General features: G+C 44.8%; 1 protein-coding gene and 1 long non-coding RNA gene across 2 annotated transcripts; one reads left to right on the top strand and one right to left on the bottom strand.

The window, feature by feature from the left end:
* Nucleotides 1–2815: 2815 nt before the first annotated feature.
* Nucleotides 2816–21090, top strand: LOC119393629 (uncharacterized). Its single transcript, XM_037660737.2, has 5 exons — nucleotides 2816–3183; nucleotides 7102–7270; nucleotides 8810–10048; nucleotides 11389–11721; nucleotides 20948–21090. The coding sequence occupies exons 1-5, from the start codon at nucleotides 2843–2845 to the stop codon at nucleotides 21080–21082; spliced, it is 2217 nt and encodes a 738-aa protein (XP_037516665.1). The 5' UTR covers nucleotides 2816–2842; the 3' UTR covers nucleotides 21083–21090.
* Nucleotides 21091–50215: 29125 nt separating this feature from the next.
* LOC119393631 (uncharacterized) lies at nucleotides 50216–125445 on the bottom strand. The gene is made up of 3 exons (XR_005183947.2): nucleotides 125371–125445; nucleotides 50555–50616; nucleotides 50216–50284 (listed from the first exon to the last, which is right to left on the bottom strand). It is a non-coding gene; the product is annotated as an uncharacterized LOC119393631 (long non-coding RNA).
* Nucleotides 125446–144179: the final 18734 nt, after the last annotated feature.

Below are 144179 nucleotides of genomic sequence, written 5' to 3'. Positions count from 1 at the left end.
GTATCCGCTTCTGTATTGGTGCGTGGAACTCCCGACATGGACAGAGAGGAAAAAATTATCTACTCGTAGATTAATGCCGACAAGAGGAAGCACGTCATTATTTTCCTGTTTTTTTCTTTCTTTCCTTCCATTTGTCAATTTGAGTTCTAATTGTTTGTCTCTTTCTTATTCTTGTCACTCCGTAAGGTTTTTTCCGTATGCGATGTAGATAACGCTATCATCCTACGTCACTAAGCGATAGCTTCGGTGAAGCATATAGCTGCGAAGCATCCCCTACATAAGGCCTGTCATCGTCTCACTGAGAAATGCGATTTCCTACATTTTTTTAGGGCTCATTACTGACACTATGGACCATCTTAAACGAAAGCGGCGATATATATGTGTTTTCAAATAATACATGAGCAGAGAGATGACGGATACGTGATAAAATAGTCAATGATCCAGCCTCCGATACAGGATGCTTGAGAGGAGGAAAAATGTCATCCAACCTCTTGGAACACGAACTACAAAAGGGTACATTTTATGACGAAGCTGCAAAAGAAATCCAAATAGGTTTCTCAGACAGCAAGTTTCCCGACTGAAGAACAATTCGTCCCGGTCCGCGACTCAAACCCTGGAACAACGCGGTTCCGAGGAGATCGCTGTACCACTAAAACTGGGAAGATTTCTTTCTGATGAATCCGGGCGCATTTCGCGGAATCTTGGTGAATACCGTGTGCCGCTAGTTTTATTTTCTTGGTTGGTAATTAACATGATGCGCCTTTACAACATACCCGTAAGAATAAGTGCCGCGTATTGATTCAGCTGTGTTCTAACGTAGCAAGAACAGGAAAGTAACTGCCCTCAGTTCATCTCATCTCCATTACTCGTTAGGAAATGTTGGTTAAGTGGTTATAGCGCACAGGAAATACGCGGTCGCTGTTAAAAATGGGCTTCTCTTATTGAAAATTAAAAGAAAAAACGAACCAAAGACTCTCGTTATATGGTCCTCAAAATTGCCGGAAGGCGATACGGTCATGGCCGGATGGCCGCACGTTTCGCAGGCCCACCGCGACTGAATGGGCTCCCGAGGGAGTCCCTCATTACGTGCAATGAATAGCCTGTCCTGTGGAAGTGCGTAACGAACTCTTCGATGGAGTGTTTTGCAACGAGCCAGAGAAGCCACGCTTTATGCATTTCTCATTTGCGAAACTCGATCGACTACTTCAGAAGACAAGCAAGCTATCATTTCATCAGAAAAAAAAAAGTTCGACCTTCCATGCTAGTCGTGAGCGACAAGTGAACCGGGCTCGTCCATACCTGCGAAGCAAATCCACTTCACTTCAGAAGAGCGATGTTGATGGTTACGGACAAAAATGAGGAAAGAAACACCTCGTCGTTATTTGGGCGCTGGGAAATTGGATGCGGCGCCACTCGAGACAGCGAGCGCTTCGGTGATGTTGAGTACGGCCTCTTCTTTTCGCAAATGATCGTCAATGTGGCTACCTCGTGATATAAAGTGCTTCAGCGTTTGGGTACATATCACGTAGAAACGCATCCACGCCGACAAACGCATGTAGAGTTCAGCTTGTTTGCAGCCTTCAACGATCAATGGTTGCGTTAAAACGAACCGGACAGATGAACAATCTAAAGCTAGTCGAAAGATTTTGCGTTGATTTGAAATTTCCCCTCAACTTCACTTAGCAAATGATGTATTAATAGAATTAATTTTAGGACGGTATTGCTTACGCATAAGAGCCTATGATAAGAATAAGGCATGCGATACATAACTGCGGAGTTTTTTTTTGTTTACATGGCATGCATGCTGTCGCGTGATGACCTGGCACTGAGATTATGGACTGCGCAATTGCTACATAAGCATACTGTGGTTCGTACAGAGTACATAATAAATTGGAACATTTGTCTAATTATGATCAAGTGTGTGATTATATACGCTGATGTATGTGAATATGACTTAGTCTTCACCTTACTAATCACCTTGGTCACTATATAACCAAAGGTGGTGAAAAGATGGATTCAGTAGTAATATTCAACTCGCCAGGGCAAAATCGGGTTAGGAGAAACGTCATAGTCGAGGGTTATAGAAAGGAACCATGACCTGCTGTGCACAAAGAACATCTCAATGCTAACACACGGATTCCTTTTGCGTTACGTCCATATCTAAAAGTTGTCTTCAAGGCAAAGTATCGAACCCTCGACTTCGTGTCACGCCGTAGAAATTCATATAGTCATTCAAATGTCGTTGTTTTGACTGGTTGCTTCCGCCAGTTGTGCTATACAGAAAGCCAAACAAATGTACAGAGTGATAAAAAAAAACAGAGACTACTGTTATAACAGCTTTAGCCAAGAGTTAGTTATTACGAGTTATTACGAGTCGTCATTCAACCAGTACTATAAACAGTACTGACAGTATTTGACTATATACGGTAGGTAACCAAGAAATGCTTCTACGAAAGGCGAGTTAAATTTGGTCAGACATTCCCGCCATCACCGTACCCCGTCACAAAAAGGGATGATAAATCAAGTGGGCCAGTAGCACATTGCCTTAAATTATTTTATTTTGAAATGCTCGATTGTTGTCCACTTTCAAAGAGTTCGTGCGGGACAACAGATCTTAAGGATTTACATCTACACAAAATTGTCTAGCGCTCGTCTGTCGTCTCTTTCTGTCCGTGCTGCGTAATTCGTCACGACGGTAAGTGAGCCCCTGTAGAGGGTTAGGAGTTCAAGCGAACAATGCCCGTACTTGAGCACAAGGCAGCACGCGCAGAAGAAGAAAAGAGCAAGCAGTAGGCTGCAGGACGAACGTCGCTCAGAGCTTCGCAATTAGCACTGAACCGTCATGAGTACGGAGACCTCTACCGGCGCCTCGAGACTGAAGAGGAGACGAACCAGTTTCGATGACCTGCCAATGAGGCCTGTGGTACGAGAAGGCCGTCGACGACGGTTAGTTGACGAGCAGCGGCAGGAGCTGCTTGTCTTCGACAAATCGCAAGCCGTTGATTCCCTGCGCTACGCGTCGTTCCTGGTAGGCTTAGGCGTGACCATGTCGGCGGCGCTTTTCACCCCTCCTGTCCTGTTGATGGCTCGCTTCAGGGCCTGCGAAAGCGGCTGCCAGTCCATCGCCCAGGAGCTGAGTCGGTCGGTCAGCCACAAAGTCCACCCGTGCGATGACTTTTACCAGTGAGCAGTGTGTTTTTCTCCTTCGAGCATGTATTTGAGGCTTAGCGACTGAGACCTTAGTCATAGCTGGGTGATTCCACGTAAGATCGAACACACGATGGCTGGTCGACCTCTCAAATTTATTTCAAAATTTTATATATTATTGCCTGATGAGTGGAAAGAAGAGATCCGCAATTTGTTTTGCCGCCAAAAATTTTTCCGAACCACAGGAAATCAATAATGACGAAGAGGTGGAGTGGAGCGCTCATCCGCTCTGCTGTTTTGGCCAACTTTCATTATGAATTGCACAAAATATATTAAAGTTAGGTTACTGAAATTTATTTACCTAAATATATGGATGTTTTTGCTTCTGCTCAGGTATTTGTAATTTTTATGTGTAGTGTAGATGCTTTTATAAAAAACCTCAAAAATGGCCCAATCGGCAAAATTTTCTTTACTTTGAAGGTCTTTATCTCAAAAAAGCCTTGTAGCAGAGGTACAAAAATTCCGCATTACGTTGTTTGCATGCGTATCTACCAAACTGCCAAATCTTGTATTTATATAATTTTTGAGCCGTCTCTGCGCCGTCTCTTACAACGAGCATCTCGGGTGCGCGCGCGCCTACTCGGTAGCTCCGCGCTCGTGGCCGCTGCAGTGACCAAATAATTTCAAAATTAACGTCTTCAGTGGCGGCGACACCTTTTTAGGTACCTGTTGACCTTTTAATAAAAAGAAATTCAATCCTGCCTGCATTTTATACACTTGCTGGGCAAGAAGTCAGAATTGCCCATCCTTGCCTAAGGGTCTCATTGGAGGGGCCGTAACTATTAGTGCAACTACATTATGCAACATGTTTTTAATGATTGTGAAAGCTGATGTGAAGGAGAATAAGTGGACAAAGTTTAAGAAATTTAAAAAATGGGGTTTTTTTTTAATTGTCGTCAGAAGTTTTCATTGTTCGGTGTTTTCTTAAACTTAGCCCGATCATATCTCTTTACTGAAAAGCTATATAAATACAAGATTTGGCAGTTTGGTAGATACGCATGCGAAGAACGTAATGCGGAATTTTTGTACCTCTGCTACAAGGCTTTATTGAGATAAAGACCTTCAAAGTAACGAAAATTTTGCCGATTGGGCCATTTTTGAGGTTTTTTTATAAAAACATCTGCACTACACATAAAAACTAAGAATACCTGAGCAGAACCAAAAACATGCATATATTTAGGTAAATAAATTTCAGCTACCTAACTTTAATATATTTTGTGCAATTCATAACGAAAGTTGGCCAAAACAGCAGAGCGGATGAGCGCTCCACTCCACCTCTTCGTCATTATTGATTTCCTGTGGTTCGAAAAAATTTTTTCCGGCAAAACAAATTGCGGATCTCTTCTTTCCACTCATCAGGCAATAATATATAAAATTTTGAAATAAATTTGAGAGGTCGACCAGCCATCGTTTGTTCGATCTTACGTGGAATCACCCAGCTGCGTACTGAAGGAACTTCAGAATCGCTGAGCAATACTCAGCGATGCTGAGTGTTTGCTAACATCGCTAAGAGATACTCAAAGAAAATCCAGTTTTGACTGGTCGACGCATTGGGAAATTAAACGCTTGTGAATTACATGAATGAATGCAAATTACTGAACAAAGAATATTGTTACTTGACCACTGTTGAATACAAGGAGACTTGCCTTGACCAGGGTCAACATTTGACCTGTTTCAATACGGTGGCTAGGCGGGATTGTTGGTACGTACACATAGTTATTCCAAAACAGCTCACAAACTGCACATAAATGATACCACACTACACAGGCGCTGTTTGACCTGTTTGTTCTTGTTTGCCCGAGTTAATGTTAGCTGTCAAATCATGGGCACAGTTCTCGTGGTCGGAGCACGGCATGTATTTTCCTCAATAACCATGACTGAACGGAAAATGATGAACTAGCCTACGCGACTCTGTGTGCTGTCTCCGTTATGAGATATGTGAGAAAATGCGATTCCAACTTTTGGTGACTCACTTGAAACGCTCTGGAAGACTCTGACTGGACTAAACGATGACATTCGGTTAGCAGGAGATATGTCTGTCGACAGAAAGCAGTGTGAACAAATGCATTGTGTCGAGAAATAATGACGTAGGCGTTGGAGGCGTTGAGTTAGAAGAAAGGAAATCAAAAGCACTTCACGCGGATTCACAATGTATTGATATCCGCTGTCGCTAGAGCGATGGTACGTTTGCTGACGCATTCATTCACTTTTGTCTCGCACACAATCAGCAAACTCGGAGGACAGCTGAAGATTGAGCTGTAGCTGTGTGCGCCTTCTGAACCCTCCTCTAATTGTACTATACACACTTCAGTTTTCCACGAATGTACAATGAAAATATCATCGGAACGAAAAGATACAACTTGTGCCTGGAAAGTTTTGGTTAAATTATACCAGCCACTGGTAAAGTTAGAACGGACGTATGTGCCAGCACTCATAGTAGAGACCTAATATAAAGCGAAGGAAAACTCCACATGAAGGATTTCAGATACTATTACATTCTTATAAGCAGGCAATAGGCATACTACTTATACCGGCAAAACGCATCTGGAAATCAATGTTAACTGTTACTGATTTATTAAGAAGTCTTATTGCTAGTAATTGGAAAATATTAATATGAAAGATCATTCTACAAAGACAAATTAGATATCTCTGCAAAGTATGCGATATTGCAAACTAGAAACTCGAGGACACCACAGCAACCTTTCTGTTGTCTATTTTATGGTCGAGAGGCACCGCAAACTCTAGGATTTGGTTACCGTCTACTTTTCCTCTCCAGAACTACATGGAACAACAGGCTTCTGTTTTTTTTTTCATTTTCTTAAACGCGTGCGGGCGCTGTCAGAAACATTCGGCAGATCCCACGCCTTGCTGGAATCAGTTTCATGCGAAGCAGTCAGCAAGTACTTTTATGCTCTATTTTATGGCTTTGAGCCAAGCGTTACGAGGTGAATCGACGTGTTTTTTTAACTGTGGTAGTAGTTTCCACATCGTGGGCTTACCAGACACGTAGACAAAAATGGCGTTAAAAGAGTAATTCAAGCGCTGATGTGACGTCAGCGCTTACGATAGAGCACATAGACCAGTATTATCGACACGAACTATACTTTACGGTGAAATGATGTGAATATCCTACGTAACTTTCGTTTTTGCATTCCTCCGGGGTCGAGCAACGCTTCAATATAGCTTGCTGAATCACAGGAATATAAATGTAATGTTTATTAGACTGCTATAAAAGCGGAGCCAACACTGGAACCACAGATGTTAATTTGATATGACGCCGAGCACATATGTGTTTATCGTTTTCTTACAAAATTAGATAGCCAGCACCACAACCACAATTTACTTTGCACCGACATTGCGCCTGCATAGGCTGTTTTTCCAAAGCAGTTTCTAGACCTGGCAAGGCTCTGTGGTAGAATACTCGATTTCCACCCAGAATGCTTGGGTTCGATTCCTGCTGAGATCCTAAATTTTATTCTTAGCATTCGTCGGGTCAACGTTGCTGATGTCGGTTTTCCTTAACGGTCTCGCATTTAAATTGCCAATGTCTGTTCTCGCCGTTCCTGGGCAGATATAAACTGTCAATCACCTGTGGCGCATACCCGTACACCGCGGCCCGTGGTAAACCAGTATGTGCCATACGTGTATGGAGGAAAGGGTTTGACGACGTAGGCGTCATGATTTTGACGTTATTCATGTCATGACCCGACAGTTATATTTGTCAAATCCTCTTACCCTCCTATGCCAATTTTGGTCTACACCAAGTTAAGGAGGCGATCACGAGAGCACCCAGATGTAGCCGGCTAGATAGATTGATACGTAGATAGAAACGCTCGAAGTGCCTAAGGTTCGCTAAGAAATGCCACGCATTGAATAATTTTTTTCCTTTTGTAGGCACGTATGCACCGGCTGGGACAGCGCAAAAACGCATTCTCCCTTGGAGAACTACAAGACCGCCTTCAGCCGCAGGATCGTCAGGAACATGATGCTCAAGAAAATCCCTTCGCGTTCGACTACGGCCTGGGGAAAGGCTGCAGGATTCATTTACCGGTGCCTGATGCGGGTGAGCAAGTATACCTATGACCGGTGGCACGTACCGAGTGTGAGATACGATCCTGATTATACTATAAGCAAGTTGCTGAGATAAATTATCAGATAATTTTGTTGGCCCGAACTTTGTCATATCAGTAAAGGGAAGAAAAAATAACATTGACAAATGTCACCCACTGAACTCGTTGGATAAGGAGTGCGCAGGCATGACGACGGTCTTACAAGAGAGAGAGGAGAGTACTGAATCATTGGAGTGAGACTGAATCAAAGCCATGTTGCTCTTGTAAGAGCAGATGACCAATACTAGTCAATATTAGCCAGAAACTAGCCGGAATTCGTCATCATTGAGCCATTATTTAGCCGACATTGATCAAAATATCGAGCATTAGCCGACTTCTGCGCACGTTAGCCGAGAGAAACCAGTACTAGCAAGCCTGTAGCCATACGTCTCCACCAATTCGCCAGCAATAGTAATTATTTAGCTAACATTAGTCATCACTGGTCATCATTTAGTGAAAATAAAGCAAACTTAGCTATTGATAACCAGAACTGGTAGTGGGCGAGTAAATTAGGTAGTTGGATTCAAATAGATTACATCGTCGACATCATAGGCGTTGCAAAATGCAAGTGAAAGAAACTCGGAAAAGCACTATGTACAAGAAGGCAAACTCGATTGGTTAAACATGAACAACATTGCCACGCTGCCAGAAGTAGGCTGCCTGGTGGCAGTGGCTGCGTTGCAAAAAGCACTCGGCGCGTCGGTTGTCACTAACCTTGGACTCATGCAAGAAATATTAGAGCATGATAAACTCGCATTTTTTTTGCCATGATCTCAAACTCGCAGTCGTGAACGTACTGTAAGTTGTAGTTGGCAGTGCCGTGTTCGTGGCATTTAGCTACTGAAGGGTGTGCGAAGATTTCCGCGTAAAGGCGTCGTCAGCACACTTGTCACTGTATTTTCACTGGTGCGCAACGCAACGTGAGTCGTAGTCAATGATTACCGTTGCTTTTAGTGACGAGTGAATTGTTGCACGACTTTGTTCCTTCTTTGACCCGTCTTTTTCGAACGTAGGTAGGGGTTTTAAACAACTACAAGGGCCACTAACAGAAATAGACATTCGGTGGGATAACTATGTGTGGGATGACGTCCTCAATCATCCGTGTGAATTCTGACGACGCCAAACAGGGAGAATAGGGAAATATGTTTGTTGCAGACACAGGTAACTACGGCGCTATCTTGAAGGTTTTTACCCTAGTTGCTGCTTCAAGCTGTGTTTAAGAGCAAGAAAGATGTATTTTCTTGCAATATATCACCAATATAAAAAATCGCGCCAAGTCGCACATGATGCATTATCGATATGGTTTATATTTTTCATAAGATTAGTTTCCTTACTTTCTACTGCAGCTTTTTCAACTTTCAGCGACCGCACATTGCTTAGAATACGTCTCGAGCAATAGCAGGCGCAGGTATGACAACTCGCTGCACTGCATAGTAGTGACATGCTAGGCCTTCCGTACGTTCCAGAATTTAGCATAATCTCCGTAACTGCAGGTGGAAATGAACGACTTCTCGAGTGTCAACTCGTTCCTCCACGAACTGGGTCTTCCGTGGCCGGAGAAGTCTCCTACAAACCGGCAGCAGCTGCTCAACATTTTTGTGACGGCGTCATTGGAATTCGGTATGCCGATGTTCTTGGCCTTTTACGTGGGCCGGCATCCAACCCGGCCGGCCACGAACGCCATCTACATAACACTGGACGCACGCTTTAGCGACTGGATCGCCGACATGGAGGCGCTCAGGGAAAATGGCAACGAAGACGACTACCTGAGGCGTTGCGCGGAGAGTGTCGGCCGTGAGGGACAGTCCTACTCGAGCATGATCCGGCAAGTGCTGGAGACGCACTTTGACGTCATGAACCTCGTGCGACTATTCTGGGAGGACGCCGCCGTGCCACGGTTTTACAGCCTCACAGACCTCGATTTGCGGACGGCCATCAATGGACACCTGCCCGATGAGTCGCAGCTGTGGCCCGAAGACGAGGTTGTCCTACTTCAGCCCGAATTCTTTGTCAAGCTGGACGTGGATCACTTAAGTCACACTGGGTATCAGGAAAGTTTCAAACTGTTCCTAGGCGCTTACGTGGTCTGGGCTGTATCGCCGCTAGTGTCCAGGCGCTTGACACCCCGCATGCTTGTCGATGTGGGTGGCCGAACCAGCGAAGCTTACCACCGTTTGTCCATGTGCATGCAAGCTCTGGAGATATTGATGCCGCTCGTGAAGTGGCAGCTGCACCGAGACGCTCAGAAGGACCTCTGGCCCACCTGGACTGTCACGCGCTTGTCGGCGCGCTCAATGGTTTCGTTTTTAGCCGCGTACGGCGGCGTTACAAAAGCATTTGCTAGCCCAATATTGTCACGGCTTGGAGCAAACGCCTTCAACATGACGAACACGTGGGAAATGCTAGACTACGCGGTGGCCTACCTTCCGAACAACACCGACGCGCCGTTCTTCGACCTTTATAGAGCGGCTGCAAAGGCGACAGCAACGTTCTTCAAGCAGTCGCTGCGAAGGCCGCGGAACAATATCCACCACGTGCCAGGAATCGCCAGTGATGATGTGTACCGATTGTTGGTGACTCGGGAAGTGTCACTCTTCCACTACCTAACGTCGTCACCGGTATACGAACCTTGGCACCCAGCCGCCGTGATTGCAGCGCTAGCGGGAATCTATGTGTCTGCTCAAATGGCCACTCTGATTCGACTGGCAATATACTACGACAGCAATTTTCAAGTGAGTCATCTTTATCTCTTGAAAGTGCGAGGCAAGATTCACACTTCTTAACAGTCCCGTTACATATTGTGCCATGATATACACGGTGCTTCAGTACAACTGAGAAAGAGAATTTGTTTGACGGTTAATAAGTGAGCAGCCATTACGTAACAGAGAAAATAATAAATGTTCGCCCTTGCACTCAAATTCGCTTATAAAGACCTCAGTGAAAGCGACGAAATATCACTACTTCATCTTCACTCTGCGATTTGCTGGAATTAACGCTTAGCCTAAGTGGTGGAGTGACTCCCTCGGTGGGGCGTTGTTTTAGGTTCAGATCCCAGACTAAGACATACTTTCCTTCAGTTTCGTAGCGCTTGTTTTGAGAAAGCCTTATGGATTGCCTCCATAGCTTTGTCACACTCGGTTGAGCGACAATCCTTATTTCCCCCGATTTGCCCAATGTACTTATTGCACGAGCGCAGGTCGTAAAAAACTGATTTAGCTATTCCCTCCGGCTTGTTTCACAATCTAGGCGCATAGGGCTCTCACTCACTCACTCACTCACTCACTCACTCACTCACTCACTCACTCACTCACTCACTCACTCACTCACTCACTCACTCACTCACTCACTCACTCACTCACTCACTCACTCACTCACTCACTCACTCACTCACTCACTCACTCACTCACTCACTCACTCACTCACTCACTCACTCACTCACTCACTCACTCACTCACTCACTCACTCACTCACTCACTCACTCACTCACTCACTCACTCACTCACTCACTCACTCAATCAATCAATCAATCAATCAATCAATCAATCAATCAATCAATCAATCAATCAATCAATCAATCAATCAATCAATCAATCAATCTGTTACTTTTGGTTACACTTGAGTGAAGAGAGGAAGGAAGCCTGAAAGCAAGGTTTTTATTGATTACATATATAGTCGCATGGTCACATAGAAATGATGTGGTGTGATCGCAAACAAATAATAATAGTTGGAGTTTAACGTCCCAAAACCACGATATGATTATGAGGGATGCCGTAGTGGAAAATTCCAGAAATTTTGACCATCTGGGGTTCCTTAACGTGCATCTAAATCTAAGTTAAGTACACGGGCCTGAAGCATTTTCAAATGCGGCCGCTGCAGCTGGGGTTCGATATCACGACCTTCGGGTCAGCAGTCGAGCACCATAATCAGCGGACCACCATGGCGGGTGGTCACATAGAAATGATGTATTAAAAATACCACGCTGCTTTTATAATCACTTATAATATGTACTGCATCCCGCTATATATGCCCTTAAAGTTGATGAAAGTGTGTTCGTCTTGTGTCGCTTGTGCAGCGCATCCGGTTAAGCAACGGCACAACCGAAAAACTTCAGTTGGCCGCGGACGTGTACAAATTCAGACTTGTGCTCAAAGCCAGCGGTATCTTCCACGAAGAGAGCAAGCAAGAGTACAACGCCCTCTACACGGCAAGCATCGCTGCTCACGTGGCGAGCATAGTGCCGGATATGCCCGAGTGGCGTCGCTTTGCTGCGACCGGTGGACACGACCCTTCCTTAGACGATGGGGACGTGGCGAATCCGTTCCGCAGGTTCCGACCTGAGCAGCTCTTCTTCTACCTCGCTTGTTTCGCACACTGCGGGAAACCCGCCCATGAGCGCCAGAAAAGCGTAAGTCTCGCACGCGTACGTTTTGTAAGCATTGGGGTCATGGAGATGGGTATATACATATAGGAGTTGATTAGAAGTGTTGGTCAGTACAGCAGAACAACTAACAGAAATAAAACGGTTCAGAAATACACCGTCACTTTCAGGGGCGTAGCCAAGGTGGAGGCTTATGGGGCTTGACAACCCCATAATCTATCTATCTATCTATCTATCTATCTATCTATCTATCTATCTATCTATCTATCTATCTATCTATCTATCTATCTATCTATCTATCTATCTATCTATCTATCTATCTATCTATCTATCTATCTATCTATCTATCTATCTATCCATCTATCCATCTATCTATCTATCTATCTATCTATCTATCTATCTATCTATCTATCTATCTATCTATCTATCTATCTATCTATCTATCTATCTATCTATCTATCTATCTATCTATCTATCTATCTATCTATCTATCTATCTATCTATCTATCTATCTATCTATCTATGTACGTCTGGGTGCTCGTGTCGCCTCCTTAATTAACTGGGTGTAGTCCAAAATTGGCATGGGAGGGAAAGAGGGTTTGGCGAATACGACTGATCAAAGCATGAATAACGTGAAAATCCTGTCGCGTACGTCATCAAACCCTCTCCTCCAGACACGTATGGCACATACCCGTATACCACGGGCAGCGGTGTGCGGGTATGCGCCACAGATGATAGACCGTTTATATCTACCCATAAACGGCGAGAACGAACATTGGTACTTTAAATGCGAGAGCGTTAAGTATAACTGACATCGGCAACGTGGACTCGAAGAATGGAAATAATAAAAATTAGGATCCCAGCAGGAATCGAACCCAAGCTTTCTGCGTGGCAGTCAGGTATTCTATTACAGAACCCCACCAGGTCTATAAACTGCATTGGAAAACACCCTATGCAGGCGTAATGTCGATGCAGCGTCAACTGTGGTTGTGGTGCCCGCTATCTAATTTTATAACAAAGCAATAAACACTACACATGTATGTACTCCTGCGATACAGGCGTCATGTCAGGTTAACGTCTATGGTTTCAGTGCTGGCTTTGCTTTTATAGCAGTCTAATAAACAACACATGTGTATTCCTATGATTTAGCAAGCTATATTCAAGCGTTGCTCAACCCCGTAGGAATACCCTAACGAAAGTAGGTATGATATTCACATCATCGCACCATATAGTGCACTTCGTTTCGATAATACTGGCATATGTGCTCTAACGTGAGTGCTGACGTTAAGTCAGATCACACGTTACCCTTTAAACGACAGTGTTGTCGACGTCACTGGTAAGCCGACGATGTGCACACAACTACTAGACTTACAAAAACGCGTCGATCCACCTCGTAACGCTTAACTCAAAGGCAATCAGCATAGAACTACTCGCTGACTGCTTCGCATGAAATCGATTCCCACAAGGCATGGGCTGTGGCAAATTTTTTAACACGAAAGTGTTTCATGCCGGGGTCCACCAAGACTTTCATGACGTATTTCCGTCACGGAACTAAGTCAGCAAAATGAACGCCATCAGATGGCAAAAAAACTAAAAAGTTCCGTTGTCGGGAGTCGAACTCATGACCTCTCAGTACGCGATGATGGCTAGCGGGCGTTTAGCCCACTGAGCTACCGCCAAACGCATTACGGAGGCTACATGAATGCGCCCTTTATCTTTCACACTTTCCTCTCGCAGCGCTCTTCGATGGATGGATGCTATGAGCGTCGCCTTTATACCGGGGCGGTGACAGCTGTGCCACCAGGTTCGAAGAAACAAAAACACAACAAACGCGCCGTTGCTGCGACCGTCCCGTTCGGCGCGGTACCAACAGAAGTGCAATTTTTGTCAACTCTTTAACACACAGCGGCGCGGCGGCTTTAGCCAAAGCCTCGCTCATAGCATCCATCCATAAAAAAAAAAAAAAAAAAAAAAAAAAAAACATGGCTGATCCTTCCGTCATAGGAATCGGTATAACACGAAAGTGAAACGTGTCTTCACAGAAGTAGTGCTTATTCTGTAGTGATATATGAGAGCTTGTACAATGTCTATTGGTGTTTGGCAGCTATAGCACCGTTTGACGTGGATGCACCAATGTTGACAGCATGTCTCTATCGCGACGACTAACGCCCATGATCATGATTAAACCGTTGTGGTAGCTGACGGTGTGAACATACATTTGGAGACAGCGAGTCGTGAATCCCGCGTAAGGATGATATCAACAAGCTTATAATCAACACTGGTACCCGGTATACACTTCTTCAAAGTGTCGTCAATTAAGGAGAGAAACGGCACGGTGTGCGCTTTCTAGTAATGGGTAGCCGACGCCTGTGCTCATGCATACACTAACACACACTGCACTTCAGCAACACGGGAGGTAGAGGTTCGTAGCCTCAGCCGCAAACGCGTGCGTCCCGCTGGCCTCTGTCTCGCAGGCGCTGCTCTCGCTCCACCAAGGCACGACATTCGCCCGTCGAAATCGCGTCCTTTCTGCAACGCATATTGCGGCAGTTTTGTTAGTCGGTGCTCGCGTTATTAAAGCAGTCGGCGGCGGAGAAATCCCGTTGGTGCACGTGCAAGCTGCACTACTCCGATGATCCGACGCACGCTAACATGAAGCCAAAGGCAAAGAACGTAACTGCGTTAAGGGTGCCTCGGCGACGCCAGCGCGGCCAGTCTACCTCTCTGGTACCGAGACGCTTTAACCATGACCTCCGATATCGCGTGCAACCTCGAAGTAAGCGCTAGTAAATGTCGATCGTGAAGCATTACTTCTTTTCACATCTCACAGACGGCGGCACCGCCCCGCTCCGCCCGCCGCAAAAGAGAATGCGTGAAAGATATAAGGCGCGTTCGCGCCGTGTCTGGCTCTCCCGAGTTAGCTTAGACGGTAGGGCGTCGGGCGCTTGCCGTCGCGACCGCAACGTCGTGGGTTCGATTCCCAGCGGGGTATTTTTTTCTTGGTTTTTTTCTTTCTCACCCGTTGGCGTCCATTTTATCAACGTCATATCCGTGACGGATGTACTTGGTGGACCCCGGCATAAAACACTTTCGTGTTAAAACAGCTCTCCGACGCTCGCCTTGCTGTCGCACCGCGTTCCCCGCTCGCCCTGAGAGAATCCGCCTCTTTCATTTTCCTGTGCTGCCCTCTGCCGTTTTTGTAGGGCTTTAGTAAGGGCTGGGAGAATTGGTATTGCCAGAAGCAAAGCCTCCAAGATGAGGAGATGTTTCGTGACTTTTCCGCTAGGGGAGAGCGCATGCGCCGGGGCGTGGTGAAAAAGGCGGATTAACGGCCAGGCCAGGCTAGAGAGAACACACGACGCGCGTAGCGTTTCTCTTCGCGTTTCACGACGCTTTCAAGGAGTGCATATTGATTATCAGTGTTTATTATGTGCCTGTTGATGCCATCTTTGTGCGGGATTCACCATATGCGGTGTGCAGGTATATCTTGACAACTTAAGCTAGCGCAAGGGTTAAATCATGATCGTGGGCGTTAGTCGTCGGTACAGAGATGTGCCACTAGGCGTCAACGTAGGTGCGTCCACATCAAGCGTTGCTATATCTACCAAACAACAGCAGACATTGTACAAGCTCTCATATACCAATGCACCATAAACAATCAACCAGTTCTGTGACGACACGTTTCACTTTGTGCTGTACCGACTCCGATGACGGAGGGATCAGCCATCTTTTTCGTACTCTCATGTACCGCCGACCAAAACAGCCATACATGCGCCGCAAATAATCACGGATTTTTTCTAGAATTCCTTTTCACAGTCGAAAAGACACTTTAGTGCGGACATTGCTGACTCCTAGCAGACGTTTATCTGACTTTGCAGCGCGCTGCCGTCAGAAATTCCCTGTAAACACAGACGTTGTGCCACGCATTGCCTTTTTGCGAAGCAGCGACACACAGATTAACGGGCTCCGCTCTCCCAAGCTGAGCCCTGCTACCGCGAAGGAGTAAATGTTGTTGACTAACCGGACGCTCTGGATTAAGATGTGGAGCCGGTATTTGTGAATACACCATCGCGACGGGGACGTCTTGAACATCAAAGGATTATATCTTGCTAGCGAAGGGCCCAAAAATCGGATGGTGATCTCTGACAGCTGGCCAGAGACGTTCCGCTCTCTTGCCCTTCTACGAGCTCCAAGGAATCATTTTCAACATAGACGGCCGTCTTTTTGCCTAATACCCCTGACCATGGGGAAAAAGTACAGTACTTTGCAGTAAGCCCTGAAGAGTCTCTGAAGAATCCTTTTCTGGAGGAAGTTGCACCGATGACATACGTCACCGCACTAAGTTGTTAAGGTGGTTCGTGGTCTCCGCGATCAGCTCCGGTTTCTCAAATGAGTGCCGCAAAAATAAAGAATACAAAATAAAAATAAAATAGAATGATAGAAAAGAAAAAGAGGCGCTACTCGTTAAATCGGCAAAAGAGAAAACATTTGAAGACGAAAAAAATACACGCGTTAGACAATAATGCACCGCACTATTGATAAAGTAAAGGTCACTGCTTAAAGGTCAATTCAATATGGCGGTGCTAGCGACGTGATGCGGGCGTACAAAGGGTGACGTCACGGCCTCGTTAGTGCATTTTTGTGTGGTCACGCATATTTACAACAACACAGAGGTGATTAGGCGGCACCAACAGAGCCTTCGATGAAAGGCTGTATTGTTCAGTTATGCACGCTGTTAGCGAGATCCCAAGTAGATGCGGGATCTGCTTTCCCGAAAAGAAACATTGCCGGGAGAGAAATACTTTTTTGCTGTGTGGTCACTGCACATGGACGCCTTTCCGGAAGATGTCCCTCACGTAGGAGGCTTTTTTAGAGGGTCCGTGCGCCAGGGGTATAAAACGATGAAATGACCATGTGCCGCGTAGGCTGCACGGGACCGAACACATCACTCCGTTCACATGAGGAAATCGCAGGTGCAGGATGCAAACAACTATCTTAAGGTTTACTCCGACATAACAATTGTTTACAAAATGACATAGGCGTTTCGCCAGCAATGCACACCTCTGCACCGGGCATGACTTCGACCTAAGCACTCGACGACACTAGCTCGTGAACGAAGGTGGAAAAAAAGAATACTCCTGGAATCGTGGTTCATTCGGCGCGACGCATCGGCTAGTAACAACCGCGGCCCTCTACCAGACGTTTACAAGGACGTTTGTGACAAGTGGACTGAACGATCTTCGCAAATTTGTTGCCTCTGTTTACTGAGAATGCCACTCGCATAGGTGGCAAAACGTCTGTCATTCTGTTAAGTCGGAGTACCTTTACCAATCTCTTTAGACGCCAGTGACGTGATCAACTCAATCGTCACTCTCGCCTCTGCGTCACTCTCGCCTCTGGGCGCGGCAAATATAGTTTGGAAACTATGAAGTGCGCGTGATTGGACACATATCGAGGTCCCCCCTTCCCTCGTTGCGAACGTGGGGCGAAGAAAGGTCATTTAAGCGCAGGTGGGTTAGCGCCGCCCAGTATCACCTGGCCGCCTAACCTTATCTGAACGACTAGTTGTGAACTGCTCCGCAATCCCATCAGGCGCAAGAATTCTTGTCAGAACTTTGAGGGACTGCTCGGCTTTTTGGCTCTTGGGACATATCAGCGTTTCCCGGCCATTCGTATGCCAGCTTTTGTTTACTTTTGAACTTTTTGTTGTAGTTAGCCATTGTTAGGCGCATGCTTTCGAACTGTTATCGAATTGCGATGCGCGCTGTCCTAATTTTTGTATCCATTGTTAATATCTCGCTACTTGCATTGTGTCATAGCCCCTGACGGTTTCTAAATATATGTGTGCTAGTTGCTTTTTTTTTCGTCGTTCTTTATATTATTCTTTGTATCAATCCGCAGCATATAAACGTGTCGTTTTTTTCCCCGACTCCGACCGAATTAACTGTCTCCGTGCGTAGCGGGTGAATGAATTCTATGCAACTTTGGAAGGGCTCATTCGCCAAACTTCGCGTCGTCTAAGTAGCATCAGGTGCCATCCTATAGTCCAACGGAAATTTTACACTTCGCTCATTGTTCTAGTCACTGGCTTGCGGTCAAGATAACACATCATAATTTCCCTCGCCGGCAGGTCATTCTAACATTGTTACACGCACCACGCATTATTAGCTTCCGCAATCCGGGTACATGTTTACTTAGTTTTCTTGCACATATATCATATTTGTAGAGTTAAGAAAACTTAACAGTGTATATTAAGTGGAACGCCTGGTGGAAGGGTGGACAAAGCTACGTGGTGGGTAAGCAAAATTACGTGGTCATTCGCTGCAATGCGAACTAACAGAAGATAAACTTGATTACCTTGTCTATGTCACAGCTTATACATGTAAGTCTGCTGAACGTAGATCTACTCTTCTATAACTGTTTCTGCAATAGTAAGCGGGTAAATTTCACGGGTTCGGTTGTTCCAACAATGAGAAGTATAGCACGTAAGAAAAATGCACGCACGCGATGTATATTTTTTAGGGGCGAAGCTCCTTAAGGCGGCACCCGTTCGTCCCTCGTAGTCGTAGTCGTAGTCGTAGTAGTCGTAGTGCGTAACCAGTCTTACGCTTTGACCTCCAAGGTGGTGCCGGTGGGAGATTTTTCCTCTGCGTTGTTGAACAATAAAAAATTCGCAGCGTGCGCGTTAACTAAAAGCCGAATTCTTCTGTCTCTCATTCCCCATTAGCAGCCATTGGCATGTTCCAGTAGGAAACGTTAGTAGAAGTAGAAGTGTAAGTGTTAGCTAAAAGCCGACTTCTTCTGTCTCTCATTCCCATTAGCAGCCATTGTTTACCTCCAAGGTAGTGCCTGGTGAGATTTCTCCTGTGCGTGATTAAACAATAAAAATTTTGTTCAAAACGCCGTTGATTGATGAAATAAACCAACGAAAGACGCCAGATGTTTTGTAAAAGCAAAACGAAAGAACGCCAGATGTTTGTAAAGCAAAACGAAAAGACGCCAGCTGCTTAACGAAAGACGCCAGATGTTTTCTAAAGAAATAGTTTTCTAAACAATGAAAATTCACAGCGTACATGTAAAATTAAAGTGAGCTGCAAGTCGTCATAACTCATCGAACCTTTAGTATAAACGCGCCCGATCTCACGTCGGTGATGATGTACTGGGCAGAATTCACGGAAGATTCACGGTTTACCGATGAACCTCCGCAGCTTCGCCCACTCATCATCATTCACTCCGTGGATATGCTGTGATTTTTTTATGACCGTTTCCAACAGATTTTGACCAATGAGCGTGTCATGGGAATAAGAAAGCTATAACGCTTGGAGTGGATTCTACTCGACTGATTGTGTAAATGGAGCTTAAAATAATGTAGGAAAAGTAGGAACATACCCGTGCGCAGTAAAACCTAGCCAGGTTTAAATTTCCTGCATTAGTTTCTATATTTTGCATCTACAGTAATAAATTTGTTTTCTAAATGACTCCCTGACGTGACGGAACTGACATGATCAAGTGATGCTGGCGTAAATATACGAGTTTTCGGACATGGAGCTTTCGTACTTTAAAGTCGACGCAAGGATTATTTCCAGTAATTATATAAAACATGCATGACGATTGCGGCCGCGTAATAGATCCTGGTGAAACCAATGTCTGAAGCGCACTGCTGGCGAGGAAAATTGTTTACCGCGTGCTGACAGGAGGTTTTCATGGCTCTAGATTGGGAAGAGTTAGGGATACGTGTTAATGGAGAATACCTTAGCAACCTGCGATTCGCCGATGACAAGAGAGTCCATTTGCAGGTAGCTTGCTATCTAGCATCCATTCTGAGCGCACAAACTGGCGAAGAGATTACGGAAAGTGCATAAAACAAACGCTATCTTTCGTTCTTACTTCACTCGCTGGTCACAAAGACATTTTCGTTTTTCCAGCATTGCACTTTACCAAGCATCGCTTATTCTTTCGACAGCGTTAGTAAATGGAGGAACATGCGTTCCTAATAATCATATCGTGGTTTTGGGACGCAAAACCCCAACAATCAATAATGGAGAAACACGTCCGTATGAGACGAGTTGCGTGTCACGCTGACGTATGCGTGACAGCGTCGAGGCAGTTGGCAGCGTAGGCGACGCCTTCACTACCGTGGCATGAGAAGTGATTTCATTGTGCCACGATGTCAAGATGTCCAGTTCCACAACTACCTAAGCAAATCGCGAAAGCTCACTGGTTGAACTGCGGCTGCTCCCGAGGCGGCGCAACGTTACATAGCATCTCCCACATAAGAAAAACTTTCTTGCACACAAGGAAGTGGTAACGTCGTTATGCTGCCATGCCAAGTTCCGCCAGTGGCCTAGTGGGCAGAACAACCGGTGTTGTACTGAGAAACATATGCGTGCGCACGGGTGGGGGGCGAGGGGGGGGGGGGGGGGCGGGGCGCCGCCCCTTGGTCTCCTAAGAAGAGGGGGGCGCAAAATCTGCCCCATACATTGACTTAATAGGGAGGGGGGCGTTACGATGACCCTTCGACCCCCCCCCCCCTGAAGGGGAACCCTGCGCACGCCTATGCTGAGATATAGGTTCGAGCGTCATTATTGAACAGGCATGTGTTTAAGCGCCACACCATAATCTCACATGATTTTGCAGATTTATGAGGAGACATACAGGCTTTCATATCGGGACATGGATTGTGGATACAGGATATGGAGTAACAGTTGGAGTTGATTGGTTACATACGCATCAGTTACAAAATACTTGTATGCAGATAAGATTCCCAGAGTATAAATGCTGAAAACGAGACCCTTAGTTAGAAATTAATTCTAAATTTGTTAGAATACTAGCAGGTGGTTAGCAGGCAAAAACTGTTAAAAAAGGAAATGAAATAACAGGAATACAATAAAATACAGTGTAAAATGCGAAATGCAATATAGAAAGCAATACATCGCAAAATGAAATGCATTACAGCAAAAATCGTACGTTATAAAAATGAGAACAAAAACAGAGTAAGAAAAAGAATACAAACTAAAAGTTGTGTTTAAAATGTGTTTGCCACCTTGAGAAAGCTTGTTTCCCTCAGCGTCCAGACAATATGATACACCTCCTGCCAGCACGAATATGTGCGTGTTTAGTGCCAAACAATGCTTCGCAATAAGCTCACCATATTCGCGTATGTTAACGTGTAGCACTATACGGAGATTACGTGTCAGCAAAGTGACAGCTTTATAATAAAGTGACTGGAGGTTTCGTCTCATCTTTATTGCAGATCGCCATGTGTAACGTCGCCCTTCCTGCATCGCCACGTTTCCGAAGGGCATTCAGGTGTTTGCCCCAACACTCGCTCACCACGAACTTCACATGGCCCGACCCACCCGCAGCGTCTGTTACTAAGCCTTTTTAGGGAACGAAGAGCGGTCTTACGTGTTTTTTGTTTGTTGCAGTAATCTTTAAGCGTTGCTACCGCGTTGTTTTCGCTTATTTAAGAACGAAAAATAAACGGTTTAAGTGCCATCAAGCCGCCAAACACTTACGCATGGCCTCCTTTTGTGTCGTGTTATTCTGAACTAAGGAAATACGATTACTTTTAAGGGCTCGTTTCTTAGACACAATATTAATGAGAAGTAACAGACATAAATGCCAAAGAAAGTATAGATGTTATTTGTTGTAATGAGGATAAAGTGTGACAAAAGTAAAGTGGACGAAAAGATAACTTGCCGCCGGCAGGGGCCGAACCTGCGACCTTTGAATAACGCGTCTGATGCTCTACCACTGAGCTACGGCGGCGGTCATCCTCCCGTCCACCTTATGGGCTATATATGTGCATTTAAACCTAAGAGTGTTAGTCAGCGCCGATCGCAGCCATGGCGGCGAGTGTGGAACACTCTTTTTTCTGCCTATTGGCATCACGTAGCGCGTGATCTTTTTATGAACCGGCAGCTGACCAATAACCCCTCGCATACTACCTGAAGGCATCAAGTCTGCCAGAACGAGACCCTCGCTATGAATGAAGGAAATACGATTACTTTTAAGGGCTCGTTTCTTAGTTAGACACAATATTAATGAGAAGTAACAGATAACTAGTGATTTTGTGATCCTTTTCCCGCTGCATGCTTCGACGGAATGACTTCTGCTCATAGTTAGTAACAGTTGCATACAAGACGTCACCGATCACCTGTGGCGGGTGTTTTTGGCTGGGGGACGATAATTCTGAGGCATTGCAGGAGCGGGAATCTCATTCGCTGTAGCGTCGATAAATAGAACAATCTCCACACTGTACAAGCATGTGCGCAGTGACACATTGTGCAGGATATGCTGGATACGCAGTTGACTGAACGCGATTTCAACCAGCGGTTATTTTCTTTATTTTTAGTATGGAATGCGCGCCCCTCTGTTCTTTATTCGTGTGCGGCTTCCAAGCGCCATTCGCTTGAGAAGAGCAGTGGGCTGAGAAAGTCAACGTCCAATTAAAGCACGCCTCAAGTGTACATGGATGCAACTTTTCCCAAAATTTGCCATGTTTGGTTGGCGCTAGGAGTTAAGTAATTGGAGACTAACGCACGCAACAGACATGCACGAAGGTAATTACACGAGTAAAACTCCTCTAGCAAGCGCACAGACCCTCTGATATAAACACCACACACACCCATGATGAACCGCGAAACAACACGCAACGCGCAAGCTGTCCTAATTAGTGGCTGAGGATGCGTGCGGTGGTGCTGCATCAATTACGATCGTGCCTTTCTTGTCGGTCCCCAGTATGAGCTGGCCCTGCGTAATTAGGGAGCTCTTTGTATTAATTCAGGTTGGAGTGGCCGAGAAGAGCGTCTATGCCACGAAAAGCAGATAATCATTGGAACCTCGAGAGAAAAAGATAACTCTAGTTTCAACAATGATCAGCTCCGTGGGAATTAATTTGTAATCCCACGGTGAAGAAGCCATGGAAAGAATATCGGGGAAACAACCGAAATCGCATCTTTAAAACAGTTATTGTTTGTTACTGTCGCTGTATTTTGCATGGGCAAGAGCATTTCTTTGCCCACAGCCCTCAACAATTGCAATCGTTCTGTTTACGGCCGCCATGTGGAGCTAGTGGTCCATAGATGGAGTCGCAACACTGTTTTTGCACATATTGCATTTTGTACCCATAGGAGCGATGTCTCAGCTTGACGACGCTCCGTCAGGAGCTTGAAAATTGCACTGATAATTACACGATAGTTACATTGAGCTCAGAAATTGTAGTGATAATTACATGATAATTACAGTAGTTATGATAATGATGTTCATAGCCATGCGCTGACTGTGGTTTGTGATGACGGCGTTTTTTAACATCAACTTAGAGATACTCGCCGAGAGTAGTTTTTTAGTTTTTGAAATCCATGAAAAAGGCACTCTTAAGAAGTTTGGTTAGCTCCGGCTTAACCGCGCAATGGTCACTGTGATCTAGCGTGCACAGCTAATCGTCGCAACTGCAGTATTGACTCAAGGTGGAAAGTATGCGAAGATGCAGAAAATTATGTGAAACATACTTCAGGCGAGCTTTTTTTCTCGCGCTTTTACCGACGCGTAGAACACACGGTGCGCGAGGCGATGTTATCAGTTTGTACTTTTACGGAACGTGAAGACGACGGCAAAAACCCGAATAGATTTCCTTGTAATTGCTATCACAATAAAACTACGACAATGCGGTGTGCGCTGTAATATATGCGCAGCATTAGTTGATAACCTGTGAAAACGTTTAAAAACAAAAACAAAAAAAGAATGCTCACCTCCTTTCTGGAGTATTATTTGTGTTCACTACATGACACATCTTCGCTGCTCTTAGGACTTGAGTGGTATGATTCATGAGAGCCATTAGGCGCAGTTTTTCTTTCCAGCGAGGATTTTACTGTTGTAATAACGAGTTCCGTAAAACTAGGTTGACTCCCCAGGCAACAGTCACGAGCAAGAAACATTTCTTCATTTTCCTTAGTGTTCTACGAGTGCCATTTCTTTCTTTCATTTCGGCCGCTTCCTATTACCTTTCTTTCGCGCAAGGCGTTGCTGATGCCTAAAGAAGAAATTCGAGTAGTAAAAGAAGTTGTACTTTATATGGCTGTTGTTAGAGGTACTGCAAAACGAACTCATGGGCACGGCGCCGAAATTAAGAGTTATACAGTAAGTGCTATATGCAGCCTCCTGCTGCGCCACGCAAGATACGCAATAAATCATTATTCTTTTCGTCCTATATATACACTCTCGAAATCCGCAGTTGTGGACCCTCGTGCCTTTAACGAAAGAATCGCCCTGCCGGTGTATGCGTTTTCTCACTCGTACGCTTGTTTAACGAGCTGTGCTGCGTACGTAGAGATTTTGAAAACGCGTAGAACTGAGGCATTGAACTCTGGCTGAAACGATTGGGTCATGTTTCGGGTTCTTAACTAACGTAGCGAATTGCAGTTTTTTTTCTCTCTCGGCTCGGTAAGCCTAAACTGTGGGCTTTATGTCGAGCTTGCAGACTGAAATTCAGTTTCCCAATGCGCGAAGACGTCCCTGCTTCGCCCAATGGATGCCAGGTTTCTCAGACAACACCACGCTTATTTAAGAGCGACAATGACTCGAAACGTGACGCTGAGGAGGTAACACTCACAGGGAGAGTTAGTTAACGAGAGCTTTGAGTTGGTTTGATAGATCAAAAGTACGGCGTTGTCAATGATAGTCAGGTAATGTTAGCTGGTTCAGGGCTCGTTCACTACATCGTTCATTAACTCATTGCCCATTTTCCCCTCAGCCTAAAAAAATTACCACGGCAAACTGAGGAAACGAAAATTTATAAAAGCTGTTGGAGTATGAACAACATCAAATAACACAAACTTCAAAGAGCTGTATAAAAGGACATAATATAGTGGAGAATAAGCATGCGCAAGCTAGAAATGCTGAAAAACATGGGAGAAAGCTTTCCCGGGGCCCACCTATTGGCGTCACTTTCCTAAATATACGTGTGTGTTCTTACATACCTTCTAGCACACGCCATATATACCTAAGACAGGATGTAATAAGCTAACGAAGAGATGATGCAACAAGGCAATAACTCTAGTTACATTAAAATGACAACTAACACAACTATGCAATAGAGTGATTAGACAGATACAAGACAGCAGAGCAAGAGTACACGTTATAAAGCTAAGTAATGCGTACAGTCAGTAGGTGTAAGTACGGAATACCAGGTAATTAATTCATTAATCGACCATATAATTAAAATATTAATTTCCTGGATCCCCGACTGAGCCAGCATGTTCCAGTTTCGAGTGAGATAGCGTTTTGTACGTTAATAACATAATTGAGGTACTAGTGCGAAGTGCCGACGTAGATACCCCGATATTCTTTTAGCGTTGTTGAATATATACAAAATGTGATTTGCCCAAGAGGAATGTGCGTTTGGGAACTAATCAAGGTAACCAAGAGGGGGAAGGTCATTGCGGGGACTATTTCATAATTCAGCCGCCTACGGTCCCAGCTTTCTTTAATGAGAGCACGGCAAATTCTTGCATCCATGTGGAAAAAGCGAACCTTCCAAGCAGGAATGATCTTTGTTGACGCATTCACCACTGCCGTATCTTCTGGCGTTATTATTTACTATTAGGTCCAGTGCGTGGGCGTTCCCATTCATAGCAAGGACTTATTCGCGTCATTCGATGAGATTCATTTGTCTCACGTCGTGGGTGGGGGCCTCCCATAGAAACAAGTCCAAACGAGAACAAAACAGAAACAATGTAGAAGTAAAAAGGAAAGCCTGGCACGCATTGCCATCTCTCGCGGCCAGTCGTAAACATACTGTGCACGTGCTCGTACATTACGCCCAGGAGAAGTACTTACTCGGGCAGGATGTCATTAGCGCGCCGCGCGTGCTCTGAGAGCATACGCACGGCATGGTATGTGTCATGCAGTATTCCCGTAAGAAACAGAGCTCCTCTTTGTTAACCATCTCGGTATCGTCCCGTCCTGTTCTTCATTGTCAGCACAATGACGGAGAACCAGGTTAACACGCTTGATCAAACAGCACTGCCAGCATCGGCAGCCTATAATAGGAAACGGAACATTTGCGTTTAACCTTCCTGCCTTCCCTTACAAAAATAGATTTAGGCAGTCTATAGACTCTCCAAAAATTGATTTAGATAGGCCATAGACTGTCTAAATTCATTTTTGTAAGGGTTTCCTTCTTTACCATTTCTTCTTCTTGCGCAGTGTACGTTGTATGATGAACGCGCCAAGTCGTATTGGCGCGTTCACGACGGCGCCGTTGTCTCTTACTATTGAATGTGGCTTTTTGAGGCATAGCGGCAATACATGTTTCTAGTAGTCTAGTAGCGGGCGCTTCGCCAGTATGTTGTTAAAGATATTAAGACGTAAAAAATGTTCAAAACGTTACGACGGCGGGATTGGAACTTGGGCCCTCTAGCGCTTAAGCAAGATGCCCTAAATACATCTGAAGGATGCCCTAAATACATCAGAAGAATGCCGGTGTGCAAGAGAGCGCTTTCATGTTTCCACACGCTTAGCGCGTTTTCCAAAGCGATGACGGTTTTCTCAAAGATTTTCTTGGTGCAAACCGGTGCACTGACACGCTTGAAGCGTTTACACGACGTTATGGAGTGTCATCGAATCGGCGTTATGCTATCCGCATTGACAATGTTGACTGGTACCCGCCACTTCCTGACGTAAGCTTTTTTTTAAAAAAAAAAACTTTTTATCACACTATTAAACCGAATCATATAGCTTAATGAGCTATGTCAAAATAGTTGAAATTTAAAGACAATTGTGCAAGGGCAATGCAAAAGGCGTCATAAGCAATTTCACCGCTTGCAATCTCTTCGACTAAATGCAGTAGACTCGACCTTCTGTCTCGCTGGCGGTTGCAGCTGCGTCCTTGCAGTTCATGCCTTTACCTGTACTGAGACTGCTTTATTTTATTCTAAGTTCCCCACGAGGAGAAGAGTGCGGTAGGATAGTTCGACTACATCTCCTACATCAGTTCTAAATTACTTACTGCCACGATCTTTTTCTCTCCCTTAATTACTGGTGCCAAATTGCTCGTCTACACGGGCGGACAGGTGCTCATTATTCCCGTTTTAGAGTTAACCTCAAGGTCAAGTTCTGTCTTGCCCTTGAGGTACGGCTTCACATACCTGCTGGAAGCGAGGCCATTACCGAGAGTCTGTTAGATGTGGCGCAAAACGAGGGATTGAGGCGAGCGCCGCCGCCATCCCGTTTGCCACCCTCCGAATTTAGCGCTAATGAGAAAGTGATTGGATATCGTGTCGCGGCCACGGAGTACGGGTGCGTCAGTCGTTACTCGGTAAAAGGAAGGACATAGCGATCTTATGCAGCTGCCGAAATCGAAGCCCTATGAGTAGGGAATAGAAGGCGATTTATCTACCTTCTGTCGTTTTTAGACAAGTTGAGAAGCCAAGGGAGAGGGAAAGAAGGGGAGAGAAAGACAGCAATAATATCTGGGGTTTTACGTGCCAAAGCCTCGACATTATTCTAGGAACACCATAGTGGATGGCTCCGGAATATTCGACCACCTGAGGTTCTTTCACGTGCCCTTACATCTAAGTACAAAGGCCTCTAGCCTTTCGCCTCCATCGAAATGCGACCGTAGCGACCGACATCGCAACCGCGACTTTCTGATCAACAGCGAAGTACCATAACCACCGCACCACCACAGCAGCTAGAACGAAAGAGAGAGAGGGAGAGAGAGAGAGAGAGGAGGGAGGGACAGAAAAAGAAAGATAACCAGAGCCACATCCGGCTTGCTACCCTGCACTTGATGAAATGGAATGCTACGAAAGTATGTGGAAAATAGTGACTTAGTAAACAAGATGGACAAAAGTTTGACAAATGTGAAGACATCGTCAAGAAGAAAGCAGAGCTTGATGCATAGTTTGGAGCATACGAGACGAGAGTAGAAACAGGATAGGCGGAATGCAAAATGATATACGAGAGAGACAGGCATTGGAGAAGGAACCGAGGTGGTGGGAACGCATTTCAAACGAAGAAAGGATGGTTTGGTTTCGTTAGACATCCGATGGATTTCTGAAAAATGTTGTCGGTTTTGTTACTACATAGAATAGTTATCGAAACAAAACAGGAGTCTAGGGGAAGATGAAGCCTCGAAGCCTTGAAGTGTTATTTGTCCAACAAGGCACGTTGCTGGTGACATTTTTTTCGAGAAAAGGACTCGTTTTAGTTAAGCCCGCCCTGGCGAGAATAAGTCCACTGGTCGAAACTTCGGCTCCAGCGACATTCCTTGTTCTACGACTTCTCATCACTCCAATCACGATAACTATCCACAAGGACAGATGATCATTTTGATTCATCACGCAATAGACGCTCGAAGAAAGACCCTTTTGGTCACGTAAAAGCTTTTTCACGTCATAGATGATTGTCTAGCACGATTTAATGTCAATGGGCAAAGAACTTCTATATTGTTTTGCCTATAGCGTGATAGAGATCTTGCGTAAACAAAAGTGTAAGGCTTTGTTTGCTGCTTCAAGAAGACGAAAGAAAGAAGGGGAGCAGTATGTAACGGATGTATCTACGACTGTGTCCTAATCAATAGTTTGTTGGGCTCCAGACGGTATGCTCCCGAAGTACTTCACGGCGTTTGAAATCGCTGCAACATCTTACGCAAACTTCCACGAAAACAGTCTTCTCGGAGGTGAGACAGAGGTTAAGAAAGGGAGAGAGAGAGTGAATGAGAGAGGAGGGACGCTATCGCATTCCGTACGACGCAAATCGATGTTTACGGTTGCAGTTGGGAAACAGCTTGAACGATATAATTACTGTCGTCGCGAACGTCTAGCCTTCCCTACGTTTCACTATCTCTGACTTGGGTAATTTAAGGCTTTCGAAGTATTTCCAAATTCTTGAGAGATGTTCGCGTGCAACACGTTCGTAAGGCGCTCATTCGGGACGAGAGTTTCTTCAATTAAATAATGATCGCGCAGTTCAAGCCTGAATCCTGCACGACAGCCTGAAGACAGAGTTGTCTCGTGGAACGACTGAAAGTTTAGCCTGGAGTGGCAGTCGCTCTCTTTTCGCAATTAATCGATATTTCATTCTCGGATTTTTTATATTATTCTTTTTTGCGATACGTCATCAGCATTCCATCAAATTTTACTAGGATGAGACTGTTTTGTGTGGCAGACGATGAGGAAAGAATAGATTAAAGCGAAATGAATCGATAAATTAAATAAATCTTTATAAAAGACTTCTAGCCGTTCGTATAAGAATGGATGCCTATAAATCCTTCTTTCACATTGCATTACAATATATTATCATGCAATACGTTATGGCAGTCACTGCATCTGTTATACTCGGCGACAACTTTCCTTGACAGCACTGTGGAAGCTACAGAACCAAAGTGCATGCCTGCTACCGCACCAAGAAATAGTACTTACGTTTACTGATAATTTTCTCGTATTTCTTGCTGAAATAATTGTTGCTTTATTTATTATGAGACTGAAATAGTTGCGGGAAGTCATAGGTAAAATACAGTTATTGTTCACCTCGCAAGAATGCCTTCCTTTTCTTTCCATTTCTTAGACAGCACCACCTTTTCAGCATGCCCGTTTTCCAAAGTAAACATGGCGTCCGTGACGTAGTGGGTCAGTGTGCGGCCGCAAACGCACCGTTTAGTTCTCCAAGAAAAATGTACTCGTAATATGACACTAAAATGTACTCCGAACAATCGAAATGTCTCTCCCGTTCACATTCCCTTCACATTTTTCGTGAATATGTTTTCTAAACGCGTTAACGATGCGAGCGAGCAAAACCGAAATCAGCCGCAAGCTGCCGTACTACTTGCGGAGCAACACGAATGTGCGGAAGCCCCGCCTCCGTAGCCTTCGTCCAATGTCAAGATAAGTTGTCGTCGAGTATAGTCGTATTCATATGAATATGGTTGTGCAGTGTATTATGACATAGTGTGATGAAGAGTTATGCGAGAAATGCACTCGGCATATCCAAGAAATTGCTAAACAGAAGAGGGAAGTTGCTAACGGCTTGACAACTGCGACCTGAATAGAGATTAGTCAGGAGAAACCACGATGTTTCACGTGCGGCTTCAGTATACAGGAGAGGTATAAGATCCACTGCAACCATACGAACAGTATTACACTAGAATGTGCGCGGCCTAAAGAGGAACAGGAAATCTTCGTTGCCACGTGAGAACAATACAAAGTGATATGAAAAAAAAAAAACAGCCAAAAAACAGGAAAAGGGACGTAAAATAACAATAAAATGATGGAGGACGGACATTTGGGGCGAATAAGAAGCGTTGATTTATTGCTCTGCTTCTGATTTCGTAAGCAGCATATTAACACTTCAAGCACGTTGATCATTTTTTGTGCACTTCTTGCACTCTTGTTTCATTGTTCTTTACACTGCCCTGTTCCGCTCACGCTGCGCTGCGTAAAGGACCAGACTTTTTTTCTTCTGGCCAACATCCTTCGTTTGTTCATTCAATTTTTCTTGTTTTTCATCTGCTCTTGAGGAGCTACGAAGTACACTGTGGTCGTTCTGATTTCAGTGCGACGTCGATCGTCGCGTCGACGAGGTCAACGGTGATGCGTTCAAATGTCGACCGGAACAGACCTGATGGGACAGCTTTTTCTCTTCGTAATACTGACGGACGAAGGAGGTCGAATTAACGATTAACGAATTCGACGGATCGTAAGGACTGTCACTGGCTGGCAGCTAGTGTATTGTAATAATACTTTCAAGTAGATTTAAGAAACAGAAGGAGGAAGAGAGAGAGAGTTTTACAGCAGAGCTCTCATGGTCGAGGTATGCCGTGTGTTATCGTAGATAGAAAATTATCATCATCATGAACCGGCACGCACCCTCTTCATCCTCTTCTTCCTCTTCTTTTTCGCTTCCAGACCACATGCGCCGATTTGTCCGGCGTTGTTTGCAATAATTCTGATGGGCGTAAGAACGAGTACACATAGACAGAAAGACAGAGATAGAAAGAAAGTAAAAAAAAAAGAAATTCTTGGCGAAAAAATTTCTTGGTGAAGCGAGATTCGAACCCCACGTATCGACAATCCGAAGGCGAGCGTCGTAACCACTCGGCTATCCAGGCACGTTAGCATATAGCATAGCCTTCTATAGTATAGTATACCGAGGGGGTAGAAAAGGGAATTGAGGGAGAGGAGGAAAGACGTGAGCGTGAGGAGGAGGGAAAGGACGAGGGGAGAGAGTAAGGCGTAGCATAGAAAGAGAGAGAGAGAGAAATGGAGAGAAAGAAAGGGAAGAAAGACAGAAAGAGAACTAAAGAGAGAAAGGGAGGATCAAAGAAAGAGAGAGAAATAGAGAAAGAAGAAAATGTAAAGCAAGAAGAAGCGAGAAATAAAGAGAGAGAGAGAAAGAAAGGAAAGAAAGATAGAAAAGGCGATAAATAAATAGAGAGAGAAAGACACAAGTAGAAATAAACAGGCACAGAAAAGAAAAAGAGAGGAAGCATTCCCATGTACACTGTCGTATAGCAAGGCGTGGGAACGAGAGAAGTGAGGGGGTAAAAGCATAGCCAAGCCAGGACCAGCTAGGTGGCCACCAGCCCTGCTGCGGTTTCAGCGCAGGCCTGGCCTTTTCTTTTTTTTTTTAATGAGGGCCCTTTTCCATTGGCCATTACCCTCGAATAATGATATGTATGTCATGATTGGGCAACAATTTTCTCACGAGAAAGCCTAACGTGAAAACGTTTTGCGAAAACAGGCATTTATACATTCTGGCGAATGTAAATGACTCTCTGACTATTATTACATATTATCGAGCGAAAGAGCAGCAGCGTTTCTACGAGTCATTCGCACACGAAGACTACAAATGGATTCTGAAAAAAAAAAGGCAAACAAGAGAGTAATGGTTTCGTTCCCGACTCCGTAGTGTAAACTGCTTTCGCATTTTGAACCAGCCCGAAAAGAGCTCTACGCGTGCATTTAGCCCATATAGCGGGGTTGGGATGCGAACGGCAAGTCATTCGGGCGGCGGTCGCCAGGGGCGATCAGGGCTGCATTTGAGCTCCCCGTGCATCAGTAGTCGCATCAGCGGCCGGAACCGGGTCGCCCCGACGGTGACTGGGAAACGGGCTTTTGTTCCGGAATCTCCGTCCCCACGTTTCTACGATCTCACCCTGCAAAGGCACAGGCCTTTTGCACCCATTCCAAGTTTAGCCTCACTCGCTTCATTCTAAACCTTACTTGTGCTTTTGCTATTACCTTTTTGCATCCTCATTCTCAACCTTCTTGTGCCGACGCCAGCAGAGTTACAAAAATTACGCGGGTATTGATTTTGCAATCACGTCGCAATGCGCAAAGTATAGCGCGCGCGAACGTTCGCATATAACAAAGCCGATGGAAAGAAGCAGCACGGAGTGTAGGTGCCGTAAGCGCGAACGATTGGCTGTTCTGTGCTGCTTTTTAGCGAAAAGCAGTAGCTCCTCCTACACCACCCTTTTCCAGAAAAAGAAAGAAAAACAAGAGAAATTTTGTTCGTGCTAGCCCTAATCTTTGAGCCACATAATAAAGCAGAGCATATTCCGTCTCCTAACTGCTCTGATGTTGGCTGTTCGGCAATAAAATTCAGAATGGCGCTGGAAATACTTTCTATAGGCCGCCACGGTGGTCTAGTGTTTATGGTGCTCGACTGCTGACCCGAAGGTCGTGGTATGGAATCCCGGCCGCGGCGGCCGCATTTTCGATGGAGGCGAAAATACTTGACGCCCATGTACTCAGATTTCGCGCACGTTAAAGAACCACAGAGGGTCGAAATTTCCGGAGCCCTCCACTACGGCGTTCCTCATTAACATAACGTGGTTTCGGGACGTCAAACCCAAACATTTATTATAAGACACTTTCTGTAATAGCTTGCAGTTTGGTAGTCTCGTCTTTATCCGTGTTCGTAATTTCTTCAAAGTCTTTTGAAGTAGGTCCATATAAAGATGTCTACTTCTTTACCGAAAAAAACAAACACAATCTATCCACAAAATTTACGTGTATGTCTGAGAGCCAGTTGTAATGCAGACTACTTTCTCGTATGTCTGCTATACTATTAATACAATAAAGTTCTGCGAAACGGTTAGAAATATTTTAGAAAATTGTGTTACTTAGAGTAATTTTCGACGTTGGAAAATGCGAACAAGGTCGTATGAAAGCAGCAAGGCCACTGTGTCATCAGATGCTGCCAGCTCCTTCGGAGCTAACAATTCCGGGTGTATATACAATTCGTTTTTTTTTTATTTTAAGACAAATCTGGGGCAAATGAAGTGCAGTCGCCTATATTACCTGTAGGTAAGTGCGAGTTCTTCAATTCGAAGGGCGAGCTTTTACTGTGCTGTCTTTTTGTAATGGGACTTGCATGAATAATTCAGAGTATGTTTAATGTGCCGCAAGAGCGCGCACACAAAAACGACTTGGCACTTTTGGGGCTGCCTGGCCTTGCAGAGATTATGTTGATATCGAGGAGTTCTCTTTCACGATGCAGTTCTTAAGTTTATCTGTGAATGCGAAATATATAATTGCTTGTACCGGTGCTTCCGATGGCAGAGGTGGAAAAGCGTGACAGTGTTGAGAATATTTAAAAAAAAACCGCGGCAGCAGCGCAGTCACAGCGATGGTTGGGATTCACGAATTAAAATGTGCTTAGCTACGGGCTATTGAAAATATAAAAAAAATCATCATAATGTGACTAATACATTGATTTAAGCACTACTGTGACCAAGGTAGGCTCTTGAATGAAAAAAAAATCGAGATAACAGATAAAAACATGCATCCTCAATGGCCCACAGATCAAAATGTTTGCTATTTGCTATTGAAAGGTGGTAGTGTTCGACAAGAAATGTTGACGACACCTCGGTTTATTTTTACTTCAGCAAAAATGAAATATGCGTAACCAAGAAGATTGCCATTGCACACAAAACCGAGAAATTGGTACAATCTCGCCCTAAATTAGAGTGGGAGATGTTAAGCGGAAATGAGTAGATTGCTAGAAATTTCTTCCCGCAGAACAAGAACAAAATATACAAAAAGAAAGCAATACACATCGATGTACTTTTACACCGAGAAATATCATTCACTTGAGCTTTAGGAGAAGATCGTGGCACCAAGTAAATGACAACGTCGATAACATATTCACAGTAGATATTGTTTGTACATATCCCGAAGCACAGGAATACAATGTTGTAGATTGGGGGAACAGTGTACAAATAATACATCGATACGAGAAGCCAAACATGAGAGCCTGAAAATGTATTGTACATAAAGCATGTTTTGTGTAAGAAAGCATTTGTTTGACGGTAAAAGTGACTTTCTTTTATTTTCGAAAGTCTGCCCTTAGGCATAATAATTACCGATTCAAAAATACACATACAGATTTGCTTCTTGTATGAAGTCAAGTAATGAGCGGTGGTGAGGTCCACGAATCCAGCGGTCAAATTCGGGTGGTCGGCCACGCCTGAGGCCTGTTGCTTTTCCGCGAAGAGTAATCCAAGCGAATTCACTTTGACGAATATTCGAGTCGTGTATTTCCATACGTTACTGATCTAACTTTGAAAACTGAAATCACGACATACTGCGTGTATTGGCGTGACTGATTGCTTTAATTTTCATAAGGTAAAGCACGAAACATTACATATCTGCTTTATACTGTTCAGGACAGAACACGAGATGGGCTGTTGCGATTGTTAGGTACGTGTGAAATAAGTACAGAAAAATTCACATATGAGGATTTTCTGCGTTCTGTTAACATTCCGGGTTAACAAGAACTCTTGTTTTGTAGTCACGATTAAGAGGTTCATATCAGCAACCGCATCTCAGCGTCGTGTTCTCGGCAGTCAGGCTATTTGTAAAATTCGTGCCACTAAAATAAAAAAGAACATTCAAATGAGCTTTGCTTTGCGTGAATCTTCCGCCAGTTCAGAATCAAAATCAGAATCCACTTTATTTCCAAGACACTTGTTGGGGGTCCCCCAGGCAAAATCTGTGCGAAAACGATTGACGTAACCTGGGGACCTACAGAGGGCAGCACATGCAGTGGATTTCACACAGATGTACGCTTGTAAGCGAAAACAAACAGCATAATGCAAAGAAAATATAAAAATAACTATATATACAATGAACATCAGAACACTGTTTCTGTATTACGCACAGAACATGAAATATTATTTAGTTTTGAGCAAACAAGAGATATTTAAGGCTTCAGCAAATAATGACGCACATTTGATTTGAACACATGGAATGGGGCACTAAAATTAATATGGGTTTTTCATGAGTTGTTAAGTGCTGGTATGCAATATTCGATTCTCGCTCTACCGTCGTTTGTGCGAGTATGTGGTACTGATATTTGCCTGTTACATATGCTGTAGTCATGACGGGCGTGTTCTTCGTCTTTTGCAAGCTTGTTTTCATACATATAAAGAGAGAGCTAATAGTCGTGTAGCTTGGAAGCTTTTAGCATATTATGTTTAATGAATGAGGGAGCAGTGGGTAGTAGGCTTGGGTGTCCACTGAAATTTTCTAAGATTCTTAACACCTTCTTTTGCAACTGTTCTAGTTTATCATAGTAAGTAGTAGTAGTTGTACTCCAGACTAAAGTACAATATGAAAGACGTGAATAAAAATTTGCCTAATATATAGCACTCTTTAGACTTAGAGGAACTAATTCTCTAAGATTGTAGAGAGATCCAACTGCGTTGCCCAATTAGTCGTTAGCTTGTTGACATGCGTGCTCCAAGACGTTGTATCTTCGAACCAAACATCTAGAAACTTTTCTGATGAAACACGCTGAAGGACGGTTCCTTGAAAATTAACGGCGAGTTTAGAGTGACATTTTTTGTTGAGTGGTTTAAATATAGTATATTTTGTCTTCTTAACATTTAGACTTATTCTGTTACAGTCCAGCCATTGTTCAAGTTTAATTAAGTAGACTGAAGAAGACACGCAAGATGGGCGAGGTGGTGAGGTTCCATGGTAAAAATATAAACAACGCTTACTTAAACACAAGACGAAGGAAGAAGAGACACACACGGCGCTGAACTTGCAACTGAACTTGCATGACCAGTTGCAAGTTCAGCCCTGTATGTGTGTCTCTTCTTCCTTCGTGTTGTGTTTAAATAAGCGCTGTTTTATACGTTTAATTAAGTAATTGTTTATTGTAGTGCTTAAACTTGTTAAAGTTGGTGCGGAAAAAATATGTGTCGTCAGCGTACATGACCAGTCTCGGTGAATCGGGCACATCACATAAATCATTGATATGGAGCATAAACAACAAAGGCCCTAGAATTGACCCCTGAGGCACCCCACATTTTACAATAGTAGTTGGAGACGCCGAGCCACCGACTTTCGCGGTTAGTACCTACGAGATAAGGTACCTAGAATCACGCTTAAAATTTGTCCGCCCAACTACAACGAAGTAGCGTTACAAGGAAAGATAATCACTTATTCATTCCGACATTCTCACATTCTCCAGGCGAAAGGCGAAGGCTGTTAAAGCCAGAGGCAGAAAGCCACAATCTCTGCAAATACACGACGGTGTAGTGGGGTGTCGTGCCTCTACTCTAGTGCCCGTAAGGAGAAGCTCGTACGCGAGCTCCATGGGCTGGGATGAATTACAAGTGATAAGCGCATTCAGTTTCTCCAGCTGCCATGTCTTCTTCCAGCACAACTGCGTTTTTTCAGCCCCCTCGAAGTCGCACGCAGAGTCTAATCTAATCATCGTTTCGGTCGAATCACGCAATGCGCCGGGAACGTTGCAGCTCTCGTCTTAATGTTGATATTAAACTGGAGCACTTGTAAGATGTACGAGGGTGCGTATGTCTATTTGTGATTGTCTGGAAGGGTTTCCGCCTATACATAGGCACAGGTTCAGAGAACGGCGCTAAAGTAGTGAGTTGTTTTCTAGCATAAATTACCATTTTGTATTAACTGTAGCACTGAGCGAAACGTCGTGTTTGTTTCCTCGATTATTAAGATTGCCCACTCGCTGGTATGAGACAAGGAGCCGCTTTGTTTGCTCAGTATGAACGCAATGCATGACCGACGGCCGTCGTTGATTAGACAGACTAATTCCCAAGTAACTAACGGTGCCGTCACCTGAATGTTAACGAGAGAGAACATAAAAGATACCCTCAGTGGACAGCAAATATTAATGTACAAATTTTCAAAATGTGTGCGCAGGACTCGGTAGCAGGTTCTACTTAAGGCGAGCAATTAAGCTGACCCTGAAAAGTATTCATGGGATAGCTTTTCTTCACGCACGGACAAACGTGTTATGTGGCAGTTTCGTGAAAGTATCGATTGATATGGGCAATATTTGGAACGCCTGACGGCACTTACTTTGTTTTGTTTTAGGTCTTTGTCATTACGGTAGCTCTTCGGATTTTCCTTTACTCTGAAATTTTAGCAATTCACACATTTTTCTGTTTATTAACACTGCATATATTACTGTGTATCCCAATGCATGTAGATAAAAAACTCTTGTTTATGGTACCCGTATGTGCTATTTCTATTCGTTTTCCTGTTAAGTGGATGCCGAATACCGCAAGCATAGATTGCTCAGGAGTTAGTAGTCTCCTAAACGATTTCTAAGCTGTTCTTGCTAGGTAAAACTGTGAATTTTATCGAATATTTTCTGGACTGAGTCTAAGTATGCTATGAACTGCAAGATGATGTTGTAAGTCCTCGATGCTCATAATAATAGCCCCCAATACTTCTGTAGAATGCATCCAAGTTACTTACACATGTATACGATATGCAGGTATACTATGTTAGGAGCCACAGGCAAATGAAAACGGCATATGAAAAGATGCGGTGATGTTAACGCCGCAAAACAATACAAACGCTGATAGAGTGGGCACGGCAACTGTAGGAAAGAACCGGGCAGCAAACAAATACGTCCACAAGCCTGCTGCGAGTGGCGGACTTCCGGCAGAGAATGGAGGATAAATGGTCTGTGCTCGTGCGGCCCTCTTTAGACAAGGCCCCTTGAGGATCGATAGCACAGAAAGGCTTTTCTTGTCAGGTTCTGGTGTTCGGTCGCGCAGTGAGGCGTTAATATTAAGAGGTCTCGATAAACGACAACCTTGTGGAGTCGGGCTTCGAAAAGCTCGGTCGAAGGAAGTCAATAGCGCAGATGCGAACGACAGGACACTTGGCATGCAGCCGCCCTCTTAACTTGCTCGATTGTTATAGTGCCGCACGTTAACCTCGCTCTCCTTTTGAATGTGTCTGTGTCTTTGTGTGTCTGTGCATGCGTGCGTGGGCTTACGCTTGTAAGGCTTCACTTGTAACACTATGTTGCTTCAGCCGCGTAACTTGTCGCTTATTCCACCAATTCTTAAGGCAACAATACTTGGTCACGGTCGAAATTTCAAAAACCACCGAGCTATTACGAGTGGAGGATAGACAAAAGGAATTACAGAACAAAACGTATTACGGATTAAGACACTGTACGAGGGGAAAGTAATATACACCGTAATTGAGATGCTGCTGGACAACAACATCAACAACAACATCAACAACAACAACAACAACAACAACAACAACAACAACAACAACAACAACAACAACAACAACAACAACAACAACAACAACAACAACAACAACAACAACAGCGTTATTGTTCATTTCTGCAAGTGGACTCTTCTTTCCTTTGGTCGTTCTTAGTCCTTAGTCCCGACTGGGCTTTAGAGCACACTAAGTTACACGGTTCAGGTACAGCACCTGCTGTTTGTAGCTGACCGCCTAGAAGGACGCACGACAGCAACGAGAAGCAGCAATAGCAAACAGGAAAAAAACAACAACAACAACAAAGCATTGAAATTAGCGGCGGATATCGGAAGCGACTACAGAAATTACACTGCAGGGAGTGCAGATGGTACGCATGGGATCATCGTCTAGGATTAATTGATGCGCGTTTCCGGAACAACAAGCCTCTTTTTTTTGTTAGCTTCTAAGATGGATCCCTTCATCAGTGCCGATTGGAAGTATCTTCCTCACAGAGGAAATGAAGCTCGGGAGATTTCGGCGAGATCTCTCCTGAATCTCATGGCTACACCCTTTCAGACACACACAAAGAATGGAGCGATATACTATATGGTTGGGCGAGTCCATTAATCGGCCGTAATTATGAAGATCGCGTCCCGTCTAGTTGCTTCGAGGTTACTATGTGTTATTGCCGGCGGCTTTGATTCCGCTACAGAAATACACGGATTACCGGTGGCGGTGACGCGTGGAAAGCGACTTAGGGACGCTCACCGCATGCATGTGCTGTGGCTTCATCGTACACTTCTATTCCGACTTCTGCAGTATTTTTGCGTAGTCTTCTGCTATGACTGTGTCCTAAGGATCGCATGGGATTGTCCCACGCAATCTTTAGGACGTATCTGTGACCTCTAGTTGACCTCTCGTGCAAGAAAAAGATGTTAAGAGGACCCGCATTTCTGCTAGCTAACTGTGGTGTAGCAGTAAGGAGATAAACGTAGGAACGGTAGAATGAGTGGTACCAGATGTGCTCAGGAGTTGTGGTGCATATCTTCGCGAACAGCCAGAGAGGCCGGTATATTTCAGAATAAAGCACAAACTATGCCTACAAGAGAAAAGTCCAAGGGAAGATGGAGGCTTATACTGATGACGTCCTTTTTGCTCTATGACTCTATGAGTTCTACGACGTCCTTTTTGCCCTTGTTTATGGGTGATTTATTTTCTTTAACCATATCCCCTAGCTATGAACGTCATGCCATGCTATAAATATGTCTAATAAATATGGAAGACAAAGTAACCCGGCCAGAACGACGGAGTGTGCCTGCCCCGAGGCACGTGTGCTTCTTTTCGCAGACAATGGCAATACTTTTCATGGCCTGATAAAAGAACGCAGGAAAGGTTAGATGCTTCGCAGAACGTTTCATTTGGAATTGATGCACGTCGACTAAATACGATTTAGGACAGACAACTTAATGTTCGGCGGTATACAAACGTGGAGCTCTTCAATGTCGGATGCCGAGCTTTGTGCGGACCTAACCTTTCGTGACTGCGCGCATTAATGCAAAACAACCGCCTCAGAATGATATTAAAAGGACGACCACATTCGTATATTTCACCATGATAATGGTGGTTTGCCAAATGAAGCGTCTAACGACAACCGACGTCGAGCGAACCTAGCGCAGCCGCTGCAAAGATATGGAAGTCGTTTGTCATTAATCACTGGCCCTATTGCTAAGAATAACAGTATATGGGGGCTGCTAAATTTTAAAGGCAACGTTTTGCGCTGGACCTCCCATTACTATGGCAAGTGATCAAAGTAAGTGAGCAGCCAATACGCATCTTCTGAACTTTACGTGATGGTAACTTGGGCGAAAATGGCGGCGGCCATGCCGCGGCAGCGGCTTGGAGCTGCCGAGTTTTCTGGCAAGAGGTCAAATGTGGTGTTGAGGGCCCATATTACACCGCCCCCATATATATATATATATATATATATATATATATATATATATATATATATATATATATATATATATATATATATATATATATATATATATATATATATATATAAGTATAAAAGTATATGCGTTTCCACACAAATCACTCAACCGAGAAGACGCTGTTGCCTGGCGGCAGCTTCAGACTAATTCATTCCCCTGCCTTTACATCCTTCCTCTCTTCCGCCCCACACAATATCCCTCATACTGCCCCTATTGTGGAGCGAAGCCCACGGTGTATCACTGCGCCTGGGAATGTCCACAACCACCGGGCTGCCGCCCTATTCCTTCACCCTCACAATCCTCTTGGGAGACTGCGCTGACCAGCTCAGAGCCGCAGGAGCAGCGTCGGCTGATCCAGCGGGCACGTTGTGTGGCGCGAGCCAATGGGGCCCTGAACTAAGGGCTCCACTCAACGAGGATAATCCTTGAGGCCTTCACAAATAAAAGTTTTCTTACTTAAAATATCAGCGCACCAACAAAACGAGCACACTAAAGGGGAGGAAACGACGCACACAAAAGTTTTCTCTCTCTCTCTCACAAAACACCGAATGTTGATCCTGTCGACGTTTCGACGGGAGCCCCGTCTTCTTCAAGGCATAACATAACAATATTTACAGCGTGTGCGTGTCTTCTTGTACTATGTTAGGAGTGGAGGGGAAAGGACGGAAAGGAAGGGAGGCAGGAACGTAACAAAGGAGGGAAAAAAGAAAAATAGAAAAATGAGAAGAAAAAAAAGAAAAAAGAAAGAAAAAAGAGAAAAAGAAAGGAAAAATAAAAGAAGAAAAGGATGTCAGGAGGGTCAGTAGGAAAGGTTTTGCTTAACGTGAGCATTGTGTTCGTTTAGGAAGCCATGCATGCCATATTTTGACAACAATACAGTCTCCGTGCCCCCACCTTCCACTCAATGGACAATGTAATGACCCCCCACGTCTTGTATTGCACCTTCCGGTGTAAGGCCACGGGTGGGGTTTTCGACGTCCTTCTTCGCCGTTTACCGTGTTAAAGGAATTAGAGTGCTGAGGGCTTTCAGCGTATGATTTTACGTGTCGGCATGGGTATAAGGTCTGAAGTGGCCGGTAGTGTTGCCGCGTCGTCAATATTTATTCAGCGCATCGGCTCTTTTTGGGAGAGGAAAAGATGTAGAAAAAGGAAAGGGTTGTAAAGGGAAAAGACGGACTAAAAGCTTGTTAGTGTAATGACAGTTTAAGTACAGTCCTATACGACGTACACTACACCGTACGACGTCCGGGACCACTTATCTGTGCATGCCGGCTGTGACAGATAAATTCTGGTTAGTGAGAGGCATAAGCTGACAGCTGCACCAAGCAGCGGTATCATTGAAAACATCATTATGCTCGCAATGGGCCGCAAGGGGCCGGAGACTGATTTGAGAATGGCGTTTACGCATTTTAATGATCGTAATGCGGAGAGGGTGCACGGGTGTTCATTTACTCCGTTTTTTTATCGTGTTGAATTTAACAAGAAGGGAAATCTGGGCTAGTTGGTTATAGTTCATTTTCGATCACCTTACAGCGCAAAAACGACGAGGACAGAGACCAAGAATGCGATGACACGAGTGCTGACTCTCAACTAAGGTTTATTGGAAGGAAGGGCACGAATAAATACATACAGAGGTCAACCGGCTATCAACCGTGCACGTGTGCGTGTGCATCAGAGTCATCCCGGTGATAACCAAATTACTCAGGGCACGTGGAACCCCTACGTGCTTCAAAAAACATACATAAACAAGACGCACTTACAAACAAATGTGTGACGCCATCTAATCCGGCGCCAGTGAAGACAAATTTCGATTAAGAAACTGCACTTCCTTTTCGCTGAGGGCAACCGACGGATGACTTATGCACCTTTCACCTTCCCTGGCAATGAACAAGGCCTCCATAATCTCCCTCGTGTTCTGATTCTTTCGTCCCTGAAGACAGTTCGTCCCTGACTGTCTTTCGTAAGTTCGCGCTATTTAGATGTTCAAAAGAAGTACCAACTAGCCCAAACATGCACCTTGCCAAGCACTTATATTGCTGACTTTTTTTTCCTAGAAGGAACTTAAACACGTTTGCTACTGCTTTTTTTAATATACACTTATGACACCTTGAAAAGTAAGGCGTGACTTACCGATTACGAAGCTGTCGGTACTTTTGTTCGTACAAAAATTCGATGCATTCAAAACGTTCGGTTCTTTTTATTCGCATGTCAGTGCGAATAATTTGTAGATAAAGTATAAAGTTTATTTGTAGATAAAGTATGATTCACGTTGCTCCAGTTCTCTTGTTGTTCGAAAATTGTCTTCCAAGAGTGTAACCCAGATACCCTCAAAGCTGTGATCTTTCAATGCGACATGTTTAGAAAGCGGAAGGCCGGGCAGGGAACCTACATGTGACCGATGGTTGTTGAATCTAATTCTAAAAGGCGTGTCTGTCTGGCCTACGTATTGCATGTTACATATCCCACATTCCAAAAGGTATATGATGTTGCTTGAGTCGCAGTCGAGTGCACCACTTATCCTGTGCTTAAAATGTGAGTGTGTGCTTTCCGCCACGGTTGCTGTCTGCATGTGTTTGTATACTTTGCATCTTCCTTTTCCGCAAGGGCGACACCCGATTTGGGGCTTTGTACATATCTTTGAATTTATTAAATGATCTCTGATACTTCTTGGCCGCCTGTATACCACACCCGGAGGGGAAGTGAAAATTTTGGATAGTCGCTTGCTCTGTTCCAATATGGTAAAGTGTTTTTTTAAGATCTTATTAATGTTCGGTGGGTTGTTTGTGAAAGTTAATACAAGATTTTTCTTGCGCTGCTGATCGGTATCTTTTTGACGGTGTAGTAAAGTGTGGCGGTCCAGATTTGCCGCTTTTATTTTATTTGCAGCTTTCTCGAATTTTCCGTCACGGACAAGAGATGAGTTTTCGCTCACAACCAACGACACTGACACCGACACCGGGATTTCTGCAAAACGCGCTAACACTGTCGTGTTAAAATATTCTGTTGGAAATCTGAACGTGAAGCGGGAATACCAGTACTAATGTTAGATATTTATGAATGTTATCATTGCATTAATACAACAAGGAGCTCACTGGAGATATTGTGTAATATGTTGGTATTACTTTAATAATCCTGTTAGGATAAAGACGGGTTTGCATTTCTGCGAATATGAAATTGTTTTCCTTACAGTCACGCTTAACGTACCCTGTCTAATACTAGACAAAATATATATACAAATTTACAGCACTGGGTTAAATGAAACAGCTTTAGGAACAATATCAACCAGCTTTTAACAATTCTGCAAAAAAATATTTAGTAAGAACACATATTTTAGTCCTCTCATTTTCCAGTGCTTTTTTTATAGATAGGCAAAAATCCGTCCGTGAAGGTTCACAAAGCACACATAAGCAGAAGCCCAAGAAGCGTTTTGAATTCTTGGCACCACGAGCATTAAAGAGACGTCAGATTCATGGGGCGAATTTTGTTTTCTTCTCTTCCACTCTGAACCTATTGAACTATATTTCTTGACAAGCAAAACCAGATACCGTATTTCAACAGAGTTGAGTTACGCTGTAATGAAGAAGCGTCTAAGTCAACCATTGTTTAAAGAGTAAGCCTCATGGAGAGCCCCTTGCCAGAACTTGAAGGCGCGCAATCCCATCGTGTCCCTTCCTCCGACTTTATGAAAAAGCCATCTTCGCCTTGCGTTTGCGCATAACGAACGGTAAGTGAATCACACTGCAGTCAACGACGGGCAGAAACCAAGCAAGAAGCCCATGTCAAAGCTGAGACAAGCGAAAGCAAGTCGGAGTGGTGTTGCTCCAAAATTTATGCGTGATGCTCAAGGCGTCTTAGTCGGGTACTAGTCGGCACATACTGATCGTCGTAGCAGGGATTTTTCACATGGATCAGATTATGTAAATAGCCGTTTAAAGGAGTACTGCCGTCGATGCCGCCGGTAACGTGGGAGTAGCAGTGCAAGCCGTCTTAAGATTCTGAGCTACGCTGCATTACAGAAACAGAAAAGAGTGATATATTGGTGAGATGGTGTGCGGCACTCACAAAACCTTTCTTTCGAGATCACTTCATGTGCGTCAGGGCTCTAAGCGCCCGTTGCTTTGCGGCGTTGTCTCGGTAGCTTTCTTAATCATCCGCGTGTTAGAAATTGTCTTACAGTGGCTTCGGATTGCTAATGTTCTCTGAACTTTATTTCATCTCATCCTTCTTGCACTGACATGCGAATAAAAAGGATCGAACGTTTTGAATGCATCGAATGTTTGTACGAAAAAAAGTACCGACAAATTCGTAATCGGTAAGTCACGCCTTGCTTTTCAAGGCGTCATAAGTGTATATAAAAAAAAAAACAGTAGCAAACGCGCTTAAGTTCCTTCTAGGAAAAAAAAAAGTCAGCAGTATAAGTGCTTGGTTACAACGGCTTCTTGGTTGGCGTTAAACTTTCATAGCTACTTATTCTGAGCCCACCCAAGGAGGGGGCAAACGTTTTTCTTCGCACAGTACGAATCTTCACACTGCGTCTTCTATTTCTTGCAAAGTTTAAGCGACCAATTATAATAATGAAAATAGCAGAAACGTATGCGTTATGCTGGAACATTTATACCCTGACTGTGTTAAGCGCCTAATGTGCCCCCTCTTCCGCGATATCTCCCACCAAGACACTTCGAAATGGCAGATGTAGAGGCAAGGGGGGAGTACAATGTAGGGCGGACTAGCCCTTAACGAAATAGGGGCATCAATGAAGCCGCTGGGGATCAACGCCCTCCATTCTACGGCTCACCCCACTCTGGGTCAGGCATCAGAAGTAGATATAAAGCCTATCCGTGCTTACATTTACAACCGATGAGATCAAGGCGTTATAATTCTTTTGTCGTGTGCACCATGCGCATGTCTTTGTGAGCAAATCCTCGCCGCTTTCGCAAGAGCCCTTTACGCGGATTCTAAGAGCGTCGCTTTCGCGACTACAACTACGTCGGACTCGCAAGAAAGGCTTGTTTTCTTGCCCGATGGTCACCTCAATCAGTTTGTCGAAGCCATTAGGCTTGACACTGAAGCCAGGACACCGACATCTCAAGAACGTGCGTGGAGCTGGCAAGTTTCAGATTGTGAAATTCTGTACAGTGAGAGTTGCGAAAATCTTTTCTGGAGTACGCCTACATTGCTGGTAAAGAGCGGTGGAGAAGACGTTTTGGGAGGGAACATTAGAGATTCTCATAACGTGGAATAGCTGTTAGTTGACATAACCCGTAAAGCGATTGTACGAAGGTCGACGAACAAAGAGGAAGGAAGGAAACAGAAAAAGAAGGCAGGGAGGTTAACCAGAAACATTTCCGGTTGGCTACCCTACACTGGGGTATCGGGGAAGGGGAATAGAAAGACGAGAAATAGAGAGGAGGGAAGAGAAAAAAAAGAGAGAGAGAAGATATGCAGTGCAAAGAAGTCCCATATAAACGGTGCAGATGTTTGGTTTAGAAAATTCGTTAAAAGCCCCATGGACGAAATACAGAGAAAGCAATCTACTGCCTTTTTTTTTCTTATATTGTCTCTGAGAAGCCCATACTGACGTTACACGAAAACGCTTGAAAGCAAGCTTTGACTATAGGTCTCTGCTCGTATACTTGGTATAGGAAATTGCATGAAAGAGTTTGTGAAAGAAGTGACGCGCAGAAACGCTATGAACGTTTACCTACCAACTCGACAGCCGCATACTGCGCGCGTTCGAGAGAGAGGGGCGAGCTTTTATTGAGGACCTCCACTGGTAAAGCAGCTGGGAGCAGTGACACCACAGCTCGGCGAGACATCGCTCAAGAGAGGCCTAGCCTGTACCAGCGGTGGTTCGGTCCTGACGTTCATTAAGCTCAGTGGCCTCCACCGTTTATGCGCCACTGATTTCGGTGTGGTCAGCCGAGGATCGCACAGGGAAAGGTCGGCGAGTTCCTCGGATAAATCGCCGAGGGATCCGGACGCAGGCCCCTCCAACGCGGACCTTCTGAGGCAACGGCCTTCATGGCCCAAGGAAGCGCTGCTGAAGGGCAGGATTCTGTGGGAGGGGAGCGGTAAAAAAAAAGAATTGTTCTGCTATGAGGTTCTCGTGGCGCTGGCTCTCCCAGTTGCAGAGAGAGAACTTCCCCTTCATATCAGGCTCTTTTCTTTTCTCCCTTAGGCGGGTACGAGTGATTGTTTTGTCTTGAGGTTATCCTTTTTCAGTGGGCCTGTTGCTCAATGGGTAGCTGAAGTGAGCCATTCTTTCAAGTTTTCCTGTTATGCAACGGCACGGTCACATACTTGATGTAACATTGTGAATGGCAGAGACAAGTAGGACACTATTAACGAAAAGTAAAAGTAATGTGTACGCCGTGCAAGAAGAATAAAACACAAAGAGCAGAGAGAAATGTGACTAAACAAACATGATAAATAATTTAAAGACAAAACAAAGATGACAAATAACTTAAAGACAAACAACAAGGATTCAGGACATGTATTAACACTTTAAAATTAAACTACGAATTTTTACGAGCCAACACCACCATGAATTTATGACGCACGCCATAGTGGAGGAATGCGAATTTCAACCATGGTGGCCGACCAGCAAGCGCTGATCGACCAGGTTAAACGGACGGCCAGGGGCCCTACACTCCCAACAGAATGACATACATTTCTTTAAAGCTTTCCTGTTATGTTCTGCCTATTGGCAAACCTTACGCCATACACAGTGCACAATCAGGCGAATGTCCACATAGACTCTCCTATGGTCTAACTACTGAAAGACAGGCATTTGATCCCCATTCATCTTGTAATAATTTGACCAGAGTGCGAAATGACACAAACAAAAAAGGAACGCTCAGGGACGGCGCTGTAGGCTCAACTGAATGGTTATTGAGAAATGCGCAAACGTTAAAATGAGTGTGCGTGTCAACAAGAACATAAAAACAAAACAAAAAGAAAACTCAAGAGGCAAGAACCTTCGTGCGCGTTTCTGAGGAACTTCTTATGAGTCAGTCTTGAGGCACTGCCTTGAGATGATGACCAGAATGCTAGCTTTGGTTATTTTCAGAGCAGTGAGTAGAACCATGAAAGAAAAAAGAAGCCATCACTCGACAGCAATCAAACCCGTGGCTGAAAGAAGAGTAAAAAGAAAGAGAAGTAAAAAAAAAAAAACGCTTGCGTTGGCTCTAGCCAACGATGCCGTACCACAAAACAAGACAGAATAAAATATCATTGCTGTTCTTTTCAGTTCACGTCTGGCGCGGCGTCTCATTCCATCCACGGCGGCGTTGTCACTGATCCCCAGACAGAAATTAGCGCCTCAGCCGGAATGGGACAAACAAGCTAAACTACAGAGACACCCGAGGCATCCTCCCCCTTGCTTCAGTTACCCGGTGATTTCTTTCCTTCCAAACACGTCTTCAGCATTACTAAAGCTGAGGTTGAGTGCGTGCCTTTCGCACCACTTTTGTTTGTTTACTACGCGGCCCTTCGTCTGCACTGTCCTGCTGACTAAGGCACCACGTAAAGAAATCTTTACTTTCGTATACTTGTAGGTTGGTGCAGCTTTTTGTGATTTTTTACGCGTGCTTCCACATAGCCGATCTTCAAAACACTTGTTTTACCTCCGCTATGTACGTGCTGTAAAACAACAACAACACAAAAAAGGTCTCGTCGCAAGTTCACATTGAATATTTATATTCAAATGAGGTCTGTGAGAACCATCACATCAGTTATGGCTTGAACGCGTTGCACCGTTTCTACAGAAGATGAAAGAACGGCAGTATGGCTAGGTTTCTGCATTTGAAACGACTGCACGCCGTATTGGAAACGCTGTAGTGAAACTATGAACTAACTTTCACGACCTGTCGTTTCTTAACGTGCACCTAACGCTAACTACACAGGCATTTCTGAATATTGCCCCCTATCAAAACGCGGCCGCTATGGCCTGTAACCGAAAGCACCCGCCCTCGGTCTTAGCAGCCCCATGTCATATCCTATAAGAGGACACGGCCTCCTTCTAGGCTGAAACTACCTTGCGCATGGCAGGCTGGATCACTTCCTCTTAACCGAGGTCCAACGCAGTGTAATAGCAAAAAGAAATAATAGCAATAATAACATGCGCTGTCCTCATTCCAGATGCATGCAACGTGCATTGCTTATTCGAATGTAGAGCGAGAACTTTATTTAGAACATAACATCGGGTACGAAACTCGTCAGTCGGTGTACATTCCAAGATTAGGTTCGCTGCCGTCGAAACTGAAAGCATGGTAAACTGCCAACGCCAGCCCTGACACTACTGTAGATACTGCGGATCGCTTGCCACAGCCGCACAATTTATACTACGGGGCTGCTGTTATGGACTTTTGCAAACATAAATGATTGCTGGACTCATTATAATGTCAGCTTCGATTCATTATGAAGGCTGCTACGGACGCTTTGATGGTGCCTTCTGATGACGGGCAGCAAGCATTTCGTCCCCGGTGGCTTTAAGCGCTGGCTGACAAAAAGTGTTGATGTTCGGTCAAATTCAATAACGTGTTTTCGGTCTCAGTCTGTAATCTGCGCATTCATGCTTCTTGTATGCGTAGCTGCTGCGCACTACGCGCGAGAACACAGTCTGCGAAAGATCGTGGCGGCTTGGCCAGGGCTGCCAGTCATAATTCACTTATGCTTCTACGTACTTCCGATAGTAAATGAATCCAGTCTCCAAGCATGCAGTTTGTTCTACGTCCTACGCGAGCCACATTCGCAGTCAATGCAAGGTTTATTCGCTCCAGCTGCGAGTCCTTTTAAACGCGCGTCGCTTACTTTAGTTTGCGTGTTTCTCGTCGTGCTTACTCGCCTACCAGAACGTCCTCAGTGTTCCAAAGTAGAAATATGAGCCCCAAAGCTCGTCCAGTTTGTGCATGAATTCGTACGGAGCAAAAAAAAAAAAAAATGTTTCACGAGCCGTAAACGGACGGACCATGTAAGCGATTAGTGAACGCGCGCGAGGGAGTTTTTTGTCACTGTTCGTGTTGATATACTTGTTCACTGGACATCTTTAAAGGGTATTACAGAAATGACTGAGACCCGATATACTGCCAATGTTGAAGTTTCCGTAGCGTATATTTGATTAGCAGAAGTTGCCTCGCAAGGTGTGATACAACCAATTGCGATACGCGCCGCGACCAACCATACCCAAACTCCAGCTTTTATTAATATCTTGCAAGACATGAGAAGTTCAATTCTGCTATTTTTGTTTCGCCAGACAAGTTCAGGTAGACTTTTTTTGTGTCTTTGCTAAGCCCGATCGACTAAAGCATGAATGCGATAACGGGCACGGGACCGTCAGAGCAGCACGTAGAAGAGACGGCACTGAATTCAATGATCTGGCCCGCCGCAACAACTTTGTCACCGTTGACGATACACATGACAGTCCCCAACATCAGTCAGAATTGTTCTCAGAGGCCAGGGTACTGTGACGCGGAACTACAAATGTTAGCCTCACCACGCGTTTAAAAGCGACAAGCGATCTGGTGCGATCGCATCAAACAAGTGCTTTTCGCATTACTACTAAAAAAAGCTATTGCCTTTACCAACTTCCATTTCAAAAAGAGAAGAATGAGTTTACCCAACGTCGACCAAACTGTCCCCGTTACCTTGCATCGGAAATTATCGAACAACAAACACAACACACACTGTTTCTCAGGGGCGTAGCCAGAAATATTTTTCCGGGGGGGGGGGGGGGGTTCAACCATACTTTATGTATGTTCGTGCGTGCGTTTGTATGTGTGCGTGCCTATATACGCAAGCAAAACTGAAAAATTTCGGGGGGGGGGGGGGTTTGAACCCCCCCAACTCCCCCCCCCCTCCCCCCTTGGCTACGCCCCTGCTGTTTCTGCAACAGCGACGGGCCACCGGCATCCACACTTCGGGGCTTCGTCCATTCCCCGCTGGGTTCCGATTCTGCTCGATGTCGAGGCCAATAGCAGCTGTCTTTTGTCGCACCGAGTGCTTTCAGCGGGGGAACAGACTCTGTTTTTGATCTCTTACTTAGCTTTCAGAGAGATTGGCACCGAGAATGCGGTGTTAGAACGCTGATACCTGAATTGAACCGCAAGCCCGATAGTTTTTTTTCTTGCAGAGAATCAATTTGCTTCATTTTTTTAGTGGAACATATAATTTTCTCACTTGTCTCACTTTCTTTTTTGCTTAGTTTGTCACTATTTCTATACTTTTCAAGCTGCTTATGAATCGTAATGTTTGTTTCACTGTGTTTGCGGAAGGATTAAGTGCCTAGTCGGGAGACCTCGTCCATGCATTAGTTATAACGGGATAGAGAAGAGGGAAATGGTGTCACTCCTATTTACTCACCGAATGCGGAGTTCCCTTTCACTTTTCATGGTTCCACGCTCGAATGACTATCACTGAAACACCTGCGCAAACGCATTCGTGTTATGTAGCGGAAAGGAGTGTTCTGCATTGTGGGGTCCTGCACTAGTATTTTACGAAACATCTTTGGGATTCGGGACATTTAATGTGGGAAAAGACAAGGAAATGAGTACAATTACGTTTTGCTGCTAACTCAGTTGCTAGAAGTAAACTTAATGTTTAGATTAAACGCCTTCAAGACAATAGGTTGTTCTACCTCTGAAATTCGCCTTACTCCGGAGTAGCCAATGAACGATGGTCTATTTGTAAAATCCTTTCTTGTAGAAGGATGATCACTCCGATTTCGGTTAAGCGAAATTGTTCTTGGTCGCCTGTGTAGACAGAACAAGAGCTATTAGGGTGCCTTCGCTGGACATTAATAGTCTCTCCGCGGAAACCATTGAGTGTTCTCGTTCAAGGAAAGTCGACAGAAGAAAACGAAGACAGGTAATAACGCTCGAGGCGCCGATAATAAAACGCGGAGGTTCCTCCACGTGCGAAGAAGTGCTTCCATGGCGCGAAAACCAGAGCAGCTCCAAACTTGGGTGTCAATGCTGTCAGTCTCGCTAATGGCGCCACCACGATGCAGCTTCGGTGGCAAGCTTAAGCTGATTGTAAATCAAGGTCCTTTCGCATTGGCCGATGTTTCAGCGTGTAGGCGTTGGCTGTATAGAGACTGCGACTGTTCGCTCGTTTGTGAGAATCGCCGCTGCTTTCTTAGGTACGTTAACACATGAATCATGGAATGCAGCGAATCATAACTATCATGTGTTTTTATACTCCAAGTAGGAACAAAGCTGTAGCACGTGCCACAATGAGAGCCAACATGTTCTTGGATAATTAAATAACATTCAAAGGAGGGAGCTGGAAGAAACATATATGTAATATGTAGTGTGCTGTTGGACCTTCCACGAAATTAGCATAAAACATTTCGAAGTGGGCTGGTATGTGGACAGGCTAGAGTGTCAGGGACACGGCACCCATTAGGCTAATAAACGTCGTTTTCCTTGAACCTTGTGTTGCTGAAAGTCGGTGATAAAGACGAGATCGAAGTTGTAGGAATACAAGAACTAAGAAACACAGCGTTTAATATCCTAGTGGCAATGGGCGTCTCGCATTAGTAGTGCTCAGGACTGTCCGCATACCAGATGGTGTTCTTGTTCGCCTAAACACTGTGGCTCACACCCACTGTGGGAGATTGGATAAGGATTAAGTGGCTCTGCATATACTCGCTTTCGAGGTCTCTTGCAGTTGTCGGCGGCCTCACGGCGCAGCACCCATTACGTCTATATGCTTAATGCGGTGTGAATGCCTTTTGCGGAGAAGGCATGCACGAGAGCTTGAATTCACAGGCTGCAGTCCACAGCGCAAATAGGTAATGCGGTATCTCGAGGGAACTATGAGAGGAAGTAAATATATCTCAAGAAGCTCAATTTTATCTAGATATTGCTTAGCTGCAGCGTTACACCGACGTAACAAAAATGATGCACGGACAAATAATAAAATTCAATTTATCTGCTGCAGAAAAACTACGCAGGTCCCACGAACGATGCGAATGGGACCTATAACGAGAACGCGAATCTCAACTTCCACAAATTGCACAGAACGCACCGTGACCATAAAACTCGACACTCGCTGTTCTAGCGATTGATCTTGCGATGTACCGTTGCGAAATTCTAGCGCTCCGTAGACGTTTCAGTGTGCACGATATCGCGCAACGCAAAATAACAAGGTAAGTTATCTTCACTCCCACTACGTTAGCTTTGCTGTCTTATTTACCATATCTTCAAATTAACGTTTTAATTGGGCATACATAAATCATATTAAAGGGCGTCTTTGAAAGCCAGATTTCACTATAGAACAATACTCACAGCTCACCGTTTTCCTATGCAAGTTCAGTAAAATTAATCTAACAATGCCTAAATGAAAGGCTTCCAAGCTATATAAGCTGATAAACATGACCTAAATGCTCTGGTTGCAGTACGTTGCTACAGCTGAACACGCTGGTCTCTGTAAAAGTGTTGGTGATTAGTCAGCATATTTTTTTATTTGGTGAACGCTGGTGCCAGAAGATTATGCCCACAATATAATTTAAGCGGGTCGTAATCTCGCGCCAGCTGCTTTTGGTATTTTTTTCTATATGTGTTGCGATGAGCTCGGAGCGATCATTTTCTTTAAGCATTACGCTAGAAAAGACTGCTTCATAAAAAAATCTAATCAGCGTACTTGTAGCTGTAATTGGTATTTTCACACTTATTACATTCTGAACATCGAACACGAAAGACCAACATGCAGTGCCTGTGAAACCTTAATTTTAAAAGGTTGGCATGGGACCTAGGATGAGATAGGTCGACTGCGTTGTATATGCTTTCTTTTCAATATTGCAAGAGATCATTGCTCTCTTACTTAAGTTCCTGTATTCTCTTTGTTTCTTTAGATCACGAGATATTTAAAATAATAGAAAATGCCAGTAAATTTAGTTAATGCTTTTCTGTATGAAGGAAGTGCAGTACAAATTGCAGCTTGATAATTAGATTACAAACCAGAGCTAATATTTTTTTTTTCATTTTTGCCCCGGGGAACACTGTTGCCGCCAAGTTTCCACATTGTTTTTAGGACAGCCACAAATGACTGTTTCCACATAATGTTGATAGGCTTCTGTACAAGACGTGGCTGCTCTTTTCTGTCATGCTGGCCCCTTCCAGCTCTTCCGTCGCACTATATATGAACTGGCCAAACCTTAAATGTGTGCGTGATCTATAATAAAGAGCAGCCACTGATTGGCGCCGAATAACTCGTGTCATGCCGAAGATCGAAGCCAGTCGCGGCCGAATCACTGCGTGGGGCTGCACAGACACTACGGCCACCTTTATTGATTGTCGCTGAAGAAGAAATAGGTTCGACTGAGTTCCACCAAGAGTCGAAGGCGTCATTCTTAAAATAAATAAAAGAACAATGTGATGGTAAAGAAACAGAAAGGAAAGCTAGGACATGGAACGAAAGAAACAGCAAACGCCTTATTATGCGCCGAGAGAAAGACGCTGTCTTACAACACAGTGGCCGTCGTAGCCGGGCTCTTTACATAGATCGCATTATGCAAATACACGTTCCCGCACAGACCGTAGGGATGCTTTTTATCAAATGCTGAAAGGCGAACAACGCAGGACCACCACAGCCTGTCTCCGGGCTCTGCACTGTACAACCAGCGGAAGGACAGAAAAAAGTGGCGTCTTGGGGGCGTTTCCTTTGGAGGGTCTTGAGTAAGACAAGTGAAATATCTCCGATACCACAAGCACGAATAATCGTTAATCACCCGCACACTCCAGCACGAAATTTTGTAACACCCGACGTGTCATTAATTTTGATACTACCACTGCGCTTCGATGCATACAGACGTATCATTCAGTTTTTTTTTAAAAATCTGTTTTATAGCCATGCATACCCACTAAAATAATTTAATTCTGGAAAACAGAAAACAAGTTCGAACAAGGAGAGGCTTATCGTATTGTTACGGGGAGCCAACAGAAGAAGGCTGTATTTACAATACCGACACAATCACAGTGATCGGGCAAGATGGCGAAAACAGCAACGAACTCGTCCTCCTCTTCTTTGTCCTCTAGGTGAGCGGCACATAACATTACCCGCTGGCGGTGAAAGCACCGACTCGGTGCACCCGAGCAAAGACAGGCACCAGAATGGTCACTATACACACGCGTCGGTGGGTTCCGGTATGTGATAGGGCTTCAGACGGACAACGTGAACAATGTCGGTGCGGGGCTGAGTCGACGAGGACGAAGACAATGGCTCGATTTCATACGTCACGTCGGTCACTTGGCGGCATACACGGTATGGTCCGGTGTACGGGAAGAGGAGCTTTTCAGAAAGCCCAACACGGCGTGCTGGAGACCAAAGGAGGACAAGAGATCCAGGAAGAAAGTGGGCGTTTCTGTGACGGCGATCGTAGCGAGATTGTTGGCCCGCTTGCGATTCGGTTAACCAAACGCGCGCAACTTGACGTGCATGGTCGGCGCGGGCAACAGCTTCTTGAGCGTACTCAGCAGGTGCGTACATGGAAGGAGGCATCATCGTGTCCATAGGCAACGCTGGATTTCGGCCGAATAAGAGAAAGAAAGGCGAATAACCAGCCGTCTCGTGCCGGGGCGTGTTATATGTGAACGTGACAAAAGGCAATGTTGTATCCCAATCTTGGTGGTCGGCCGACACGTACATTGCTAGCATGTCGGTAATGGTCCGGTTCATCCGCTCCGTCCAGCCATTCGTCTGTGGATGGTAGGCCGTGGTTAGCTTATGTTTGGTCGAACAAGACGTCAGGATGTCATTGATGACCCTGGAAAGAAAATGTCTGCCAGGGTCGGTTAAGAGCTGGCGCGGTGCCCCGTGTTGAAGTATGACGTTATGAAGCAAGAAGTCTGCTACGTCGGTCGCGCAGCTGGTTGGGAGTGCGCGAGTAATTGCAAACCGTGTAGCATAGTCCGTGGCAACGGCGATCCATCGATTTCCCGAGACAGACGTAGGAAACGGACCAAGCAAGTCGAGGCCGACACGATGAAACGGCTCATATGGGATGTCGAGTGATTGAAGACGGCCAGCAGGCGGAAGTGTTGGCTTCTTCCGGCGCTGACAAAGGTCGCACGAGGTCACGTAGCGGCGTACCGAAATATACATTCCTGGCCAGTAGAAACGACGGCGCGCACGATCGTAGGTGCGGGATAATCCGAGGTGTCCCGCTGTCAAATCATGAAGTTGGGCCAGTACAGTCGAACGAAGGTGTGCCGGAATCACAAGCAAGAGGTCAGGACCGTCAGGTATAAAACTGCGACGAAGCAAGGTGCCATCGCGAAGCACGAAGAGACGAAGGGAGGAATCAGGAATCGGTGAATTGAGGCGGTCAATGATCTTGCGAAGAGTCGGGTAACGGCGTTGCTCAGCAGGGATGTTGAAGAGGTCAGTTATTGCGAGCACAGATGGAATGGCATCGTTCGCCGAAGGTTCTGGTGGGTCTACGGGATACCGGGACAGGCAGTCGGCGTCCTGATGCAAGCGGCCAGACTTGTACACGACAGTGTACGTGTACTCTTGAAGTCGTAATGCCCACCGACCAAGGCGACCAGTGGGATCCTTGAGAGAAGACAGCCAGCAGAGGGCGTGGTGATCACTGACAACGGCGAAGGGTCTGCCATACAGATATGGACGAAATTTGCCGACAGCCCAAACAAGAGCGAGGCACTCTCTTTCCGTTATTGAATAATTCCGTTCAGCTGCGGAAAGAAGGCGGCTGGCGTATGCAATAACGCAATCCTGACCACGTTTATTTTGTCCGAGAACAGCACCGATGCCATGACCACTCGCATCGGTACGTACTTCGGTGGATGCAGAGTCGTCGAAATGAGCCAACACAGGGGGCGATGTGAGTAGGTCGACGAGATGAGAAAAAGCCGACGCTTGGGCTGGACCCCAAGAGAAGAGGACGTCCTTTTTAAGAAGGCATGTGAGGGGCTGCGCAATCGCTGCAAAATCTTTAACAAAGCGGCGAAAACACGAGCATAGTCCAAAAAACGAGCGAGCGTCCTTGGAAGAACATGGAGTGGGGAAGCTCGTAACGGCGCGTACTTTAGCAGGGTCAGGCCGTATACCCGTAGCGTCAACAAGATGGCCAAGCACGGTGATCTCGCGGCGGCCGAAGCGGCATTGTGAAGAGTTGAGCTTAACACCTGCTGTACGAAAGGCTTGCAAAATAGCCGACAAGCGTTGTAAGTGGCTTGAGAACGTAGGTGAAAAAACGACGTCATCGTCGAGGTAACAGAGGCATGTGGACCATTTGAAACTCCGAAGTAGGGAGTCCATCATGCGCTCAAATGTTGCGGGCGCATTACACAACCCAAAGGGCATGACTTTAAACTGGCAGAGCCCATCCGGTGTAATAAAGGCCGTCTTCTCTTGATCATTTTCATCGAGTGCAATTTGCCAAAAGCCTGAGCGAAGGTCTATGGAAGAAAAGTACCATGCGCCATGAAGAGAATCAAGGGCGTCGTCTATTCGTGGCAAAGGGTAGACGCCTTTCTTGGTGATCTTGTTAAGGTGCCGATAGTCCACGCAGAACCAGCAGGTGTTCTCTTTCTTCTTTACAAGAACCACAGGGGACGCCCAAGGACTCGAAGATGGCTCGATGATGTCCTTAGCGAGCATCTTCTCGACTTCCTTTTGAATCACGGCGCGCTCGGCAGCAGAGACACGGTAAGGACGTCGATGAATGGGTCTTGCGTCCCCGGTATCAATACAGTGGGTGACCATAGATGTTTGGCCAAGCTGCGGCGAATCAAATTCGAAAACGTCGCGGTATGACACCAACAAAAGGCGTAGTTCCTTGCTTTGAAAAGGGGAAAGGTACGGGGCAATCATGTCGTCGAGCGGGTCATCAGGTGTTGCGCTAGCAGCCGGGCTTCCTGAAGTCGGTTGCGGAGTATCAATGGCCAGGGCCACAGGGTCGTGTGAGTCTAAAGGCGATATAGTACCCAGCGTGATACCTTCCCGAAGCAACTGTGCGCAACGTCCATAGTTGAGTACAGGTATGCATGCTCGGTTCGCAGAAACAGTCACAAGGGAGTGAAGCAGAGCTACACGGCGCGTCAGAAGAACGTCCAAGGAAGGGGTAATCAGGTAGTCGCCATCACGTACAGGAGGGTCTGGGGCAAATGAGACGTAAGTAGCTGTACCTGGGCGCAAGCGAACCAAGTGGACAGCACATAAACGGGGTGGCGACGCGATGTCGTGGTCAGGCACAACAGGAAGCTCTAACTGTAAAAGGCCAGAAGAACAGTCGATAAGGGCAGAATGCGTGCTCAGAAATTCGTGGCGGAGAATGAGGTCATGGGGGCACTCGTCCAGAACAGCGAAGAGAACTGAGGTCTGGTGGTCATCAAAGCTCACACGCGCAGTACACATTCCAAGAACACAAGGTGTACCGCCATCGGCTACACGAACAACAGGTGATGAAGCGGGCGTAAGGACCTTGCGGAGACGGCGAGAAAGGCTAGCGCTCATTGCTGATAATTGGGCGCCAGTGTCGATTAGCGCCGAAACAGGCACGCCATCTACTTCTACGTCCAAAAGGTTTTGTCGGGTAGCCAGGGTCAACAGAGGATTTCCGGGTCGGTAGGCCAATGCAGCATCACCTCCGGGTGATGCTGCATGACCGGAGCTACACGACCGGAGCTGCGCCGGTCAGTTTTCCGAGGAGGGTCGGTGAGGGTACGGCGAAGGTGAGCGACGGGGCAAAGGTGACCGAGAACGTCGCTGGTTCTGCGGGGACGGCGAGCGGTCGTAACGTGGGGCCGAGGTTTGGGCATTAAGGTTCGTAGGGTCTTCACGGGCGTAAAAAGGTGAGGATCGAGTGTCCTCTGCACGGTACGTTGCACGAGGAGACGATGGCCGACGATAGCGACAATGGCGAGAAATGTGGCCTACCCCATTGCAGTTGAAGCATATCGGCCTGTCATCTCGTGTGCGCCACTGGTTCGGATCCCGGAACCTGGAATAGGTCGGTTGTGGGCGGTAGGATGGAAGAGTGCTGACCGCGGGACGACTTAGGGCATATATGGGCTGGATGCCTGCGTTCGCCAGTTCTTCGCGCACGACGGCCTGGATTAACGACACTGTCGGGCGGGTCTCCGTAAAAACGGGCCTGCGGTGCGGATGGGGATGCTGCCTCGATCTCTCGCCGCACAAGGCGCAGGAAGTTTTCGGTACTGGGCGGTGGCTGGAGCTGGACGTCTTGGCACGACGACGTGGCGGCGGTGTTAGGGAGCCGAACAAATTGCTGCGTGACTCGACGACTCTTCGCTTCTTGAAAGCGTCGGCACTCCGTGATGATGTCGTCGATGGTGCAGCAGTCCTTGTAGACTAGCAAGTGAAATGCGTCGTCGGCGATGCCTTTTAGAATGTGGCTGACTTTGTCAGTTTCGGGAATTTGGTCGTCAACTTTCAGGCACAAGGCTAAGCCATCTTGGATGTACACCATGTACGGCTCCGTCGAGGTTTGTGCACGGCACGAAAGTTCTTTCTGGGCGGCGCGTTGTCGTGCAATAGGCTTTCCGAAAAGGTCTTTCATTTTTTTTTTTGCACACATCCCAACTGGTCAGCTCCTCCTCGTGCGTGTCGAACCACACACTGGCCGTTCCCCTGAGGTAATAACTGACGTTTGCCAGCATCAAAATGGGATCCCACCGGTTGGTCTTGCTGGCGCGCTCGTAGTCGGCCAGCCACTTTTCGACGTGCACGTTGTCAGTTCCGCAGAAGGTACTGGGGCCTCGGAGATGGGTCACAACGACGTGGCTGGGTTCAGTTGGCGTAGCGGAGGCTGGATCAACGGGCCTGCCTGTCGACATGATGGACTGCCCAAGGAGACGCCTGCTGCGAAGTTCCGTGGTGTACTTCGGATATACCCCGCAGCTCCACCAAAGATGTTACGGGGAGCCGACAGAAGAAGGCTGTATTTACAATACCGACACAATCACAGTGATCGGGCAACATGGCGAAAACAGCAACGAACTCGTCCTCCTCTTCTTCGTCCTCTAGATGAGCGGCACATAACAGTATAATGCCGCAAGACCTAAAAGTAAGAACGTAGGGGAATTGTTTGAGGGGCTAGTTTTCTGTAATATACGCAACTAATGAAAGCGACAGACAATTGAGTCAAGGAAAGCATAGGCGCAATTATTTGTGGTTCCTTAACTGTATTGTAATGATACTCACTTAAATTGAAAGAAATTAAAATGAACAAAAAATCACCCTTTCCGTCGGTGGGAAAGTGTGAAAAAGCTTGTGTTCTGATGCCACCGACCGAAAGAGTGATTTTTCGTCCACTTTAATTTCTTTCAATTTAAGTGAGTATCATTACAATACAGTTAAAGAACCACAAAGAATGCTGCCTATGTTTTCCTCGGCTTAATTGTCCATCGTTTTCATTAGTTGTTTATAGGACCTAAAAGCGCATGGTTAACAATTATGAAACTTCTGAAAGAAAAAGACAGTGGTTAAAACCTACGGTTTATTATCTATTTCGACGTCCGCCAAATTTCTTACACACTGTCCTAAAACATGAAATTTTTGTTGTAAGTCCCCTGAATTGGGTTTGTTGGCTTCGCACGATTTCTAGAGATTGAGCTTCCTAATTTACACAGTTCTCTTTTCATGCATTTAAAGCAGTCGTAACGCCGCCTCTTCAATTGAACAAGGCCATTTATATATAAAAATGGCTACAGAAATTGTGGAACATTGCGCGATAAAGCACTATGGCATGCGGCAACATTAACACACGTCGGCAAAACAATGATGAAAAAACAACGAATGAAGTGTTTCGACCTCGTCATAAAGGAAAATAGACAGAACGCCAGCAATTTCTCAAGCTTCTTTTCGTGTTCTTGGACAGAAAGAGGGCAAAGAAATTTCTCTTGTCATAGACATAGGCTAACTCAGACAGACCAAACGTAGACCGACTCAGACTGGTAAGAGCAAAGGCGGCACTCTTTCGTGAAACAGCAGCTTGTTTGATCTGTGTTTTGGGAGTGTTCAGTTTCAAGAAGCTTCTCACAGAAACCAAAACTGACCTAAGGAAAGCGAAAAAAAAAAGCTCTAGGTCGGCGTTACTTAAATCTCAGCTTTCATCTTCTTCTACGCGTTTGTCGCCATAGGAAACTCGATTCTTCATCTAAGATTAGTTTACCTCGGCGTTCCTATTATTCGGCTGCACATGGGGCTACCAACGCTGTAAGGTGGCTCACTACAGGCTTTCTTCTTCTTAAGGCAGTAAGTTGGTTGCGAGTGCCAGGTTTTCTGCTTTCGCTCCATTGCGATGTGGCTTGTGTACACCCAGCTGCGACACTTGCTGCAATCGCTCTCGTTATGAACCGTGACAGCGACGGCGCGACGGTTACAAAGAAGACATGCAGAAAGTATGAGAGTGCTTTCCGTGTTGTCCTCCATAAGGTTGTTTTCTGTTTGTTTCTGTTATACTCCGTAGAGTATAAATGCTACGATGTGCACTGTCACATGCACTCAGCGTCAGTGCTAAGAAAGCAGATTCTTAAGTGTTGATGAAACTGATGCACAGTTGCGAAGCTGTTTGAAAAGGAAATGCTGCATATACGTCGTACTACACTAAATGCGTGATTACATAACGAAGAAGTCCATTATAAAAAGTCAAGCAGCATGTGAATTTAAACATATATGAATGAATTTAGGCAAACGAAATCGGCTACGTTTTTTTATCTCCACGAAGCTGTAGAAATGGACTGTAGGATGTCCGCATCAGTGGAGGGGCTGTTGTGCGCATATGCTCGCGCTGTGTGATCAAGTTATCAGAATAAAATAAAATCTATGAGAATAAAAAATTTCGTTACACACGACAACATCAGGTAAATAGTTGTGCAGGTTCATGAGAGATCAGATCGACGATAACATGGAATTTTATATGGCATTTAATGAACGACTTTGTGTTGGCTATCAGCAAATTATTATCTCAAAATGTGGTCGTGTCCCTCCTTCGCAATTAGCTATTAGTTGCCTTGGCTTATTTCAATACCAATCGTGCGCATGCCAGATACAGGCAATCACCATGCAACGAACATGGCCTAGAAGCTTACGTGAGATTTTGTGTATCAGTGGAACACTGTGAGATCAGAGTGAAGGCTTTGTTATGAACTGACCCGACTTTACCTGCTTCACTCAAAAAATCCAAGAATTTGTTGTCTCAGATTACAAAAAACTGCTGCACCCGCATAGCCAGCTCCTACGAATTGACTTCAGCATGCTATCAGGAGAGAAAAAGAGCACATAAAGAAAGCTACCACGCGCCTCAGTCAGGCTTGTTTGTAAGCCGCACTCAATCTCGCGCGCCGTTGAAACGTTTGCGTCTCTTTTTGTAGTTTATTTTTGGCACTATTGACACCATGTTATCCAGTTCTCTATATCTCCTAGACGAAGATGGATAGGCCTGCTTATCACGCTGCACTTCCGGCATGAAGGCGAATGTAGACCGACTCAAGGAAGGAAACGAGAACCGTGTTTCCGTTGTTGCGAAACATCTCGAAGTGAGTGAAGTTATATCCCGTGAGTCAGGTTAGAATATTTTCAAGGCGATGTTATTTCATGCAGATTTCGCTTCAAAACAAAATGCGCCGACCTTATAGTTTGCTGTCAATAATGGTGGCTTATTAAACAACAGTAATTAACCTTATTACGACAACAATGGCTTTATTCACATACTCGCCTTCATTGCTCTGAGGTGCACCTGGCAAATGTTCATTACCTGTAAAACCGTGGAAAGTCATGGAGAGGGGAATTTCGGGAACATTGCTTTAAATTTCGCAGAAAGCAGCCGTGTGATCAAAATGAAGATCTTTTAGAAGTTATTGATTGAGGCGCGCGTCTCGATGTAACTGAAGGTATGAGTAATATACCATTGTTCTAGCATGTATGGGCGCCCAATACACTCTCACCACTTGATATAGCTTGAAGTGCACAGAAAGTGTGTTACCAGAGCCTTTTTGCGTTGTACTCTTATCAAAATGAGCGCACGGTGGTTTGAGGTAAAACGCACGCACTCATCCTCAGGTTATATGGGGTTGGTGAGGAGAGCACGAATTCCGTGGTAAGATATTGCCGGTTGCAAAGAAATACTTTCTGCGTAAGAGATGGCTCAGTCACAAATATCCGGATCCCACTGTATTGTCTGATAGCACGTCAGGCTTTTACATTGTTTACATGCACCGATTCTGCTTGTCAGGACAGCTGCCTGTCATACGAATGCAACAGGACTAGCAATTCTGCCTAATTTCGTAGGATAACCCCTGACGTTTTCTTAAGTAGGAGAGCCTGTGACGCTAGATACAGTTTATGCGAGATATGAAAATAGATTATGCATTTCAGTCTCAACTTTATCTTTTTTACTGCTGTATGCTTTCAGAAACAAAAGCATTTCCTCGAAAATGTGGGGCTCAGGGAGGATTATATTCCAACGCCTATATGCTTTACTTTTCAGGGCATTCAGTGAACCATCATTTCTTGCTTTGGAACAGCCTAAATGGCCATCAATGCGTCAATCTACGGTGGTCGCCTATATTCCACAGATGAATATATTTATTACCGTCGACCCCGGCTAATGTCCGAGGATTTTATAAAAAAAAAAAAGGAAGTCATCGCCCTAAGATAATCGTTGTTAATAAAACTCGAATGATTACGATGATCACACGGGCAAGGGGGAAATATTTTCAGTGGCACCGCTGCTTTCGCTCGCGAGACGATTATTTTCCGTCTCCTTGGAACAACACGTGTCCAGTCGTATTAAAGTACTTCACTGCTTTCCAGGCGGCGCAGATGGCGGCGTTGCGTGATGAGCCCATCTTGAGAAGAAATGAGTACATCGTCGTTACGGCTTCCTTTCAAGACTGTGTATATAAAGGACCGAGGCTTCGTAGAAGCCCTTCATGCGGCAGTGTACGCGGTTGTGAAATTGAGCAAGACAGGGTGATGGGCGCATGACGAGGTGGCCATAAAGGTGTGATCCCCGAGCGAAATGCGCTCTTTTCACTGGTGCGTACACCTTGGTCTGTCTTCGGCACGTGTCGGTGCACCTTGAGTAAGCGATCATGTATTGAGAAAAAATGATCGTAAAGAGGAAAAGGCGCTGCTCTCTGAAGTAAGTTAGAGAGCAGTGCTAAGCGTCTTGATGAAGAGAAGGGAGGAATGAGTGGTAATGTTGAGAGAGAGAGAAAACATTTTTTTGAAAAAAAGAAGTGGTTCATTGCGGGTGGGTTCATTACCGAAGCTACAACATTCATAAATAAATAAAGATAGATAGATAGATAGATAGATAGATAGATAGATAGATAGATAGATAGATAGATAGATAGATAGATAGATAGATAGATAGATAGATAGATAGATAGATAGATAGATAGATAGATTATTTTTATCAGCGTATCTCTTGTGTACCCTCCTCCATAGTCCTTGTTCTTCTCGCGCTGTCTTGCTTAAAATTTTTCAATTACTCAAACTGAGTAATTTAGAAAACAGACGAAATAACCTATAAACAAAAAAGCTCTTCCGCATATGACCAAGGGATGGCCTTCAATGAAGTACGCCATACCAGGTCCTCTGCGTTTTTCGATCTATTTCTCAATATCGAGGCGCCCCGAGCCAGTAACTTCGTTATGTTTCTAGAGCGTAGGTTGTCCTTTCGTTGCACGCAGTGCTTCATATGCCGCAGTTCGCAAAACTATTACACAATACGGAGCCAGAACAAGGGAAGCGCCCGACGGAATGAAGATGACGCTTTGCAAATGCTGACTGCGTAATTAAGATCCCCTTGGAACGCGGCGCTTTGTTCGAATGGAACAATTTCGCAGACATGGCGCAACGAGAGATTACGGCGTGTCTGGCACGCCTGCCTTGTTTCGAAATACCGTGTATCAGTGCGGGAAGCTGAAATCGCTTCAATCCTATTGCAGAAGCGTCCGTATGAACTGCGTCGCTTCAACCATTCTGAAGGACCTTTTATCATTTTACAGTGCACTTTTTATAATAGATAATATTCCACAAGAGTTGGTCTCTATCCGAGGCAAGCTTATACAAATCAGTCTGTCTTAAACCCGTTATGAAGTGCTGTGAAATAGTATTTGTGCTATTCTAAGTCTTCCCGCTGCTGCACTTAAGTATCTAGACGGACGCTGCTTTCGAGCAAACAGTAATGTCTTCTCATCGGGCTTTCATTTTGAGGCGAGAGTCCCCTCGATGTTCATGTTTTTTTCTATAGGCTGTTAGTCCTAGCACTTATGTTTGGGCTCAGTGGGACGCCTGGGCAAATGAGAACGGCAGAAAAAGCTAGCCTTTCGATTTTAATTACGTTTCAACTGCAGTTGATGAACTGCCTGGTGTCTGGGACAGCAAATATATGGGATCCAAGTTCTGGCTGCTGACCATTCTCTTCCATCGGCATTGTGATAAGGTAACGGGAGCAGCTGAAGTGAATTGGAAAGGCATCACCCGCTTAAGTGTGGAACGACAGGTTGAATATTTAGATAAAAAAACAGAAAGTTCTCGTTTCCGAAGTACTCATACGAATAGTATGCCGACAAGTGGCGGAGCTTGTTCGCATTTGTATTTCTGCGGTATATATCTTGGCTTCTCCTCCCGTCACCTTACGTTCATTATATCTATTTCTTTTTCCTCAAGGTAGAAAAACTTGCGTTGTTTTTTAGGGGCGAAGCTCCTTATAGCGGCACCCGTTCGTCCCTCGTAGCGTAGTATGTAACCAGTCTTACGCTTTGACCTGCAAGGTGGTGCTGGTGGGAGATTTTTCCTGTGCGTTGTTGAACAATAAAAAATTCGCAGCGTTAGCTAAAAGCCGACTTCTTCTGTCTCTCATTCCCATTAGCAGCCATTCTTTACCTCCAAGGTAGTGCCTCGTGAGATTTCTCCTGTGCGTGATTAAACAATAAAAATTTTGTTCAAAACGCCGTTGATTGATGAAATAAACCAACAAAAGACGCCAGATGTTTTGTAAAAGCAAAACGAAAGAACGCCAGATGTTTCTAAAGCAAAACGAAAAGACGCCAGCTGCTTAACGAAAGACGCCAGATGTTTTCTAAGCAATGGTTTTCTAAACAATGAAAATTCACAGCGTACATGTAAAATTAAAGTGCGCTGCAAGTCATCATAACTCATCGAACCTTTAGTATAAACGCGCCCGATCTCACGTCGGTGATGATGTACTGGGCAGAATTCACGGAAGATTCACGGTTTACCGATGAACCTCCGCAGCTTCGCCCACTCATCATCATTCACTCCGTGGATATGCTGTGATTTTTAGATGCGAAGTATCTTAAGGCGAAGCTAAATCCGGTGGTGGTGGTGGTGGTGGTCGTGATGGTGTGCGGTGTGACCACCCTTACTACGCATGCGCATACCCTCTCCACACACCTCCTCTCCACTCCCCCTCACCATTCCCTCTGCCTTCTATCCCTCTCCCCTTTCCCCTCTCCACTTTCCCTCTCCCCTCCCCCTTTCCACTCTTCCTCTGAAACGCGGGCTAGACATGCCGAAATTCTCTCCTGCTCAACGCCGCGAGGAACTCGAGCGCATGCGCGTCCCTCCCCTTCTCTCTCCTCTCCTACGCTGCCCCCCTCTCGCCCGCCTGTCGACCGCGTTCCCCGCTCGCCCTGTGAGAATTAACGGCCAGGCTAGATGGAAGATACGACGCGCGTAGCGTCCCTCTTCGCGTTCCACGACGCGAGGTCGGTAGCATGCCCAACGAACGCCAACGGAACGCGATCGTGCAAGTGCTCCGGCTTCGCATCGCCTCATGGTCCCCTTTAGAGGGAGATGGCGTTATTTTTTATCTTCATGCCAAGTGAGAAGTGTGCAATTTTGTTGGATATTTGCAGACTATAGTTATAAAGCATATTCTGTTATGTGTCCTCTGTCTTTGCTCTAGCACAGGAATCTCAAACTCACATCAGCTGGCGGGCCGGGACAGTGAAGAAGGGTGGGGCAGGGGCGGGGATGGAGCTTGAAGAAAATGTCAGCCAACGTTGCCATTTGGAAGAAGGCCTTTCCCATATCTGATATGTGGGTCGTTTCTGACTTTCTCTTTCTGCAGGCCGCAAGCAAGGGGTACGCAGGCCACTCGCTTGCGGCCTGCGGGCCGCAGGCCGTGTGTTTGAGACCCCTGCTCAAGTAAAAAGAACATCACGACTGTTAAGATCTACTCAAGAATAAACACATTTATTTGGCGAAATGAGCATTTTACGCTTGCTGTAACCCACACAATAAAAATAATGCCGTTTTCTTCACAGCTCCTTCGTGACGCTGGCGTATTTCCCATTTCGCGCACCTTTGCGTATTTGATATGTAATAATGGGGATCAAACGCGGGAGTTTTAATAGTATAAACGCGTGCACTTTAAAAGATCATATGCCTCTTGACTAGTGAATATGCTAATAGAAATGTAGGAACGTAAATAATGGTTAACGGCAGGTTCTTGCCAGAGGTTAGCGCCAGACACATGTAGAGCTCTAAAATAACTAAACTCGATTGAGGCACTTCGATGTACTTTTGATGACGCCAATATTGTCGTGCTTGAGGTCCACATAAATTACATGTTGACAAAATTAGCAGTTATCCCGGCTTTTGGGAGATGTTCTGTGTTACTATATTGCTGTTGTAGGTGTAACTTGCGTCAATAGCATTTTATATGTTATCACTATGACTAGGTGTGTTTCTATGTCAGGGTTGTACGGTGCGCATAGCCAGTTTGATTCTTCACACAAAAAATCCGCCAGATGCCACGCACTGTGGGAATCTATGTAATGCGAAGGAGCCAGCAGAGAGCTGCCTACATCGCCTTGTTTGCCTTTGAGGCAAATGAAGTCATTCATGTCATGACATCTAGTTCATTGTACATCGACGTTGTCATGCATTCATGCATGTACAATCTTTAATATAATGAAACGTATATTCTAGTGTATGCAATGCATGAACTGTCGTTCATGTTCGTCACGCATTCATGTCATTCCATACCAATTTTGGTGTATATCCAGTTAAGGAAACGGCCGGAAGCGCACCAAGACAGTGTCACGTAAATCATGCCGCACATGACATGCATGTTATGGCTTGCGTGTTAGGACCTGTCATTTATGCTCGTCATACAGTCACGTCACGCAGTACTAATTTTGGTGGATATCAAGCTAGGGAAACTGCCGTAAGCGCACCATGAGCGCGGCATGCGAATCATGCTGTACCCGACATGCATTTTATGATTGTCATGTTAACACCAGTCACTTATGGTCGTCGTATGCTTGTAAGGTCACGCAATACCAATTTAGGTGTCTATGAAGCTAGCGAAACCGCCGCGAGCGCACCATGAGCGTGGCATGTAAATGATGTTCTACGTGACATGCATGTCATGATTTTCATGTTCCCACCTGTCGTTTATGTCAGCCGTACAGAAATGCTTCGTCACACCAATTTTGGTATATATCCATATAATCAAATGGTCGTGAGCACCCCGAGACCATGCTATGTAAATCATGCTGTACATAACATGCGTGCCATGATTTGCACGATAGGACCTGTCACTTATATTTGTCCAAGGAGGTTTGTCAGACAATCTTGTCACGTCATACCAATTTTGGTATATATCAAGTTAACGAGACGGCCGCAAGAGCACCAAGGCCGTGGCATGTAAGTCATATCATTCATGACATGCATGTCATGATTTTCATGATATGACCTATCATTCACGTTCGTCATACAGTCATGTTGTGTCATACCAATCTTGGTATACGTCCCATTAACGGAACGGCCAGGAGAGCACAAAGTCATGGACGGCTAGATAAATAGATAGATACGCTCAAAGTCGCAGAATTTCGCTAAGAAATGCTTCGCATTTCATATGTTCAACCAAAGCTGAAATAAATGGTAGGTCATCGTGCACAATGAAATAGGCCCCGCACTTGAATGATGATCATAGCCGGTTGGAGTGAGTACACAGTCTTTTGGATACCTAGCCTCTGCTTGTCAGCCACTGGCAAAGGCACAAAGTATGCTTGTATACTGGACCATGAAAATATGTGCATTCGTGAATGTTCTGTATCTCATTAACTAACACAAGCCTCGCGGTCAATCTAGATTGTCGAGGACCTTGCAGACTTCATTATTCGTGTCCACGCAAAATTTTGCTTCGGCATGATTACTGAAAAGAATGTTTTCAATTGTAGTACTCGCCACCTAAATCCAGGGCTACGGTAATGCGTACCTCTGAACTCACTCTTGTTCTCTTTTTTTTTCTGTGTGGTTGCGATTTTGCACAATTCGCCGCACCCAGCATCCCTAATATTCAAAGGAACTTATGGATTCGAGTGCTCACGTAAATTTGACTTTGAAACTTTCTGAAAATCGTATGCAATGACGGTCTTCGCAATGCAGTAGGCTAATGGAAATTGCTTGGGCATTATATAAAGTACGCTGTTTCGTTTAGTACAAAAAGTAAACGAAACTCTTCTTGCAAACGTTGTTACTATATCATCCACTTTTGCACCACCGTACGTAAGCAAATGAAAGTGAGAGCTCATAATAGATAGCAACACAAGCTCTTCACTGGTAGTAATTTAAGCATCGCGAACACATGCTCTCTCTGTGGGCGATGGGCTTGGGTGTAGTAAATCGAAAAAAAAGAAAACTAAGACATAGCCTTTCCAACCAGAAGCTGGTTCACCCCAAGTTGAGCTCTCAAATTGTGGAGGCGTGCGGCTATTTGCCGTAACAGCTCATTTGAAGTCAAAGCCTCCGATGGCTGCGGAAATTGATTAGCAGCGATGGACAATGCAGCCGCTGCCTTCTCTTTATTTTCACTCACAGTTTTTATCATGAGGTGCTCTTTTGTTAATTCGCGCCATGCATTTGCGCACGCTTGATTGAAAAAGAGGGAAAGAAAGTTAAGAATGCAGTGATGGAAACATAATGAGAAACCAAGTTGCTTTTATTAGAACACTGTTGATCCCCGGTGGTGTTTCAAAATTTTAGTTGCAGACACAAGTGGAGGCTGCTATGAGAATTGACCCGTGGCATCGCTTGCATATTCGGGTAAGCAATATTGCGTTTGTGCTTTTTGGTGATGCACTTATTGCAGTGCTGTCCGCAATAAATGGTAAAATAAAGAATGAATGAAGAATTATAGTATACATTATTGAAATAAAGAAACATAAAAAACAATGTCCCGATTTGTCAGTGTCAAAGGGATTAGCAAAAAGGCCATGTGATGGGAATTCCAGTATTTTTTACCTTGGCATGCCGATGTTCACCTTATTGTATTATGACATGATCGTCTCTTTAGTCACTGAATTTATACTACCATATCTATTGGCATATTAGGTGATTTTCTACTTAATCAGCCTGCATTCCCATATAGACTTTTTTTATGTTATTTCTTCTCCCTCTTTCCGTGATATTACGCTATGCTTGATTTCCGGTTTTGCTTTATTGTTCCACTATTGAATTTTATGCGAAAGGCCTAGTTCAATCTTTTAAGTAGACGAACGACGACGAACGACAGAAAAGCTAGAAATCTTCCTGTATTAATGTGTTTCAATCATCAGCTTCCAAAACAGGGGCCGAATTCATAAGACTTCCCTTTCGTAAGTGTTCTTTCCTATTGGCCGACCGGCTTCTCTGATGGTATGTTCAGCATCAGGATTGGCTTAAATATTCTTTTTAAGAATATTGACAGCGCAAGATGTTCTTGTTAATACGGGCCCTAAGCGCTGGACGCTTTACCTCACTAAATAAAGCACGTACTTATTGCAATGTGAACGAATAGTACAAAGGCTGAATCATTCCTGGGACATTGCTGTAGAATTTGCGACTGACAAATGTCAACACTAAATTTCATTTCATTTTATTTATTAAGGCGTAAACCTTAGATGCGTCATCAAATGTGAAAATTGACCAACGGCGTCGGCGTCCCGCAGTGTCGGTGACAACGCGAGTGATGCAAAAATCATCACGGGATGACATCTCTATCTGACGTCATCAGGACGTCACATATCACCAAATTTTGTGACGTCATCACGATGTCACAAATTTCGGCGTGACATCACGTCATGTGACGTGAAGTCACATGATGCCTTCATCACATGATATCATAGCTTGGTCAAAAGTGGGCAGGTCACGGAGGCAGTGCAAAACCAAGTGAGGTGTCTCCCATCCCGGAGGCAATGTAATATCCCGTTACGTGCAGAATGCTTTGGGAAGGTGGAGGGGCAGGATGAATACATCGACTCAGCAGAAAAAAAAAGATGGCGTTCGCCTTCGAGTCGTCTTAGGTGAGTGCATAAAAGACTGTGAGTTTTTTTTTCGCCAAGGGCACGAAGACATCGTGCGAGGCGAGGGCTCAGTTCTGTTCCAGTAACGACTACAGAAGCACAGTAAAAATAACAAATAGCCGTGGAAAGGGCAGCTCGTGGAAGATACAATTCTAATAGCAGCGACACAATATAATTTGGACATGAATTCCAAGCAGGAAACACAAGATGCAAAAATAGCAAGGATAATTCAGTCAACGAAAAGAACAACGGCTATGAGGCAGGTTCGAAAGATCACATAAATATCTAAGAAAATATACTTTTTAAGAGTGCAAAATGTACGGAAGGGATGGTTACCCTGAGCGGCTATGGGAAATGCTCGATGTGGTTCGCTTTAGGGATTCGGAGAGGGGAAAGCTTAGGAAATTTAGGATCCTGTTACACCGACTTTTTCCTGTGCAGCAGTAAAAGGATCAGTGCTTCGCTGTCGCTTCCGCTGTCAAAATCTTATTGTAAACGTCTTACCTACTGCGCCTTCACTGCCATCGCTCGCTACGCCACTTTGTGCCATTCAGCTCTTCAGGATACACTGTATAAATTTTCGACCTGGCTTCCTCGTTTGTTTATATAGCGATCTCGATTTCCACAGGAGTGTTTTGAAAACTTACATAAAAGGTCATTTTCATAAGCTCTCGCCACGTTCTTCGTTTCATGCTTTTTTGTTCATAAAGTATGCATAAATGCAGATTATATGGTCATATAGGTTATGCAGTTTGATGCGCGGGCCGACAACACCGCGCAGGCAGTGACGTTTCGGTCAGCTGTGCCCTACAGAACAAAGTGAATACAATTCGGTGTTCCGAGATTGGTCATTGAAATACTTTATTTTGTTGTGTTTTCACATATTTTGTGTCTGTCACGCGCGGTTTATCTTCATATTGCTCGACAGGTTGCCGCTAAGAATAGGGTACACGGTCGTTGGTTGGCGTAGACGGAGTACTCTTCGAGAGTACTCCGTCGTTTGTGTGCGTCGTACGGAGTACTCTTCGTTTCGGTACGTTGTATGGGGAATTCCAAAATGACCATTTCATTTCTTTTTTGGCAACGTACATGCTGCTTGGTGATTTTCTTTTTCCGGTGTTTAAAAAGAAAACCGCGAAATATGACCACGTGACTGCGTTCGTGCGCTACCGTACTGCATGCAGCTCTCTCAAACACGCTTCGAGCGAAACAACAGTTGCGTAGACCGTGGCGAAATGAGCGGCCGCGGCTCTAGGCATCGGTTCCGAGTGCTTCAGCATTTCTGATGGCTGCACATGGCAAGTAAATGCCATCTTCCTTAAGAAGCAGAAGGCTGCCGCTCGAAGCGCATTTGAGAGCGCTGCAGTACAGCAGCACATGCGCGCAGTCACGTGGTTTTATTGCATACTTCGCGGGCTTTCTTTGATGATATGTGGTGTTTAATGGCGCAAGGGCCAATTGTCGCGGGCTTTCTTTAAAAGCTGAAGAAAATCACCATGTAGCATGTACGTAGCCATAAAAAATTGGAACGGTTGCTTTGGAATGCCATCTACGACGTGACAAAACGCGCTGTCCCTAAAGGAAATAATGAGAATTTCGGATAATGAATCTCAGTTATTAACCAATTAAGCGCCACATGACGGTATATGCCGTTGGTTTTGTTCAGTTGCGATTAACAACCCGTTTTTCGTTTTTATTAATTGGTTCTAGTTACGTGAAACACCCTGTACACTTATTCACTGATTTTTTGCTGCGGAACCGCCTTGCTATTTCACTCAGACATATTTGTTTTCCTTTTTTAGGTTGCTGCAAAGATTTTTTTTACTGCTACCAAACACCAGAAAATCCGAGTTAAAGTGGCAATACGTCTGAGATGTTTCTGGACGGCACAAGTTCTCTCTGAGAATAAATGGTAAAAGATCGCACGTTAGTGAATAAGTTGCTAACTTATGCTTTACGCCCGCAGATTATTAGAGTATGATAAGTCATTGCAGTTTCATGCCGTCTATGTAGGCACGATGCGTCAAAAAATACATATCGCTACCAGAGTTGTTGCTGCTGTACAGCTGACGCGTGGTCCGGTATTGCAAAAGCGGTAATACGCTTAAGGAAAAGGTAAGGCTGCACAGCGGTATTAGAACTATCGTGCGAAGGTATAGACGTTCTTGGAAGTAGATGGCAACCCGCTAGCTGGTCAGAAAGTAGAGCAGTGACACCCATGAACTACAAAAGTGACGCGCAAAAACCTCTGACAAAGCAGTGTATACAAATCCGCCATGTTAAGCAGCGAAACCAATCCTAATAAGTTGTTTCAGAATAAAACTAATAAACGTTCAGCGAGAAAGACAGAATTCTTGGGTTACTAACAGATATTTAAAATTAAATAAGAAAATTTTCAAGCAAAAGTTTTTGTACATTGGCGTTTGCTGCTTCATCATGCAGATCTATACTAACAAATTTGCAAATGTATCGAAGTATCGTAAGATACAATTGGGAAGTACCGTATCGGATACAATAACTCCAGTAGTACCTTGCATTTGTATCTGAAATACTTCATACCCAAGTATCTTGTATAGTATCGCGATACAATTTCAGAGTATCTTTGCCCAGCCCTGGTATGCGTTCTACGATTGTATACATGCGCAAGTGGGGCAATGTTTGACAACGGCCTGCAATAAAGCCTATGCAGAGAAGCAAACGGAATATCTACTGAAAGTTTATGGGCCGTTTACGCTTTTAGGGGAAAAAGACGAAGGCGTCCATCTACTTTGTCAAGAAAGCCTTAGTAGAAGCGGAAGGGAGGAGGAACTCGGAAACGCCGCCCATCAAGACGCCCTCCCTGAACGACTAATAATTAATCTTTCCCTTTGATCTCAAAGGACCTTTTTACGCTCCCGGCTACTTGTCTTTCTCGTGTAACTCACCGAAAGGCGACGCAGCTACGCCTGTGGGAGTATTATATGCCCACTTTGCTTACAATCTATATTTCTCGTTTGCCTGTGCTCCCTTTGTCTTGTGGTTTAAATAGGAAGCCCTTCTCCCCTCGGGCGCTGTAAAATATTTGCTGGCGGCAGCGAATGGCGATGTACGGTCGAACGCCGTATGGCACGGTTCCTTATATATATATATATATATATATATATATATATATATATATATATATATATATATATATATATATATATATATATATATGTTTATGGAGGAGGTACGGTCAGTACACGTGACGAGCAGATACGAAATGTGCGTGAAGACTCCAAAAAGAGCGTTTTGCTAATGTAGCTATACATTAAAATTAACCACGATGTTAGCCTACATTTAAAAACGTCGCGACAGTTTTCTGTAAACGTTCTTTTTGAAACGTATAACCTAGAAGCAGCAATTGTCTAAATACATAGAGATATGCTGTTTTTAAAAGATAGAGAGATGGTTTCGTAGTGAGAATGGTGACGTAAACGTAAGTTGTTTTAACGATGCGTCGTCCTTCCATCGAAAGAGATTCGATGATTTGGAAAAAGAAGGTTATCATAACGTCATAGCGGATGGCGACACACATTTAACCTTAGAATCTTTATGAGCAACTATGTTTTCAACATTCTTGACGCCATCCTATTACTGTCGTCTAATATTCAAATGCATTGTAACAGCATTATTTATTACCATAAAATTTTATTACTGACACCAAAGCGGTGACAAGACAACGTCATGTGTGGTAGCAGACCCCCCCCTCCCCCTCCTTTCTTTAAGCGGTCAGATTTGCAGCGGCGTGACGTGGTTGTCACGAGCAATTACTCATAGTCGTTGTCATACTAAAAAAAAAATAACGACGTCGCGCTTCAATGCTTAAGTACTGTACATGCGATTTGCTTCAGCGCCAGGACAAACAGTGGAAAAAAGTTTAAGGAAATTTACTGATGTGATTTTATCAGTAATATCCACGTAGCACCGTTCCTCTATGTTTATCTGGATCGTCGCGCCAGACATGCTGAGGCTAATAATATATGAAATTTTATTCCTCAAAAATCAAGCTGATCACAGCGTTTGACTCCTACCATTTCTACTATCTTCTATTCACGCAAGGAAGCGGCAAAATTCACACGAATTTCACACTACGACCTTAAATCCATGAGTAATCTAACAGCAACGGGGCTTTGGCAATTTTCACGCATCCCTACATTATTTCAAAGGCGTGTGAACACTTATTCAAACGTGACTGAACACTTGTTAATCGGATGGATACGTGGTCTTGCACGTACTGTATTACTAAAATATTAAGGCAGCTTCTCAGTAGTGGTGCCCAGCCTGAAGGAAGTGCGGATCTGGGCGGGCTTCCTCGTTTCTCTTTATTTTAAGTGCGTAGCAATTTAGGGGCCTTTCACGTCCTCCATCCATAGATCCCCTGTGGCGTGATCACGCTCAATATCAGTTGGTCAATACCGGCCTAAAACAAGGCTATAGCAATGCTCAAAACTGGGTTAAAATAAACGAACGAGGTCTAAAATATTAAAATTACAAAGTAACCAAGAAGTAATCGCAATAATTCACTTGAAGTAACAAAAAACGCTTCGGAAACTTGCGGCTGACACTCGCGCTGCGCAAGAGAGGGCGCCACCTCCTCGCCAGGCGCGTGATTGCTCCTCTCACCGGCACTTTTCCGGCGCCGGTGATTGAAACTCCTGCGAGAGGTCATTCATATATAGACAGAGACTAACAACAGCGCGATGGGAATCGCTGGGTGCCCGTGCTAAGCGCTTCGTCAGGTTTTACAGTAGTGGAGCTGAATTTAGTGCAGGATTTAGAACTACACCAATCGCTACACAAGAAAGACCTTATCACTCAATCTGAACTCCATTTAGCGCTGGATGTGAACGACATTAGCGCTGCACTTTCTCTTACTTTCTCTTTCTCTCTTTCGTTCTGTTTTTTCTATCTATTTTCTGTCTCTCTATATTTCTGTTTCTTTCTCTATCTATCTATTTCTTTTCCTTTCTCACACTTTCTATCTTCCTTTCTCTTTCTTACCTTTCCTTTTCTATCTCTCTGTTTATTTGTCGCTTCCTCTTTTTTTCTATGATGTTTGTCGCTCTACTTCTTTCTCTTTTTCTATCTCTTTTTCCATTTTTCTCTCTCTCTCTCTCAGTACTCGTCGGCACTAGTCCACCCTCTTGCTGTATTATACTATGCTATGCATGGTAATGCTATATATGCTGAGAGCTGGTTGGCGCCTTCCCACTTTCCGTGGCTTTCGCCGAGTTTTCTGTCGGCTCTGCATGGCATAAAGAACAGTTTAACAGCGCCGCTGTAAAAAAACAAACAAAAAACTTAGTGCAAGAAAAACACAAGGCGGATAAAAGGGATCACACACGACACGAGCGCAAATTGCCACGAATGCCGCACTGTGGGTAAGCCAGTCATCTTTACTGTATGACGTGCGTGTGGTATGTGTTTCCTCCTCTTCGCGTCATGGCTTTTTTCCGCTCTAAGTTTTCTAATGACGGTATTCCACTGGTGTCGGCTCTTACGTTGTCGACTGAGTGCTGGAAAGGAGGGACGGGAGAAGTGAAGTACTTTATCCTTCGTGCCCGAAAACCCGCATCGAAAGACTTGCTGTGCATAAACCCAGAGCGAAGACCATTCATTGCCGTTAATGAGAGACTCGAGAGCTCTCTCGGTCACAGCAACGAATTAAAACTATTCGAGTGCTTACGTGGATGTAATATTTGTTTACGGCGACTTCGAGGACTTCACCAAAAGAAAGTTTTATAGGATATTTCTCTGCATGAGAAATCGAACGAGCCTTAATTTTTCGCTAACGAAGACATGTCAAGTACACGGGCAACCATTGTACGCCTCTTAGAGCACTCAGAAACGTGCTAACTTAAATATAAACTCGAGGTAGACGCCTGACGGCCTTTGCTGCTTATTATAACAGACACGAGATGAAGGATGTACTCATCCCACCAGGACAAGTGCATAGAATGAGAAGAAGAACACGTTCTAAATGCTCGGATGCGTGCTGCTGTATGTGTATTTCTAAAGGCGCCTCTTAACACAATGCGCTGTAGTCACGTTCTATGGCGGCATACTTCGTTATTTGTTCGCTGAACGCATTTTCGTGCTCAGCTTTGCGATTTGCTTTTTGTTCGCTCACGCGTGTACGTGCCATTCGTACATGGTATAGTTTGCACGTGTGAAAATGGAGATAGATAGATAGATAGATAGATAGATAGATAGATAGATAGATAGATAGATAGATAGATAGATAGATAGATAGATAGATAGATAGATAGATAGATAGATAGATAGATAGATAGATAGATAGATAGATAGATAGATAGATAGATAGATAGATAGATAGATAGATAGATAGATAGATAGATAGATAGATAGATAGATAGATAGATAGATAGATAGGCAGGCAGGCAGGCAGGCAGGCAGGCAGGCAGGCAGGCAGGCAGGCAGGCAGGCAGGCTAGCAGCGAGAGACCTTGCGGAGGTCTTGAAATGTGTCCTGGAGGAAAGGAAATTACGAAATCTACAACAATATTGGCCCAAAGTTCAATGATAAGCTAGGGAGAGCAGCCGTCCTGACAGAAATCTTTGCGTCAGGAAATGCAACCGATGAAATCATGGTATTTGTGAGCACTTCGAAAGAAGAAAGACGCGAAAACATGAAACGGAAGTCACGGAAGAGACACGGAATGCAGATGAATGTTCTGTCGCACCCCATTTGCATGTTATGCTTTGTGCAGCCACGTGTGCAGGTTGCTTTGAAAGAGGAGAATCTGTCGAGCGAGGGCTTCAAGATCTCCTTGGGACCTCCTTACGATCGCAAAAGTTTTATGTAGCGGCCGTGGTTACACACACACACACACACACACACACACACACACACACACACACACACACACACACACACACACACACACACACACACACACACACACACACACACACACACACACACACACACACACACACACACACACACCCACACACACACGCACGCACGCACGCACGCACGCACGCACACACACACACACACCCACACACACACACGCACGCACGCACGCACGCACGAACGTGGCCTCGCTGGGGAGATAGTACCATAACCCTCTCGTCCTCTGTGAATTGCTTTTTGATGTACGGTTAGTAAGGTGGCTTTTGTTCAGTGCAAGACTAGGTTTAGGAAATAAGTTATATGAAAAAGTGCAGTGCCTAAAGTGAAACAAGAAAAACCGTTAGCGGTTCCAAGAATGCGGAAAAGACACGTGACGTTGGCTGCAGGGTTAGTCTCATCTTCTTTGGAACTACAACCTAACCACCAAAAGAATCTTGACCAAAGTTCCGTGGTTATCTATCGAACACTTTCGTCCTGCGTCGCAGTGGGAGTTCATTAGGAAAACTGGCACATTCTTTCATATGTATGGCAGTGACAAGAAAGTACACGCTACTATTGAACTTACAATGAAACAAAAAAATGAAAACAGTACTCTATTCAAAGGTGCAGACGTGATCGAAATGGTGGAATGGCGACAGCTTTTGCCTTCTTTAGGCGACGCAAAAGGAAAGCTACTGCAGTAAATGTGGAGGAAAATCTCCAGTATCTTGTTTTTAGCTTTACACTTCTTCCTCACGTTGATATCGCAAGTTGCAAAGCCCTAAAACGAAAATGCTGTGTAGCACTCTTCTCGCATTTTTCAGGGCAAGCAGCCGCACGCTCTTATTCTATGCAGCATAAAGGGCCCTTGAAAGCGAAATACAAGCTGCTGCGCACAGCATTTTCAAAAAGAAGGCTGCACGAAAACTCTGCCCTTTCATGGTCTAAGGGTGCGCAGGTTTATTTAGTTGCTTTTCGATCAAGTAGGTTCGAAGCAATTAACATTTTAGAGGAAGCTTCCCATTTTATAAATTGTTCCGAGAAGTTTCTTCCCACTGTGACGGACTAAACTTTTTCTAATCTGTCATGTGAGCGCCTAGTTTTACGACTGAACCTATTTTGTTTAAATTACTGCTTCACAGTAAAAGACTTGGTTTTAATCGTTTTGTTGTTTATTCGCTTTTGTTTTCATTTGAAATGTGTTTGCCTGTGCCATTCATTCCTTTCTCGCTGCCTCTGTAAATCCTTATAAATTTCCTAGTTTTTCACCACCATCGTAAGTGAATATATAATGATTAAAAGCTGTACCCACGAACAACAATGAAAATACTCAGTGTATAGAACTTCCAGTGAGAAACCGGAGTCGACATTCAAACAATCAGCGCACAGAGCGAGAAATAAGGAAGGCACGAAATGGTAATGATGACTCACGGTACTATTATTGATGAGTTATTACCCCGATTGCAATGCGTCCTGCATTGTCCGTAATAAATTCTAATTTGCAGAACAGATGAATGAAAGGAACGGGAGCTGCCACACGAGAGCTGTAGATTAATATGTGATGTCATGGTGCTAACGAATGAATCTCAAACACGTAAAGAAGAGTGCAGATAAGAGACGCACTGATTACGCTATTAACCATCGCACCTGCCAGCCGTCGTGCGCACCGGCATTAGATTAATATTTGTACATCCCACGTAACCTAAGAGATTGATAGAAAAACAAATGCTGCCTCTGGTGGCACACACATGGCGTTTGCTCATCCATCGTCATAGCCATTCGGGTTACTACACATAACGTTAGTCATGTCGGCTGCTGGGAGAACAGAGAGCAGAATGTTTTTTTTCCATTCCTGTTGCTTTTTGTCGTATTTTACCCATGGGATGTTTGTGGGTTAGCCTTCGGTGTAGTTCAGTCTGAAAACGAAAAGCACACTCTAAAAAAAAAGGGAGCGAGAATGGAGCAACGGGCTCCGTTCCTCCTTCGGAGCAGCGACTTTCTCCTTTGCGGACGATTTACTCGTCGCGCCCACTTGCGGCAAGCGCCAAGGGAGAAACGTTTCTCCTCAACCACGTGACTTGCGCGCGCGCGCATGCGCACGCCGAGTTACATCGTGATTCCGTGCTGCGGAGGGCGGACGCTTTTTCGCGCTCGCTCGGCAGTCTCAGACCAGATTATCCAGTGCTACCGATCTCGGCCAGTCGCGTGCAATTACTTGTACCTAGGATTGATGCGAGCAACACACGAGTGACGTTCATTGTTTTTGTTTTATGTGTTGAGTAACGTGTGTGGCGTTTTTTTTTCTTTTTTTATAGGCTCGGCGTGTGCGCGATGCGCCGCATACTTTCGTGTGTCTCGTGTTGTTTGTATACGTTTGCGCACGCTTCCCGCTTCCCAAAACAAGTAAGTCCCGCTTCCCAAAACAGTCTTGTTTTAATGAACACCTTAGACTGTACACCAATAATTCAATTTTTTTCGGCGTTAACATACTTGGCAAGAGCGCGCGTTTTTAGTTTTACACAGCACTTATCAATACAACAAGCAATCTAAAGAAGCATGAAAGTTAATTTTTAAAACATTTTAGCAAACGTGATACCACTGGACAGCGCATGCGTGAAAGTACGATAACGTAATTGCTGGAGTTTGACGTGTCGAAACCACCGTATGATTATGAGGCACGCCGTAGTGTGGGACTACGGATTAATTTCGATCAACTGGGGTTTTTTAACGTGCACCCGAACATAAGCACATGGGTGTTCTTTGCCTTTCGCCGCCATCGAAATGCGGTCGCAGTGGCCGCATTTTAACGTTAACCTGCTTCATAATTGCACATATCTGAAAAATAAGTCAATGACTTCTGTCAATTAAGCCAAAATTCTCAATCACATGCGTTTTGGAATACGCATGCCATCACTGAGAATTAGGACGGACTTATGCACGCGTGCAGTATGTATCTCTCGTTCTCAGGATTTTGCTTTGTCGTGCGAAACTCAACACAAAATGCGCTTCTAATGATAGCTGTGCACAGTAGGTAATCACTAACACTCTCACTCACCTTGGTGAAAAGAGTATTCCAAATCCAACGCAAGACTAACCACCGCCACAACGACAACTACACAGTTGTCGCACAATGGCCGCAATTTCACACGCCAGGCGAATACCGTGACGTAACAGTAGCAGAGCAGCATGTAGGTACAGCGTACTGAAATATTACAGAACACGTAGTGTGGGTAGCGTTCTTTTCCATGATTCGCGCGGTGTAGCGCCAGTTTCTCTACTCAAGTAATCGAACTGCCGCGGCGCCAAGAGCCACTAACATCACTCTCGAAAGACCACCGTCCGGCGCGAGGCCATCTTGTCTTGTTTCTTCGCACGACCCGCGTTGTAATGTACGTATACACAAATGAGACGGCCGTACCGCATCCGAAGCATTGTCACTGAAGGGCTAGCAGTTGAACGAATCCATGGCCCATCGTCATACTTGTGGTCAACGCATAAATAGAATGTGAACCGATGTCAACGCCAAACCACTCAACGAAGTCGACGCGACGAAGACGACGGAGTTTGATGTTTGAACGGCATGTTGCTGATCTTGCGCCCTCCCACAGTAACTATTGAAAATAAAGAAATCAGAGAGAGAGAAATTTCATCTGTGGCCGCTGTCGGAAGATGGCGCTACTTCAAAATGTCATCGGAATGGTATGAACGGCTCTCAATGTGGTCGTTTTCGCACTAACTTATTCAACTCTGTAATTACATCGTTCATTATTATGCGGCTTTAGATTAACTGGTGCGCTTGGCTAAGCTATAGCTACTATTTAATAATGTCGGCGTATATTGTGACACAGCCATGGAATCGTAAAGAGTTGAATAAAAATGACGCACCTTTGTGCCACCATGGTCCACTGTAATTCATTGACTATATAAGGGCCAGCGCTTCATAGAGGGGTATGTGTAAGCGTCTGTACGTATGCGTCTGTAGTGAATGGTTTTATACATGCGAATGAATTGTGTATGTATTGAATTCATTGTGTGTACTATGTATCTGCCTAGTGAACGTGTGCGTATTAATAAAAGCTGTATCAACTTTCCGGTGTCCTTGAGTAATCCATGAACGTACGCCGCCTCTCACAGAAACAACTTTTTTTTAGTATTGTTTAATCCCTCTAGATGGCGCCAGCTACCACCTACTTCACGGCCGCGGCGCTCTCACAGCTCCACCTACTTATATGAAGTTGAACATCTATCTATCAAAACTATGCTCTGCTGCGCCGGGATTGTTTTGATGCTACAGAATGTACATTTTGGAGGCACAAACGCGTGGATAACGTCGCTACACCGTGTGACGCTTCGACAAATAAAGACAGCAAGCCTAACGTACAGTCTGCAGGTGAGAGCCCCTTTGCAGTATCCGTCTCTTTCAAAGTGAACGCCGTCTCGCTGGCCGAGCGAAACGTACGAGTTCCGTCGTTCCGTTTCGCGAGGTTTTCATCACTACAGGTTTGTCTCCTTGATTTTATTGTCATATCGTTCGATATTAAGCTCAGCGGGACCGTTTTTTGTGATTGCCAGTGCCGCATACTCTTTATCAGTCGAGAACCGATGCTCGCTTCGCTGGCTTGGCGTCAGCCATCTTGATTTTGACGGTTTCTCCATTGAAAAGGGAGGAACGGTTTCTCCATTTGAAGACGAACATTGGGGACATCGCCGTTTCTCCCTTAAAGGAGAGATGGTCACTCCATTTTTTTTAAGAGTGCAATACCCGAGAAGATGTCGGCGTCGTTTTCGCTTCGTTTCTGAGAGAACTGAATGTGGTGAAAGATGCGTTCTTGTTATCAGTACATTGCAGCCGTGCCTAGTGACATGATTAATAAAGGCCGATGAAGAGCCGCACGATCGCGCCTTCGACGAACTCTGTATATTACTGGGGCAGCAAACAAACAAACAAACAAACAAACAAACAAACAAACAAACAAACAAACAAACAAACAAACAAACAAACAAACAAACAAACAAACAAACAAAAAACAAACAAACAAACAAACAAATTAACTAACTATAGATGAAGCAAATTGAAGGAACTTTCGCAGGACGTAACTGAGTACGAAGACAAGAGAGAGTAGTGTGAGTGTTTAAGAAAAAAATTTAAGCTCACCCCCCACCCCCACATTTTTTTTTCTTTACAGCCGAATGGAACTTCAAACAAACTGGCTTAGAAATAGCAAAGGTCATCCACATCCATTCGGGTATCTCTAAAATAGTAAAAGATGGTGTTGCGATGGCCTGCCTAAAGGCTTCACTCAAGAAGTCGTGCCCTCATCGCATGAAAGAGTTTTGCACGACAGATTGAGAGGCTCCGGCAGTCTAGGTTCCCAGAGCGACATTTGGCCGTCCTGAGCGAAAGGATCTTGCAAAAGATGAAGTTGGAAGCGCATGGTGTAAGTCAAGTAAAACAGAAGGAAGGGAAACCTTTTGTAACCATTCCGTATGTTCACGGTGTATCCCATAGGTTGAAAAAAGTGGGTAATGGGGCAGGGTGCAAAGTGGTTTTTTCTGCTGCACACAAGCTTGGGCGGATATGCGCGGCCGTTGATAAAAAGTTGTCAGGGCTGAGCAAGCGGGACCACGGGTGCGACATCAAGCACCGTGATAAATTGGTCGAGTGTGGCAGAGGGGCAGTTTATCATATACCGTTATCGTGTGGAAAATGCTATGTCGGGCAGGCGGGACGGTGTGTACAACAGACTGTTAGATCATAGGGCTTCATTGAGGGGAACACCTTGTTCTAACCTGACATTACATTGCAGGGAGTGCGGCTGCGCACCCTTGCTATCTGATGCTATGGTTCTCTCAAGATTAAGAGAGAAGGTTGCGCGAGAAATTGAGGAAGCATTTTTCATTAACAGATCGGGCGAGACATGCGTAGCGAGGCCATCTATCACGTTGCATGCCATTGAACGCCTGCCACTAATCTATTGTAGTGTTTGCTAAGGTGACTCGTGACTGTGACGTTGCTCACGTTTATATATGTGTGAGCTTTTCGAATAAATTCAGTTGATAGTTTGCGCTTGTTTGTCTCTCGCCTTCTCTCGTCGTGGTATTTGCGCTAATTCTTCCATAAGAAATAGTAAACCTGTCATTTGGGTCAGAGAGGTTTGTTCCTGCCCCAATGTTGCTTTCTTTTCGCCGTTCAGGAATCATCGTCTGAACATTACACATTGGAGTTGTTCGTTGCGTTAAAGTTAGGTGTTACGTTTCGTGCCTGTAAGGAGAACGCCTGAGGTTCTCCTAGGCGCTTCTTTTTCGATTCGCTCGCGACTTCACCTGCTGGAGCATTCACACTTTCAACTATCCTTCATGTCTGCTTCCTTGTTCCCTCTGCATCCACTGTGTGAGCAACTATACAGAGATCCATATGGACGAAAGTGCTGCTCTTTACCCATTTCCTCCTACGACATCTTTCTATTGCTTTATAGCCCTTATGCCCTAGGTCATTCGTGCTTCCAAATTGGATCGTGCTAAACTCGGACAGGAAATATGAACCACACTTGTCTTTAGGCATCACGTGGCATCATCGCCTTTCAACAAGGATGCTTCGAAGGTTAATTACAACGAGCGTTTCTAATTAGCGTGCTTGACGTAGCGCCGAGAGCCGTAGAAGAGTGCATTGTGAAACGCATCAGTTTGTGGCGGAATCTATGAAGAAAAGAATTCTACGAAGCAATAATTGAGTGGTCGGGGCCACCTCATTAAGCTTAATTTCATAATTAGAAAACTGGGTACTCTCCAAGGCGCAGAGACATGCTTGATCGCTCAACTACTGTATCCATGGCAACCTGCAGCTCTCAGCGAATTTAAAGTACGAGTGTCGATGGCTTGAACTTCGCGAGACACTGGATAGTTTTTTTGGGGGGTTTGTGAAGAGATCATTACTAGTCCTGAGAGGTTGTGTGAAGTGCTGCTCTCCTACTGCACTAAAACGAAGCAAGTGTTGTACGGTATGTGTACGTCCACTCCATCGCTTCTGCGGCAGGAGAATGCCTTGCCTACGCTGTTGTCCCCATAAAAGCCTCTCTTGAGTGCAGGATATTTGTGATGACTTTCTAAAAGAAAGAGGGGGAGGGTAAGTTAACAGGAAAAACCGATGACCCTGGGAACACCACTAGCGCAACGTATTCGCCCAATCAACGGTGCTGCCTTCAACAGAGGACGACTTACTTTGCATTCTGCAAGGACCTTATCCCGTTCACTCTGCTGATACACTCTGGGCTGAACTTTCAACAAGGAGCATTTGATATGGCTGTAGAACCCAAGAGTATTACACGGCCGGTATTGAATTCTGGCTCCGTAAAACTGCGCAAGCCTTCCGAGAACGTATGGCTTCTTTTACAAGCACCTAGTGCGGCCGCAAGCGTTTTCCTTTCGTTTTTTTACTGAGTTTACAAATAGAAGTAGGTAGTGTTAACAAATGCTCCGTCTCAGGCGTAAAAAAAGTACACCGTAGAAATTGAAAGCCATCGATCTTAATTAACTGGCTGGGAAGTATCGACTCATAACTCGGCGCTCCCGTTTCCGGCGATCATGTGCGCATTTTTCACTGTCAGACGTCACGAAAAACAATAGGCGCGTTGGAATACCTAAGGCGTGCGAAGTTCAGCTCCACGCTTTTTTTTTCTCATTTTGTACATTTCAGCATTGCCCTCACCAAACGAAAGAGTAGAGCAAAGATGATGAAGAAGTGAGCTCTGCGTGTAGTAAGAAAGCTGTCTTCAATCTCGATGTAATCTGCCTTCCGAAGAATATGTTTCGCAGGGGTAATTGATACGAGCACCTTTAGGCTTCCATATTAAGTATTTTCGGAGATCATCACCAGCGGTGTTCCACAAGAGCCTATAATTGTGGTAGGTGAAAGAAAGAAGGGCGGGAGACAGTGTTAGAAAACAAAAAAGAATAAAAAAAGCTTTTCGGAGGCCAATTGCCCCACTCTCTTCTCGACGAAGAGCAATGTGTGAACTTCCTCACGTGGAGATTCCGCAATGCAACCTAATTGCAAAATCAATATAAACGCAATTTTCAGGGATTCACTCACGGTTGAGGGAGTTCCCAAAGGTCGAGAAACAGGACAAATAATTGAAAAGACGGACTGAGACAACGCGAAGGAAGCAGCGTAGATGTGCAAAAATCAGCCTAGGTGTCTTACAACTTTTGCCTTGAAATCTGGATGGCAAATGATGCAGATCTTACATAACTACGTCTTAATCAAGACATACATTCCTATTGGCTTTCATCTTTCCAGCTTCACCCTCTCGTTAAGAGAACTGTGAAACGATACACGCTAGAACGGGGAATGGTGTGAATACGGTAGAATGCATGCGACAGAAATCATCACGACCGAAGCGCACATGTTGTAGCAAGTGTATTCAAAGCGAGCCGCCATAATCGTACCTTCCTTAAAGAACTTTGCCTTGTTAGTGAATGGTCCAACAGCGCAACGGCCACCTGAATTCGCAGAAAATTTCGCAGAGCTGACTTACTTTCGCAACGATCACTTTCGCAATGATGGCGGGTAGCAGTTGCCAAGAGCAGATGGCTGGCTAGTAGGTTGCCTAAATGTGAGCGAAGCACCTCTGGTAGTCCAAGATACACACCTATTAATATCGCTACAGCGTAAATACTTGCCCCGTATTGGAAGGACGCTGAAGGATATAGAGCCCGCATATCTCTACCGAGGCTGCAACAAGCGGCGTCTACGATTGAAAGACGGATGAGCGCTCGCGAATGTGCGCAGTAGTGCACTCCCAGATGGATTAGGCCATTTACTTATATATACGCTTCCAAGAAGTTCCTCCCGGACTTAGCGATTTCTCTTATCGTTTGCACAATGGGTCCTAAAGAGCGCGTGTGTTTGGTGGCCTCGCTAACAGAAAAGCATAATAAGTAGTCAGGCACCAAAGTCCGAGCAAAGAAAGCGGGTGCAACTAAGAAAAGAAAACGGCGTACGATTAGACACTGCGTTGCAATTGCTTCATACGTCTTGCCTTGCTGCTCCTTCTCTTCGCGGAGGAGAACCCTTCGGTGTGAGAATCCAGCAGCTGGGATCTGTCGTGATGTGTGTTCGATGAAGCGTATGCAGGGTTTCATCACTCGTCGAGAAAACGTCGACTCAGTTTCTAGTTTTCAACAAGGGGAACAGCGAAAGAAGCGCTGCGAGAAAGTGGTCATTGTTCTGTACCGCGTGTGTTACCAAGGGCACTACGTATGGCCGACTCCTCGCGTCAGAAGGGAGATTAGAAAGCTTGCTAAAACCTTACGGAGTAAAGCCATGGACTACTGAAAGTAGAATAAATTTAAACTACGAAACCACTACTCTCCCTTAGCATCAGGCCGGTGACCAAGGTTCTTAACAATATTAGCGGTTCTTCAACGAAAACATACAGACTCGAATGGATGAGAATGTTGCGAGAGCTTGCATGTCTTTGCTTCGTGCTTCTTCCAATAGCTTGCTCCACCATTTCAGTGCAATCTATCCCTTTCCTATTCACCCTTTCTTTTGCATCGGCGTGCAGCAGCTTTAGAGAAAGCTTACGTACAGCCACAACACATTAAGACAATCGGTGTTATGCGAAATGTTTCGAAGTAGTTCTCTATCTAGAACCGTTTGAGTGCATTAAAGTTTTAACAGTTTGAACATGAGTGTGAGAAATGCACATATATCAATATCGCTGTTGTGCAACGAAGCGTCTGAAAACACTAGCTTAAGTTCGAAAGGAACGTGGCGGAGCTGGTTAGCTGTATTTTTTGCGAGGAAGTACTTGCTATGTCATGTGAGACAGGCGTAAGCATAAGATAAGGTGCCAATTCTGCATTCATTTTCCAACGCCAATTGCCTTACAGTAACAGTAGCACTGATCACTTGGTAATCTCCTCTTTATATTACATTGTTACTACGCTATATTACGCATCCGCCATTTTCTTTGGCACATGTGAGATTTGCGTGCTCCTGCAGCTTAATGGGTAGAGCATTGAAGAATTTTATTGGACGAACTAATGTCGACGTAATGTCTATCTTTTTTTTAAATAGAGGAAGCCATGGACAAGACGCTATCGGAACTTAGCTGTCGCACCTGTGAAGTGCAGAACGTTCCGCAATGGAAAGCGCGAACATGCATAAGAAAACGTGGCTGCTAGACAGAGCAATGAGAGGTGAAACGAAAGTATGCGAGGAAGATAACAATCGCAGAGTGTACGAAGATTAAACAATAGCGTTCTCTCGAAAACAGCGAGTGCTAATCAAAAAAGCGCAGAGTGATGGGGCTGCCCGTTATGGCGCCGGCGAAAAGAACCCAATTCGCAGTGCCGATCGAAAGCTTGATTAAGCATCGAGGCTGCCTCGTTCGACAAACACTGCAACGCAGGGGCCATTTCAGCGTCTCTTCAACAGTCCCTATCTGTCCACTGCAGGAAGATATAACGGGAGGAAGGCGTCACGTACAGTACCATCATCGTGAACGTTCCTTCTTTGCAAGAGGAGGACATAAGGATTGGAAATATGCAACTACGAGAAGGGCTGAAGAAGAGCGACCACAGGAGCATCCAATCGAATGTCGCCAGTCCGCACGCAAGCACGATCGACTGGTCTGAAAGACGACAGCCTTATTCATGAAGGGACAGAATGGTGCGAGACGGTGGAGCGCCAATCGTTGATACGAGATGCTGAAAGGACTACGGTAATCTCCAAAACGTTTCTCTGCGACCTGTCTTTTTTTTGTTTTTATTCTTACACGCAGGTCGCTACGACGTGCGAGCAAAGAAAAATGACCAATCCCCGTCTTCCTTGTCCTGCTATCTCTCCTTCACCGCGAACGTTAATGTGCTGCTTCTGAAATCACACGACGGCCAATAAATCTCCGCTCTGGTTCTTTCCTGCTGTCAGAGAAGCCTGGTTTTTCACCTATGTTCTTTTCGGCTGTCCACTTCACGTTAGGTGGAACTTCTTTCTCTTGCTTTTTGCGTGTGTCGGCAATAGAACAAAATTGGATGATAAACGCGCCTTTAAGCTTATCACAATCGGAAAGGCTGTTTGTTTACTACACGTCATTTTTCCAGTCATATAGCTACGAAACTAAATGTAATAAATAACAGTTCGATGTAGCTTTTCGCGTATACATTTGTCATTCTGGCGAAGCCGAAATTATGATGTCGTCTATTCAAACTTCAAACTTAAGTTGTTTTGTCGTCAGTGTTGCCGCGAGGTATTATGGCTCAGTGTCGAATATTTACTTATAACATAGGTAAAAAAAACGGTAAGCGCTTTGACGTACTTCGTCTGATATACCTACATATAGCAATAATCATCCCTCTTCTTTTTCTTATCCGTTCTCGACGCTGGGCAGTGCCCACGGAAAAAACTCACCAGGATCCCTTATGTATTCGCCTAACAGGACTCGAAGGCGAAATACATCTGGTTTTTTCTCTTGAGTCAATGTATTGTGCCTCCCCCGCCCACTACAGAAAGCATTCTGCGCCTAACGTGGTTTTGCATTGACTCCAGGATCGGAGGCGTTGCCTGCTTTCTGTGCCTTACCTGGTTTTACACTGCCTCCGTGATCGGCCCACCTCTGACCAAGTGATGATGCCATGTGATGAGATCATTTGGCGTTGTCTCATGGTTTCATCACGTGATGGTCACGAGATCATTTTCTGCATCCATCGTAATGACGCCGACGGTCAATTTTCGCATTTGATGAGGCATCTAAGGCTTGCGCCTTAATAAACGGGCGTCCTAGCGTTGTCTGGCTTGGCCGCCTTCCGTCTTACAAAGTGGCGAATGTGCCGCGTTATATAGAACGGCGCGGTCGAGAAACGGAGGGCGCATAATTAGGAGAGAGAGAGCGAAAGTGGGCATCGAAATGGCGCCTGCGCATAAGGCCGATACTAAACTTACTTGGACTCCGAATAGATTTAAAATCGGCCTTAGTTCCAGTGCGCCTTTGGTCGCAGTAGATTGGTGAACCTGACTAGCAGATGTCTTGGCTGGGTATAATTATGGTGCTTCTAAGCTAAGATGGAGTGAGCCCTGAACAACAACAACAACAACAACAAAAAAAGATTTTGTGAGTAATCCTCGGTGAGCATGCCAGCAATATAAAAGACTGAGAACAAAGTTTTTTGCGCTGAACCTTCGAATGACATGCAATAATGTCATCGCTGCGTTTCGTTTCTTGCTCTCTTCGTGATCACAAAATAGAAACACGTTTCGCGTAACACGCGTGCAGTCAGAATTGCAGAAATTCAGTGTGCCTAGCGATAAGATTTCTACGCAGTAATATTTTCTAGTGGGCAGAGTTCGCCCTTTCGTCGCCTGCTTAGTTGTGTATGTTATTGGTAAACCAGTTCCGTGGTATCTCGCTATGTGCAGAAAGGGCGAGGAAACACAACATTTCTACAAACCCGTTTTATGGCACAAAGCTACAAGAAAACTCATATTAATTAGAACTAACAGACAAAAAAAGTCAAGGAAGGTATAGGGTACGTTATTTGTAGTAATTATGATGTAAATGTGAACAACGTAAAGTGGACGAAAAGATAACTTGCCGCCGAGAGGGACCGAACCTGCGACCTTCGAATAACGCGCGCCCGATGTTATACTACTGAGCTACGGCGGCGGTCACCATCCCATCCACTTTATGGGGTGTATGTGCATTTAAACCTAGGAGTGTTAGTCAGCGCCGCTAGTAGCCATGACGGCGACTGTGGAACACACTTTTTGTGCCTGCTGGCCTCACAAAGCGCATGATATTTTTACGAGCTGGCAGCTGACCAATAATTCCTCGCATACTACCTGAAGGCATCCAGTCTGCCAGAACGAGACCCTCGTTATGAATGAACAAAAGAAAAAAAATCACCGATGATTACGGTACCGCCTAATGCGAATTCTGAGCGCAGCTTCGAGTTGGGGCAAGGCCAACTGTGTTGTGAAGCTTTGGCTTTCCGCAAGGTATCGACTGCGCCATAAATCAATTTTTGTGAAGTAGGACACCCACTACTGCATTATTCGTCTTTCTGCGGATAAGCGAGGTACTCGCTACACATCTGTAAGGTATTACGTGCACTATATTGATGCTGCATGTGGCTGATGACGATGAAAAATTATGGCTGAGCACTTTGCAGTGGCTGGGAAGCATTAAACCACTCATTCGTTACGTAATTAGCATTGTGTGATGACTGGTTGTGCCATGCTATATTACATAGGTTAACGAGATTCTTTGCCCGACAGGACGCCTGTATAAGGTCTTTTTGCAAATGAGTTTCAAGCACCAGCGTAGCTCTGTGGTAGAATACTCGACTTCCACGAAGAGGGCCGGGGTTCAAATCCCATTTGATCGTGGGTATTTTTCTGATTTTATTTTTTCATGCCTATCGGTTACGCCACCGACGGCGACGGCAACGCCGCTCAACGCAGGAGCGGACGCCTAAGAGCTGCGCTCCGAAATTCCCCTTCTTTCGTTCAAGAAAGTCCGTAGAGATTTCTGAGAAATAAAAGCTTCGTAGTTGGTAAAAAATCCATCCTGGTCCGACGTTTGAACCTGGGACAAACACCTTTCATGGACCGTCGCCCTACTTACGGCACTTTGTTGCGTTCTTCCTCGGTTAAAAGGGAACGAGGCAGAGAGTGTCAAAAGCAAAAGATCACGAAGAGTCTCCGTTAAAGTCGAATGGAGAAGCATCGCAATCAGCTACAGGTTCACTTAACTTTGGGTCTGGGCGTTACTGACGTCTTCGATCCAGAGAGGACATGCTCGAATCCGGCCTTAGGCGCCGGATTTAAGGAAATGCCCACCAATCTTGAGGGGCAAAGTACGCAAAGCAGCAGTCGCTTAGAACACAGCATTGCAGCAACTGGCGAATGTTCCGTAAGGTTGCGAATCAATCCAATTCTAAGGAAGGATGATTGATATTGCACAAGACTGGTAAAGTAGTTCTATATAGAACTAAATACTTGAGTATTTCTTTCTTCTCATAAAGGTATCATTACAAAGCGTTTGGATTTCCATTTGGCAATGGTGAGGCAAGCTCTATAAACATTCGCAGTGATGTTTCCAATAACAACGAAAACCGCAAGCCTTCGAGAAGTATAGAAACTAGCGACTAATGCACCGCCAACTCTAGTCGTCATATCCAGTATATTTAACTGAAGATACCTTAAAAGCGTACTAGCACGCTTTTGTTTATTCCGTGACCTGCACTTTGTATGCTGGCTTTGTGTTCCAGTACGTGATATGTAATCTCTGTTTTAGGCCCCTCTTTATTCTACGCGTGCCCCTGTTTTCCTCCTCCCAGCTTCTCTACCATGTTTGTCTCCCTCTTTCTGCACCCATTCGGTGCTCGTACTGTGGCTGAAGCAATAACCGTTTTCAGGCAACTGCTTAAAAATACAGGTACACTGCCCACATTCTTCCTATGCTTGATCTGCTGGGACATTAGCTACATTTCACAGAAACGTTACTATGCTGATGTTGTCATACGCGGTCTTTATCTCCTCTGAACTTTTGAGCTTTCCCTTTCCAGCGTACTTACTCGAGCTCAGTCTTGTTTAACCTTCAATCCTTTCATTCATCTTCCATCTTCCATTCATTGCCGCACGTTAAACCGTGTATTTTTCGCACAAACTAACAGCCGCACTCACGGCTGCCTGCGCTGAGGTTAGCTGGTTAATTAACTCTGTTAATGAAAGGTTGTCAAGGTCAGCCTATTCAACCATACTGCCCTCAGTTAGTGCCTGTCAGACTCTCGCAAAAGAGAGAAGCTAGTAACAGGCGGCCCATATTGATTACTTAAGCAGGCGACGCGTGAGAACATTTCGTGTACGCTCGGGGTGCCCGTGTCTCAGCTGCTGCTTTTTCTGGCTCTTGAAGTGGCTCGGCTTGGCACGTAGCTGGCATATTGTGCATTTAGCGCTGGCGTCAGCTACAGAAGCTGAAAAAATGCGGAATTGCAATTGAGAGAAAAAAAGACGTAAAATACGCGACTCTTATTAAGGCGAAAGCCTTAAATGCTTCACCAAACGTGAAATTTGACCATCGGCGTCGCCGTCCCGCGGCGTCAGGGACGAGTGATGCGAAAAATCATCATCACGCGAAGACGTCATCATATCCCGTCACGAAGACGTCGCAGTTCGCCAAAATTTGTGACGTCACTGTGTCGACACTTAACGTAACCTCACATGATGACGTCATCACATGACGTCGCAGCTTGGTCAGGTGGTCCGATCACGGACGCAATGCAAAACCAGGTGAGGTGCCTCCGATCTAGGAGGCAGAGCAAAAACCACGTTAGGTGCAGAAAGCTTTCGAAGGGTGGCAGGGCAGCATCGATACATCGACTGAGAAGAAAAAGAAGAAGGCTTTCGCCTTCGAGTCGTCCTAACTGAATGTATAAGAGAAACTGTGAGTTTTGAGCTAACTTGAGCGCGTTGCTTAACTAGATTGAGCCATGAAGCAGAGGATGTGCCGCTCAATAGTGCGATATAACGAATACAATAAGTACTGAAAGTAAACATAGAACATAACATGTTTAGTGGGAGCACCTCACCAACAAAAACTACGCCGTACTTCTTCGTGCAGGCGAGAGAAGCATTTATAACCATAAACTAGCATTAACAACATAAAAAATACTCCTTCGCAAGATCGCACTAAAGGAAAGCACATTAAATTGCTCCATCACTGAGAAGTAAAGATTTGAGCACGCCACTAGTTTAGCAGAAAACGCAGCTTCACCGTGTCCCTATTGCATCGAAGAGCTGGTGGCATGCTGGGATAGATAATTAAATAAAAGAAGATTCTGTACATGGAAAATTTTACCGAATATTTTCTTGCTTTCTTGGACAGCAACATTTTTAGCTTTTTTTTGTAACCACGTTGTTGCAGAGTGAATGCGTTGCTCGTATATATGCTTTCTAACTTAGTTTGATTTTTAGTGAAGTTTAGTAAGTACAACTGCACTTTGTTCAGTCGACGCAGTGAACACGCCGAAGTGACCAAGTTTTGTGAAGCGCTGTTTAATGCTTCTATTTTTTTGCAAAATCGTCATAGCATAATCTTGCCGCACAAAATAGCAATAAAATGATAAAGTGAACTGGAACTTCCCTAAAAAAAGATCAGTTAAGAAATCTGCAAAATTATCATGACGTTGACTGTGCTTCTTGCTGAGCACCATAACACGATGTAGTAACTGGTTTACGCGAACAGCAGGCGCTGTAAGCAACGCGTCTCGTCGAGAATGTGTTTGGGCAACAGCGCATGTAGTGCTTGAGTAAGCTTTGCATTGTGATGTAAACTGTATGCATAGAACCCGAAACTACGCATCTGAACGCATTCTTTGCCTGAATGAAGTTAGCGGCTTCATAATGAAACACGTTAAGAATATGTACTTGAACTCGAAAGAGTCGCGGCTCTGATAACACGGCATTGTTTACTCCACAGCTTATCTAACTGTGGCGAAAAGTCGTAAAACAGTGGTGTGACTCGAATACTTGCGCGATTTCGTTATTCGACAACAGCGGACCGTTCGTCCTAGTAAGGACAGAAAAGTAAACGAAACCAAATATGGTGTCCTCGAACATGCCAACAGCGCCACGAGTATTTACGTATACTCGTCACGACTTTCCTGAGTGCACGCGTGGGAAGGACAGTGGTACGACCACGCCCATATTGCTGCGCTCATCGTGTAGAATTAGCCAGCCGTGCAAAGGACATGTACGCTCCGCAACGTGACGCCGCGGTCAGAATTCATTACTCTTGATGACACCAAGCGTACCACATATGTCCCTGGACGCGGGGCTGTTTTTCTTCTGTTGCTGTGTTTGGTTAGACATTCACATCGGCTTGACTAAATTTTTTCGTAAACACTTTTTTTTACGTCTTGCATAATCTGTGGTCGTGCTGCATTGATGAAAAGCAGCGCGACAAGCAATATTGTCCTGGTTTTTAAGTTAATAAACTCACAATGCTGACGCACCGGCTAGCAGTTCTCTACGGCGCCTAATTTCAACAGCTAGCTTTTGCAAGCATAGTTTCTCTTCTCAGAACTACCGGTGTAGTTCGCTGTCTGAGCCTCTATCACATCATAGCACACTGTCTGAGCGGTTGCGCACATATTGTAAGAGCTTTTGAAAATGCCTTGCGAAGTCGCGCGTGCTTTGGGTGCTTGATGCTAAAGGGTATGTACATCTGTGCTACCTACGTTCGTGAAAGAGGTTTATATACAGGGTGTCCCAGCTATCACGCAGCACGATTTAAAAAAGAGGAACGGCGTTATGCGAATCAAACCTACAGCATATTGTTCCTAGTACACTAAATTAGCCACTGCTATTTTTTTCGTTAATGAGGTTTAATTAATTAGTCATAATTATATTTCTAACTCGACAAGTACTCGCCTAATTGTCAAAATGTCAATGAGGCGTATGTAGGCATGTTCAAATGGCATCTAACTAGGCTACTTTCAACAACGTGCTAATTGCGCGCTCATTTTTTCCGCCTGATCAAGAAAGCCCGCGAAATATGAAAAGTGACCCGTGACTAGAGTGTTGCGCGCGTCGAGAACCAGCGCCCTCAAACAGGCTCCCTATGAGGCAGACAGTATCAAGGAAAAAATGCAGAAAGAAAAAAAAAAACGTATCGCCCTATCTGCCACTCCCCGGCCTAGAAACGCACCGCTTGGTTTTACAGAGTCAGGCCGTAATCGGAACACCTGCCGCGTTATCAATGAGAACAGTCGGCCGTGAGATATGGATGATTGCGGCGTACTATCGAACGGATTGAATTCCAGCGAAATTGCACGCATATCGCTGACGCCCGACCTGTACCCTTGCCAAAATGCGGAACGCTGTCTTTCGCAACAGGCAACAGGCAAAGCGGTTGTTTGCAGTAAGCTTATTTGAGGGCGCTGGTTTCCTTTGCGGGTGGGAGCGTAGTCACGTGTTATTTTTCATATTTAGCGGGATTTCTTTATCAGCCGGAAAAAATGAGCGCGCAATTAGCACTTTGTGGAAAGTAGCGCAGTTAGATGCCATTTGAACATGCCTACATACGCCTCATTGACATTTTGACAATTAGGCGAGTACTTGTCGAGTTAGAAATATAATTGTGACTAATTAATTAAACCTCATTAACGAAAAAAGTAGCAGTGGCTACTCTAGTGAACTAGGAATAATATGCTGTAGGTTTGATTCGCGTAACGCCGTTCCTCTTTTTTTTTAATCGTGCTGCGTGATAGCTGGGACACCCTGTATGTACAGGGTAGTAAAACCTGCACGTATTCGAATATATGAACAGATTTAGCATCGTACTAAACCGAAAAAAAGTTATTAGTATGCCAGTGGACTGCTCCAGCATGTGTGACAAGGAATGCGTGCGAGATTTGTCCTGCGCTACGGGAAAATACTTCCTTTTTTTCATGGTGAGAGAAGATAGTGCGGATTCCCCGTCGGTCGCGCTTTAACTCTTATCACAACGTACCGTGCTAGCCCCATTCTGAACTATGTTTTTTTTTTAAAGCGATGAGCCTGGGATAACCTCCTTACCTCAGTACATAAAACATCTCACTGTTGCACAAGCCGAAAAAGTTTATTGAAGTATATATAGAAACTACTTTCTTAGATGAAAACGCAGAAAGTTCGGTAAACGCCACGACAAAGAAACTGTCCAGACGCACTTCTCGCTCGAAGTACGAAAAAGCGGCTCGTTTCTGCGATGCAAGAAGAACATTCCCGGATGAGACGCGCCCTCGTAGCGATGAAATGAATGCCCTGTCTCAAAAACACCCGAGACTATAACTTATATACCAGCCTTTTAGAAGTTTTCGTCGAACAAACAGGAAGGGAAAGAGTAACGTTCGGAGAAATAAATTACAATTCGTGGTTCTTAGGAGCCAGAAGTCGTGGCAGGGGCCATATAACGTGGAGCTGCGCGAAATTTGTGAACGTCTGAAATGTGATGTGAAAAGCGGATCCAAGAGCATAAGGACGGATGTGGAAGAAACGCCTTGAGACAGCCGGGAGTTGCGTGGTGTCTGCTTCCGTTTACGATATGGCGTTCACCTGCATATACACGCTTATCTCTCTTCTGTGTTTTTTTTCCCGTACGAATCCTGAGGTTATTTCCAGCTTCCCGCCCATTTTTTTACAAAGTAATAAATCATCTTTTCGATGCGGAAATATAGAAGAACAGTGAAGATCAACAAAATATTTCGGTGAGGAAGAGAAAGAGAGAGAGAGAGAGAGAAAGGAAAAATATACATTTCGATTCTTGTGAGAATAAGAAAACAGCTGAAGTAAAAGCTTTTGGGTTCTAATCGCGCATGCAGAAAAGTTCACGCGACCCTTGGAAAATCACGAAACAAAAATTATTCTGCGGCCCTCCCGCCATTCTGTGGGTCACATTTTTTTTTTTGCAGAAAAGAGAGTGTTACCGTCGAGCTCTTACCGTCGTGGTTTTTCGAAAGAAACCCCAGCGACCATGGCGCTCTGTTAAAAGGCACTGAGTGCTACGTTTCACGCGCCCCCTTGCAGCCTAAAAGCTTTCTAAGGCAGGCGTTTATTGCCTTTGCAAAGTCACTTTGACATTTTGGTGTGCGGGAGAAAAAATAGCGACGTACTTTAGCAACTTTCCAAGCTTCTTACGTGGCTCCAACGTCAGTGTTCCTTTCATCTGTCGCTCCGTGTGACGCTGCCACACAGGCGTCGTTGAGAAGAGCTTTAGCTTGGGTGATCCGCAATTCCCTTCCCCGAGCCGGGCTGCCGCTCTTACTCTGGCAGCAAGCTCAAGCATGCCGCGCCTGTCGCCAGGCTAGTCTCTCGAAATACAATTAGCTTTTCTTTTTGTTGCTTCCAAGTATCCGCTGAATCTGCAGTTGTAGTGGTAAGTCTGCTTAACGCTTGCTCAAAGGTCCAAGTAGCTGCCCTAAGAGAAGCGAACAATGTAAAAAAAAAAAAAAAACACGCCTTTATGAATGCACTGCACAAGCATACTACCAGAAACATAGACTACGCTCTGCTGCAAGTACTTCGACCAGCCCTGCGTGGTGTGCTTGAGCTGAAATTTAATGACTCGTTAAGCAGCTCCCGTGATGGATCGTGCTGCCGAGCGTGGCGACATGTATCCCGATCAATCTTGGGACAAAAACGGATTAGTCAGAAATAAACGGCTCGGCAAGCTTTCTCGCGTCATAGTTCGCAGCCGTGCTCCAGGTTCTTTTTCGCAACCTTAATGAGGGCTGTGGTTCTTGCAATCTTTTTAGGAACATTGTCTATTGCTGTCACACTCCCCGCGTGATGAACACCCCTGATGATTACACCGGCAAGATGAATAAGCTTAATGACTTTCCTGCTTCGTTAGTAACGCGGTATATATAACCGGAAAGAAAGGTATAGACAACAAAATAAATAAGAAAGACAGAAAACTTGGACACGAAAAAACACTAACTTTGTTTGTGTTTGAGTGTTCGAGCGTGTGTTTTTATGGCCGGCTATATATAGCATAGCGGAAGAGCACCGAATCGCCAACAACAAACTTTGTAAGACCTTCTCTTTTCTTTCTCGTCTCGTATTTTGAATGTAGCGGATTGCACCGTGTTCCTTGAAAGTATTTGCGCAACTTACGGTGACGTGGCCAGAATGACGCTTAAAAGATATGTCAAATAAAGTGTTTGTTGCTGATAATCATCTATCTATATGCCCAGCTTTCCTGAAAGTCTAACAATATCAAATACTTCCACCATTACAATATGATAGCTGAAAAAAGTGATCAGTCATGGTGCGCAGTACAGTTTGTATTTTCGTGCAGGTGGATAGAGTAGTCAGCAAAAACGTACATTATAATTTTGGACATACAGGCGAAAAAAAAAAGCGTGAACGATATTGTGTATACGTCTGGCTAGACTTAAAACCTTGTACAGTTCGCACAATTTTGACGACGACTGCGTACATTCTGCTATAGATTTATGTCACGGCTTTTGTGCGGCTGTTCAAGGCGACGTGTTGGCATTGATACAAGAAGCAAGGCTGCTGGCTGCGTAAGAAACTGGCCAGAAAGGACACAGCGGCGAGCCATATGTGTCTGCGTCAAGTACCCGGCAAAGTAAAACAAAAATGACCAGTTCGCTAGCATTGCTGCCAGAAATGATATGTCCAGCTGGCGCAGCTAGCGACATGGAACCATCGTGCAATTTCGCGCCTAAACTCTCCTTATTCTCCGACAGAATGTTGGTACAAATCAACAATCTGTCGCAATGCGACCATATTTTGAGTGTGGTCGTATTGTGATCATTTCCGTCGTTTCGTATGGAAACGATGGAAGTGACCACAATGGCTGTCTCTTAGCTCTCGCGATTGCTTCTATTTTTCGTTTGCCCTTGTCCAATGTAGCGGGGGATAAGAAACAATTTTCTAGCTCATATCCTTGCCTTTTTACATATTTTGGTATTGCTCTGCTGGGTAAATCTGTGTTTTGGGCTTCATGTGCACTCTTAATCAGGTCTCGCTTAAAGTGCTAGATGTAGCCAGGAAACCGGACATTGGTTTCCTGGATATAGCCAGCATTTAAGCAGGACATGATTAAGAGTGTAACGTCGACAGTAATTGTCAACGTAAGCGAATAACCAGAAATCCGTCATCCCAAAAAACGGTGACCGGGCAGTCAAAAGTTATTGGTCTGGCACAAACAAACAAACAAACAAACAAACAAACAAACAAACAAACAAACAAACAAACAAACAAACAAACAAACAAACAAACAAACAGACAAACAGACAGACAGACAGACAGACAGACAGACAGACAGACAGACAGACAGACAGACAGACAGACAGACAGACAAACAAACAAACAAACAGACAGACAGACAGACAGACAGACAGACAGACAGACAGACAGACAGACAGACAGACAGACAGACAGACAAACAAACAAACAAACAAACAAAACAAACAAAACAAACAATACAAACAAAACAAACAAACAAAACAAACAAACAAACAAACAAACAAACAAACAAACAAACAAACAAACAAACAAACAAACAAAACAAAACAAAACAAAACAAAACAAAAACAAACAAACAAACAAACAAACAAACAAACAAACAAACAAAACAAACAAACAAACAAACAAACAAACAAAAACAAACAAACAAACAAACAAGAAGAAAAACTCTGGTGATACACAAACTTCATATACACATGGATATTCGACATTCTGCAGCCAAAGGAGAATGACTTAAAACCTCTAGCCGCTTCTCATGACTCAAATGTGAATCAAGAGAAAGATAGCTAAAAAAGGAAAAATAAAGGCAGGAAGGTCAACCATACACGCGTCCGGTTTGCTACCCTGCACCGGGGTAAAGGGAATGGTTTATAAAAAGCAAGAGATTCCATCGAAACCTCGACATAACGCCCACCAGCTTGAACTTTTAAGCTGAAAAATAAATGGTAGAAAACAGGCACGAGAGAATAATGCCATCACGTTCGTCGTATAAATCTCTGCATCGCTTTCATATTTGGCAACACAGCTTACATTGGTCATTTTTCTGTCTTAATGCGCCGTCGCACCGAGCTGCACTTTTGCTGAAACAGGAGCATCTATCTTCGTCTTTGCGACATAGGAAAACAGACAATGCGGAGATCATAAGTGAGCTCTTCCGATACAAGTTTTTCAACACCGGATAAAGCGATAGGAGCTAGCGTTCTCGCTGAGATCAAGCCCGGATCGAGGATCCGAATAAGATATCTACTTATTCTTGAGCAGCAGGCACCAGCATTATATCTTCTGAACGCGCTCATGTTATGCGGGTTGAAACGGGGCTCGACCCGCGGCACTCGAACACACACTAGTTCGTAAAACAATACTATAACGTTGCTGCGACGGCGCATAGTGCCTGGAGCACCCGCACGCACAAGTGCACAGACAAATACATTCACGTGCTAAGGACACGTATCTTCCTTCTTAGGGGCCCGAGCAGAGAAAGTAAACACTACGCGAGGCTCGGAGTGGGGGCACCAGGCTGACAGTTAATAAATCGAGCGGCCGCTCCTTGGAGGAGCTGAGAGTTTTTCGTAGGCTTGAGTTCCGCTTTTTGCACTGCGGAACGTCAAGGAGAGTCAATGTACTTACACAAAGAAGCCAATGTACATTGCTAGAGAGATGACAGTTGGGGCTGGGGGAGGAAGTGATGTTAGTGAATGGCGAACGAAATAGCCAAGTTGTGGAGTGCGTTACAAGATGGACACGAAGGGACAGAGAGAAATCGAGTGAGAGCAGGATCGAAAACCTAACTGATTCTCACGAGATTTTCGGTCATAGCCGTAACCTCGCAAAGTAAACGCGCGACATCTTCACAGACTCCTCAGCTGCCCCCGTTGGCGTCATTTTTATCTTGCAGTACCTCCTTCAAAATCAATGACGCTTGTTGTTTAGCCGCCAGGTGCCGTTATTTTCAGGATTCTTGTCAAGGCTGAGGGTAAAACAGTTTTATTCCAACTCAGACGTGAAGTATCGCATTGTAGACTATCGTTGTGTTGTGCAACTACTTGCTCGTTATCATATGATACTTCGAATTGACAACGCGGAATGCATTTGCGCCCGAGTCCAGGACGATGTGTGTAGTACCAGCAGTATTACCATATGCGAGTATTATCATATGATACCCGAGTTGAAAACGTGCGATGCCGTTGCACCCGAGTCCAAGACAATGCGGGTATTGCCAGCCCAGCACTGCACACATAAATGCCGTACATGTGAAATCACACTATATATACTTCATTGGGCCATGTTTTACTCTTTACTGTCATTGGAGATTACGAAATTATATATGCTGATGCACTTGCTTTTTTCCTAACGTTTGGCTATAATAATATCTAGTTAGCTTAGCTACATACAAGTGCGATATCCTACCAGGCTTGTTTACTCGAATCACATTCGTTTGCGGTGCATCGATCTGCAATGCTAAAGGCAGGAAAGGGCTAGGGTAGAACCAACCTCATTAACATAAGTAGCTGTGAAGAACGATGCTAAGGTATCACGGCGGCCTGAACATAATCAAAGAAGTCACCGGAAATCGCGTATGCCTGAATAAGCAAGAATCATGCGACAACTCAGCTCGCTTAGATAGCTGGCCTTTATAGGCGAGCTGTTTTTAGAGGTATTTAACGCCAACTCCCGATATTGCGAACTACGTGGAGAAAAAATTGTTTTCTTGCGCTGTAATATAAAACAAGCTTTACATCTTTATAATATCTGTTCCCGTTGTGCGCACATAGATAGCACAGTATTTATACTGCTGTGAGTCCCATTTATTACCACAGGTTATGAATGTCACTTGCCTAACCACCCTAACCTGACCTTATTTGCAAGCACTTGTGTACAGTAAAGTGCGCGCTGGAATTTTGTTTAGGCTGCAAGAGGATGGCCGCAAATAGTATGCTCAGGCGCCAAGAGTCTTAAAGTTAGGTGAAGCAGTAGTGGCTCTGCCATTTTCAAAAGAATCCAATACGGGTCATCTGCTTTTTGAGCTGAGGGCACAAATGCAAAAAAAAAGCAGAATTAGACTTGTGCTTCAATATAGATGAAAATAGCCCTTCTCTCTATTATTTATTTTGGACCAGTAGGTCAGAGCAAGCATAACTGCAGTTATGGCGTCTTTCAAGCGTTATTTATTGACCTGTTGCCTCTTTTTTGTTGCCTTATAGTTTTGAGCCATTTTGTCCTCTATCCTTTCTTTTAAGGTCATTGCAACAACAAGGACTACCGATTTTTCATAGAGCCGCATTCTTTTTCATGTTGTTGTGTTTCTAGGGTGCAACCAATGTCTCTTTCGAGAGCTTTACGGCATCCCAGGCCCTTTTCGTAGGCGGCATGCAGGAAACGATATCGCTTATCACGCTTCCTTTAGCAAAAGCGGGACACTCCTATACATAACTTGGTCTAATGTATAGCTGCAGTGTGCCGAAATAAATAACGTATGCCTTTTGAATTGGGAGCCACAAACCAGAGAAGCTATTTCTTTTTATATGCGTTGGCGCTGTATGCAGCGATGCTCACGCTAACAAATAGCCCAGTGAGATGTCGGTCCGAAATAGACCAATGAGATGAGTATTGGTAATAACAACAAACGCCTTCACCAGTCACTTGGTTTCTGTGTCTTTAGGGCCTGCTTCTGCATTCACAGCATATGCGTCCACAAATGTTAATGCAGATGTCTTTCATGGGATTCCACTGTTCTGCACCCGAACGGGGATCTGTCGATGGAGCGTTATGAAGAAAATTCAAGTCGTAGACACGAGAAAAGAGCCTGAGTGCTTTTTGACGACCCGTGTATATCTTACCAGTTATGTTTGAGTTAGCCTCCACCCATCCCATCAATTCATCCCGTTGTTAGACCCGTACATGCGTATTTGTCCACCGAGGAAGTAAATCCATCGCTTCCTGTAAGGAGGAGTACAAGGACCAGGAAATGTCCATTTATGCTTTCTTTTTTCAGTAAACTGCTCTGTGAGAAGCGCTAAAATATTGCTGGAAAGGCAAGAAGGTCAACGTTGAAAGTGTGCGCACACATGTGAATTCCTTGTCACAACGAAAGTTCTGCGGCAACCAAATTGGTGTTTCGCACTAAAGCGTACCATGCACGACTTCATTAGTACCGCAAGCGTACTTACCAACTTAACTGCGAGGGAAGACTTTTCGCGAGGCATTGTTAGAGGCTGCAATAGACCGATGCCAGAACATTCACTGCGCATTGGAACTGTCGTTGGGATGGTGGCCGTAGTGTTCGCTGCTTTCTCACTGACTGCATTTCGGTTCACGGTAGCATCGAGTAAAATGCGGACGTCGCTGTGAATACTCTCGATGAATTGAAAGGGGTAGTCGGGGAACGTGTCCACTTAGCCCAACTACAATTGCAGAACTTTTTTGTTGTAGCAACTCCGCCTGTTTTCTTTTAATAAATGCACAATTCTTTGTTCATCTACATCCCACAAGTACATCGTTCCTATATATATATATATATATATATATATATATATATATATATATATATATATATGGTAGAAGCATTTGCTGCATTCACTTTCTCTAATCACATCATATGATCAAGCATATTACAATTTAGGCTTATACTCCTCAATGGTTTTAGAGCTTGGTATACGAACGAGGTCTTTAGAAATACTATAAGCTCGCACCTTTTTGTTGTTGGAGCCAACCTCTATTTCTTGTTGTTTCCCACCATGAACGCATACGCAGAAGGCTCAACCTCTGAAGTTATCGTTAAAATGAATTTTTCACATATACCTCGCTATACTGTGCAGTGACTGCTACCAACAAGAAAAAAATGTATTCAGTTTGACTAAACGGGAAAGCTGTAAAAGTGCGGAGCAGGGATTCGCCTGTCCTTCAGCGACGCTCTCCCTTCCTCCTCCACACTTCCATCTCTCGCGCCTTACTATACCATTCTATATATGGCTACGCTATACATGGTTTTTCCTGAGTCGTATTATAGATGGCTATGCTATGTTTTCCCCTTTCGTCTCCTCCTTTCTATTCTCCTTTCCCTCCTCCTTTCTCTTCTTCTCATCCTTTAGTTTCCCGCACCCTTATTATACATGGCCATGGTATACATGGTTTTGCCTGCGTAACGCCTTACATGGCGATGGTATGCCTTACCCTCTCCCCTCGTCCTTTCCCTTGTACTGACCCTCACTTCCCTTTCCCGCACCCTTACTATATCATACTTACATGGCTCTGCTATACATGGTTTTGCCTGCGTGCGCCAAGCGACACGAGATGACATTATAAGATGACAGCATACTCCCTTCCTCCTCCCCTTCTCTTCCTCTCCCGTTCGACTCCCATTGAATTTTAGTTGTGGTGTTGCAGTTGTGCACGAGTCTACAGCGAACGCTATCGGAGTGACACACGTTTACTCGTTTTGCTCTTTCCTGCGCTACGCTGCGTTCGTCGGCTCGTCGGACCACCTCTCCGAATACCCTTCTTCAGCGTTCGAGGTGAAAACGCAAGGAGCGTGCGCATCTGCTAACAGAGGAGCACGCGAGCATCTGTGGTGAGTAGTGGGATTTGCCCAATTTCTGTGGCACAAACGCGCTGTAGAGTCTTGTGCTGACGCCACGAAATTTGCAGACCAAGGAGAGGTATACAGCTTCGCCGTCAAAAGGAAACGAGAACAATGCATGAGCGCTGCAAAAAATATCTAAGAAACCTCCCCACTGCTGGAGAAGGCATGATATTGGGAAACGAAGCAAGAGTACAGCCCACTGCGAAGCAGAAAAGAAATCATAAAAATAGCATAAGTAAAGGCTCCCGTGAAAACATTTTCCAAAACGCACGAAGCAACAGCTTTTGAGCGGTGTTCAAGTGCGCTCCTTGGCTGCCGTTGAAAACGTCTGAATTTGACTTGCCTCTCGAAGAACGCTGCGAATAATAACTTGTAGTAGCGTAGCGCGACAAAAGCTTATCTTATTAGTATTTGCAGAACATAATAATTATGTCAAATATTTGGCACATACAGAAAAAAAAACGAACAAAACGAAAACGCCATTTCTGGTTTGTCGAATAAAGACATGGAAAGCTGCCGCCGTTCTAGAGAAGTGCCCTGCCTTTGAATACACGGCAGACTTTTTGATTCAATGTTACTCTGCGGCCCAGGAGCGTTTCTCGGCAGTCCCGCACTTTCGACTGAATACCTTCTGGGTGACACGGCCTGTCACCGCAGAGCACAATAGAGGCGTTCTAAAGAGGGCAAAGGAGTATGTACAATCGCCGAGCAATTTCATTTTATCTTCAAGGGAACCAATTCTGCGTAAACCTTGTTCTTTATGTTGATAACGTGCATCTTTCTCTGTGTTAGGTACATCCCCTGTTTCTTTTCTCTCTTTCTGTGCTCGTTCATAAAAAAGAATGTAGGGCACAGAGTTAAACGAGTACTTAAGGTCCAGTATATGTATAGTAGCGAAGAAGACCGCCTCGGTTCAACAATACAGTGCATTTGAATGTAGAATGTTGAATGTATAAAAATATATTTGGGTAAGAAAAAAGTAAGTCGACTTGCACCCCATTCAGTGACAGCTTTGGTGTTCGTTTTCTCACGGTGCACCATGGCAACGGGGGTCTTAGCAAGTCGTGCGCAACTTAAAGGTTTCAACGTCTTTCAAAAAAGTTTGCCACGCGCCGAAAGGCGATCTCAATCTGAATGACTTCTCCCCAGTGAGAGACGGCTGTTGCGAGCCTTCGCTTAGAGCTCAGGCGCAAAGCAAAGTAAGAGCATTTTCTTTTCTAAATGCGAAGCATTTCTTAGCGAACATTTTGTACTTTGAGCGTTTCCATCCATCCATCCATCCATCCATCCATCCATCCATCCATCCATCCATCCATCCATCCATCCATCCATCCATCCATCCATCCATCCATCCATCCATCCATCCATCCATCCATCCATCCATCCATCCATCCATCCATCCATCCATCCATCCATCCATCCATCCATCCATCCATCCATCCATCCATCCATCCTCCATCCATCCATCCATCCATCCATCCATCCATCCATCCATCCATCCATCCATCCATCCTCATCCATCCATCCATCCATCCATCCATCCATCCATCCATCCTCACATCCATCCATCCATCCTCCAGCCATCCATCCATCCATCCATCCATCCATCCATCCATCCATCCTCCATATCCATCCATCCCTCCATCCATCCATCCATCCATCCATCCTCCATCCATCCATCCATCCATCCATCCATCCATCCATCCATCCATCCATCCCATCCATCCATCCATCATCCATCCATCCATGCATCATCCATCCATCCATCCATCCATCCATCAATCCATCCATCACCATCCATCCATCCATCCATCATCCATCCGATCCATCCATCCATCCATCCTCCATCCATCCATCCATCCATCCAGCCACCATCACCATCCATCCATCCATCCATCATCCTCCATCCATCCATCCATCCATCCATCCTCCATCCATCCATCCATCCATCCATCCATCCATCCATCCATCCATCCATCCCATCCATCCATCCATCCATCCATCCATCCATCCATCCATCCATCCATCCATCCCATCCATCCATCCATCCATCCATCCATCCATCCATCCATCCATCCATCCATCATCCATCCATCCATCCATCCATCCATCCATCCATCCATCCATCCATCCATCCATCCATCCATCCATCCATCCATCCATCCATCCATCCATCCATCATCCATCCATCCATCCATCCATCCATCCATCCATCATCCCATCCATCCATCCATCCATCCATCCATCCATCCATCCATCCATCCATCCATCCATCCATCCATCCATCCATCCATCCATCCATCCATCCATCCATCCATCCATCCATCCATCCATCCATCCATCCATCCATCCATCCATCCATCCATCCATCCATCCATCCATCCATCCATCCATCCATCCATCCATCCATCCATCCATCCATCCATCCATCCATCCATCCATCCATCCATCCATCCATCCATCCATCCATCCATCCCATCCATCCATACCAATCCATCCATCCATCCATCCATCCATCCATCCATCCATCTATCTATCTATCTATCTATCTATCTATCTATCTATCTATCTATCTATCTATCTATCTATCTATCTATCTATCTATCCATCCAGTCGCCTACATCTGGGTGCTCTCGTGATCCCCTCCTTAACATGGTGCACACGAAAATTGGCATGGGAGGGTAAGAGGAATTGACGAATATCACTCTGTGGTCATGACATGAATAACGTGAAAATCCTGTCGCATACGTTGTCAAACCCTTTCCTCCCGACACGTGCTGCACATACCCGTTTAGCACGGGTCGCTGTATGTACGTATGCACCGCAGGGGATTGACAGTTTATAACTACCCAGGAATGGCGACAACAGACAGTGTTATTCAGTCAGGTATTCTACCACAGAGCCACGACAGGTCTAGAGACTGCTTTGGAAAAACACCTTATGCAGGCGTAATGTCGGTGCAAAGTCAAATATGGTTCTAGTGCTGGTTATCTAATTTTATAACAAAGCAATAAGCACTGCGAATGTACTCCTACTGTAGAGACGGCATGTCAGGTAACGTCAGTGGTTCCAGTGTTGGCTCCGCTTTAATAGCATTCTAATAAACCTTACATTTATGTTCCTATGATTCAGCACGCTATATTCAAACGTTGCCCGAGCCCAGAGGAATACGCTAACGAAAGTTACGTATGATATTCACATCATCGTATCGTAAAGTGCACTTCGTTTTGATAATACTGACGTATGAGTGCTGACGTTAAGTAAGACCATAAGTTACCCTGTAAAAGCCAGAGTTGTCGACGTGCCTGGTAAGTCTACGACGTGCAGACAACTACTAGACTTAGAAAACCACGTCGATTCATCTCGTAACGCTTGGCTCAAAGCCAAAAAATCGAGTATAGTGCTACTGGCTGACTGCTTCGCATGAAACCGATTCCAAGAAGGCGTGGGATCTGCCGAATTTCTTTTTGTTAGAGTGTACCACTTAGAGTGTACCACCAGGGGCGTAGCCAGGGAGGGGGTTGGGGGGGTTCAAACCCCCCCCCCCGAAATTTTTCAGTTTTGCTTGCGCACATACAAACGCACGCACGAACATATATAAAGTATGGTTGAACCCCCCCCCCCCCCCCCCCCCCGAAAAAAATTTCTGGCTACGCCCCTGTGTACCACTCTACCCGGATCACATGGGCAACATTTCCGGACCTCCTGACTGCAACCCGAACGAGCTGGCACACCAAATGGCGCGAGAACTCACATTCCGCGCCTGCGGTACGCCCCCTCGCTTCAACCCACCCTGGAGGAAACTATGCAACAATGACCAGCACTTGTCATACCACATGCTCTGGCTGTGCCCTGCCAACGCGTGCACGGACTTTCCTGACCAGTCCTCCTTGAGCACAGCTCAAGGCTGTATAGAGGGCCCGGGCCGTTGCCGAAGGATTCTGCCTACCGCCCCGACCTCGACGGAGCCGCTGGACGGATTAGTGGGGCCTCCAGCCCCTCTTTTTCCTCAGGAGCTAAATAAAGTTCATACTTACTCGCTGTTAAAAGCGGAGCCTACACCGGAACCAAAACTGACGTTAAGCCGACATGACATCTCTATCATAGGAGCACATAAGCAATGTTTATTACCTTGTTATACAATTACACAGCCAAGACTGGAACAATATTTCATGTTGCACGGACATGATTCTTGCACATACGTTCTTTTTCCAAAGCAGTTTCATGACCTGGCGTGGCTCTGTGGTAGAATACTCGATTGCCATGCAGAATGTCTGGGTTCGATTCCTCCTGGGATCCTGGTTTTCATTCTTTGTATTCGTCGGGTCAACGCGGCTCATGCCGTATTTTTTTTACGATCTTCCGTTTAAATTATCAATGTCTGTTCTCGCCATTCCTGGCTAGCTATAAATGACAAATCACCTGTGTCGCATACCCGCATACCGCTGCCAGTGGTATACAGGTATGTGCCACACCTGACTGGAGGAAAGCGTTTTATGACGTACACGCCAAGATTCTCGCGTTATTCACGTCATGGCCAGACAGTCATGTTCGGCATACCCTCATACCATCCTATGCCAATTTTGGTCAATACGAAGTTTACGAGGTGACCACGAGAGCGCCCAGACGTAGGTGGTTAGATAGATAGATAGATAGATAGATAGATAGATAGATAGATAGATAGATAGATAGATAGATAGATAGATAGATAGATAGATAGATAGATAGATAGATAGATAGATAGATAGATAGATAGATAGATAGATAGATAGATAGATAGATAGATAGATACGCTCGAAGTGCCTTTGGTTCGCTAAGAAATGCTTCGCATTTAAAACAAGGTTGTCTATGCATTAAGTCCATATTGAACGGGCAAGGATTATATGGCGCAACAACGGTGAGGGATTCGCGGAACTAGATGAATCAGCGCTTTTACGCGGGCGCGTGCGGGTGTAGCTTTGACTGCAACAAGCGCACATGTTGCACGAAGGAGACGCTGGATTGCATGAGAGGCAAAAATGGAGCTTCGCAGAGAGAGAATTGTGTCCAGTCAGATTTGTTGCTGGGCGAGTAGGTTGACGTCAAAGGGATGCATATTAGCGGAAACAAAGAAACAATGACTCTTGTCAGGGCCTTTGCTTTTTAAGGCGAAAGCCTTGTATGCCTCACTAAACACAAAATTTCATCGTCGGCGTCGTCTCGCGTCCTGGGGCGTCGGGAATGAGTGGTGCAAAAAATCACGTCAGCACATGACGCCATCGTGACGTTACAGATCGCAAAATTTGTGACGTCACCTTGACGTCACAAATTCTGGCATGACGTGATGTGACCTAATGCCACATAATGTCGTTATAGCGTTTGGGCGGCGAACAAAACCAAGGAAAATAAAGGCGGCGCTTCGCAATGGCACGTGAAGCCACGGCTCGTGTTCCTTGCTGGCGTCGATTCTGCTTCAGCCGTCTCGTTCCTTCGCTCCTGTGGCATAAGCGTACACTACCAGCATCGTAGCTTGGTCAAAGGTGGGCTGATCACGGAGGCTGTGCAAAACCAGGTGAGGAGCCTCCGATCCTGGAAGCAGTGCGAAACCACGCTAGGTGCACAAAGCTTTCGGAGAGTGGCGGGGCAGGATGAATGCATCTGGCGAGCCTACATGACCGGCCGTTCACGAAGGCTCCCTAATACATGGACTGAGAAGAAAAAGGAGATGGCTTTCGCCTTCCAGTCGCCTTAGGTGAATGCACAAGGGACCCTGTAATTTTCTGAGTTTTTATTTTTTATTGGGGTTTCATAAGTTTCGAACTTGGGGAGAATTCCAGTGTACTTCTTGGAAAAAGTAACGTCGCCTTGTGCTGACGACATAAAAAGTAAAACTTATTATTGCAGAGTGTGTCTCCGTACGTCAACTTGTGGAGCAATGTTTGACGGTTTCGGTATGCTTTTCGAATATCAGATGCCCCTGTCGTATTCCTGAAAATTGGGAAATGCGTCATAGAAATTCTGCTTTACATGACCATGGAAGACATACGGTTCCGAGTCAGAATTATTGCAATACTAAGGGGGATGAAAAAATTGCAGTCAAATTTGAATGCATAGCTCATGCATTTATACGAGACTAATTTATGACGCACGGCATCGACTGCAGAAGTGAATTACTCCTACACCAGAGAAAAAGATATAGCTTGATAAGAACCCGAGAAAAACCGGTGCACGCTCATGCCGCTTTCCCCCTCAGCATTTCTCGACTTCTAGAAACTCGCGCCGCGAGCCATCTTGCGCACTTTTTCACCACCCGATGCCACTAAGGTCCCCAGATGTGCCACCGGTTGCTTTGTTTGTTTTATAGCGTAGTGATGTATCTTTTTGTCGAAGCGAGAGGGCACGCGCGCTGCACATCTCTGCCAAACCAAGAGTGACACGCCCCCTGGGAGCTTTTATTTATTTTTTTTTCAGCTGCCGACAACGCGTGTCTCCGGCACCTCGTGGCCTGACAATCCTACGAGCAATACCTTTCTTTTGCTTTCGGGGTGCGCGTTGCGGGGGTCTTTTTCGTATCCCACCGCAACCGGACAGAAAAAAAAAAACGGTACCAGAGTCGTTCGCGCGCTGTCAGCCGACCAGCTCGAGTTTACAGGCACGCCAATACAGGGACCTATTTCCGAACAAATAAAAATAGAAAAAAAAGTAAAATAAAGGCAAGCAAACCACCAAGGAAATTCATTTCACACGAAAACATTGTTTCTCGTAAGAAAAGACAAGAAAGAAACGCATCGATCCAGAGCGAAGCGGGCAGTTTAGAATCGAAGTAAACAGGCTATCAGGCCTCGGAAGTTGGCTGCGAGCACCCACGCTTGGCTCCTCGTTTTCGCATTAGGTGAGACAGATGTCAGCCAACAGAGGAACCCCGAAAGGCAAACCTCAAGCCGTGCGAAGGAGAAGTAGGCAGTTTCTTTACGCAACTGTACTAAGGAAACGAGGAAGACGAAGGGCGATGTGGCTGGATGGGTAAGAGAGAGAGAACAAAACCTTTTTAATGAAAACCAATGGTTTCCTCGATTGTGGGAGGCGACGACGGTTAGTTAGCTGGACGGGTAAGCGCAGTGCAAAGGCTAAAGAAGAAAGCAAGCCGACGCACACAGTTAAATGCCAACAGCTCGACGTAGCGCAGCTCGATCTTAAAGCTCCCCTGAAACACCCAGAGGTCGAAATTTAGTTTTGGTGTTGCAGTTGTGCTCGAGTCTACAACGAACACGTAGCCGTGAGAATTTTTTTGAAACGGTGCCGTAATAGCAGAGTTAAACGCGTTTGATAATACAAAAGAGGGCCTCGCTCGTTCCGCGCTTTCCTTCTCTATGCTGATTTCGTCGGCTTGTCTCCCCTCCGCAGGCTGAGTGTACCTCCTCACCGTACGAGGCGGAAGAGCGGTGTGCGCTCGCACCTGCGAGCGCACAAACAGGCCTTGTGGATGACGAGCAGACGAAAATGTTGACGTCACGGTGAACACTGAGGGGCTGAACACTACCAAAAGACCCAGGGAGGAGAACGGAATATTTTTTGGAATTTGTGGGGCGCCCGAGGCTCTTAGCGCGGTCACATTTGGCATTGTTAACCGTGATGGCATTCTGAACTCGATGCGCGCGTTTAGTTGAACCGTTAAAAATTGTCGGAGGTGGCTTAAGGGCAATTTAACTGCGAGTAAGCTTAGCGTTGAAAGCAAGCAAAAAAAAAAAAGAATAGGCATTTTCGGAGAAGGTTTTTAGGAAAGAAATTCTTTCAGCGAGGGTCAGGCATATAATAAACTTTAAAACGGTCTTGTTGGTGCGTACACATTGTTTTTCAAACAGCGCAGAAACTGGAAACCAAGAATAGACCACACAACACACATGCAATTGCGCCGGTGTTGTGTAGTCTATTCTCGATGTCCCGTTTCTGCGCTGTTTGGAAAACTAAGCATATAATATTTTGTTGTTGTAGAGCCTTGCTCGGCGTAACCCGCTGCATAGTGCTCGCGTATCTGTGCACGCTTCTACTAAGACAGGGCACCTGTGCTAGCTCTAAGCTGCTCTCTTTCCGGAAAGGGCGCATGTTTTCTGTGACAGGCAAACAGAACTTCCATGGAGCTAGTTGTAATATGCCTGCGCATTCAAGGCCTAAAATGTAGTGTAATAACACTTTCTGACACGTGCAAGTAGCACCGGCATGTGTTCTCGTCTTTTCACTACGTAACTATTAAGCGATGCCACAGCTCGTTGGCCATCCGATAGCAAAGAAATTTTGCGCATTCTAAGAGAAATACACGGTAGCGAGACGATGATTTCGTCTTAAAAAAGCCTCAAGTGAGCAGTAGGAATTTGGTAGCTCTAAACATCATCGCATTGAAGTTTTTAGCTATCTAGGTCTTGCTAAGTCTGTTGTACTTGTGGCACGACCTGGGGCACTTCTGCCTCAAGACAACTAATGTATAAATTTCGCTAAAGATTTGCGCGCTTTCGAACAGGCTCAAAAAAAGTCTCACGCGGCTTACAACTGACCCCATATCCCCAATCGTTGAACGTATTGTTTTTAGTCACAGAGCTTGCTATTCCATTTCCCTATATTCTACGCACAAACATTGACAGATGCTAAATGGTGAAATGATTCTTTTCGGTTGTACTACAGCTCTGCGAAAGCACTTCCATTTGGCATCTAAACTGGATATAGAAAGCTTCTTCATACCGAGTCTCAGTCGTCGACGGGACATGCTAGGTCAATGTTAATTTACGTGAAACGTTTTTGAGCACTGCAAGAACTAGGATTGTTAAAATGTTTTTTCTTCCTGACCATTAGTACGGTTTCGGCACATTATTTTAGCACTCGACCGAAATAGCCATCGCAATATCCATGGAACTGAACAAGGTTACTTGTTTGAATAGTCTCCCGATATTCAGAATATGAATTTTTTTTTACACATGACCTAAGAATAAGATATAATAAAAATCACGCCATATCCACGAAGTGAATGATGATTGAGGAGCTGGCTCGGAGATAATCGGGTAAACCGTGAATGCTCCGTACAATTCCTCTACTGTCATATAAAGACGTCACACGTTTTTATAGTAGGGATTGTGGTTAGGTTGTTGTCGAACCACAAGCGGTCGCAGACCTTGCAGCTGTGACCGAACGTGTGGTCGAGGAAATCGAGGAAATGTGGTTTTGCCTGCGTTAATGTCATCATCAAGGCGCTCGAAGAAGAAGAGGAAGAAGACTTCTCTTTCGCGCGAGCTGCGAATGTAGCGGTCGCCTATGGAACTAAGGTTACGTTTACGACGCGGGACATTGCCCCAGCTTAAGAACCTGGCGAGCCAGCTCCTAATAAGGTTGCAAAGTGTACGCGGCCTGTAGTTAACGTTCTATTTCTACGTCTTTAGTCACCTCAGTCGATTCAGCTTGTCCACCTGCATTCGCTTACTATGAGAAACTGCTACCTTGCGACCGCAGTAGAATGCGTAATCCACATGTGGCGCAAATATTTCCAATTTTCACGTCTGAACTCTAGAACCTGAAGTGAAATTATATGGAATACTACTGCAAAACATAAAATATAGAAAAACCTGAAGTAAAAGGCGTACTGCCTTTCGAGTTTATTTTTGTGACGCTGCATTTGCTGTAGAAGTCCGCCGCGGTGGTACAATGGTTACGGTGCTCGGCTGATGACCCGAAGGACGCGGTTTCGGCCATGGCCGCGGCGATCGCATTTAGATAGAGGCGAAATGTTGGAGGCCCATGTACTTCGCGATGTCAGCGCATGTTAAAGAATCCCAGATGGTCGAAACTATGGTGTGGCTGATAATCATATCATGGTTTCGGCACACAAAACCCGAGCTATTCTTCCTATTATTAACAGCAGAGCTGTTTAACCTCACCGTTAGTCCGTGCGACGTTCGTAAAAACTCGGCCTTGCCTTGGGGGGTATGTGCCACTGAAAGCGAATTTGCGCCAACCAGCTCCGAGCATAGCCATCAATTCCCAGTGATAGCCAATCGATAACCAATCAAGAACTAGTACATAATCGATCAATAACCAATAAATTCTGGCAAATGCTTGGATACGATTAGCATGACCCAAGTACATGAGCAAAGCCCAGTGCTGGACAATCAGTAACCAATCATTAGACAATCGATAGTCAATCAATAGCTAATCGATAATCGATCAATAACTAAACGTCACCGGGTGCCTTACGCATACGCCTCAGTCGACTCGAAGGCGAAACAAGGTTTGAGATTGGGCTAGCTGGTAATCCATCTTTAACAACCAGCGCAGGAGCGGATAACGGACCAAGAAAGGAACTTTATCTCAGCGCCTGTATTTGTTTCCTTCTTGGTCCGTTGTCCGCTCCTGCGCTGGTTGTTGAAGTCGAAGGCGAAAGTCATCTTTTTCTTCTAAATCGATGCGCTGAACCTCCCGCGCCCCCCTCTGAAAGCTTTCTGCAACTGACGTGGTCGCAGAATCTGAGGCATTGTGAGCTTTCTACACGTCATATTTTTTTGAACTGCCTCTGGGCTTGGTCCACTTTTGACCAAGCAATGATTTCACGTGACGACGGCACCATGTGACGTAATGTTATGTGACGCCACAGTGACGTCATCATGAGTCACAAGTTTTGATGATCTGTGACATTATATGGTGACGTCACCACGGGATGATGACATTTTGCAACATTGGTGTTGATGCCACCGACGTAGGACGTCGGCGGTATCAGCAATTTACGTGAGCTATCTAAGAATTTCGCCTTAGTAAATTCTAGAAAATGCTTGGATGTGCTTGGCACGGTCCAAATACAGATCCAAAGTCTAGCAATCGCCAACCGATAACAAATCAATAGCTAATCCATAATCGATCAATAAGCGAAAAATTCTAGAAAATGCTTCGATGTGATTAGCATGGCCTAAGAGAAGCATGAGCGATACGTTGTCATAACCAATCGATAGCCAATGTATAGTTGTTCAAATTCTAGAATATGCTTGGTCGTGCTTACCCTAGCCAGGAATAATGTAGTATATTATGGGGTGGGAAAGGGAAGTGATGGTAAGGAGGAGGGCAACGCCACCAGCTCCACTGTTTCGCCAGTCTTCGGACGAGTAGTTCGTAGCTACCCCAATTTATTATTATTATTATTATTATTATTATTATTATTATTATTATTATTCTTTCATCTTCGACTTCGCCGCCAGCTGACGTAGACACGTCGGAGCGTGTCAGTGTGATGCCTGTGACAGCCTCTTCTGCAGCGGTGACTGAGGGTGAAAGAAAGAAGAAACCCGCCTCGTTTGGAGTTATGAAAACATCCACTATATCTGTAGCTCAACGGCCACAAAGGCCACAATGGCCAAAGGCCATTTTTGTTACGAAGCTGAGCCCGGACACCACTACTGCTGACATTAAGAAACATATTGCTTCATTGGATCTGTCTCCCATCTCCTGCCGGCGACTTCAAACAAAGTTCCAGTCATATTCTTCATTCTATATTGAAGTTGACGAGGAAACACTACAACGCCTGAATGACCCTTCGATGTGGCCCCTCGGATGCCTCTTCAAGCCATTTCGTGGGGAGCTGCGCGATGACATGCTTCATCCCTCTGAGATAGTGACTGGAATCCAAAGTGCCGTGTGACGTAGACATATTCTACCAAAATGCTCGGGGTCTGCGTACCAAGACACTCGAGTTTTTCTCTAATGTTCTTTCGTCTGCTTTTCCTATTATTGCTATCTCTGAAACCTGGCTCGGCACTGAAATTCCCTCATCGGACTTTTTTCCCCCGACCTACACCACCTTCCGCCGTGACCGAGATTTCAGTGAAACCAAACAGAAAGGCGGTGGCGTGCTGATTGCCATTGACAATTCACTGAAATCCGTTAGACGGAAAGACCTAGAAACTATCGAAGAATCGATCTGGCTAGAAATCAACCTTGAGCGCCGTGAAAAATTGTTGATTGGATGCTTCTATTTACCGCCCAGCATTTCCCCTGCCTCGTTTCACGATGTCATGTCTTCTATTGAACTTGTGATATCTTCTCATAGTGGGCACAGAATTATTGTTCTTGGGGATTTCAATGCACCTGGAATTGACTGGAGCACGCTTACCTTTTCTCATTACAATCATTTCACAGAGAAAAAGTGCAGCCTGCTCTTGGACTTTCTGGCGTTTAATTCCCTAGTGCAACATAATTCAGTCGTCAATTCCAGTGGCAACGTCTTAGACCTGTGTGTGTCAAACGATCAACCCCTTGAAGTTTCCCGCTCCAACATCTCTCTTGTACGTCCGGACAAATTCCACCCACCACTTAACGTAAGATTATCTGCATCAGCCGAAACAACGAGCTACAGCAGTTACGTAAACAAATCTCCAAGATTTGCGTTCAAGCGAGGTGATTACACGGGCCTCTATCATCACTTGTCCACCGTTGACTGGTCACAGGTTACTGACAAACCGAATGTTGATGACCAGGTTGATCAGTTTGCGGAGCTTGTACTGAGCAGCATGCGTAATTTTATTCCCCAATACACACATAAACAACGTAAATATCCCCACTGGTTCTCATCTGAACTTATCAGTGCACTGAAGCATAAAGATCGCGCACACAGGAAATCTAAATGTTCTCCATCGAGCGAGTGGAAGGAAGAGTTCAGCTTTTTTCGAACTCTCGCTAAACGCCTATATAAACGGGATCATAGTTCGTATATTGAATTCTTAGAAAAAAGCGCTTCTGACAGGCCAGCTGAGTTTTGGAAGTATGTACGTAAACGGTCCAGCAAAAGCGGAGAGTCTTTCAGACTACTAGACTCAAATGGGGTAGAAGTGCATGCCGTCGCTGACTGTTTTGCCGCATATTTCTCATCCGTTTATAAGGCCTCAGACTCTAGCACTGATATCAGACAGCCTAAGGCAGTTCGCTCACCCAGTGCTTTGTCGCTGGATGAAAATCTTATCTGCGAATGCATTAAGTGCTTAAAACCATCCTTATCATGTGGCCCAGATGGCATCCCCTCCGCCATACTAAAAGCTTATAGTAGTATATTTGTCCCAGTACTGACTACGATATTTAATAACTGCCTGGACACTTCCACATTTCCTAGCATGTGGAAAACTGCTCGTGTTTTCCCAGTATTTAAGTCGGGCTCTAAAACAGATGTTTCTAATTATCGCCCGATTTCTCTACTATGTGCCACATCAAAGATCTTCGAGCTGGCTCTTCACAAAATATTGTCTTTTAGTGTTAAAAGCTCATTGATTCCTAATCAACATGGTTTTCTCGCTGGCTGCTCAACTACCACAAATCTTGCTAGTTTCATGACGCAGATCTCCGCACCTATTTCTCAGAGAGGACAGGTTGACGTACTCTACTGTGACCTGAGCAAGGCTTTTGACGTAGTCAGCCACACACTGATTATGGTTAAACTTGCGCAATTTGATGTTGACTTGTCGGTTGTGAATCTCCTGCAGAGCTATCTGCTCAATAGATATTGTTATGTAGCGGTAAATGGCCAAACGTCTTCTTTGTATAAAATGACTAGTGGGGTCCCTCAAGGGTCAGTATTAGGCCCACTCCTATTTTTAATTTACGTTAATGATGTTTCTTTTGCCATTCGTAATTCTTCTTTCCTCTTGTATGCCGATGACATCAAGATTTTTAAGGAAATTCATTCAGTTAACGACTGTCGCTTGCTGCAGTCAGATTTGCGCTCTTTTTCCGAATGGTGCAACGCTAATAACCTTTCTCTGAATGCCTCGAAGACAAAATTCATGTCTATCACTCGCAAAACATCTAGCGTGTCATTTCAATACTCTGTCAATTCTGTGTCCTTATGCAAGGTTTATGAAATCAGTGATCTTGGTGTTGTTGTTGATAGCACGTTAAACTTTTCTGCTCACGCTAAGCGTGTTGCTTTGCGGGGTCTTCGCACCCTAGGCTGTGTTTGCAGATTGTCTAGAGAATTCCGTTCTCCTATGCCCTTCCGAAAATTGTACACCGCGCTATGTCTTCCTCAACTGGAGTATGCGTCCGTGATATGGAATGGCATTGCTCAATCCAGCGGTAACACCATTGAACGAGTCCAGAAAAAATTCCTTAGCATATATAACCATCGCTTTGCTAAAAAATCTCGTTCAAATACTGCTGAATTATTATCATTGCCATCACTTCACTGCCGACGAAATCGTTCTGATCTCTTGTTTCTTTACAAGCTAGTCCACAGTATCATATCCTGCCCTGTACTTCTCAATTGTGTTAATTTTCGAATTCCGCGTAAGTTAACCAGAGAGAACAGACCGTTTCATGTACCCGCCTGCTTCTTCCAACACTCTACCGTTCACAGAATACAAAGTCTCTATAATGTTAATTTTCTTGATCTTGACATTTTTCATAGTCCACAATCATTGTTTTTATCCGAGCTTTGTACTGTTTTGACATAGTATGGCACAATGTACAAAGTCTTCCCTTCTCCGCCTTTCCGCATAGTTGTATATATGCAATCTAATTTTTCATTCCCCTTCAATATTTCTCGTGTTGTCTTATTTTACTCCTCCCCTTTTGTGTTCATTTCTCTTTGTCTACGTGTATTTGCTCTTTTTATTTCTGAAGACTGTCTGTATTGTATAGTTTATTTTTATTGTTTTTTTTTGCGTGCGCCTGCACAAAGACCTTACGGTTGTTCCTGGGCACGTTAAATAAATGATTGATTGATTGATTGATTGATTATTATTATTATTATTATTATTATTATTATTATTATTATTATTATTATTATTATTATTATTATTATTATTATTATTATTATTATTATTATTAATCATCTGTTGCAGAAAAACATTTAGTCGTCTGAGAGAGCAAGAACTGGAAGACAGCACACTATGTCACTGTGTTCTTGCGTATTCTTTGTGGTATTGTTAGAACCGCCTCTTAGGAATATGTACTGACAGGATTAACTTCGTTTTTATTATAATTTTCTTTCCTTGCCTTTTCCAATCACTCTAGGTCAAGTCGCAGGCCAGGAAATTACCCCCCAAATCAATCTGCCATTTGAATAACTTTACTTTATTGCATCTCTGGCCTTACCAGGGAGGCTGGCCCTCTGAAATGTCTGATTTATTTTATATTTTTTTGGGTGGTGTTTACTGCAACTCTGAGAAAATGGCACCTTGTAAATGTGCACGAAGCACAACTTGCTGCTTTATTCACAGGCGAAGTTGGGAAAGGCAGTGAAAATATTCTGGGCAGCTTAGGATGAGAGCTATGCGACCTTATCTTGCGCGGATAAACTCCCGCTTATTTTTTCTCTTCAAGACTGCGTGAATGAAGGCGCACAGTTTAACCATCCCCGACGAAAGGAGGATTTGAGAAGGCTCTTTAAAAACAAAGAAAAAGCTTTGCTTTTCATTTTCCGCCATTTACACGGGCTTCAAGACAGTCGTCGTAAAATTTACTGAGAGTTTTAGCCTAATACTAACCTTTGCGCATATGGGGAAAGCTGAGATTTTCCCTTTGGGGTACATTTTGAGCAGCAGGAAAATGGGACCTCGTTAGAACCATCACACTTCTTATTTTCGCGGGAACGCGGTACATTTGGAGCAATGAAAGAAAGTTATTAAGGACGAAAAACGGTGCGCGACATATTGCGCACTGCTTTTCCAAAGATCGATTTACTGTGTCGTGCTGTGGCCTGCAGCTTTCATTACACCTCTTTTGGTGCTGTTTTGTGCTGACGAGAGCTCAACCCTTCTTGACTCGCTATATACGTATGTCGCTAGCAGCTAGCGCCGCGAAAATCGCAGCTGTCTTCGGAGGTGTAAAACTGAAATTTCCAAGCCGGGGGCTGATAGTGGCGCACAAGCACATGAATCAAATCATTGTTCTTTAAGCGTTGACTCGACGATGAACTGCGTTATTAGCCCTTAATTTTAGCTAAGTTTTTAGCGAGTGTCTGGTGCGTAGAAATACAGTTGCATCAACTGGTATCAATTATAAATTCTTGTTGGGCCGATGTTGAGTATTTCTGCATTACCCGCCACGGTGGTCTAGTGGTTATGGTGCTCGACTGCTGATCCGAAGGACGCGGGATCGCATCCCGGCCACGGCGGCCATATTTTCGATGGAGGCAGAAATGCTTGGGGTCTGTGTGCTTACGTGCACGTTAGAGAACGCCAAGTGGTCGAAATTAGCGGAGCCCTCCACTACGGCGTCCCTCGTAATGATGTCGTGGTTTTGGGACGTTAAAGCGCAACAATTATTGTATTAGTATTTCTGCATTCTCTGCAATAATGCAAAACTTACGAAACGTGACAGCTGATATACGATGTAATGCAAGCACGTGTATGTCTCCCATGTGACGTTTTCATGTTCGGTACACACGCAGGAATTAGAACACTCACCGTGCTGCTGAGTTCAACCTTTTGACGGTGTAGTTCTCGGCACACAAGTGCGCCCCTTGCTTTCTTACACATGAATAAAAGAAAACAACAAATCTATGCTTCGTTATGAAATGGCTGCAATAGAAAAAAAAAGCACGCCGCTTTTTTTCTCATTCTCCGGTGACCCTGCTTTGAAACTACCCTCCTTGCTTTTCACGCCTTTGGAGAAAACGGCTCCTTTTTCTTTTCATTTTTTTCCACCACCGAGCTCGATATCTCCCGTAATCGCTTCTAAACCGAGCCAAAGACAAGAAGTACCGCGAGGGCTTTCATTAAAGATGTGTGATCACAGAGGAAGTGAGCCGGCGAATTGTCGACGCGCGCAGCTGAATGAGAAAAGACGAACGATTTGCCGGGAAGAATGAAATGGGCGTCTCGAAAGAGATAACCGCGGCAACGAAAGCTTTTCGTCGCATTCTCTCAGAAATATTACATGCGACCCGGTTTCCTTCGCACCCACACACTCAGACCACAGCTATTCATTTGACTCAAAATTATTTTTCTCAGAAATCTTGCTGCTAAGGCACAAGTAAAAAAAAAAAGGAAAAAAAAAGCCGCCCAGCGTAAGCTTCTTCGTCTAATGGAGTTGCCTTTCTAACTTGCTTTCATTGGTCCAGCATTTAATGACGTGGAAGAAAAGTTAAAATTAAACATCCGCAACTTCTGAGTCTTTCCCGAACGAAAACCTAAGGTGCGAGCTCTGGCTAAAAGAAGGAAATTTCACATTCATTACGACCGCGGGAATAGTGGTGGGAGTAGTTCTATGAATTTGCAGGTGGCTTTTGACACGGAATGCGACTTGTAGTTTGATATTTTCGTTCTTCGTTCGAATATTGTTGCTTTTGTAAACTTTTATGAAGGCATTGTCCTTCTTTTGTGAGGCCGGCGTTCTTTTCTTCAAGATGTGTATGAGTAATCAAAGAAAAAGGGCAAATGCGGAAGTAAGTTCTCATGATCAGGCTGGCAGTTGCATTGAAATATGATAAATGCACGGTGACTCAGAGGTAATGAATTTTAGAAACGATGACGTTTCTAAAGCTCCGGAGGCAGCTGCAGTTTTGAAAGAAGCGCTGTGTGCATTAGCACGCGTTCTTTATTTTTCCCACAATGCTTTTTTTTACCCGTTACTCTCAGATAACTTGGTATCAGCGTTACTAACCTGGAGAGTACTTTCAAGATGGAAGCCGTTCATAGCAACATTCTTGTATTTTACTTTATTCCTAAGATTTGTTTTCAATAAACTTTTGGACGCATCCATAGGAAGACGCACATTTAACAGCAGGGCAAGGAACATTGCGTTGGATTCAGTTAGCTTTGTCGACTTAGCCTTGCGCTGCACAGTTTTAAAAACATTAATAACAATAACTGTACTTAAAAATATGTCAAGAAACCAAAACGTAGGAGCCTGCACAAGTGAAAAATCTCAGACGAATTTCTTGAGTGAGACCATTGTTATTGCTCGACTTGTAAAGCAAGCAAACTTTCACGATTATTATAGTTTTCACGATTTCACGATTATTATAGTTGCCTGATTATAATAAGAGTCTCACATTTTATCAGATTATATTGGCCTTTAGTAAAGGAAATAGCTCAGAAGAGCAGCTCAAGTCGTTAATAACTAATTAGGCTGTAATTAAGCTACGAAATTCGTTGGGTGCAACCCCTTAGGCATAGGCGTGCGCACAGGGGGGTCAGGGGGGGCGGCCGCCCCCCCCCTAATCACCTAAGAGGGGGGGACGCTAAATCTGCCCCGTACATTGACCCTTCTAGTCACCCAAGAAGGGGGGGGGGCGCAAAATTTGCACCATATATTGATTTATTAGAGTGGGGGGTCGGTGCGACGAACCTTTGCCCCCCTTAATGGGGAACCCTGCGCACGCCTATGCCCTTAGGCGATCAACCGCAATGGTTATGAAAGAGCGCAAATATGAAGACCTCTAGAAGGCAAGACGATGTCGGTAGGTTACGAAAGAAAGTCATACAACAGACAAACTGCGAGAAGTTTCTACAACAATCAACACTTTCCAGTCACAAGCGAGAGCGAGCCTATTTGCATTGGAAGTAGGGGGCTAGGGCGATGCTTTGTTTACACAGCATTGGCTTGCGCTATTCGAAAAGCCCGGGTGCTATTCTCATCGGGATTGCAATACTCTCTGGCCGACGAGTCTGATGGTGGCGTCATTCGCTGCTTCGCGAAGGCTGTTTGAATATCATGTAGATCAAAGCAGTGGCAAATATGCTAACATGCCTTGCGTCGTATCATGGAAAGCGACGCGAAATGGCACTCTTGCGGTTGCATTCAGGGCAAATGAACTGTGCAAGGCAAACTGGCTTGACAATAGTTAAAGCGCTTATTCGAACTGCAGCCTATCGAATAGCTTTGTTCAGGACGCCCGCCACGGTGATCTAGTGGTTATGGTACTTTGCTGCTGACCCGAAGGTCGCGGGATGAAATCCCGGCCGCGGCGGCCGCATTTTGGATGGAGGCGAAAACGCTTGAGGCCCGTGCACTCACATTTAGGTGCACGTTAAAGAGCCTTAGGTGCTCGAAATTTCCGGAGCTCTCAGCTACGGCACGCCTCATAATCATATCGTGGTTTTGGGACGTTAAACCCCAACAATTATTCACTTGGTTCAGGAAGACAAGGAAGGTGACATAACTGTATAGACGTAAAAAAGTAACAGTGCACATTAGGAAGTAGAGAATAGACCAACGTGTGAGGGCACTGTGGAAACAAAAGAAAAAAAAAAGAAATAGAACTAAATTATATAGGGTATGGATTTTTTTGTACCAAACACTTAGTTTCCGAAGAGAGAGAAATGTCTTGAAGTATGTTCCAGCTAATTGATGCAATGACTAATCACGAAGATCTTGCTTTTTTGACAACGGTTTGTTATCGAAATTATCTGGTGTCGTGTGGTGTCTAAATCTTTTGACTGCAGGGATAGTCTCCACGTACTGTAGTCCTGGCAGCCGGTTACGAAATCACGCTCTTGCATAACAGGTTTGAATAGTGGTTTAGTCTGCAAATATTACAAACGTTTAATCGGGCGGCCGCACTCCACCAACCGGGGACTCAGCCGATACCTCTGACACGCTTGGAGTGGATCAACGTCCCGCCATACCCTAAAAACCATGGGTTAAGCCTTCAACGGAAAAGAACCACCGGGAGAAGGTAAAGTTGACAGTCTCCAGATTTGCCAAAGAAATCCATTCGGAGAAGTTGACTCTGACAAACATCTCTAGCGGCAGCCTGGGCAGGTAACACTTACCTTTTAGGTTGCAGGAGCTGAACACTTATGCAGATATGGTACGAAGTCGTGCATAGTCCGAGTTCAATGCTTGACCTCTTTAATGGGACTTGCCACAATAGGACAGATTCCCTGCCAGAGAACACCGACACAGATACGAGCAAGGCCACAGTGAAATGGAAAATATACAGAAACGCCTATGCAGATGTCATCGGTACAGCGTGTATTCGTGGTGCGTAGTCGTCCACGATGTCTGTCTTGAGAAATGCCGAAGATACCAGGTAACTGGCCGAGACATGTTTCAGCCAGTTATGCATGACCAACCAGCCCAACAAATAATTATTTTACCAGAGGGCCCTCGATGCGGCAGTCGGGCTTGCCCTGATTGTCCTAACGTGGGAGTGGCCCGCTGCGCGCTGAGCCGTTCAGCTCACGACATTCAATAAAGTTTTGCATCCATTCATCCATCCAGGTGAAACCGATGAAGAAAATGGTTGACTCTGAAAGAAATACTTGATTCGTCGTCGTCTTGTGCGCACTGTCATGCCGTTGGTGGCGTTTAACAATATTTAATAAATGATTTTAAATTTCATGCAGAACTATTACAATGTGTACAAAAACACAAGATAACAAGGTGAAGAAAAACACAGGAGGACAAAGATGCTTGGACTCCTCCTCATTTTTTTCCTGATGGTGTTTGAGTGGGAACGGGGAATTAGAAGTGACTCGACGTAATTTGGCTAACACACCGTGTGCTGCTACAGGACAGAATGCGTTGACATTCTGAGTGTACAGTATTTGATGGCTGGAACATCTGCAACAAATTTGACGACTAACTCTGCAAAGCTAGATCCTCCAAAATCAAGCACTCATCCTTCTCCTTGAGCAGTATGACATTGACCAACTGTCAACTATACAGAGTAACGGACTTTTTTTTTTCCTGATAGAAGAACAATGCCGCAGAACGAAGCCTGTCGATGCGGCGCTGATTAAAGCTGCCCACTTGACCCAATATCGAACTACGCTGGACCTCATTAAGCATCCGGCTTCGAAATTGCTTACGTCTGCAAGCTTGCAGTTAGCTTCCACATGGCGTCGAATGCAGCACAGAGCAGGCGAATCAACGTTTAGGGAGGTTTGGCATTTTCAAGTGACGGGAAAAAACGGCTTACCCCGTGTTTGGCGATGCGGCGCCACAGTATTCACCCAGTCACGAGCAGTGGCCTTAAAAGCATTACCAGCTGCCTGCAATAGGAAAGAAGAAATAATTGAAACAGTGAGAGAAAAAAGGAAGTAAAGAATGAGTAACAGTCTAATTGACAAGCGGCTGTTCGAGCCAAAATTTAGTGAAGGCCCTTGAGTTGGTGTTGAGCAAAAAAATTGTAAAATACGAGCGCTCCTGCGACTAAAAACATTCCCATGGCGAAGCAAAGTAAAACGATCAGGAATATTGAATAACTGTGCAGTCATATTATTTGAACAACAGAAAAAAGGATGTTAGTTTCGTTCGATTGTTACTCAGCTTCGTTCTATTGCGAACTCGGTAACTACGTCAAGCATTCAGGAAAATACATTTGTGAAATGTTGTAACCTATATGCAATAGTTCTTTGAAAGCACCTCAAAGATTAATTGGTTGAATCACTTGTACAATGGCTTGGCTTGCTTATCAATACAAGGCTGAGCGCACACAAAGCGAATTCACGATATCAAAGCTACGTTTAAAGTGGTAATACACACAACATTGCACACCTTTCTGTTGTGTTCTCCGGCGTTTGTTTTGATATTGCACATCTAACACTGCTATTACAATCAGTGATTGATTAGATTATGTCTATTTTTCTGCCGCCGTTAACTTCACACGCTGTTTCACGCCCCTTTCCTCTTCCCTAGTAAAGGGTAGCCAACCGGAGATTTCCTCCCGTTAACATTCCTGTCTTTTTTTTTTATTTTTCTCCCTCACTCGCTCTGTTTACTTCGCGTGTGTATCTGCTTGACATCTATTGTTTCGCTGCAATCACTGTACTCGTAATTTGATTGGTAATGGAGAATCATATACTCGTAAGATTTCTCCTGTAGAGCGTGCACCACCACGCACCTAATTTTAAAGTGGTGAAAGCTACTTCTCAGTTACCAATGTAGAGAAGTTTGTGTTCCAAATTGGTAAAAGTCTCGTGTTTTGATGGGTAACGCACCTCATATACGCTGTTCTGAAATGGGGGCGGGGGGGTGCGCAGGTCAGAGTACGGGTCGCGGTATCCCAGCCACTGTCACCACTGTTTGAAGTTTGAAGTTTATTTATTTCATTATTCTTGTGGTACATGTATTTACATTTTAGGGACCCAACAAAATTGTTAAAGGGTCCCTAACGGCATTATAACATCAAAAACTCTAAATGGCAACAGCATGAGAAGGGAATATTTAGTCATCAAAAACACAAGAAAACTTATCAAGACAGAATGTGGTCTCATATGCAATGCTCACCTTTACTAAAGAATAAAAACATGACTTGTGAAGTTTGCTAAGTAGCGAAACTAGCGTGTCGTCAAGAGCGCACGGCTGACGAGTCCACGTAGCCGAAGAAGGGCATTTGTTCAGAGGTCCAGAAAGAGGCAGTCGTTTAGCAAAACAATAACAACTTTTATAGCAGGTAAAGTTTTCACCGTACAAAGCCTGCCAGCACGACGAAGGCGGCTGGGGCGACTCCTCTAACAAGGGGCCGGCACGGCCCTAAATAATCTATAAGTCCATTGTTTCTTGTCTTCTCCACGGCACTTGGAGCGTGGTGCACACCGTCCGCCCACTTTTAGGACGGCCTACACACAGGCGGGGCGTTGACCGATCATCGTATAGCATGCCCAACACTACACGATATTGTCGAAGACAGTCTGATTCCGACAGGCAGGAAGTCTAAGGAATTCCACCTGCGGGGTCGGGGTACTGACAGTTCGTCGAAGGCCGGTACAGCACGGTGGAAGATGCACCTGTTCGCCGGGACCGTAGCGAAATGCCGTTGGGGGGAGGGGGGGGAGGAGACGAGGTTTCGCTAAAACTCTGGCGGCTAGCTGATCTGCCCGTATGTAGAAGCGTTGCACGGGGGGTAGGACCTCTGGCACAACACGTAAGATTTTTTCTGTAGAGCGTGCACCACAACGTGTGTAGACTTGAAGCGGTGAAAGCTATTTATCAGTCACCAATGTAGAGAAGTTTATGTCCTTACTTAGTAAAATACTCGCTGATGACAAGGAATAAGTACGAAATACGATAAATACCAAACGGCGATGTCCGCTCAGCATCGCTTTTCTAGAATTTAACTTTATGTCAACAACATGGGTTATTCTGCTGCTCTGAGACATTTGTGATTCGTTTTGCGGAGCGAGTTAATTGCATCAAGGCCTATAGACGCAATGTGAATTTCACACTAGGTTATTTAAACGTTATTGCTTCTGTAGACGTAAAACCCCGTGGACGACTGCCAATAGATCCTTTCATAATTGTAAAGCTAGCTTTCCTGCCATGCAGTTTGCCCAACTAATGGCGGCTAGTCACTTACTGCAAATAGCGTGTTCAAGCGCATTTTGCTTACGCTATGACGTGGAAAATGTAGACTCGGCTCTCTTGACATAAATACGCATAATAGACAAGCCTCAGCACGTGCAACTAGGACCTCGTCTCCACTCTAAGGAAGAGAGATGCCGCCATTAGTTGCTCAAATATGCAGCGCAGAGAAGCGCACTTGCGGATTATGAAAAGGGTCTATTGCAATCAGCAGTAACACCCAATGTGCCACTGCAAAGAAAATTATATTTTCCCCAGTAAAACAGGCTGCCTCTCAACCTACAATCCGCCCTTGTAAAATTGTACATATTCTTTACATCAGAACTCTCGAACCAACTTCGTTTTCAGTTCTTGTTAACCATGGTAATGTTTTTATTTTTCTTCATTCGTTTTCTTTGTCTTGTGCACATACTTGCCTGCCTACGCCAGCCAGCGGTTCGCCTGAAATCACGAATGTATTGATTTTGTAATTACGTATCATCGCGATATCGTCTCGCCGAAATGGTAATAAGTAGCACTCTTGGGAGTAGGTGGAGATATTGAAAATTGGAAAAGATCGCTTGTGTGTTTCGTCGTGTATTCACAATCTTTTATTTTCACTTCGTCCAATCACCCAACTTTCAAATACCGTGGAGGCTAATTTTCCCGTAACATTATTTAAAAATAGCTTCGTTGCATAAGCGCACTGAAGTCGTTTGTTCTGCACTCATGGGCTGAGTGGTAGGCAGTTAATTCTTTAATTCATCGAAATTTAGTTTTCTTTAGATAAGATTGTTTTTCTTATTTCATTGCGTTCAGCGATGCTAGTGCTCAAGAATGATGGATGAGGACTTTACTAGTGAGCTTTTCAGAGATATATAATTGCGAATATTTCGCTCTATGATTAATACCGGTCGTGTGCGTAGACATTGAAAAATGAGCACCAGGTTGCCGGCAGCAGTAAAAGGCAGCAGTAAGAATATATCCCAGCAGCTCTTTTCCCGTCTTTTTTGATACATGCTCCACTTCCATTTATATGCATGCAAAGCAGAATTTTGACAAGTTCTCATTTGAAATATATATGCGCTTGCTGCACACGGTCATGGGAAAGACGTATAATCAATAATCACTGGAACAAACGCATTATATTGTGCTTGAAGTGACTGAGAGTTCGCTGCTATTTAAATCGTAGCGTTTTACGGAGAACACTGCGTATGCAATACCTCTCCATATTTATCCATAATAGATGAGTTGCCCACAATAAAAGATCTTGATTTTCTCAATCCTAGAGATGACAACGAGGCTTATAAACAGCACTGAATCATTGCTGTAAGTAGTCAAGAAAAATGTTGCCGTGCATTCTTTAATATATCAGTTTCTACAGGCGACATTCCTCACTTCACTTCTGCGAATGAAGCCAGCTAGCAGTGACGATTTTATTACTACTACATTAACTAAGACATTCATCTTTCAAGTAGGCAGTGCGATGCACTCGTGTTCTATTTTATTGAATAATTATATTACACATAACTTGTAAACAAAATGCCTCGTGGGCAACTAAATTATTCTTTTTCTTAAGAATTTATTAGCTACAACGCAATATTCTGACAAAGGAGGTAAACTGCAGATACAGTGGTTGAGCAGCGATGCAAACAGCGCAATTAAAGCACGTGAAAACGCATGCATTTAAGAAATTTTTAATCAAACTATATGCGTTATGCGCAGCCCGTGCGTCCAGTCACCACCAAGGATAAGTTATCTTTGGGTATTCTTTAATTCTATGAAGCATATTAGAATGGAATAGGCGCATTAAAATATAATAGGTGAGGAGTTGCCAGTTGCCTCCGTTTATTGGTCCAACAATTAAAACTTTTTAAGTTTGATCCCTCATATGGTTTCTGTAAATCCATGATTAAACTAAGCAAATCGGGGCTCTCAAGACTAGGTTCTTCTACTCGCTTGAAAAGCAACATCAAATTTTATTGCAGGAGCGCGTAGACAATCTAAATGTAAAAACGGGGACAATTTCTCAATGTCTAGAACAGCAAGCGTTCTAGCTCTATAGAACATCAAGAATCGTTCCTGCGCTATGCTTGGTTACAAGGAACACATAGCAGATAATAGGGAGTTTTCGAATAGGGGCCCCAAAAGTTTGGGGCCCCTAGCGCTCTTTGTGTGTGCTCGCTTTGGGTCAAGCAGGAGCTAGTAGTTTTCGAATAGGGTCTGTGGCGCTGCAGACACTCCCCCTATTCTAGGTTACTCTAGCCTGGGCCAAGAGCCATCGCTTCAGTGGGTGCCGTTATGTTTGCTTGACGGAAAGCTTTTGGGGCAGGCTTTGGGGCTCCCGCTAAACTCGAGAAATAGCGTCCCCAACTCAAAACCCAAACGCTGTTTGGTCACGCGCATGCGCAGTGGCCTCGACGCTATTTCTTTGGGGCCCCAAAACGATTGGGGCCCCTATTCGCAAACTTCCTACTGACAAATAATTGAACGCGGACAGACAGCGCGGATAGAGGATCTGCGTAGCGCGCTCGTGCACCAAAGAGATCAGAGTTCCGTTGCACCGCGGGCTCCGCCATTCCCTGGAGAGTCCATGGGCTAAGCAGAGCTTGCAGTGATTCCATCCTGGCACTCAGCCGTTCTCAGTTGAGTGAGAAGCTTTAGGCATCAGCGCAGCCAGGCATCGCGTTTCACTTTCAGACCGACAGACACAAACCATGGTTGCCGAGACCTAGCGATCCTGGCCGACGGCGGTGCCAAACGCCCTCGGCGCTCTCTCTTCGCGTAGGCTCAGTCAATTACCGACGCGGCTAACCGTATCAAAAGTTCGTCGCCAAGCCAGCGGGAGAGTCGCGTTTGCGCCAGTAAGCGTCCCACGCTGACACAGACCATGTGAGCCATATAGCCGGCGAGTTGGTAGTCGCTCCCGTTTCACGGTCTAACAATCTGTAGTTAGGGCGACGTCCGAGTATTGCGTTACGAGGAATACTCGCAGACGCGGAAACACTTCGTTGCACTTTCTTACGTCTCTCCGCTTTTATACGAAATCACGAAAAAGAACTTGATCACGTACGAGGTGCTAAATGGGGCGAGAAATTGTGCTGCTCATTGCGGTTGGGTCATGCGAATGAACCAATTGAAGTGTCCATGTGCGCGATCGGCGCTAAGGAATTGACTATTTACAAAAATGACGTAAATAAGAAGTACACTTGTCATTGCTACAGTCATCTGCTGTTGCTACATTACATATGTTCACGTGCGGTCAAATGGGTCGGTGCCGTGCCTTCAAGTGCCATGCATAGTCTTTTGGGATAGAGAGTCATGTAAAGCATGTGGACTTTTCATCTCCTTGAATGTTTAACGCAGTTACAATTGAATAAAATGTTTAGTTAAGCAACCAATATTTTGTATGAGCGAAGAGGAAACCTATTGATGTTAGTTAGATAATTCGGTTTTTTTTATGGCGCAAAAGCAGCTGCGGCTATGCTGCGTCAGGCACAAGGTGGTGATAGGTAACGAACGATGAAATGATGTCGTTTACAGCTTATTTTAAAAAGCCCCATTCCCGTAGAAATTTCAGCACAGCAGACAAGGGTACAAGAGGATCATCTCCAAGAAGTAGAACAGGGTGGATAGGCGTGTGCTGTTTGTATAGTTCGAAATATTTTTGTCTCTGCGTAGCAGAATGGGGACATGTGAGTAGGATGGGTATAAGTGTTAAGGGTTCCTCGCAAGTTAGTTGTTCCTCGTTTGTGGGAAAGAAGTGTGTCACGTGTGCGTGCCCAATTCGGAGTCGGCATAAAATTAGCTCAACAAACCGTTCTTGGTGACGACAGGTCTTTCATTCTCCAAGTACGCGTTTTGCTAGGTGAAGCTTTTTATTTGTGCACGAGTTCCACTGGTGCTGCCACTTATCGAACAATGCTGCACCAATTTTACAGCGAAAGCTGTTATGAGATCATTTCACCGGCCGTTTTTGGCGCCGTAGTTGTCCGCCGCCGCCGCTGCCGCCGCCGCCGCCGGTGTCCGTAACCAGTATTGCTCGAAATAGGAAAAAAAAACTGAAATGAGAAAAAAATTCCAGGATGGAACGAGGTTCGAACCTGGGCCCTCTGCGTGGGAGCCCAATATTCAACCTCTGAGCCATGCCGGTGCTTGAAACTGCTTTGCAAAAAGGTCCTATACAGGCTTCATGTCGGGAAGGAAACACATTAGCATATGCAATATAGCGTGGTAGAAGAGTAAAATAAGCACCAAGCGTCGCACAACGCGAATTCTGTAACCAGGCATCACATAAAGCGATTTGCGCAACGAGTAGTTTGTTGAATGCTTCCAACCAAGGGGGTTTAAACCTCCTTGCTTCCAACCCATTACAGGGCTCTGCCATAATTCTTTGTCGTCATCAGACACAGCATCAACAAAGTGCGCATAATGCCTTACCTGCGTTTGGCAGGTACTACGGCTCTCCATAGATTGACGAAAAATGGCACAGTGCCTGCTGCCCTACTTCTAAAAAATTACAATGATTTATAGCGTAGTGGGTTCCTCGCAAGTGCACTTGTATTGGTTGCCAAGGAAGCCCATAAGCGCATGATCCATTTCCTCGGGGTCTCAGTAAAATTACAATGATTTATAGCGTAGTGGGTTCCTCGCAAGTGCACTTGTATTGGTTGCCAAGGAAGCCCATAAGCGCATGATCCATTTCCTCGGGGTCTCAGTAAAGTTCTTCGCCCCCTCCTCCCCCCCCCCCCCCCGTCTCTCTCCCACGTCAACGTGTGGTATACAGCATGACGGGAGAGGGAAATAGCGACCGGGCGTCACCCAATGCAAATTACATAACTGGTGGGCCGTTTAAAGCTTCCAACCAATTACAAAGGGCTGAGCCATAATTCTTCATCGTCATCAGTCGTCGCGTCAACAAAGTGCACATAATGCCTTACAGACGTCTACCTGGTGTCTCGCTTCTCCGCAGAATGACAAATAATGGCTTAGTAGGTTCTTCCCAACTTCACAAAAATTGTGATTTATGGCTTAGTGGGTACCTTTCTAGTGTACTTGTATTGTAGCCCCAAGAGAGCTTACAACGGGCTCTAGAAACGCCGCTCTTCCAGCTTTCGCTGTGACTGTGCTGCGGTTTCAGCGCAGGCCTGGCGTCTTTTCGCTGGCTGTCTTTTTCGTTTTCGTAACTGTTTCGTGAGCAGCTAGGGAAGCATATTTATCTGCTTTTTCATTGCCAGGTATTCTAACACAGCTTGGGATCCAGCACAAACGAATGCAAACTCCTTCGCTTTTCAGAACGATGCTATTTATAATGTCACCAACTAAGGGCTAACACTCAGGTGGCAGATTTAGAGCTTTTAGTACACTTAACGTGTCGGTGTATATTATTGCTTTCTTATGTTCCCCAATGGAGATAGTTAAAACTGCTCATATAAGTCACTGACTTGAGCTGTAAAAATAGACTGAGGAAGTCTAACACTGACAGCACATTCCCCTGCCACAATACCAGCGTCCCCCCTTCTCCCCTTCGTTGGCTCGGGTCCGTGGTGACGCCGCTCACCAAACAAACGCCTGCTTTCGCAGCCGCCCCTGTGGGGGGAAAGCTATTGATGAGAGATATAGGCTGTACAAATACTAGAGAAACAAAAATAAAAGAGCCGGAACGTCTTTTCTAAATCTTTTCTTATCACCGACGTATGAGAGTGCTTTACACAAGCATTTTTCGTGCCATACTTGCACTTTCATGCCATCGCCACGGTGTTGACACTTTCAGCAGTAATAGTTTCAAGGCGAGATACGAGAAGCAGGAAAGCACTCAGTCCACTTCCCGCTATGAAGAGCTCTGGAGCCGAGGGTCTGTGCACTATAGTGTACCCTGATATGGTACGTGCTGCTGCTGTTGCGCAATAGACGGAAGTTGACAGTAGCCCTATCGACAAGGCATCAGTTTCTGTGTTTGCCAAGTGTTCGCGCAGAAAATAAGTATCTAGGCAGGCTGGTGTTTGCACTAGGTGTTTGGTTTCGAGCACGAAGGTAGCTTAAGTATGTCAATAAATGTAGAAGGCATAGTTCCTGCTAACATTTGCGCCAAAAACAAGCGAGAAATACGAAGATGGGCTGTCGGGTATGCCCGCATGCGTGACTTCAATAAAAACATGCTAATAACGAGTAGTCTCAAAACATCTAGAAGATACAAGATGGGTTTTTAGCTTACAATTGTTCACCTACATTTTAAACCAGTGTTCACATGTTACAATATTGCGATAAAACAGCGTACTTGTAGTCGCTCAGTAAATCATTTTGAATATGTTTCTGACCCGACGCTTTTAAGCGTTAGCTCAGCTTCCCAGCCTGCATAAAGAAAGAAAAAAGAGAGGACGAAAAAAAAGTGTCACACTAACGGCTGAGCTACACTAATACTTTTGTGTTACGCGAACCCTTTTAATGAAAATCACCACATAATGATGCCAAGGAAAGTATATTATCGGTGGCCTAACCCTTTTTGGGCGTATGACGCTTGTAACAGTAAAGACATTTTTGCAGCAAACAATCTAGGAAAACTGACCTTCTTGAGTTGGGATTGTGGGCTTCAGAAGTTATATTACTAGTCAATATTGAGATAGTATTCGGCAATATTTCATTTTACGCGCGTAACAAATGGAATAGCTCTGAATGGTAACACGCTGGTGACGTACTAGCACGCGCCAGTTCAGAATAAAACATATTTGTTGCAATTTATGAATATGCGCATATTAGGCTTGTAGCACCGTTATCTTTGTTTTTCGGAGCACATAAATAGATAAATTTGTAGCCATAGCTGAAAGTCTCTGCAATTGTTGAGCTTTAGGCAATGTAATAACAGAAACGTCAACGAGCTTACGCCGTCCTAGCAGGATCAATTAAATTTTTGGCCCCAGGTTCGTGCACCTAGCTGCTACCCTTCTTGGATAGATCGATAGGGCATAGTTTTGTGAAGTGTTCGGTGCACGTAACCTTTACCCCATAGACAAGAGCTCCATTGCAGTTACGCAAGTGTTAGGAGCAGAACTGTTACCGTCTACAATCACGTATAGCCTACCCTGCGCAAACTACGTGCAGACAGTGACTTATACTAACGTTGTATCCAGGTATTTCATGCCGACACAAGAGAAGAAATTGTGAGTTCTCAAGTTTAAGTCATCTTATGTTTTTGCTATTTTGTAGGCGATTATATGGTCAGTGACGATGTACAGTAATAGCGCCTGCACAAGTGTATCAATCAATGATGTTCTTTTCCGACTTCAGATACCGATTTCTGTAGTGAAAACACTAGAGTGAAAACACTACACTTTTGACGCAAGCCTTACACCTAAAAATTAGTCTGACTTTCTCACTAGCAGTCGCAGTTGCCCGTTAGACAATACATTGAAAACTGCAGTCAAGTATAGGTGCAGACGAGAGGGCAGATTGGTTGACCGGTTGATTATTCAAGCGAATGAACGTTATTTTTCGCCTATATTAGAGACGAGGCAATAACCCTCCTTTTTATTGCAGCTATTTCACCGGCCATCGCAAACGTATTCAATGCTATAGCCATCTATCTACTGCAACAGGCGAAAACGAAGTTATGAAAGTGGTTGAGTAGAAAAAAGATAAAGTAGGAAAAAGAAAATGGAGATAATAAACATGTGAGTGACCGCATCCGAAAGAGGTTCCATCGTGTTTTCGTGGATGGAGTGCAGTTTGTGTGAATTAAGCGCACGGTTGCGTTGCGCAAGTATATTTATACGTATAGATTTCGTACAAAACATAATGACACATTGAGTGGCTGCGTCGAACGGCGCATGAGAGATCATCGCCTCTCAGCTTTAATCGATCGGCGCGCTATCACGGGTGCTACATCATGGCAGGTGGTAAACGAGGCAAATTACGTCGCGATCTCTCTATGTTTTAGGGTAAAGAAAGCCATAAACGAAGAAGCGACGAAGGTTACGAGGTGGTTTTGGATCCGAGGGAAAGGGAAGCGCGGCAAATCGCTGTTTGAAGCGTAGAGAATAGAGCAATGCGCTCCGGTAAGAGTGCTCTAACCCTTTGGGTGGTATCGGTGGCATCGCCAACGACCACCGAGTCTGGCCCAATCAGTCTCCGGAAGCGAAGAATCAGCAGGAGCTGCGGTAACGTAATAGCCAGACTTCTTGCGCAGCGCATTCGTCTTGGACAACGCTGGCTCGGCCTTTCATTTTTTTCCTAACCGAGCTACATCTCCAATCCCTGCCTCAGTGTTGATTCCCGTATTTCTTCCATCAGAGTTCGTTGCCATTTGGGTCTGCGTAATCATGCGTCTTGTCCAGGACCGGTAGGAGTGAATAAATGGCGGAAATGCGATTTTGGCCGACCTTCACACGGGCCTCTCTCTTCGGCCGATTGTAATTACAGCCACGTGCTGGTTTTCGTTCCGCGTCCTCGCCCCTTCCCCCCCCCCCCTTCCTCCACTGGTTTCTTTCGGCCAAAGCGATGACGCCGTTTCCGGATAAACAACGTGGCGTGCTTAGTTGCACACCTGCTCAAAGGGACCAGAACCCACTCACGGGTCGCGTAGAACTTAACAGTAAGAACAGCGAAGGAAACCGCTTGGGTAAATCGCCTGTCTCCAATTAAGGTGCGGCTCGTGAACAATATGCAAATATTAAGCAGTACATGTAGTTAGTCTTCTTAACGTCTTACTTGTGCCTCCGGTCTTTCGGATCATTTATTATAGTGTTCTTCAAAATAGCTTTCTTATTTCAAGTCGTAATTGAGCCAGAATTCATTATTTTCTCGCTCAAATGTTCTTATTATATAACCCTTTTCCTGACAACTAATTTAAAGCAGCTTGTATCACTCACCATGGCTAATCAAAGCCTTTATATTTAGTCAGCTGTGAATACCAAGCCCAAGACCGCTTTCACTGTCCATTAACGCGGAGCCACACGAACCAATCATATCTGAGAAATGCTACAAAACTATAGAAGACAGCTGCATTATCTGTGGGAGTGCCATTGTAAATCCCATAGCGTTAAACTTCCCTTTGTAGACCCCGCTTATTAAGGGGCATGAATGAATGAATGATGAGAAAATAGAGGACATATACAATAAACATTCATATAAGTTGTATGTACTTCGTCATCATTCACTCAAAGCAGTCGCATGTTAACGGATACGAAACACAGATAGAGAACTGATCACGAAAGCCGAGGGTAATCGATCGTCCACTTTGTTGAAGATTTTCTTAACGGTGGCGCAGTGCGTTGACAATGGTGAGCAAGTGGGAAGAGGTGTTTCACTCTTCAATGACTGATGACGAAAGAAGTGGCTTCATCAATTCATAGCCAACCAGTCCAACAAGTCTTACTAGCTATATAGGTGTTTTGCTTATCCTCCTCTCAATTCCTAAGGGTCCAAAGTAGGTTTCTACAAGCGTGAAAGAAGGCGTACACCCCGAGCATATTCTGAAAAAAAAAAAAAGGAAGACAAGCGTTTCCTCAGTGGCACGCTGTGCATTACATCAGCTACACACGTAGTATCCGAACTCAACGACAACCACGTGAGTGAGCGTGGGATACCAAGCGCGCACGGCAAGCTTAGGGAGCTTGTTTTACCCCCGCACAGTCTTCAGCATGCATTGTCGCATAGTTATGAAGGAGATGAAGAGGTCGGCGGCTGACGCCATGCGGAGGTTTTAGGCGGTCGACTGCGTTCGGAGCGGCACGCCACGTTCGCGGGAAAAGCTTCGGAAAGCGCCACGCCTCCTCGCTGTTTAAGCCAAGAATATTCTCTTTGCTCGAAAACCATTTTGGTTCTTTTTTACAGCGACGATGAAAAGAAATTTGTGTGCAAAGCGAATTTATCTCGCGTTCGCCGCGGTGGCGCCCCGAGGGCTATCCGCTTGCCCTACTTACCTAGCAAGACGTGTCATGCTCGTCTTCACTGCTCATGCCAGGCCCATAGCCAGTGATATACATTGTGGGGGGGGGGGGGGGGGGGGGGGGGGAGTGGGGGGCACTTGCGGAAGGCCTTGACTATTTGAGAAAAACACCTATTTTAATTATTTATTTTGGGTAAAACACCCCATCTATCAAAATTTCGGAGGCGGGGGGCGGGCACCTATCCTCTCCCCTGGCTACGGGCCTGGTCATGCTGTAGTTGTTTTGTGACTGCACGTAATATTCCACGTAGTATTAATGTCTTCTGCATTGCATACCAAAACACGGGAAAAATTAAGCATTAGCTTGGTCGGCTTACACGCTTCCTGTTATTTTACATCCCGCATATTGCGGATGACTTCACTTGTCGCTTATTTGTCGTTTGTTTGACTTGACGCTTTTTATACCGCTATGGTGCACATGCAAAGGTTGCATATCATAGGACGCTTTACTCAAACCAGATGAAGCCAATTCGCTACAATAAGGTGCTTTACAGGAACCAGCTATCGCTCAGCTATCATGGGAGCATCCATGCGTACACAATGTATGTGCTTGCTGGAGTGCAGTCAACTTGTATCGTCTTTATATCGTCCTTGGGTCGTGTCTGGTATAGAGAACCGAAGCTCAAGTTTGGGCGATGCTCACGCGGCCGAGCTATGCGTTACTGGGGGCAGACGCTGCCCGCGAAGGCGGTTTGTCGCAAGATTTCGCAGCGGCGGCGACAAAGATACGTGCGCGCATGGGCTCCTCATTCGGCCCGGAGCACTGCTAGTCAGCAAAAGCTACATTCAGTATTGGCGGTAACGCGTTACAAGTAACAGCGTTACCGGTAACGCGTTACTTTTTTCAGTAACTAAGTAACGTACTCGTTACTATTTCGGAACTGTAACGCGTAACGTACTTTCGTTACAACATTCCGGTAACGTGAGTTGTCACGTTACTCGTTACTTTCTATTCCAATTATACTTGCAGTCTTACACAAAATTCACTCGTCTTGTAGGAGTGCCTTTCTCAGGGCTCGTCTCGGTGTTAATTTGTCGCTGCGGCGGACTGCTGTCGGTCCGCCAAGCGTTGACAAAGCGGCATCGCATGGGCGTGTCCATTTTTGCGCGGGAGAAATCTCAAGGGGGACCGAAATGCCGAAATTTCATAAACGGACTTGCTATCATTTCGGCTACCTTGCTATCGAGGTTCAAGTTGTTGATTGTCGATGAAGCGAAGTGTATGCGGTCCTTGTAACCGTCAAAAGCGAGCTGTCGAGATCTGCCCGGCTTGCGGACACGCAATACTCGGTGTGAGCTCCACCACAACCGAGGATGTCTTCTTCCCACATTCCTTCTGAACATAATCGCCAACTGAGGATGAGCGACTGTCTGCCTTTGTTGCCGCATGGCATCGCCATGAGCGGGCTCAAGGAAAACTCCGCGCCTTTACCAGCTCTTCCTGAAAGTCAGGGGTGTGGCCATAATTTAACCATACTTTATGTATGTTGGTGCGTGCGTTTTATGTGTAACGTGTATATAGGCAAGCAAAATTGAAAATTTTCGGGGGTGTTTGAACTCCCCCAAACCTCCCCCCCTCCCCTGGCTATGCCCCTGCAAAGTGAATACAGGAGTACCATATAGTGCGTCCGTCGAGCTCCTTTTTACCGTAGGTGCGGACGTATTCGCTAATAAGCGAGTCAAGCTGTCCGATTAAAGCTTTGAAAGCAGCTGTTGCTTTTATTCAGCGGTTTGTATTTACATTAGAATACTGTTTCTCTACTATTCTAGCAGGGTCATTCCATGCCAACTGTCCCAGTCGGGGCGCTCGACAAAAATCAATTTCTCTGAAAAAATCTGAGAAAATTACACACATAGAGACATTAGTTCTAGAGTACTTTCCCAAAATATTTTGAGCGGCAAAAATTTTTCGGGCACGTGAGCGCCATTTGAACTTCTCGATATGGTGGAAAACCAGGTACGAAAGAAAAATTCGCTATAAATGGACCGTTTCACGTATTCATTCGAACTTTGCTTTTTTGTGTTTTTAGAGCATCGCGCTTTCATTATAGAACGGTTTCTTAGAGCAGCTTTACATTTTTCACTCCTTGGCGCGTAGGTAAAATTAAGCAAATTGCAGCGTTTTCGGGAATTTTTTTACAAAAGACGATTGTATACGAGATACATCAATTATTTTTATAGAACTCTCCATAAAACGTACTATCTTCTAAAATTTTTGTTTTGCCTGTGTGTGGCGCACAGGCTCTGAAATAAAACCCTGAACTTGAAAAAAACGCTACATTGGCCTATGTTCAGACGTCTGTAGCACCCTAAGGTGGTCCAAGAAAAAATAAGCAGAAAAGCGCGTACGATTGAGAATTGTAACGACTTCATCCACAGAAAGTTTAATCGAAGTAGTTTTTGTTTTAGCCAAGAAAAATATTTTTGAAGTTTAGTCCCACCATTGCATTGTTTTGCTATGGGGGCAGTACAAACCGACCGAATTTACTGCAAAAAAAGAGGTAGTGTATTCGTAGCACATGGTTTTCAGCTCCTTTTGTTAGTGCTTTGTAACGTATATTACATATCAAGGAGATGATAAACAGAGGTAAAAATATAACAGTACCATTGGCTTAGATGCCGAAATTCCCCAATAATGAATCGCGCTACTTATTGCATGCGGCTCTGAGAATCAGCTGGCGTCAAAATAAGTTAAGTCTCAAAGTTCATGTAAACCGGAGAAAGGAGGCGTGAGCGTGGTCATTTATAGCGGATCCAAACGGAGTTCATCTAAGTATTTCGCAACGAACTGCACATGATGTGACAACGCGCCGCGTATTCACGCATTCCGTCCGTCGTCCGCGACACTACGGACGGGATATGCCAAGCTATTTTTCACATCCTTATTTAGATGGTTGCAGGCAGCAGATTTTGGTTAAAGTAGAATTTGTCTGTCTGGTAACATGCATTGTTTTACATCTGTTTTGAGATCCCAACAGCCTATTCTGTGGCGTAGTTGTCCGGCGCCGCCGCCGCCTCCGCCTCCGGTGCGCGTAAACAATGCAATAAGTAGTGCGATTCATTTTTGGGGAATTTCGGCATCTAAGCCAATGGTACTGTTATATTTTTACCTCTGTTTATCATCTCCTTGATATGTAATATACATTACAAAGAACTAACAAAAGGAGCTGAAAACCATGTGCTACGAATACACTACCTCTTTTTTTTTGCAGTAAATTCAGTCGGTTTGTACTGCCCCCATTGCAAAACAATGCAATGGTGGAACTAAACTTCAAAAATTTTTTTCTTGGCTAAAACAAAAACTACTTCGATTAAACTTTCTGTGGATGAAGTTGTTACGATTCTCAATCGTACGCGCTTTTCTGCTTATTTTTTCTTGGACCACCTTAGGGTGCTACAGACGTCTGAACATAGGCCAATGTAGCATTTTTTCCAAGTTCAGGGTTTTATTTTAGAGCTTGTGCGCCACACACAGGCAAAACAATAACTTTAGAAGATAGTACGTTTTATGGAGAGTTCTATAAAAGTAATTGATGTATTTGGTCTACAATCGTTTTTTGTAAAAAAATTCCCGAAAACGCTGCAATTTGCTCAATTTTACCTACGCGCCAAGGAGTGAAAAATGTAAAGCTGCTCTAAGCAACCGTCCTATAATGAAAGCGCGATGATATAAAAACACAAAAAAGCAAGTTTCGAATGAATGCGTGAAACGGTCCATTTATAGCGAATTTTTCTTTCGTACCTGGTTTTCCACCATATCGAGAAGTTCAAATGGCGCTCACGTGCCCGAAAAATTTTTGCCGCTCAAAAATATTTTGGGAAAATACTGTAGAGCTAATGTCTATATGTGTGTAATTTTCTCAGATTTTTTCAGAGAAATTGATTTTTGTCGAGCGCCCCGACTGGGACAGTTGGCATGGAATGACCCAGCACTGTCTATAAACTTCTTATTCAAAAATTAGTTTTGCTTCTTGATATTTGCAACTGCGCCTACGTTTCTGGTTATTGAACTCCTGAGCAAGCGAGGCTGACCTTGAAGCCTTTCAAGTACGCAGTCGCAATGTTTGCGGCTATTGTACAAGTCAAATCGAAAACAAAAGAAACCTGTTTATGTGCGCAAATACTTTTCTTCAGATTTATGCCATTTAAGCATTCCTTTATTGCTACAAAATATGCGCATTGATTTTGGTAGCAGAAGCACGCTGTCATAATTAGTGCAAGTTTGTTGAGTGATGTTTTCATTTCGGAAAGCGTTGATGATGAAATCGAACCCATTCCGAAAAACAGCTTCTCCGTGTGCCACAGAGTTAGAAGCCATCACAAGTAACTATACATGCAACTTTAGGCCACTACAGTACTACGAAGATACGGCACATTTGTGCGAATTATTCTCGTTTAATCGGTATTTGGGGTTACATTTTTGTTTGGGCGACAACTTTAACCCTTTCGGCCCTGGCGGTGTCAATTGACACCATCACACAAAACTTGCCCTAGCACCTTGGCAATGAAACCAAAACTGCCGATTCTTGGGGGAATACTTCTTCAATCATCCCCCCTGCGATTGACACCAAAATGGTGACATGCTTGCGGAGCTGGAAGCGGCAAAGAAGAAGAAGCTTGACCGAAGTCATGGGTGACGCCGAGGCGGGTCAGCTGAGGCGGGTGAGCGCCATTTTCGGATCGACGTACCGAAGCTGTTTCAATGAGTATCACACTGAAAAATGAGACGTGGTTCACATTTTGTGTACTCTAGTGAATAGCAGGAAAAAAGATGCAATTTTTCTCATTTCGCAACCGCTGAGCCCTGATGACCTAATTTGACGTCATGTCTGTAAATCCATTAATACTTGCACCACTGGCTCAATTTTTCGTTTTTTGTCTTCTGAGGTCATAACTATTATGAAAACACGCACAAAAATATTCCCTGACCAAAATAAAAAATCCAGGGCTGAAAGGGTTTTAACGTGATATATAAATATGAGTTTTATAAAGTATCTAATGTATTTTCTTGAGGCAAAGACACACTGATTAAGATTTCTGGCTATATGGAGTAAAGGCGGAAGTAACGTTCATTACTTTTTTCAGTAACGGTAATGGTAACGCGTTAACTTTTTTTAGTGGAAGCGTGGGTGGCAGCGGACATGCCGTGAGTATTCCCATTTGCGATAAGAGCAGTGGCGCCGCTCGACGTTGCTTTGGAAGCCTATATCGTGTTGTAGGCACATTTGTTGTTATCTCGTATTTGACCACCACAATTTGCATAAGAGAGAGAGAGAGCGGTCTATTTAAAGAAAGGCAGAGAGGTGGGCCTGAGCGATAGTATGCTCTATCCTGCTACTCTACACCAGGGGTGGGGAAAGGGGGAGGAAAAAGAGTGATGGATGACGATGGTAAGTTAGGGAGGTGAGTATGTACAGTCCCGTCAAGGTGGATCAGTGCGCTAGCCGCGCATCCAGTCCAGTGGCTTGTAGGAAAGCTGCGACCACTCTTATGACCACAGTTGTACTGTTGGCGTCAGGCCAAGGGCCCAACACAACCTCATCAGTTAATGGCCTATTATGCACTCCTTCAGTATAAGAAATCAGTTTCTGCCTGGCAATCTTGTCGAGATGCCGAAGAACGTGTTGTTGAGCTCGGCGACAGGCGGAGAGACCTGGCGGGGATTTCGTTCTTCTGGGTCGTCGTTCCGCGCGGCGACGGATTGCACGAAGGCTCTCGTATAGGGAGTCGATTGCTGATCTATGCATCGGTAGGTTAACCTGTTTGGTTGTGTCACGCAGAGAAGAAGCAATGATATCCTCTATTTTGGATTATACAGTCGTGTGCTGACAGCCCGTTTTGACAGATGCCTTAAACATGGTCCAGTCTGTTTGACGGATGTAGCGTGAAGCTGAGCGGCGAAACCACCTAAACTGAACATAGGTTGGGAGGTGATCGCTACCACGAGTCTCCAAATCCGTGCACCAACATGCAGAAGACAGAAGGCTCCTGGATACAAATGTAAGGTCGAGGCAGCTGTTGTAAGAAGCACCACGAATAAATGTAGGGGACCTGTCGTTGAGTACGCTTAGACCATAAGTGCACATAAAGTTCGCCAAGTCTCTTCCACGGCAATTCATCGCAGTGCTACCCCAGAGGGGATGATGTGCATTGAAGTCACCAATCACAATCTGTGGGCTTTGTGCGGCTTGCAGCAAGGTCTTCAGGAAGGAGCAGTCGAACTTCGCGCTTGGGTGGATGTATCCTCCTATTACTGAGAACGTCCGCCTTTTATGTGTTATAGTCAGGCTGACGTAATCGTTGCTAGTATGCGGCACGATGTCATTGCCTGAATTACATACAATATGGTGATACGTGCCTGTAAACACATACTCTGACTCGATGTAAGAACTGCGTACAAAAAACGGTTGACAATTTGTTTGAGTACGCCTGTCGCAAATGCACCGCGAAAAATGACCTCACACTCACCAACTACGAAAAACAAAACTGCACATTAATTTCCT

The sequence above is a fragment of the Rhipicephalus sanguineus genome, chromosome 5 (assembly GCF_013339695.2).
Source record: "Rhipicephalus sanguineus isolate Rsan-2018 chromosome 5, BIME_Rsan_1.4, whole genome shotgun sequence".
Classification (NCBI taxonomy): domain Eukaryota; kingdom Metazoa; phylum Arthropoda; class Arachnida; order Ixodida; family Ixodidae; genus Rhipicephalus; species Rhipicephalus sanguineus.
The sequence above is the reverse complement of the archived record's forward strand: the minus strand, read 5'-3'. Positions and strand labels throughout refer to the sequence as shown.

Coding starts and splice junctions, on each gene's coding strand:
- LOC119393629 (XM_037660737.2), top strand. CDS start 2,843: ATGAGTACGGAGACCTCTACCGGCGCCTCGAGACTGAAGAGGAGACGA. Junction 3,184..7,101: donor CCGTGCGATGACTTTTACCA/GTGAGCAGTGTG, acceptor TTCCTTTTGTAG/GCACGTATGCACCGGCTGGG. Junction 7,271..8,809: donor TTTACCGGTGCCTGATGCGG/GTGAGCAAGTAT, acceptor CCGTAACTGCAG/GTGGAAATGAACGACTTCTC.